Below are 144179 nucleotides of genomic sequence, written 5' to 3'. Positions count from 1 at the left end.
GTCCTGGGATAGAGAGAGGGAACAGATTGAGGCAGAATATTCAGAGGGATTAAGTTGAATTTGTAATATTAAATTTATTAAAATAAATAGGGTAAAATGTTAAGATTTGATAAAGCTCGTTGGTGGGTCAAATTTTTGAGTAAAATATTTCATGATAAATTTTCTCAAGAGAAAAAAAAATGGGATACAATAGGAATGTTAATGCCAGAAGAATGAAAAAACAGGCTCTGGTCCATGTAGATTTTATGTTGCCAAGCTACACAGTGGTAAAGCAGTTATAATCTTGTTCTTCAAAAATTGTGTGTGTGTGAGTGAGTGAGTGTGTGTGTGTGTGTGTGTATGTGTATAAACTGGAAAGTTATTTCTGAGCATTAAAATGAAATACAAATAACTAAGACCTAACCAATCAGTTGCAGATCCGTTAATGTTTACAATATTTTAATTGCATCTTTTCATCAAGATGGTTGTTCACATCATAAAGCTCAATGTTAAATTAAAAGCAAATGTATATGTGCATTTGACCTTTTGGGAAATTGTTCTAAAAGCTAACAAAATGAGTGCAGCTTTTTCTAAAGGGCAACCAAATTAAATGCTGATAAAAGGCAATATATTTGTACTTGCTTCAGAAAAATGTAACAAGGCCAGAAACTTGGTAAAGTTCTCCTATTAAAAATTGCTTTGAAATTCAAGGAAAATTGGAGCATTGAGTCATCTAGGAAAAGTATGTAAAAATTAAGTTGTTAGGCTTTCTCTCAAATCTACTTCATCAGAATATCCTGGGGGTGACATATATATATATATATATATATATATAAAAGAATCTTAGAACCCTCCCAGGTGATTTTGATTAGTGATTTTTAAGGAACTGTATTTGTTCTAAAGGAGGCTGATAACTTCAGTCCCTTAAGGCTTGTTGCTTATGGCTCTCTGGAATGCTTCTGCTGAGAAAATATTCTGAGAAAAATTCAAGGATCAGCTGGAGAGAATTAGGGACTATTTGCCTTGGAAGACATGGAGTGTAGGACAGCTGTTAGGGTGCTGTCTTCCATGATGTGGCTCAGTTACCTAAGTGATAAGGAAACTAGGCCCAGATTGTTGAAATAACTCACTTAGGTCTCTTAGCTAGAACCAGGATAAGAGAGGCAAAGCTCCTAACTGGTTTCTTTCTGTTCCACTAAGTGTTATATAAAGAGATAGAAACCTTTCTCAGATGTTTTCTTAGTTTCTAACCTGAATTGGGTGGCCTTCCTACTTTGTTTTCACAGTAGCTTGTGCATGACTGTCACGGTATATATCTATCATATGTTATGATAAATATTCAAATGCTGGTTTTCTTTTATGTGTCTTTCTGTGTGTCAGTGAGAATGACTAGCACATTGGTTTGGACACAGCAGGAGCTTTCTAAATTAAAGGAAAACCACAGTGTCTCAAAACACTTGGAAAATAAATATAAAATCAGTGAGTAGCAAAGAGTTACCACAGTCAACCCTTTGGGATGTAGGTGGGGGGAGAGGGAGAAGGTTGCTGTGGGTAAGCAAGTATCAATATATTAAGACCGTTTGTTAAGGAAGAAATTGATAGTAGGTGAAGAATACAAAATAACTGTCAGCAGAAAAGAGCACAGCCCTTGTGGGGAATAGAGATAAGAAGGGAGCACAGTAATTGCTCATTATGAATTTAAGTTATCTTTAAAAGGTAGTTTCCATTTACTGAGTTATATTTTCATATGATTTTCTTAAATTTTTCAAAGGCTTTTTCATGAAATGATTCCAAGACTCAAATGCTTTTTTGCTATTTTTTGAAATACATGTTTAACTTTGGAGGGGGAACAAATGATTTCAGTTGTTTTTTTCCTTTTTAATTATAATATTATTGTATTAACTTTTCTAACTACAAGTTAGATGTAAGTTCTCTTTATCCTGCAGTTTTTTCTCTCCCAGCCCAATGTTATTTATCTTTGAAATAAATGATGACAGTTCATCGATGCAAAATTTAAAGGATACAAAAGGATATATGATGAAATCTCTGCTTTCTATCCTCTTCCAATCACTTAGTTTCCTTCCTTATAGGCAACTTGTATTCATTTCTTGACTATACTTCTAGAGACACTTTATACATCTCCAGGCAATGGACATGTATATTCTCACCTCTTCCAAAAATATATTGTAACATACTGTATGCACTGTCCCCTTATTAATCTGTCTTGAAGATTAACCCATACCAATATATAAGCTTCCTTGTACTTATTTTTTTCCAACTTTATTGACATGCTCATGGTAGTAAATACAGCATAATATTCTGTTATATGTGTGAATCTATTTAACTGATGTCTTATTAATGGACATTTGTTTTCAATCTTACTGTTTAAAGTAATACTACAATGGAATAATATCCATTATTTTGCTCATGTGTGAATATAAATGCATTGTAAGTTCCTAAAAGTGGATTTGTTGAGTCAAAGGGTATGTGTGTTTGTAATTTAGATAGACCAAATCTTTCTTACTGCATCTTGTGCCAGTTTATACTGCCGTTACTAATGTCCTTGCACTGTTATGACAGTTTTTTATCTTTGCTAATATAATAGGTTAAAAAGTGGTATCTCAATATGGTTTTGATTTGCATTTCTTTTTTTTTTTAATTAATTAATTTATTTATTTTTGGCTGTGTTGGCTCTTCGTTTCTGTGCGAGGGCTTTCTCTAGTTGCGGCAAGTGGGGGCCACTCCTCATCGCGGTGCGCAGGCCTCTCACTATCGCGGCCTCTCCCCTTGCGGAGCACAGGCTCTAGATGCGCAGGCTCAGTAATTGTGACTCACGGGGCTAGTTGCTCCGCGGCATGTGGGATCTTCCCAGACCAGGGCTCGAACCCATGTCGTCTGCATTGGCAGGCGGATTCTTAACCACTGCGCCACCAGGGAAGCCCTCTTTTTCTTTTTTAATAACTTCATTGAATCATATTTTGCACATCATATAACACACCCTTTTCAGGTGTACAGGTCAATGATGTTTTAGTTAATTTTCCTAGATGGGTTTGCATTTGTTTCATGAGGAGATTGAACTTCATTTTGTATGTTTGAATTATTTCTTAGTTTGAACTGTCTGTTCAAATTCTTTGACTTTTTATATTCGTTGTTGGTCTTTTTTTGGCGATACGCGGGCCTTTCACTGTTGAGGCCTCTCCCGTTGCGGAGCACAGGCTCTGGACGCACAGGCTCAGCAGCCATGGCTCACGGGCCCAGCCGCTCTGCAGCATGTGGGATCTTCCTGGACCGGGGCACGAACCTGTGTCCCCTGCATCGGCAGGCGGACTCTCAATCACTGCGCCACCAGGGAAGCCCCGTTGTTGGTCTTTTTAAAAATAAGTTTGTAGAATCCTGTTGTATAGGATTTCGTGTCTGTGAAATGAGTTGCAAATATTTTTTCCAAGTTTGTCATTTGTCTTTTGCTCAAAGAGTTTGGGGTAAAAGCAAAAGTTTTCTGTTACCTTGGTGGTGGACTGTTTATGGTGGATTTAAAGCCAGGTTTGTGGGTTAGCAGTGTTTCAGGTGACGGTTTCAAGTAGCTTTAAGCGAGGAGCAGTAGTACTAGATGAAAGTTGAGGTTGTTGTCTAAGGGGTAGATACATTTAATTGGTTACTATTTTTTTTCTGTTCTGTAACTCATGTAAGTGTTGAGTTGTGTTTTTAGTGATTGCTGCTCAAAAGTGGATGCCCTCTCCTCACATTTACTGACATCCCATTGTATTCTCCTCCAATCATTTTCTTTTTCAACATTTGAAAACCTTGATAACACTTTTAATGATGACACGTGGTACAGTCTGAGCTCTGTTTGCTGGCCACTGTAAGTGTGAAGTGAGATCAGAGTTAATCCTTCACTGGAGTATGTATTTCAGAGGCCATTTCCAGTATATAATCTTGTATTTTCCCCGCAAATTTGTCACCTTCAAAAAAAAACAGCAGCTCATTCTTAGAGCAAAGTCACTGTACCAACAGGAAATATTAGAAAAGAATTAATTTAGTATTTGTCCCTTTAATTTTAGTTTTTCTTTTGGCTATTTAGTTATTAGGTAAGTTTTAACAGCTGTCACAAAAAGCAACAAATTGTACTCACCAGTCATCAATGACTTTTAGTGTGAATGTCTTAAAACTTGGCCTTTAAAAATATGAAGTAATATTAATGCCTGAGTGTCCTTCTCATTAGTTCACCTTAAGAAAAAAAATTTGGATAGTTTGTGTAATGTTTGCTGTTTGCCTGAAGCATGATTCAGTGAGGATGATAAACATTTCAGTGATACCTGATTCTTAGAACATTTTCTTCTACTGCTAAAATACTTATTTATAGAATGATTAAATGGGAAGATTTAAAAACCTTCAGTTTGAAAAAGAGAAAGATTTTTCTAATAACATTTTAACTTGTGATTTTCTCATTCACCTCAGCAGTAATTTTTCTGCTGACATTGTAAGAATGACTATAAACATCTTCTATTTCAGAAGTTGTTTTTGAAATTTAAGTTGAATGTGTAGACGGAAGGGAAGGGTTGTTAGATAATCTTTGTTGATCTCAGAGGCATTTCAGTTTTCCTTGGGATCCTGGTTATTCTCCCTTTGAGGCTTCTTTGACTTGCTCATGATGGTGTAGTCATCCCACAACCTTTAGGTGTTTTCATTGTAGGTACGTTGAGAGAGCAGTTTTTAGATAGCTCGAAACAGGTTTATTTGTAAACTCTTTTACATTTCTCAGTTTGACTTTCATACTTACAGGCAGATTCGTGTGGGAAGTAGTCTCATGTGATCTTACATTCCTGTCTACACCAGTCTGCATCTGAGCCCCTTTCCTTGGAATACAGTGATTCTAAATGGGAGCATAGTTTGAAAAACCCCTCTTGAAGAGTCTAACTTGTGTATGCCCTTTGTAAACCACTGCCCGAGAGGGAATGTTTGGCCTCTTCCATGTTAGTCAAGATGGAATGATAAAGTATATCAGAGTGACTGTGATGTTCAAGAAAGGCTAAGTAGAGAGACAAACTGTTTAAATACAAGGACTCTTTTTTTTAATTGAAGTATTGTTGATTTACAATATTGTCTCAGGTGTATAGCAAAGTGATTGAGTTTTTTATATATATATATATTTTTTCAGATTATTTTCCATTATAAGTTATTACAAGATATTGAATATAGTTTCCTGTGCTATACAGTAAATCCTTGTTCCTTATCTATTTTATGTGTAGTAGTTTGTATCTGTTAATTACTCCTAATTTATCCCTCTCCCTCTCTCTTTCCCCTTTGGTAACCATAAGTTTTCTATTTCCTGAGTCTGTTTCTGTTTTGTAAGTAGATTAATTTGTATTATTTTTTAGATTCCACATATAAGTGATATCAAATAACGTTCGTCTTTCTCTGACTTACTTCACTTAATATGATAATCTCTAGGTCCATCCATGTTGCTGCAAATGGTACTATTTCATTCTTTTTTATGACTAATATTCCATTATATGTATATATACATATATATTTTTATACACACACACACCACATCTTAAACCAATCATCTGTTGATGGGCACTTGGCTTGTTTCCATGTCTTGGCTATTGTAAATAACTACACGGATTCTTAAGCTCTGAGGATTGTGTAAAGAAGAATTATGTAAAGAAGAAATCATATAAAACATTTTAGGTTAATTCCATTACTGGGTTTTCCTCTGGCTTGTGTGTGTTTACTTCTGTATTTGATTTCTAAAACCTCACCTCTCCATAGTACTTGGTTCGAGCCCTAAGTGTAGCACTTTCCACATTATGTTAAAGTTAGTTATTGTCTATCTCTTCTTCAGTTGTACATTCCTGGTGTTTAGGACACTGTTTGGCACCTTGGTATGTTTCCAATTACTGAGTTTTTGATATTCACAATAGGAACCAGACATTAAATACACACAAGAGCTTGGTGCTCGTTTAATATAACCTGGGAATTAAATTAGGAATTAGGTTTATTAAAACCTTATGACAACACTTTAGTAGTTTGTATGAATATGTAGATCTAAGGTAAACTTCACAGATTATTTGGATGGCAAATACCACCTTGACAAGATGATCTATTCCAGAACTTGATTATTATGATCAAGATATTGAACGGTCTTAAACCTTTGCCTTTTATTTGGTTTTATTTAGGTGGTTTGATGATACAGGTTATAACTATGTACTTTAGTTAACCATTGACTCTGGGTTAAAAACATTGCTTTCCTGATTATGGTAGCAATTTCTTAATTTTTTTCTTTTCCTTTTTTCTTTCTTTCTTTTTAAAAATTATTTATTTATTTTTTATTTGTAGTTGGAGTGCCTCAAGCTTATCGCCTCTCAAAAATTCACAGACAAACGCATTGGCTATTTAGGGGCAATGCTGCTGTTAGATGAAAGACAAGATGTCCATCTTCTCATGACCAACTGTATCAAGAAGTAAGTCTTAATTTCTTTCTTCCAATAACTACTTTGTACTTTTAGGTCTTTTTTATAATAAGACATAAAAAGCTTCTATTTATTGATTTTCTATTTACTGTCTAGAATGTATCTGAGCTGCTTTTGGTTCTATAGCTTATATGTAAAGAGGCTAAGCAAAGGATTAAAACTTCTGTAGGGGATAATTTAACTGAAGGTATTGCTGTACATCTTGAGTCATAGCAACTATTTAGCCATGAATAAGCATTTGGACTTTCATAGAATAGAAAGAGCATTGGTAAATCTGAGCTTTCTTATCATATATTTTTTTGAATACCATGAGTAATGAAACATTGTGTTTATTAAATAATTACCAGTGTATATTCTTAATAAATACCATTTAAAGGTAAAAAGAGAGGTCTTGTTTGTCAGCAGTCTAATCCCAGATTTCAGTTGCTGGGAATTATATTTAGCCCTGTGAATTTTTGTGTATAAGTCCTTTTTTCTCTAATGGGTGCTTTACTGATTTACTAGTCCAGTTATGTGTTTAACTTACAAAGTTAATGCTTGCCATTCTGGAGAAATTAGAGGACCTGTGAGTAGGGAATTAACAGTTCTCAGTATCTCTTTTTTTTTTTAAATTAATTTATTTATTTTTGGCTGCGTTGGGTGTTTGTTGCTGCGTGCGGGCTTGCTCTAGTTGCAGCGAGGGGGGGCTACTCTTCATTGCGGTGGGCGGGCTTCTCATTGCAGTGGCTTCTCTTGTTGTGGAGCATGGGCTCTAGGCACGTGGGCTCAGTAGTTGTGGCTCGCAGGCTCTGTAGTTGTGGCTCACGGGCTCTAGAGCACAGGCTCAGTAGTTGTGGCGCACGGGCTTAGTTGCTCCGTGGCATGTGGGATCTTCCCTGACCAGGGCTCGAACCCGTGTCCCCTGCACTGGCAGGCGGATTCTCAATGACTGTGCCACCAGGGAAGCCCCCTCAGTATCTCTCTTATAATAAATTTCTCTTAGAAAGTTATGGAAGTTTTAGGGTTTCCCTGGTGGTGCAGTGGTTAAGAGTCCGCCTGCCAGTGCAGGGAACATGGGTTCGAGCCCTGGTCCGGGAAGATCCCACATGCCACGGAGCAACTAGGCCCGTGCACCGCAACTACTGAGCTTGCGCTCTAGAGCCCGCGAGCCACAACTGCTGAAGCCCCCGTGACTAGAGCCCATGTTCTGCAACTAGAGAAGCCACCACAATGAGAAGCCCACACACCATAATGAAGAGTAGCCCCTGTTCGCCGCCAACTAGAGAAAAAGCTCGCGCGCAGCAAAAAAGACCCAACGCAGCCAAAAATAAATAAATTAAATAAATAAATTTAAAAAAAAAAAAAGAAAGTTATGGAAGTTCTGATGGCCATATTGATTAAAGGTACTTTTTGGTTTGTTTTGATTTGGTTTTGGTTTGTCTGTTGGTTTAATCTCCTTTTTTAGATTTCTTTTTCATTTATAGTATTTCTGTATTTGACAGAAAGTAGAATCAGGGGGATATAGGTGATCAATTTGAAGACCCTGAACTCATGTATTTTGCTGTGGTAAAAATTATACTTTAAAATTTCCCAATGAATAATGAAAAATTTCAAAATGAGAATTATGATTGCTTGTAAATATAGAGTGTGTCATGTAAATACATTGACTCTGTGACTTAACTTGGGAGAGTCTTCTTCTTTTTGGCCTTGTAATAAATATTAATAATGAAAATACTAAGTTGATTCATTTATTCAACAAATATTTATTGTATACCTGTTGTATGCCAGGAGGTGTTATGAACTTTGGGGATGGAGAATGAAAAAAATGGACATAAATCCTTGGTGTCATGGAGGTTACATTTTAGATGTTTAATGTGACTTTACATATTTATTCTGGACAGGCCTCTGAAAGTTTCTTTAATTTTTGTTCTTACATGCTCTGTGCCCTTATTATTCAAGCCTTCAATCATATGTTGATAATTTGGCAGTTCTGCCTAGCAGCAAGTTCATATTAGAGACTTAATACCAAACTCAAGTATAGGTTTGTAGCTTGATAAAAATTGAAGAATAGGCATACAGGCAAATAAGGAATCTTTGTGTTTAATTTTCATGAGACCTAGCTAAGCCCCAAGTGAATTTAGGAGAGAGCTAATAATAGTTGGGAATTGATCTGGCACTTAAGTTTAAGCTCAGTTAAAGGACTTCGGATAATTCAGTTTTAAAAAAAAATTTATTTTCTTTATTTTTTTGGCTGCGTCGGGTCTTAGTTGCGGCACGTGGGGTCTTCGTTGAGGCATGTGGGATCTTTCATTGTGGTGCGGGATCTTCATTGTGGCGTGTGGTCTTCTCTAGTTGTGGCCTATGGGTTTTCTCTCTCTTTCTCTCTCTAGTTGTGGTGCATGGGCTCCAGGGTGCCTGGGCTGTGTAGTTTGCGGCACGTGGGCTCTCTCATTGAGGCACGCGAGCTCAGTAGTTGTGGTGCATGGGCTTAGTTGCCCTGTGGCATGTGGTATCTTAGTCCCCCAACCAGGGATTGAACCCGCGTCCCCTGCATTGGAAGGCGGATTCTTTGTTTGTTTTTGTTTTTTTTTTGCGGTACGCAGCCCTCTCACTGTTGTCGCCTCTCCCCTTGCGGAGCACAGACTCCGGACGCGCAGGCTCAGCGGCCATGGCTCACGGGCCTAGCCACTCCATGCATGTGGGATCTTCCTGGACCGGGGCATGAACCCATGTCCCCTGCATCGGCAGGCGGACTCTCAACCACTGCGCCACCAAGGAAACCCTGGAAGGCGGATTCTTTACCACTGGACCACGGGGAAGTCCCCTGTGTGTTTTTTTAATCTGTTAATGAGTGAGTTTTTTTATTTGTGAGGTTTTTCGCATTTTGCTTATGCGGCATCATATGTACCAACAGTTTTTCTGTTTAATGATGAATGTTTACCTCATTGTTCATTGGCCTAGAAAAACTCTGACATTAATGATCTTGGAATTAAATCTTTAAAAATTAAATATAATACTTTAAGAGCTTGCATTATGCAAATATTCTTAATCATTGAAAAATGATTGAAGAGTCAACTAAGTACTCTTGGGAACTAGGACACTAAATGGTAAAGCCATAGTTAAGTTAAACTTTATCAGTAATTTTTATCTTAAATATTCAAATTGGTAGACAATAGCAAATCTGACTGATTGACACTTTACCTTCTGTTTCCTTTCCTTTCTTTGTTCTTCAGGGAAGCCTAAAACCATTTATTAGTTCATTTAAAATTAACCCCCCCCAATAAATAAAAAGACCAATAATGAACCCATTACAATGTTAACAGAAATAAATTTTTTTATGAAAAACTATTTTTCAGAACAAGAACAATTTCAGTGAGAAGAATGGCATTATTTTACAATTTTGTAAATCTCTTTAATATCTAACCTAATGGAAGCTAGAAGCTAGATGCTCATATTGGCTTCTGCATTCAGTTTCTTATGTTACGTTTTGATTAAGTATATGAAGAAGATCTAGCCTTTTACAGATAATGTAGTTTAAAAAAGAAAGAGGACTTTAATAACCTTTCAGATTAACTATGGATAATGTTCTATGATGGTATATCACAACTCCATAAGTGGTAGTTTCTTTAGGGTTAATTACAATGTGGAGTCTGAAACCATATCAGTGAAGTTTGGTTCTTTGTTATATTAAAACCCATTGGTCTGTCTTACACTTTGAATGAACCTTTTACTCTTGCATGCTTTTTAAACATCATGCTTAAGGCATTTGGAGAAAATTGGTTCACTGAGTTTTAGAGTATTGATAGACTGTCAGGTTCATGGTGGCAATAAAAATATTCCAAAATTCTAATTTTCACTTCAAAGCTTAGATTTTATCATTGGCAACAAATATTGTCACTTGTTGCTCTTGAAGTTACTTCAAGGTTACTTGGCTCTTCTTCAAGAAAATGTTTGGCAAATAATCACATCTTAATAATTATAGTTGTCAGTTATTTTTCAAATAAGAATGATGTTCATTTTAAAAGTAGCTAGTTTGTAGTTTAGCTTGCAAATGAAAGAAATACACAAGTGCTTTTCTCTGAGATTGCCACTTTACTCCAGTATGCATCAGAAGTACTTTATGCATACTTTCCATTTTGTCACGCAGAATGTAAAAAAATGTGCACTCAAGAGTCAAGGTATATGGGAGTTCGCTGGTGGTCTAGTGGTTAGGATTCTGGGCTTTCACTGCAGTGGCCCGGGTTCAATCCCTGATCAGGGAGCTGAGATCCTGCAAGCCGTGTGGCGTGGCTTTAAAAAAAAAAAAAAAGAGTCAAGGTATAATAAAACTAATCATTTTTACTGCTTTGTCATGGGCAGTATTAAGTGAAACTCCCTCCCTCCCTCCCTTCTTTCACTCTAAGTGTGTGGCAGTGTATTCAGTGACTACTATTATTTGGTGCCTCTGCCCTGATTTGTGCTAACATACCATAGTTTTTCCCACCATTGCCTTTGCACTGTCAGTGCGGGTGTCAGTAAAGCTGACAAATAATGAGTTAGTATTGTGAAAATAGTTTATATTTCGTGGACCCCCTGAAACAGCCTTGGGGACTTCCAGAGATTCTTTAATCACAGTTTGAGAACCACTGAGCTAAATGATTTTTAAAATGCTCTTAAAGCTGGTAGAAGTAGCATAACTCAATAATTCAGCTTCTGAATGGTAAGAGTTGGTTATAATATGTAAATGAGTTTACTGGTTCAAGCTTTTAATATTTCAGCTTTTCTGAAAGTATACTTCAGGCTGGTTTAGAAATAATTTTGTACAGTAATCAATGCCTGTTAGAAATAGAATTTTTTGTATCTGTATCACTAGATACTGAGCCTCACTGTAAACATCTAGCTTAGTTTATGATGGTTTAATTAGCTATCTTTTTAGTTAGTAATTTTTTCTTCTTTTGAGTAAATAAAAGTGTAAAAATTAATGTAACATCAAGGTTAATACTATATCATAAGATCAGAGACCTTATGGTATAGTATTTAGAGTATACAGTGTTTAAGTATAGAGTATATAGTATAGAGTGTTTCTGTTGTGATGTTTAAGTCATCTTAAATGCTCTAGCAGTAGAGATTGTTTTCTGATTTTTTTTTAAGGTTTTGGTTACTGTATTACTTTTTTTTGTAGTTAGTAATAGAGCATATTAAAATCTTTTAAATATACACTTGTGCTTCATATTCTGTCATTGCTAGTTTTTACTTTCAGTGGTTTGCTGAGTTTCCTAAAGAGAGTTGTCTTTTAACATCCAACAGATAGCATGTTGTCCAGTTTATGTTGCTTTGGTATTTGGGAACATTGGGTTGCAAGCATGTAGAACAGAATGTCAGTCAGTTTGCTGTGTTGTAATTTGTAATAAAGTTAGAATAAACACTTTTTGCAAAAATAATCCTAATAAATATTTTCCATATTAGAGAAATCATGAATCGTTCAGAGCTACCTCGTTAGATTGTGAAGCTTCTTCATGGGGAGCACCAGGCAGGGCATGTTCATTTCTGCCACCTTCTTTCTTTTGCAGTGATCTTAATCATAGCACGCAATATGTACAGGGGCTAGCACTTTGTACCCTCGGCTGCATGGGCTCCTCAGAGATGTGCAGAGATCTTGCAGGAGAGGTAGAGAAACTCCTGAAAACCTCCAACTCTTACTTAAGAAAAAAGGTAACTTTCAATGAAACCGAATGTATGCATTTGGATTAGGCAGTATTACGGAGATGAGAAGGCAGATTATTCATATTTGAAAGCTCAAATGATAACATAACTTATCTTTCCCTGTGCAGTAAATGTATTTTAAATGATTATATATGAATCAGTTGTTTATAAATCAAAATCTTTTTTTATACTAATTTTGGAGGTGATTTTTTTTTTTTTTTTTTTTTTTTTGTGGTACGCGGGCCTCTCACTGTTGTGGCCTCTCCCGTTGCGGAGCACAGGCTCCGGACTCACAGGCTCAGTGGCCATGGCTCACAGGCCTAGCCGCTCCGCGGCATGTGGGATCTTCCTGGACCGGGGCACGAACCCGTGTCCCCTGCATCGGCAGGCGGACTCTCAACCACTGCGCCACCAGGGAAGCCCGGAGGTGATTTTTTTTTTTTTTTATTGCTATTTAACTCTCCAATTAATAAGTGATTGTGAACACTTTAATTCTCTTAATTTGTCATTTTTCAAGGAAATGATTTATAAACAAGCAAATGTTATTGGACCCTAGATGGCATACCTAATTACTTCCTAAGTTACCTGATTCTAAACAGTATTAAACAAAGTGATAATGAACAGATCTTTACAAATTTATTTTAGTGCCCATGTCTTTGTATTAGGGCCTTTGAATCTTGGAAGTGCAGTTCCATGGGGACCTAGATAATTATTAGGGAATGATTTAGAACATACTTCCTAAAACTGATATATCTAAATGGAATAGTGATGGAAGACAGTGATCTTATTCACTTATTTGCTTTTATTTGTTGATATAAACATTTTGTTATTATTGTGCTTGAATCCTAAAACCTTCATAAACAAAGGGTAAAATTTAGGACTTTAGAAGTGAGTCACATAATATCGTCTGGTTGGCGTTTATTGTGCCTCTGTATTAATGGTGTGAGACAAAGCTGTTGAAAGGGCCAAGCTGTTTTCCAGGAACATGTACTGTTAATGATGGCTATAGACCAAAGCCAGTCTTTTCTCTTAAAAAATGTGTGGGCTGCTCTTGTTCAGAAAGATTAAATAAATATTAATAAAGATTAATAATTATTAAATAAAATAATTCCTACAGATTAGGAAAAAAAATGTTTCCCCCCACTGTAGCATGAGAAGAATTAGCTGAAATCTTTTCTTTTTTTTTTTTTTTTTTAAACATCTTTATTGGGGTATAATTGAAATCTTTTCTTGTTAATGTATCTAAACTTTTATGTTATTCAATTCCAACAAATAGTAGTTATGGTTCCTTTTGCCAGGGGTGGGGGCGTTTAACCAAAATCAGTCTTTGAATGCCTTTCTTTCCTGTGAACAAGTTTCTTCAGTAGAGGCTAGCTAACTGAGAGGCGTTTAACTAAGATCCTAAGTAACTTTCAAATGATTTTCTTGATTTCAGTAGAGAGTGAATTGGGGAAAGTATAGCTATTATTAAAAGCAGCAGCAGATTTAAAGCATCTGCAGTATATATATCTTTCAATTGCATAATGTTTTTATAAAACCTTTTGGTCTTTTTACTCAGAAGAATGATTATCACAGATGGAAGTCTTTATTTTTTACTTTGCAAAACTCCACATAAATTATGTTTAGCATGTTTGATAAGTTTGTGTTTAACCATGGTCTAGTCGAGAAAGCTTTTGTCCACTTATTTGGTAATATATGACCGAAGAGACAGGTGAGTTAGAAGTTCTCGTTAATGCAGTAAGTATAAGTTGGAAAGCCCTAACCAGTTAATAACTAATAAGTCTGATAATGATAAATAATAAATCTGATACCTAAGTCCTTTCTTTTTTCATGTAGGTGAACTAGTTGATAAGGTTTTATTGTTTATAAGATTGGTTGTCCTGACTTAATTGAAATAAATCTTCTTTTGTCCTTTTTATGTTTTTTATAGGCAGCACTTTGTGCTGTTCATGTCATCAGGAAGGTTCCTGAACTTATGGAGATGTTCTTACCAGCAACAAAAAATTTATTGAATGAAAAGAACCATGGTAATGTGATTTAGATGCACTCATGAAGTACTGAGGGAGAAGGGGAAAGAGAACAGGCTTCAGGCAGTGTTGGCCTTCTGTCTCATGCAGTAGACTCACCTTTCTACTGTGCTTGGACACTTTTCCAGGAAGGGCTAATGGGTTGAATCTCTCTTCTACTCCCATATCCTAGTTTTTGTAATTAGAGATTGATTCCTTTACAGTAAGCTTGTTGTTTTTCATTTCTGGTCCTCTTTTACTATATTAAAAATACTATATTAAGTAATAGTGTAATTACAAATGATCCTAGCCTTGATTTTCATGTGTAAAACCCTTTGATTTCCTGGCTATTTTATAATAGAAGAAAAAGTTATTTTTTTATTGCTTTGCCATAGTAGTGTAAGAGTTGTGAAACTACTTTTAGGTTACTTGTAACAGGAATTTGTAATGGTTACCCAGATATATTTTTATAAAGCTTGAGAGAAATTAAATGAAATGTGGCAGTTCTTTACCGAGCATTTTATTCTTATTTTGAAGTCAGTGAAACAAGTTCTGAGTGAAGAAAATTCTTGTGTCCTAAATGCTAAGAGAAAAAATGTTAACGTGTATTTAATTTGATTAATGCAGTCCTGTGCCTAGAAGACTCAAAATATACTTGTTGAACAAATGAATGTTTAGGGTACTTATTTATTATTTAGTGAAAAGTATGGTGTGATTCTTTTCACTCACTCTTGACAAAGCAAATTTACTTTGTCATTCACAACTACCTTGGGTTTTTCGTATATTTTATCTGGAAATTTAAAATCTTGGTAAGATTTTTCTTCTTGAAATATCTATCAAAACTCAGCTAAGAGCTTATTAAGCTTGGAGCAGGTGATGTCCAGTTTATATTGACTAGGAGCATGTCTTTATGGATATTCTCAAATGTAGAGACGTGTATTGGTTCTCATTTTTAGCAATTATTTTGGTCATATAACTTTAGAATATTCTGTTTTGATTGACATCACCAGTATTAAATCAGCAGGTATCTATTAATACCTTCTTTGTATTCACCTCAATGCTTAGATTCTTTGAGAGATTAAAAAACAAAAATAGCAGCTATCCTTTTGGAATTGACCTTCAAAACTCAGAGCCCTGTACTATGAAGTTGAATAATATAGCCTCATTATTAGTTTTCATTGGTTCTTTTCTTTCAGGTGTCCTTCACACTTCTGTAGTCCTCCTCACAGAAATGTGTGAGCGAAGCCCAGACATGCTTGCACATTTCAGAAAGGTAGGTGCCATTCTGTATATCTAAGCCTTTCTTGATTGAAAATGGCTTTCCTGAAAAGTACATGATTTTCTCACCTATGAATTTTCTTTTGAAAGAAAGCTGTGGAGCTGAATAAAGGACTTAAACAGCCCTGCTGTGTGGTAGGGCTGGAAGCCAGATTTAGGCATATAAGAACTGGCAATAGTGCAGTGTTTTCCCTTTCATAATAGAAGTCTTCTCTCATTGTTGGCAGACACACCAGTCTCTCACGTGCTTTATCTGCTGTTTTCACATTGAAGTTAGGAAATGTAGCCTGAGGTCAAATTACACACAGGAAGAGTGTGTGTGTGTGTGTGTGTGTGTGTGTGTGTGTGTGTGTGTGTGTGTGTGTGTGTGTGTGTGTATGTAGTTTAAGGCAGGTAATTTTTTTTTTTAAAGGTGAAAACTGCAAACTGAAATTTGACATTACTTTTACCTAACATAGGGTCCCGCACTATTCATTTTACGCTGTGGTGACTACAGTGATGGAAGTCTCTAGCTTTCTTAAGTCCCCCTCCCTTTCTTAGAGCATTCTAAAGTGGAAATTTTTTTCTCCACTTATGTTTAGAAGGGACTAGTAAGGAGGACTCAGAGAAAGACTGTTCTTTGGGTAATTACATGCATTTCAGTTCCTTTTATAGGGTGCTGATCACTCCATAAATTGGGCTTACTTTGTACTTTAGATCTAATGAAGCTCTAATAGCAGCTCTTTTTTGGGAGGCTTTTTTGCCCCCTTAGATGTTCATGTATTGATTAAATTATTATAAAATAGTATGAGGCCCGTATCTGTCCCTAATGCTTGCTTTGTATGTTTTGTTCCTGTTGTCTGTTTGGAATCCTGCTGTATGTTAGAATGAAAAGGTAAGAATTAACCCTCTTTTAGATGGTGCATGCTGGCATTAGGTCCTTAGTGGCTTTTGTGTATCCATCCACAAATGTGGCTTTTAAAAATATACTAATGCTGAAGTTGTGCTTAATACTATGTTATTTGTCCTAGCATTTTTGGCTAACTTCCTAGTCCAGGTTTTGTCTTGTCACTTAAACTCCTGACTCCAAAGTCAGCCTTGGATTTCAGTTGCAGCCTTTCCTGATTTGTAAGCCTCCTTCTCTGCCTTTCCTTTGTCTTCACTTGAGAAACTTTGAGCAGTTTCCCATTGGTGATGGCAGTTCCAGATCAGTTTGGATCCTTGACACCAAACACTGCTTCTTCTTGAAGCAGATATTTTAGAGCCGTGTGGGTAACCCCATGCTTTAAAAAGCTCCGTACGTACTTCTGAACTTTCAGTTCAGTCTTAGAGCTTTAATTTCCCCCTTACTTGCCCTCAATCTTGCCTTGAAGTTTTGGAATATTAAAAGTTTTTTGAGGTAGAGTGGGTGGGCATCAACTGATTTTCATGGCTGCAGCCTTTCCCTTTGTCATTTTATTTTGTTTGTCTTGTCATCAGTTTTAGTAACTTGCATTTTTGTCAGAAAAATAAAGCTGGGTTCCAGGAATTTGTATGCAGAACACTTAGACATTTGTGCTTTTTGTCCCGGGGTGCTCTTATGTGGTGTGAGTTTAGTAGCTGAAGGAAAAAGGACTTCTCTGAGACAGAAACCAGATTTTTTAAAAAAAATAATTAATTTTTTTGGGCTGCGTCAGGTCTTAGTTGTGGCACGTGGGATCTTTCTTTGTGGTGCGCTGTCTCTTCATTGTGGTGCATGGGCTTCTCTCTAGTTGTGGTGTGCGGGTTTTTCTCTCTCTAGTTGTGGCACGCGGGCTCCAGGCTGCATGGGCTCTGTAGTTTGTGGCATGCGGGCTCTCTCATTGAGGCACGTGAGCTCAGTAGTTGTGGCACAGGCTTAGGTGCCCTGCGGCATGAAGGATCTTAGTTCCCTGACCAGGGATCGAACCTGTGTTCCCTGCATTGGAAGGCAGGTTCCTTACCACTGGACCACCAGGGAAGTCCCCAGAAACCAGATTTTAAAAAGTAATTGAGGATATGGATAGTACAAAAAAGGAGACCATTGGGAAGTATGCAAGACGAACTACTTTTTGTGCAGAGCTTGGTAATTAGATGATCCCGGTTTTATTACATTTTAAAGCAGTTTATACAGTTATATTATTCTGACCTCTAATATGAATCTGTCCACAGTTGACAGAGTTAATGAGGATTCTGTTTAGAATTTACAGGTCATTATAGCTTAGATTTGTTTTAATCTTGGAATTGTCCAAATTAGATTTTTGTTTAGGTGACTTATGAAGTGCTTAATTGAAGTGTTACGGCCAAACTTATTTAAATTCCCACAGATTATGTTGTCTTGTATTTAGCAACAGACTTAGTGTTGTAAATGTTTTGAGTGTGTACCTTGGGCAGAGCTTGGCTTTTGTTTCAGTCTTGATCCCCTTTTAGAATTGGAGAGTAGGGAGGAATCCAAATACGATGAGAAAAAAATAATTGAGTTGCAGCAAAGTTGGGGCTGTTTTGACTGCCTCCAAAAGAGATAGGATTCAGTTCGCTTTGGACACTTCTTAATGTTAGGTGATTAGAATTGTTTATATAGCTAAATTGAGTTTGTAGTTTGAGACTGGAAATGTTCTTATTGTGGCAAACATTTTGGAATAGGGTTTTAACCTTAAATGATTGATCAACAGAGTTTGAAATGAATGATAATATTTAAAGCATTTTTAAGTTCAGCTTGGGAGTAAAATTGCCTCTACTATGTGCTGTCAGTCAGTCTAATGGACAGAGTAAAAAGAAAAAGGCATTCTGACCATAAGGAATGTATAGTTTCATCAGTGAGATAAGACAGGCAACAAATGAATAATTAGGTGCTGAAATTAAATTTTACCTAAAATTGTGTCATATGAGTTAAGAATAGGAAAAGGACATTATTCATGGCCTTGCTGTCTTCCTAAAGTGAAGGATACAATTTTTCATGTGTCTTTTCCACTTAGTCAGTGTTGGAGGCTTTTGTATTCCCTGTTGTTTGTTGGAAAAGGATATAACTAGAGGGGAGAATTTTTTTCTCTATTTGAGATAGTTTGTTTTAAGACTATAATTTTAATAAAATCACCAGTATTTTGGGTGTGATAACATTTTATATCCACATGTGTTGAATGTATTAAAAACTGAATATATTTGTGCAACCTTGGTGTGTCAAGTCCTATAGAAGTAGAAATGCAATATGCCCCATAGGTACCTGTTTTACTTCGTTCTCAGAGGCTTTCTAACCTACTGTTATTTATAGTACCTTTGCATGTATAACTCTGGAGTAAAAATATCTGGTTTGTTTTTAATTCAGATATTCCTTCTTGAGTTCTTGGCCAGAATACTCCTAAGTTATATTTATCAAACATCAACAGTATACTAGTATATTGTATCAGTAGAATTTGCTTGGACTCAGACCCTTGCATCCTTTTGCTAAGTCAAATTACCTGCCTATTCATGAGAAATTCTTTGATGTTCACTGTTTTTTGATGCATCTCTCTTCCCCCCAGCTTGTGCCCCAGTTAGTTCGTATTCTAAAGAACCTCATCATGTCCGGATATTCACCAGAACATGATGTTTCTGGGATCAGTGACCCCTTTTTGCAGGTGAGGTCGAAAGAAAGTTTTGGATAGATGATATATTTTGGAATAGATTTTTCCTTCCTCTTATGTTTGTGTTGGGTAGAGATTTGGTAGTTAATTGATTAAACTAATTACATTAACAAATGAATAGTGACACAATTCTGTATGAGATTAATAGGATAAAATTATAGTTGTAATAGTCAAATCATATACTACATGGAAACTTGATTTACCAATATAATACAGCTCTGCAGGTGGTGGTAACCTTTGGCTGTGAAGTGTCAAAGTGTGGGTTGTCTAATAACTTCATTAAGACATAGAACCATATATAACTTCTCTAAAGATAATGTTTAAATTTCTTCTGTTTGAATTTTACCATTTCTGTTGGGATCTAAGACTTCATTTAAGTTATTTGAATTTCATATCAAGCAAAGTTCCTTTGTGCCAGGCGGAATTTGTTGACATTTGTCATATTTTGCACATTAGGTACGAATTTTGCGGTTATTAAGAATTTTAGGACGAAATGATGATGACTCAAGTGAAGCTATGAATGATATATTAGCACAGGTGAGTACTTAAACTTGCATTTAAGTAAACACTCATTTTAGTAAAGCAAGGAGTAGAATGATTTTGAGTATATGGAGCAGTTTTTATTTGTGTTTTCTAATTGGTGGCTGTAATCAGTCACAAAATGTCTCCTGTTACCTCTGGATATTTTTTGGAAGCATTGTTTTGTCACTTTTGTAACACCCTCTGTGTCTTTTCAGGTTGCCACTAATACGGAGACTAGTAAAAATGTAGGAAATGCTATTCTTTATGAAACGGTTTTGACTATCATGGATATTAAGTCAGAGAGTGGACTGCGAGTAAGTCTTTTTAATCTTTTCTTCTCTAAACATTTTATTTAAAATAATTGACTTGGATTTTGGAAATGAATTCCGTTTGGAAATTAACTTTAGTAAAGAATGATGCAGAATGTATAGTGCTTTTTTTTGGTATCTGAAGTATCATTTTCTCCACTGAAGGCTTAATATTGATTATAATAGAAATTGGAAGAGCTTAGGTATGGTTAGACACATAGATAATGTTAAGTGAAGGAAAATTTTCTTTCTTTCTCTTTTTTTTTTTCTTTTTTGACCACACCATGTGGCATATGAGATCTTAGTTCCCCGACTAGGGATCGAACCCATGTCCCCTGCATTGGAAGCGGGGAATCTTAACCACTGGACTGCCAGGGAAGTCCCAAGGAAGCATTTCTGAATGAGCTTTTTTTAAAGCCATGATTTGAGTTGGGCTCAATCACTTCAAATAAGATGATATTTGAGTTAATTCATTTCTCTAAATTTTTATTTGAGAAATAAACACAAAGTAAAAGAATTCAAACAGTACAAAAGGTATGCAGGGAGGAAGATGTCTGTCTGTAGCTTTCATGTGTAGACTCTCAATTTTTCTAGTGGGAAATACGGTTACCATTTTCTTTTCTTTTTTTTTTAAACATCTTTATTGGAGTATAATTGCTTTACAATATGGTGTTAGTTTCTGCTGTTTAACAATGTGAATCAGCTATATGTATACATATATACCCTCCCTCTTGTGTCTCCCTCCCACCCTCCCTACTCCACCCCTCTAGCTGGTCACAAAGCACCAAGCTGATGCAGCTGCTTCCCACTAGCTATCTGTTTTACATTTGGTAGTGTAAATGTGTTAATGCTACTCTCACCATTTTCTAATGTACTTTTTTTTGGAGATATTTTATCCATATTTAAATGTGTCTGTACATGTGTATTTCTTGTCTATCCCACTTTTAAAAACTTTTTATTTAAAATAATTTTAGACTTACACAAAAGTTGCAAAAATAGTTCAGAGTCCAATATTACCATTCGCTCAGCTTCCCCTAATGTTAGCATCTTGTATAACTGTAGTATAATTATCAAAACTAAGAAGTTAATATTGGTTCAGTACCATTAACCATATTACAGACTTTATTCAGATTTCACCAGTTTTTCTACTGATGACTAATCCTTGATCCCACATTGAATCTATTGTCATGTCTCCTTAGTCTCCTCTAATCTATGACATTTCCTTCGTCTTTCCTTCATTTTTGTGACTTTGACACTTTTGAAGAGTACTGATCAGTTACTTTGTAGAATGTCCCTCAATTTGGCTCTGTCTGATATATTCTTTTTTTTTTTAATATTTATTTATTTATTTGGTTGTGCCAGGTCTTAGTTGTGGCATGCGGGCTCCTTGGTTGTGGCATGCGAACTCTTAGTTGTGGCATGCGTGTGGGATCCAGTTCTCTGATCAGGGATTGAACCCGGGCCCCCTGCACTGGGAGCATGGAGTCTTAACCACTGCGCCACCAGGGAAGTCCCTGATATATTCTTTTTTTAAAAATTTTTTCTAAATTTATTTTTTGGCTGCTTTGGGTCTTTGTTGCTGTATGCGGGCTTTCTCTAGTTGCGGCGAGCAGGGGCTACTCTTTGTTGCGGTAAGCAGGCTTCTCATTGCAGTGGCTTCTCTTGTTTGGAGCACGATCTCTAGGCACGGGGCTTCAGTAGTTGCGGCACACGGGCTCAGTAGTTGTGGCTTGCGGGCTCTAGAGCGCAGGCTCAGTAGTTGTGGCAAATGGACTTAGTTGCTCTGCAGCATGTGAGATCTTCCTGGACCAAGGCTCGAACCCGTGTCCCCTGTATTGGCAGGCGGATTCCTAACCACTGTGCCACCAGGGAAGTCCCCCCACCCCGATACATTCTTTTTTTTTTTTTGCGGTACGTGGGCCTCTCACTGCTGTGGCCTCTCCCGTTGCGGAGCACAGGCTCCGGACGCGCAGGCTCAGCCGCCATGGCTCATGGGCCCAGCCGTTTCGCGGCATGTGGGATCTTCCCGGACCGGGGCACGAACCCGTGTCCCCTGCATCGGCAGACGGACTCTCAACCACTGCACCACCAGGGGAAGCCCCCGATACATTCTTATAATTAGTTTGAGGTTATGCTTTTTTGGCAAGACTACCACAGAAGTGGTGTGCCCTTCTCAGCTTCATATCAGGAGGTACCTGCTGTTTGTCTCATTACTGGTGATATTAAGCTTGATCTTTTGGTTAAGGTGGTGTCTCTCCACTGTATAATTGTTTTTTTCCCCCTTTGTAATTATAATATTTTGGAGGAAACACTTTGACACTATGCAGATATTCTGTTCTCCTCAGACTTTTACCTACCATTTCAGTACCCATCAGAGGATCTTGTCTGCAACAGTTATTAGGGTGGTGTTCTAATGATACCGTTCTATTTCCCTCATTTTTTCCTCATTAAATAATTGGAATTCTTCTATAAGGAAAAACTCTCCCTCAAGAATTTATTCATTCTTTCAACCATTTATTAGTATAATAATTGCTAACCCATAGCTTTGTAAGAAACAAATTTACTAACTACACTACAGTATTTGTGTATAGTTCTTTTTGTCATCTGGGTTGTTCTGCACCTTACACATTTCATGTTAGGTGAAAACATTATGTTGGAACTAGTTTATATTCATGTATAGAGACCATTTTCATTTTTAAAAAGGTTGTGGTAGAATATTCATAACATAAAATTTATCATTTTAACCATTTCTAATTCTGTAGTTCAGTGGCATTAAGCATATTCACAATGTTTTGCAACCTACACAGCCATTTATCTTCAGAACTGTTTTGCCTTCCGAAACTGAATCTACGTACCTATTAAACAATAACTCTCCCTTATCCCCTGTCCCCAACCCCTGGCAACCACCGTTCTACCTTCTGTCTCTATGGATTTGCCTGTTCAGGACATTTCACATAAATGGAATCATATAATATGGGGTGTTTGTGTCCGGCTTATTTCACTTAGTATAATGTCTTCAAGGTACATCCATTTCGCAGCATGTGTCAGGATTTATTCTTTTTAATGGTCGCATAGTATTCTGTTGTATGGATGTGCCATAGTACATGTAGCAAATTTGCTATTAATGGACTCTCCTATCATTTGTGATTATAGATAGTGTTGCAGTAGATTTTTGTGCATATGTACAAGTACATTTGTCAGCTAAATTCCTAGAAGTGAAATTGTTGAAGCAGAGGATATAGTTTCATTTTGTAGCTTTTATTTATTTATTTGGCCGCACCATGTGGCATGCGGGATCTTAGTTCCTCAACCAGGGATCAAACCCATGCCCCCTGCAGTGGTAGCACAGAGTCCTCATCACTGGACCACCAGGGAATTCCTCATTTTAAATATTTATAGTTACTGCCAGGTTTCCCTCCAGTGAGGCTGTAACAATATTATTTTTCTGCTAACGATATAAAAACTTTACAACAATCTTTCAGCAGAAGTAAAATATGGTTTTAGGAGTTTACCTTCAGAATTTTTTTTTGGCTAGCAATCTATAGAAGTACTAACTAAACTACCACCTTTAAATAGTTTGCACCTATCAGAGGCCAGAAAGTGACCCTTAAACAATATAGATATTTGATTTTCCTAAATTTTTAAGCTATGCTGTTTCTCTGTAGGTCCTAGCCATAAATATCCTGGGTCGTTTCTTATTGAACAACGACAAGAATATTAGGTAAGTCAACTGAAAAATGTCTTGTATCTGGCTATTATAAACTCAGTGTACTCAAGAGTGACTTTGCTCAAGATCACACATGTATTGAGTGACATATCTAGAACTTCAACTCAGGATTTTTATTTTTAGTCTGGTCTTAAAACCGTTTTGATAAGAATTTAAGTATTTGCCTCATGAGTTAATTTTTAGTCCTGTTTATACTTTAGCATTAGGAGTCAGCAAACTTTTTCTGTAAGGGACCAGATGGATGGTCAGTATTTTAGACTCCATGGGCCTTAGGGTCTATTTGGCAACTACTCACCTCTGCCTCTTGGTGTGAAAGCAGCCATAGACTGTGTAAATGATGTGCATGGCTGTATTGCAATAAAAATTGATTTACCAAACCAGACAGCAGAGGGCTGGGTTTTTGCAGATAGGCTGTAGTTTGCTGACCCCTGCTCTAAATTAAGAAGAAAAATATAACATTTCAGTTGCAAACCTGGAACATGTTTGTGAACTCCAGCTACTTTTTTAAAGTAGATGAATTTATCAGTATTACCTTCTATTCTTTCTTGTCATGTTAACGATTGAAAAAATGTGGAAATAATCATTATGGTACCCTGAATTATCTTCTCCTTCCAGAAGAATTTTTAAATACTTGGATCATAAACTCAAATTTTTGCAGGGGCAGTTTTGGTACTGGTATCAAACAAAAGCAGAGGAAATGGTAAAATTGAAATAATTTCCTCTTGTGTTTTGGGGCTCAGACAGCCTGAAAAGGCATACTATATACTTATTTTGTTGTACTATTTGAAAGAGTTTGGAAGAATCAAGTCAGTCACTTTTAGAAGTTTAAATGGAATTGACCATGAATACAAATCTAAATCCAAGGCTTCTGGTTGCCACAGCTTTAGATTATAGTATTTTTTATGGCTTTACTGTGTTTCCATTTTACTCACTAATCTGTCTTGTCTTTTAAATATTTAACAATGTATGCTTTCCCTTAGTCATTGGACATCTTCTTTGTCGTTAAGCAGAGAATTATCCTGAATTTTAATTCTGTTCTTCTGCAACTTTATGTCATCCAGATATGTAGCTTTAACATCTTTGTTGAAGACTGTGCAGACAGATCATAACGCAGTACAGAGGCACAGAAGTACCATTGTGGACTGTCTAAAAGATTTGGATGTCTCAATAAAACGGTAACAGATTATTGAAAATTCTGCTCCCCACCCATCACCTGATAACTTTGTAATAGTTTTGAGAGGGAGAATATAGACATTTATGTATTTAGTCATTATTTTCACAGAGTAAATCCTTTTTTTCGAAAGGATTGGCAGGGAGAAGTTTAGATTAATGAAAGAGGCCAGTACGGAATACTGAAGTGCACACTGAAGTTGTCCTTGGTTCTTTGATGAGTAAAACAGGTACAGATAAGCTGGGCATATGTTTACTCAACAGAGGTACTGTGTTCTGTGTGTTGGAGGATGAAAATATGGAGTGATCCATCGGCTGAGTGTTTTATCACAATGCTGAAACTCAAATTGCTGACAGCACACGTTTTCTCACAGTACTTCAAAATACTAGAGGTGGCCGTGTTTCTTTAGAACAGTGCATCTAGGAATGACTTTTAGGCAGCACATAGGACTTAGAAAAGGCATGTATATTTTTTCCTTGGTGTAGTAATTCTACTGGTTCTCGTCTTAGAATGACTGTAGTTGTTTGTAAAACCTAGTTATAGTTGGCCTCAGTGAACTTTTGGTTTACTGTTCAAACCAGAAAAAATTAGATTTGAAATGATCTCTGAAACTATTCACTTAACAAACATTCATTGATAATTGTGTTCCTTTTATTTGCAGAGAACAGGTGCTAAGTGCTTGGGCAAACTAAAGATAAGACCTAGAGTCAGTAATAACAACTTTTACATAGTGCTTTGCAAAGGATTTATAAGCACTCTCTCAGTTGGTTCTCAGAGCAAGCCAGTAAGAGAGACTAGGCAATTACTTCTATCCCCAGTTAACAGATTAAAATACAGTACCAAAGGAATCAAATGACTTACTCCAAACCTTACCCCTTGGACATGGCAGACGTGGGAATAGAAATCAGACTTTCTGACTTCTATTGTGTTGTTTCTGTATAGCTCATGACTGGGCTTTGCATTTCAAAAGTAAAACCTGGGTCTCTTTGACAGGTTATATAACAGTAGGAGCTTAGACTCTGGAGCCAGAAAGCCTCATTTCAAATCCTAGCTCTGCCCTTAATAAACTTTGTCTAGTTACTTAGCCTTCCTGTGCTTCAGTTGTCCCATATGCAAAATGTGGATACAAGAGCACCCACTTCAAAAGGTTATATGCAGGATTAACTGGATTAACATATGTAAAGTACTTAAGCACTGTGTAAGAATTAGTTATTATTGCATTTCTGTAAGGATTGAGTTTTTGTTGCTTGTAGATTAACTAAGATGAAAGTATTATTAAATTGGGATTTTTGAAAGTTAATTATATGCCATGTTTGACATTATTGACCAAATGTGAAAAGATGCCTGTCGTAACCTTATAACTTTTATATGTAAAACATGTCCATATTTGCCTTCATTGCCAGATTTGATAGGCGGTTTTAGAAACTCCTATTTGCTCTCATAGCACATACCCTTTTTTTCCTTTTCATGGCTCTTATTCTCTTTTTCAGTTTTTTTCCCAGCTTTATTGAGATATAATTGTGTAAGTTAAAGATGTCCATCACATTGACTTGTCACACTTATCTATTGCAAAATGATTATCACCGTAGCATTAGTTAACACCTGCATCCTATCACATACTTACCATTTCTTTTTCATGGTGAGAATATTTAAGATCTATTCTCTTAGCAACTTTCAAGTATATAATACATTGTTATTAACAATAGCCATCATGCTATACATTAAATCTCCAGAACTTATTCATCTTATAGGTGGAAGTTTGTGCTCTTTGACCAACATCTCCCCATTTTTCCCACCCCTCAGACCCTGGTAACCACCATTCTAGTCTCTGTTTCTATGCATTCAGCTTTTTTTAGCTTCCACATATGAGTGATAGTGTACAATATTTGTCTTTCTCTAACTTCACTTAGCTCTCAAGGTTTGTTTTTATTCTACTCTTCTATGTACTTTTGATGTAAACTATGTTACATCATCTTTGGACTAAAGTGGATGTAATAAAAGGAGAGTATGGTGACTATATATCATGTTTTTAATGAATAACGCAGAGGTATTATCATTGGGTAATAATTTTGTTGCCTCTCTTTTTGAGCCTTTTAAGTATTCTAAATTTCAGCTTCATAGAATAGATTGCTGAACTCAAACTGCATTTTTGGTCTTTAGTAGTATATCTCTTGGGGATTTTTGAAGAAAAGTGTTGATGAACGTTCAAAATAAATTTGATAACTTTGGTTATCTCATGTGCAAAGATTGGGATCATAAGATCATGCAAAGACATCAATACATCCACTGGTGCTTGGTGTTCAAAGACAACATACCTGGGTCTTTGTTTCATTCCCACTGTAAATATCATAACTTTTTTTCCCTCCCCCCTGCAAGGCGTGCAATGGAATTGAGTTTTGCCCTGGTAAATGGGAATAATATTCGAGGCATGATGAAGGAATTGCTTTATTTTCTGGATTCATGTGAGCCAGAATTTAAAGCAGACTGTGCATCTGGAATCTTCCTTGCTGCAGAAAAGTAAGATTTAATTTTTATATTCATTGGTAAAAAATGCTTGGAAATTTTTGGAAAGCATCTTTAAAACATGGGGGAAATGTTGTAAACATGTTTAAACATGTAACATTTATTTCAGGCTTCCCATTAGAAATTAGGTTTGAGAAGGCCATTCTAGCCAGTATCTAATGTTAAGCATTATGCTAAGACCAAAATAATCCCACTTTTATAAAATCTCCTCTTTTATCTGTTCTTTAACCTCTCATCTATGATGTCCTTTTGATGAAAAGAATAGAAAAGTTACAGCATCTGGATGGTGGTTCTGTGTAAAACTTTTAGGAAGAAGTACCTCAAGATTTTGGTAGTATGGTTGTTTCCCCTCTTTTCACTGTGAATTTAAGGGAGCAAGTTTCTAGTCCTGGTGTGCCTGGGTCTCGGAAGAGTCCCTTTTCTTCTTTCTTCTCTATCTTCTCCTGTCCTGACTTTATGATTTATTTTCTGAAAAACTGGAGACAGAGTCCCCAGTTCTCAGCTCAGCAACTCCTATTGCATATTACGTGGAACATCTGAATTTGACTATGTACCACTTCATCACCCTTTGAAATGGGAATTGCTGCTAGTTTTGAAGGTAAAATGGATCCAGATATAATCACTTAACCTGTGAACCTAAAAAATGCTGTAGGACAGGATTTTTGAAAGTCACTGAGCAGAGCTTAGTTTATAGGTTCCAGTGTTTTCACCTAGTGCCATTATTTTCTCAGGTATGCACCTTCCAAACGGTGGCATATAGACACAATTATGCGCGTTCTGACAACGGTAAGTAGTGTTCTTAAGTCAACATATACTAAGGGCTGGATGTGTTGATTAACGAGTCAGACAAAGCCCTTGTTCTCATGAAGCTTATATTCTAGTGGGGGAGGTAGGAAATTCATGGGGAAATATGTAACACTCTCTTGTCAGGCAGGGGAAAATGCTATGAAAAATACTAAAGTAGCATATGGGACTATACTGATGGCAGAAGAGGATGGGATATGGGGCAGTGGGCCAGGTGTCTTAGGTAGAATAGGGCAGGTCACTCAGAGGAGGTAACATTGAGTAGAGAACTTGGTTAAATGAGGAGCTGTGCAAAGATTTGGGCGAAGAGTGTACAAATCAGAGGGAACAGTAAGTGTTGCAAAGCCCTAGGGTAGCAAACAAGCTTGACCTGTCTGGAGAGCATCAAGAAGGCCAGTGAAGCCAGTAGAGTGAGAGAGGCAGAGAATGGTAAGCTTGATGCAGGGGCTAGATTCTATAAGGCCTTACAGGAGTTAGGATTTTATTTTGAATATGATAGAAAATCATTGGAAAGTTTTGAATGGCTAAATTCTGGATTTTAAATTATGATTTTATAGAATATCCTTTCTTTGGTAGTCTTCCAGAATTTTGGAGCTTCTCAGTCGATCAATTAATAGACAGGGATTAGAGATTTAAGAGTAAAAATGAAAATGTAGTGGCATAACTATCTATGTCTAATTATGTCACCAGAAGTAAAAAACGTTGACGAAGTTGACCACATTAAAATTTAAAACTTGTATAGCAGAAGGAAAAAAAAGTCTACAAAGTTAAAAGGCAGATGACAATTAGGGGAAAAACCATTGTAACATATGACAGTGTGTTAATATTTTTAATCTATAAATACTTTACAATTAATAGGAAAAAGTGAAACACTAAAGGAAAAACTGGCATTTGAACAGACATTTGACAAAAGAAGAAATGGCTAGTTAACAGTGAAAAATACCCTTACTCTTAAAGAGATAGTAAATAAAATAAAAGTGAGGTATCATTTTTCACTTGTCATACTTTTTAATCTAATTCCTAGTGCTAGTTAGAAAATAGAGAACAGGCAGTACTTTATTAATTATGTTTTTAGGACTTTCTGTTGGAAAAATAAAAGGTCACTGTGCAAAAATGTATATTACAGAAGTGTTCATCCTAATCTTATTTATAATAGGGGAAAGCTGGAAACAACCAGGAGTCTCCAAATGGGCATGGGTTAAGTAAATTATGAAACATCTGTAGGAGGGAATGATACCATTGAAATTTTTAAAATTTCAATTAAATAGTTTACCTACAATGAATTAATTTTGTAAAAGTTTAAAAGTCAGTATACTTAATTGGGAAACTATATTCTAACAAAAGATATGATGGTTTTTATAAGGCTCAAAAGAAGGGAAAAATTAGAGCTCCTGGAGAAAAATGTTTATCGAAATCAAAACCTTTTTTAAAAAATTGCTCCAACTTTTCGGTTTTCCAATCAATTTATGTTCTCTTTTTATATGATCATATGATTTTTCTTCTTCAGCCTATTGATGTGCTAGGTTAAGTTAATTGATTTTTTAAAAAATTATTTATTTAATTGAAGTATAGTTGGCTTACATTAATTGAATTTTGAATGCTGAATCAGCCTTTCATATCAGGAATAAATCCCACATGGTTGTGACATATAGGTTTTTTAATGCATTATTGTTGTATTTGATTTTCTAATTTTTTTAAGGATATTTGCATCTGTGTTCATGAGAGATATTGGTCTATAGTTTTTTGTTTCCAATGTTTTCTTTGATCCATGTGTTATTTAGTAGTGTGTTATTTAATTTCCAAGTATTTGGGGACTTTTCAGCCATCTTTATATTACTTATTTCTAGTTTAATTTTGCATGATTTCTATTCTTTTATTTATTTTAAAATATTTATTTATTTATTTTTATCTTGGTCTGCCTTGGGTCTTCATTGTGGCATGCGGGATCTTTTTGTTGTGGCACAGGGGCTCGTCATTGCAGAGCTTGGGCTTCTCTCTAGTTGTGGCACAGAGGCTTCTCTCTAGTTGTGACATTTGGGTTTTTCTCTCTCTAGTTGTGGCACGTGGGCTCCAGAGCGTGTGGGCTCTGTAGTTTGTGGCACTCAGTCTCTCTAGTTGAGGTGTGCAGGCTCAGTAGTTGTGGTGCGTGGGCTTAGTTACCACGCGGCATGTGGGATCTTAGTTCCCCGACTAGGGATCGAACCCGTGTCCCCTGCATTGGAAGGCGGATTCTTTACCACTGGACCACCAGGGAAGTCCCTCTGTTCTTTTAAATTTATTTTTAATGGCCCAGAATGTGATCTGTCTTAATGAATGTTCTGTGTGAGCTTAAGAATGTGTATTCTGCTGTTGTTGAATGGCGTGGTCTATAAATGTCAATTAGATCATGTTGATGATTTCTCTTATTTAAAACACTCTGCTTGTGCTTCCCTGGTGGAGCAGTGGTTAAGAATCTGCCTGCCAATTCAGGGGGACACTGGTTCGAGCCCTGGTTCAGGAAGATCCCACATGCGGAGCAACTAAGCCTGCGAGCCACAACTACTGAAGCCCACATACCACAACTACTGAAGCCCCCGCGCCTAGAGCCCGTGCTCTACAACAAGAGAACCACCACAATGAGAAGCCCGTGAACCGTGGTGAAGAGTAGCTCCCCACTCACTGCAACTAGAGAGAGCCGGCTTGCAGCAACGAAGACCAAATGCAGCCAAAAATAACAAATAAATACAATAAATAAATTTATTAAAAAAAATAATAAAACACTCTGCTTTTTCCTATTAGGGAAGAATGTAAATATCTAAGTCACACCACTAATTACCTGCTTTTTAGCTTCTCACCTTTCCTTTTTGACTATTTCCCTAAACTTCTCCCTCTGTCTCTGTGTTTCTTTTCTTTTTTTTTTTTTTTTGCGGTACGCGGGCCTCTCACCATTGTGGCCTCTCCCGTTGCGGAGCACAGGCTCTGGACGCGCAGGCTCAGCAGCCATGGCTCATGGGCCCAGCTGCTCCGCGGCACATGGGATCCTCCCAGACGGGGGCACAAAGCCGTGTCCCTCTCATCGGCAGGTGGACTCTCAACCACTGCACCACCAGGGAAGCCCTGTCTTTGTGTTTCTTAACAGGAGTGGGTATCCCAGCCACCTGGGATTTTTTCTTTGTCTTTTTCCTCTCTAAAGTACACATGGGTAGGCCTGGTCTCAGTCTTGTAAATCCGATCAACTCTTCTGTCCAGTAATGGGAGATTGACCAAGGTGGGCTGATACTAGGCACAGCTTCCACTGTTTATATGTCCTGTGCAGCCTGGTTATCATCGTGCTCTGATAAGGCCAAAATTTAGTTTCCTCATAGGTTAAATAGCTGTATTTTGTTTTTGTGGTTGTAAATCTCAAGATTCCACTAGTCAAGAGGACAATAAAGAGATCAAGGTTTTCTTTTTTTTTTTAATGTGGATAATTAAATACAAAATATTTCCTATTCCTGGGACTACTTATTGGTTCTATATTTATAAACTAGTTTTTAAAGGAGTGTGAATAAACTCAGGTTTTTTATTTGTTTGTTTGCTTATTTATGTATTTATTTGGCTGCATCGGGTCTTAGTTGCAGCACACAGGATCTTCTTGAGGCACTCGAGATCTTTCGTTGTGACGTGTGGGCTCTTCATTGTGGTGCAAGGGCTTCTCTCTAGTTGTGGTGTGCGGGTTTTCTCTCTCTAGTTGTGGCACACAGGCTCCAGAGTGCGTGGGCTCTGTAGTTTGCAGCATGTGTGTTGAGGCGCACGGGCTTAGTTCTAAGCCCTGCAGCATGTGAGGTCTTAGTTCCCCGACCAGGGATCGAACCCACGTCCCCTGCATTGGAAGGCAGATTCTTTATCACTGGACCACCAAAGAAGTCCCCTAAACTCAGGTTTTTTAAAAGTTACTATTTATTTCAGTCTCATCTTATTTAACAAGCCTTTTTGAACTGTTCACGTACTCTCCATCCCCCAGAGTAGCGTGACTACTATAGCTAGCTCATGTGATTTTAACACCTGTGTTGGGGAGTTGTGGGAAGGGAGAGGTTGTTGTAATTAAGTTCCCAGTGAATGTATTTCTTAAATTTTTGTAATCGTAGACCTTACCTGTTTTGAGTAGAGAAGGCTTCTTAAATTTTAAACTTTTTTTTTTTTTACTTTGGACGAAGAGAAGTTTTTATTTTTTATAAAATCTTAAAACTTTAGAATATTCATTTAAATAAGACTTTAAGGGGGGAGGGATAAATTGGGAGATGGGGATTGACATATACACACTACTATATATAAAATAGGTAACTAATAAGAACCTACTGTAGAGCATAGGGAACTGTACTCAATACTCTGAAATGGCCTGTATGGGAAAAGAATCTAAAAAAAGAGTGGATATATGTGTATGTATAACTGATTCACTTTGCCGTACACCTGAAAGTAACACAACATTGTAAATCAACTATACTCCAGTAAAAAAAAAAAAGACTTTGAAGTTTGAACTGCTTATAAACATGAGAATTGGAAACAACTTTATCTTTGAGGGTGTTTTGTAGTAGTCTCCTTTGAACAGCAACAATACTAGCTAACATTTCTTATTATTACTGTGTGTTTCTAGGGGTAACTGTCCGCATTTCCTTTTAGGCAGGAAGCTATGTTCGTGATGATGCAGTTCCCAACTTGATCCAGTTAATAACCAATAGTGTGGAGATGCATGCCTATACTGTCCAGCGCTTGTACAAAGCAATTCTTGGTGATTATTCTCAGGTAAGTACTTTCACTTTTGGGGGGAAATTGCCCTTTATTTTCCTGATATGCTCTTACTACTGTCACTCTAGAGGTGCCTCAGTTTTGACCTTTATGATTAGATGACCTGTGATTTGTATTAATCCTTTAAAGGACTGAAATCTTTGACAAATGGTGACTTTCTTTTGACAGCAACCTTTGGTGCAAGTAGCTGCCTGGTGTATAGGTGAATATGGAGATCTTCTTGTGTCTGGCCAATGTGAAGAGGAAGAGCCTATTCAGGTACCCTTTGTCACTCTTGGTTAAGGAGGGGGAAAAACAATTTTTTGGTTTTAAGAGAGTGGTGTTTAATCAGTTGAGATTGATTCCTTGAAAACCTTTTAAAGAAGCAATTCCAGAATTACATTGGAAAACCTGCTGATTTTTGAGTTGGAACTTACTGGGCCATTGTGAGATATTAAAACTGCGTTTAGGACCTACCCCCCATCCCATCAGACTGACTTACATTGTTTCTCTTACCCTCTGGCTGATAAGAAATGAGAGTGTATCCATGTTTCCATTTGCTCATTAAAGGACTGGATTTCAGAGAAGTTGTGGCAACAACACTTTAACTCTATGTATCTTTTTCCTTTCTTCCTCTCCTTCTGCCTTTGAAAGTCATAAAATGCCTCTTAGCCCCCAATGGGTATTTTCCATCCTTTTTACCTCCCTCCTACTTGCTTCTGGTTGGTGGGTTAGGTTGTACAGTTACTCTGGCAAAGCACAGTTTATGTTAGAAGCTTTGGTAATGATGATGGCAGGATTGTCTTTCTGGTGACATCCTGTGACTTAATATCAGATGTAGATATTTACAGTTAAAATTCATCTTATATTGTCTTTTTTTTTTTTCTGCACAGGTAACAGAGGATGAAGTGTTGGATATTTTAGAAAGTGTCCTAATCTCTAATATGTCCACCTCAGTGACACGAGGTTATGCCCTCACTGCCATTATGAAGCTTTCTACTCGATTCACCTGTACTGTAAAGTGAGTATGGAGAAAAAGTAGGGTGAACATGTTGTTTTGTAATTTTTAAAAACTTTATTATGGAAAATTTCAAGCAAAAGCAAAAGTAGAATAGTAAAATCAATTGCATATACCTTTATTCCTCAATAACAATCATCATTTCATGGTTAATCCTTATTTTATCTATACTTTGCTCCCTGTCATCCCCCATGCCTGTTTTCTCTTTCAAAGTAGCGAAGTTATTTTCCCATATAAGGGTTCTGGTTTATTTTTTTCTTTTTACTGTTTTGACGAAAAGTCAATTCTTGGATCAGTCTCCCAGCCAAGCATATTTAAACTTAGTTCTCTTAGACCTTCTGCTTTAATTTTTTTTTTTTTTTTTTTTTTTTTGCGGTACGCGGGCCTCTCACTGTTGTGGCCTCTCCCGTTGCGGAGCACAGGCTCTGGAGGCGCAGGCTCAGCGGCCATGGCTCACGGGCCCAGCTGCTCCACAGCATGTGGGATCTTCCCGGACCAGGGCACGAACCCGTGTCCCCTGCCTCGGCAGGCAGACTCTCAACCACTGCGCCACCAGGGAAGCCGTCTGCTTTAATTTTTAATGTTAAGCCTCGTGAAGAATGGTATTTTTTACTATTTAAATTGTGAAGTAGAAGAATTTGGTGTCAGGTAATGACCTTTTGTTGAAAGAAGTCTGATGCCATGACCCACTTGTTGATAAAAGCTTATTTTAAAGTTATTAAAGAAGAGAGTGAACACTATAAATTTATTCTTTTGTAGCAAATTAATAATCGGTACTTTTGTCTAGCAAATTTTAGGGTATGAGATATTTAACAGACAAAATCTAGTATTACAACTAGAATAAGTATGATGGTAATAAGTATGATGGTCTTGAGCTATATGTCAGATGAATGAACATAAAGGAAAAGTGTTTTGTTTTTGAAAAGTTATGTACATTAAGAAAAGAGCATTTCAAAATTTTAACCAGAACCCTCTGTTTCAAACATTATTCTCTCTGCTTGTTTATGAACTTTCTTTTGGGTATTTGAATTTGTTTGTCATTTTATCCCAAAGCCGAATTAAGAAAGTGGTTTCCATCTATGGAAGCAGCATTGATGTGGAGCTCCAGCAGAGGGCAGTAGAATATAATGCACTTTTTAAGAAATATGACCATATGAGGTAAGTAAAAGAAAGTAAACAATGCATGTGCCTCTTAGCATCTCAAACAAATTGTCACGATAAACCCGTAAAGGAGATTCATCCCTCGTGTTTTATTAGCCGGACTTCACAACTCTGTTTAGTTCTAACTGCTTGGCCCCTTGTGTTTTGTCCATCTTCTATTCTGCCTAGCCTCTAAAGAAATAAGTGAACTATGTTCCTTTAGTCCCCTTCTCACCTTTCTTTTGGTAGAGAAAGTTTGCTTCATTTTCCATTTTATTTGGTGAAGAAGTGGGAGTTGTTTTTTTCTCAAGAGAATCGCATTCAGATATCATTACTATTAACATTTTGGTGTGCAGTGTCTTCTGTTATGCAGTATCTTTTTTCCCTCTTCTGTTATGCAGTATCTTCTTTTTTTTTTTTTGCGGTACGCGGGCCTCTCACTGTTGTGGCCTCTCCCGTTGCGGAGCACAGGCTCCGGACGCGCAGGCTCAGCCGCCATGGCTCACGGGCCCAGCCGTTTCGCGGCATGTGGGATCTTCCCGGACCGGGGCACGAACCTGTGTCCGCTGCATCGGCAGGCGGGCTCTCAACCACTGCGCCACCAGGGAAGCCCCAGTATCTTCTTAATTGGAAACTGCTAATAATGTACTTATTTGCTGTTCTTTCATTCCAATTTCTCTATCACTGAGAATTCCCAGTGTCTCGGGATTTAGAGGGACAGTTTGTCCATTCAGTGTTTCTTGCCTGCCCTTAATCCAGCCAGGAATTTAGGTCATGTATTCTTGTAATCCAGCTTCTATTTTAGTGTCTGTGTTGGGATGTGGGGAGGGGAGATGTCTCTACATGTTTGGCTCCAATATAGTTACAGTGATTGTTTTGGGTAGGGAAGCTAGGTTAACTGCCTAGAATTTAACCACTTCAGATTCTTTCAGGTCTGCTCTGCTTGAGAGAATGCCTGTCATGGAAAAAGTAACCACAAATGGCCCTACTGAGATTGTGCAGACAAATGGAGAGACAGAACCAGCTCCTCTAGAGACCAAGCCACCACCCTCTGGGCCACAGCCCACCAGCCAGGTAGCTTTTCCCTTGCTTATCTGGGATCTTCATGATCTTATAGTTCCTTAGAACCTATCTCTTAGCTGATACCTTTCAGTGTTCCTGGATTGATTGATGGTTCTCTTCCTTATTTTTAAGTGTTGAAAGGGCTTTGCATCAGATACAGATTAGGCAATGACTAATGAATAAGATTTTATTTCCTTGTTTAGGCCAATGATTTATTGGATTTGTTGGGAGGAAATGACATAACACCTGTCATTCCAACTGCACCTACAAGCAAACCAGCTTCTGCTGGTGGAGAACTTCTTGATTTGCTGGGAGACATCAACCTTACAGGTGAGGCCAGACTAGAGTTATTTCATGCTTGGTTAGGGACAAGGGCCTTAGGGGAAAACTGTACTGAACATAGCCTTTCTATCTAGCACATGAAACAGTTGAAGATGGGAGAGGCTAAGTGAAAAGCAAGAGTCTTCACAACATCTGGGATATGTTGCCATACTAATACTCTAGAGATAATTAATAGGGATTCCTTAAAGTCTAATTTTTAATTTTTTGGAGAGTAAATTACTCATAGCATTTTAAGATAGAAAGGACTGTCTCAGGTTAGAAAAGAAATACATCCCAAGAAATACATTACTTTTTCTAGGTTTCTTTCTACTCATGGTTAGTTTCCAAGAACTGTGGCCGTTTGTAGAGAGTGGAGAGGTGTCAACTGTTTTCCTCCTTCCCTCTCTCTCCCTGTCTCTCTCCTTGGTATTAAAGCAATGGAAGGAGAAAGTCATCCATGGTTATAATATTCAAATATAACTTTTCATTTGGGAATATCTTTTCTTTATTTATATGTAGTAGACATTTGTAATTAATGTGTTCAGAGATATTGTGAACACAAGAGTTCAAGAGAGTCCAAGAGGGCTTCCCTGGTGGCACAGTGGTTAAGAATCCGCCTGCCAATGCAGGGGACATGGGTTCAAGCCCTTGTCCGGGAAGATCCCACATGCTGCAGGGCAACTAAGCCCGTGCCACAACTACTGAGCCTGCGCTCTAGAGCCCGTGAGCTACAGCTACTGAACCTGTGTGCCACAACTACAAAAGCTCACATGCCTAGAGACCATGCTCCACAACAAGAGAAGCCACCGCAATGAGAAGCCTGCACACCGCAACAAAGAGTAGCTCCCCCACTCACCGCAACTAGAGAAAGCCCGCGTGCAGCAATGAAGACTCAACACAGACAAAAATAAATAAATTAAAAAAAAAAAAGAGTCCAGGAGTATCACTGTAGCATATAATTTCTATCTTAAGTGACTTCTTTAAAAGTATAATGGAGAGTTACAGCATACATGACCTTACGTAGAAAACAGCCATAGGATAAAGTTGTTGAATGCTCATCTAGACTGGCTATCACAAGCTAAATGATTTTTTTCCTAACGTAGCAGCCTCCCAGAGCTTATGGTTTGTATTTGTCTTAACAGAATTTAAAAATGTTACTTGTCATGTACTTAGAGCCATTTACAAATAGTCATTTTCAAATCTTGAGATGCCAAAGCTATCCTAGATATATGGAAAAACAAAAACAATCCCATGTTTAAAACATAGTGTATGGGGAATTCCCTGGCAGTCCAGTGGTTAGGACTATGTGCTTTCACTGCTTAGGGCCTGGCTTCAGACCCTGGTCAGGGAACTAGGATCCTGCAAGCTGTGCGGCATGTCCAAAACAAACTGTAGTGTATAGATGATATGCTTTATTTATTAACATAATAGCATTTCCATGTTAGTACATAATCTTACCAATTATAATTTTAAATGGTTGTCTAATATTTCATTAAGAAGTTTGAACCGTTATTTATTCAGTTCCTTACTATTGGGCATTTTGTTTGTTTCCAGAGTTTTCTTATCATAACTGATGCCTCAACATATCGTTATTACATAAATTTGTCCAAATTTATTTTGGGTTTACATTCTTAGGCTAAGTTAAGTTAGGCTTAATCTGTCTGAATCTGTTTAAAGTAAGAAGGATAAATACTTAACGTCATAGGGTATTGTGAGGAACAGTGACTTAGTACATGCATGACACATAGTAGGCACTTGGTAAATGTTATTTATCGTTTCCTCAATGTATATGGCCATGAGTTTCACTGTATAGTCATAAATATTATCGTCTTTTTTAAAAAGCCCTAACAGTTGAAAGATTGATGCTATCATTTTGTTAATTTTTATTTTTTCATTCAAGGGAATGTTTTATATTTATCCATATGTGCATTATACATGAATTTCCTTTTCGTACATTCCTTTTGTATCCTTTAACTCATTTATCATGGGGTCTTAATGTTTTGTTTTTGTTCTGACTTTCTTGTTTTTCTAGTCTTAAATGAAAAAGTAAAATGATAAAATGTTAAAAAGTCTAGATTTTCCTTTCCTTATTCATAATGAGTTTAAACACGTTTTCCCTTTTTTTTAATTTTTAAGTAAAAAAATTTTGAGTTCTAGATTCTTTAAGCCATCATTACAGTCATATCGTAATGCACAGTAATTTAAATCAGTAGAAAGTAGGAAATAAATTTAGTATGAGCTTTTAGAGGAACTGGAGCAGTGAGTTTCTGTTGTTTCTCAAAACTACGTATTGTACCATTGCAGGAGGAAAAAAGCTAAAATTTGGGGGACTTAGGGACTCATATGTTGCCTGTGTGTCTTGGGTAGCCCGTGATTTTCCATGGGAACACGTTTCTAAAATTGTTTTGAAAATGGAAATTGTAGGAAAATTACTAGATTAGATTTATAAAAACTAGGATAACTATATGAATATTTGTTTATATTCTTCATTGGTAATCTGCTTGACTGCACATCCTGTGGTGTCCACATTTGTTTTAGCTCCTTGTGCTTTGCTTAGCCATATGTATTTCTACCTTCCTTGCTAATTTTTAGTATGTGATTTTTTTTCTAGTGTACTTGGGCATTATTTTTTTTAAGCTAATTCAGCCTTTATTTCATTTTGTGAATTTTTTAAATGGTGTAATTTCAGTTAATTTTATAAGTAGTTTGAAATCTATTTAAGCATAAAATGCATTCTCTTTCTTTTGCTGAATTTTCTTATGCCTCTTCTTAGAATCTTGATTTCTGTTAGTTCATGATCACGTTCTATCCCTGGCCCTCCTTAACTTGTTCTTATTTGGAAGGATCAAATAAGTATGATAATCTGATGATTTCTTTCCCCCACTCCACACCACCTCTCCCAGGGTGTGTGTGTGTGTTAAAATTAATAAATGCCTTGATCTACTTAGCTTGTAAAATAAAATGTTACTAAGAGAGTTGACATTCCCTGTGTACTGCCCCCTTATCTCCTTCCCTCTTGATCCCAGAGGTAACTATTATCTATTCTAAAATAGTGTTAGCGTTGGTGTTTACCATTCATGTGTATTTCTAGAATGATACAGTGTGTAGTATTGTTTTGCCATTTTTTGCCTTTTTAGAACTGGTATCCAACTGCATGTGTACTTTTATACCTTGCTTTTTTTTGCTAAACATTGTATTTGTGAATAATCCATGTTAAGTGCATTTCTAGTGCATTCACATTTTTACTGCTGTATATGTATAGTATTTTATTTTGTCAGTGTACCACAATTTACTTACCCATTATTTTGATGATGGACATTTTGTTTCCAGAATTTCATTGTTAGAAATTATCTTGCTATGCACACTTTTTGTAACATGTCTCCCTGTGTAAATATGCAAGAATTAATCAAAGCAGTCCTTCTTTTGTGAAATGCTTGTTCACTTCTCTTACCACTTTTAAATTAGGTTAACTTTTTTCCTTATTGATTTGTAAAAGATATTTATAGTTCTGGGTAATCATCCATTTGTTATTTTGTAGCATACATTTTCTTCTGCCTTTGGTCTATTTTTTTATGGTTTTTTTTAATGAACAGAAGTTATTCATTTTAAAGTATTTGAATTTTTAGTTATTTTTGCATCTTGTTTAAGGCATCCTTCCCTTAATTTGAGATCATGATAATTTTCTTCCATATTTTCTTGGTGAGATTTGTCATTCTGGCTAAGATTGACCTAACTTTGGGATGTTTCATTTAGGTGCTCCAGCTGCTGCTCCCGCCCCTGCCTCAGTCCCACAGATATCCCAGCCCCCCTTCTTGTTGGATGGGCTTTCATCACAGCCTCTCTTCAATGACATTGCTACAGGTACGATCACTGGTGTTATCATCATTAGAGCAATGAGAGATAGTTGTTGAAGAAAGGAAGTAATAATTTTGCAAGCATTAGGCTGACTACAATTAGACTGATCTCCCTGTGCTTTCCCAGGCATCCCCTCCATCACAGCATACAGTAAGAATGGCTTGAAGATAGAATTCACCTTTGAACGGTCAAACACCAACCCCAGTGTCACAGTGATAACGATACAGGCCTCCAACAGCACAGAGCTGGACATGACGGACTTTGTTTTCCAGGCTGCAGTACCAAAGGTACTATAATTGTCTTCTTGGCCTTTTTCCTTGAATTAAAAATTGGCTGATTATTTTTTATGTATTTGGTAAGGGATATATTTTAATGTTCAGAGATTAAACTAAATTTGCAGATTTAACTCAAACTAACAGTAATTAACTATTATGGTTCATTAAAGCATGTCATTTTTTTTTTTTAACTAAGCATGTCATTTTTAATGAACACTTTCTGCTTAGTCAAAATATTCTTACAGTTAGTATTGTCTACAATGGATAAAGGAAGGGCAGCCTAATAGCGACAGAGCAGAATTCTACAAGGTGATTCATTAATGCTCAGGGCACTGAGGATAGGTTGGGGTTCAGTAGTACAGTGGTAAAGACCTAAAAAGCACAAATTGTAATGTGGAATTAAAGTTCAATCAAGATGAGAGACTTCATGTATTTGATATTCTCTTCTAGTCACTGGATCAGAATTAAAAGTTTTTGCCTCTTGATAATGTGAGAGAAACATTCCTCCTTCATTAACAGCTAGTTTACTATTGATGCAATGACTGCTTGTTTTTGTAAATTGAAGTTTTGTTTATACCAAATCTTAGTTTAAGGAGTGTTTATGTTCATCATTGAATAATGAAAAGTTTTGAAAAAGGAAAATGTAGAATGAGGAGTGGGCAAAATTTTTCTGTAAAAGACGAGATAGTGAGTATTTTAGGCTATATGCTGTCATAGTGCCAAAACTGTCATGGGCGATATATAAAGGTGGTGGCTCTGTTCCAATAAAACACTTGCAGAAAGAGGTGTCAGTTCATTCTTGGCCCATGGACCATATTTTACCAACCCCTGGGATAGATTAGGCTAATCTGATCTTTTCAGTGACATGTGAAGTATGACATTCAGACAACACAATTTTGGAAATTGAAGACCTTTTACTTGTGGTTACTGCTGACTTTGCAACCTTCTTTACTTGGATTTTTAGGAGTCAGAATAATGTAGCTGTTTTACAAGCAGTAGAGTTAGTGGTTTCAATACTAGTTGTATGACATTAAGCAGGTTACTTAATCTCTATGCCTCAGTTTCTTCATTTGCAAAGGGGGTGTGTCATCGTGATATCTAATTCATAGGGTTCCTTTGAGGAATAAATGAGTTTTATGTGCCAGGTACTGTTTTAAGCACTTTTCGTATGTTCGGTGCTCAGTAAATGTTAGTTGCTACAACTTAGAGTTTTATACTTATTATTTTACGCTGCGGTTCTAGCAACATACTGTCTCTGCTTTAAAGTATGGCCTTCTTCTTGGTGTTGTACTATACAATGCCTATTTGCATATCATGATGTATCTTGAACTTCAAAACGTTGTATTTCGTAGATTCTACTAATACTATTTTTACTTTTTGTTATTTCTGAAATTGAGGTACATTTTAAAATTGATACCCTTGTCATAGTTTCATTGGCAGCCTATTTTCTTTCTCAGTGGTATATAAAATAATGGTGTGAATTACAGTTGATGCCATCTAACATTTAATGAAATAAATGTAAATAAATGAATTTTAGCTTACATAATTTATCTTGACAGTAGACTTATGAATAAGTCCCAAAGTAATAAACCTGTGCATTGAGATTAAATTTCTGCTTTTATAATTTCTGGCCTTAGAGAAGACCTAGACCCACGAACCTCCTTCCCTCCTTTCTTCCTTCCCTCCCTCTCTTTCTCTCCCCTTTGCCCTTCTCTCTTTTCTCTCCCTCCATCCCTTTCTTTCTCTCTCCCCCTCTTCTCTTCTTTCTCTTTCTCTCTCTCTAATTCTCCTCTCTCTCTAATATTTTAGGAGACTAAACTTTCAGGAAAATTTTTGTAACCCTAGTCTGTAAAATAGCTGCATACATACTATATAGTGCCAACTATGACTTACCTGTCTTGCTCACAGCTCTTTTATCTCTCTTCCCTGTAAACAAACAAACAAAATCCACCAGCACTCAATAAATTATGGTGTTTGGCTTTTCCAGGTCTTTTGCTGTATGGGTTAGTTCTGCACATAATTTTTCTGTTAGGGCTTTGTGTCCCCAATGTAGAGATCCTGATGTGTTCCACATACGTATTAACAAACTGGCTTTTTTCAGCTTTTCCTTTACCTCTGTCCTGTAGGAGTAACCCTTGACACATTCCAGATTATATAGGCTTTAGAAAACAAAGGTTCAAGTCTCTGATCACAACCGTCCAAATACACAAAAGTTTGAAGGCGTGTAGTTGGTGACTAGTGTGCTGGTTTACTATTTTTAGAAAGCTTTTCATTTCTTTCTAGTTTTTTTTAACCGCAGGGACCCATTTTTTTTGTTGCTGTTGTTTGTTTTGTTTTGTTTTTTTAGTTACATAGTTGATCAGTTACTATTAACTGAGGTTGCCAGAACGAGAATTGGTTACTTTTTGAAAAGTGGTAGGCTAAAGTTGCTTCTACCAGGAAGGAAAGAGTAGCTCATTGCTAGAAACAATGGCGTTTTATAAATGCCATGAAGTGATAGCCCACATGCTGTGGATTGCTGATATCTGAAAAACAAATAGAATTTAGTAGTAGGTAAATCTGGTAATTGAACCATCATCTGCGTGTCTGACTGTATTTGTTGACATCTCTGACATAGTGTTAAGTGTATTTTTCTGAAGAGTGCCCTTTGTTCCCCCCAGACATTCCAGCTGCAGCTTCTGTCTCCTAGCAGCAGCATCGTCCCAGCATTTAATACGGGGACCATCACACAAGTCATTAAAGTTCTGAACCCACAGAAGGTGAGTAGCACAGTTGAAGACATTATCTGAGCAAGGTGTAAGCATATTCCCTGAAATAAAATTTGCTTTGTTTCTCAAAGGTTTTTCTGACTCACAGCAGAAAAGAAATCTTTTTAAATGTCTGGTCTAACCTCCTTGTTCTTTTGTAGATAATAAGTGAAGCCCAGACACACAAAATGGTTTAGTGGCATCTCATTAAAATGCACACTTAGAGGACTTCCCCACGGTCCAGTGGTTAAGACTTCACCTTCCAATGCAGGGAGTGCGGGTGTGATCCCTGGTCGGGGAGCTAAGATCACACATGCCTCATGGCCAAAAAACCAAAACGTAAAACAGAAGCAATATTATAACAAATTCAATAAAGACTTTAAAAATGGTCCACATCAAAAAAAAAATCTTTAAAATGCACATTTAAAGATTTCTCTATTTAGAGGCTTAAAAGTCTAGGTTTTTGCATGGGGAGGGGGACAAAGCAACCAGTATATCTGAATGTAGAGCATAAGATGAGTACGTTTACCTCATTTTTCTAGAAAATTGGATACAAGGGTTGAATCTTGAGAAAAGCACTTAGCAAATGTTTCTGTGAAAATACTCCTGAGTGGTTCTGTCCTGTTAATGTGGTTCTAGGATTGAAGCCAACAGTGAGTTCTGGAGATGCATTTTCTCTACTTGACTGCATGATGTTGGCTAATAGCTAGAGTATTAGGTGGTTTTTGTTGTTTTTTTTTGCCTGTGTTTCATTTTTAAGAGAGTTCTGCTTTAAAATAATATGTGTTTTCTAAGATTAAAAGTCTATTTGTAGACTGTACAGATTCTAAAGATTTTATTTCAGTGTGTAATTTTTTATTCTCTTTTCTTCTGACAGCAACAGCTGCGAATGCGGATCAAGCTCACATATAATCACAAGGGCTCAGCAATGCAAGATCTAGCAGAGGTGAACAACTTTCCCCCTCAGTCCTGGCAATGAGGGTCCAGCACCATTCTCATTCTTATCCCACTCAATCAAAGGAACTCTGGGAAGGAGATTATGATCGCTGCAAGTCCCCCCCAACTGTACCATGGGCATGAGGAGCTGAAGAGAACTGTTGAGGAGGATTTTCCTAAAGTTATTGCTGACCTTGAAGCATTGTTAAAGACTAATCTCCTCTCCTCCACTGTTGAGGCCGGCTGCTTCTGGAGGCTACTTTGCACTCTTCCTCCTCCTCTCCTTTTTCTGCACTTCTCCACCCCTCCTACATTTACAGCCAGAATCAACATTCCCTGAGCCCCTGAGGAAATAAGCAGCTGGTCTGGAGGAGAGGACTGGAATTCATGGCAAGAAGACACTCACTCTGTCTCTGCAGCAAAGAGTTGCCCCTTCTTTTTACTGTGTTTCTCTGTGGACTGGGCGAGGTGGGGTATTTACTCCTCACTAGCTGGGTTACCATCTTCAGGCGCTTTTTACATCTGGCATTGAGAACGGAAATGTAACGGTGGACATGAGGGAGCCCTGCCTTTTTCTACTGGTTCCCCCAATGTTTGAAAGAGGCATTAGGCTCCTGGTAGCCTTTTCTGTGCATTGCTGTATACACACAGACACACACATGTATGTATGTTTGTTACCAAGAACTGGTCAGACCTTGAAAGGTTATTTGTAAACACTGGACAGATGCAGTTAAAAAGAGCTTTTGTTTAGATTTGGCATGAAGGATATGGTGCTCTATTTGTAATAGAAACTTCAAAGGCTCTTCCAGCCCCCCCTTTCTCTGCATTCTTTAGCTGTAGTCATGAGTACTCTCCATGATTTTCAAAATTGATTCCCCTTAAAGTGCAAAGTGGACGATTTACAAAAGGTATATTAATAGTTATTAATGCCCCTATTCCCACTACAAATTTTAAAGTTTCTCCCAAACCCATGACTTGCCTGAACTATGGTAAATGGGTGGAAAGAGGAGTTTGCCACTTTTAAAGTACAGACTCCTTAACAAAAGCACCTTTGCCCACAGGAAGAGTGAGTATCTGATTCACTCTAGAGCATATTGGAGTCATCTTCTCCATTACTCCAAATCTCCCTTTTTATTTCCTGAGCCTGGCTTGGACCTTGGCATTCCGTTTGAATTCCTTCTTCTAACTGGAACATTTGTGTTGTATCTGTAACACTGGCACTGAAATAAAGACCACGCAGTTAAAGAAATCTTTCCTATATCGTACTTTATGGTGTTGGAATGAAGCCTTGTAGCTTCCTTGCCCCCTATGTCAGAGGAAGTCTTATAGACACCATAGGGTAGGAATATCCTTTCCTGAGTGCGAGAAGTTGGTCTTTCATCTTATGAGTATCTGCATCAAAGACTTGAGATCTGGAGCTTTTTAAACTAGTGAGAGTACCGAGTGCTTTTAGAAAGGACCCTCATGTTATCAAACCTTAACACTGAGTTGCTGGCATGAGGTAAGGTGACTCTCCTGTGGCACGTGTTGAATGTACTGTGTATGTTCAGGTGCACAGGTGCCATGTCTGATGTACTAAAGAAAAGGAAAAGTCAGGCCCACCTTGCTCTTAAAACATTTGCAATCATTACTGTATTGAGTACAGTATAAGGACCACTTTGGCTTTGGTCTTAAAACTGGATACAGATATCCATTTTTCCCCCTCCATTTCACCAAGCCTTTACTTAAAATCTTCAGTGTCTTGTCAAATCTAGCTCTGTATCAGATGCTAGATTATTCCTAACATTTGACAAACTGGAGTTGAACTAAAGGCTCCAAAGGGGGAACTTTCTGGTCTTATTTTAGTATTTAAGAGCAAGATTTGCTAAAACTTATTCTACTGGGTAAATGGTTGACTGAGTCAAGAACAGGATATTACCTTGTGCGTAGTTTTCAGTAAAGTAATTGTGGTCTAGTGTGTGTTTCAAACAACTGCTCTGCCTGTGTGATGAAAAATAGTCTTTAAAGGTTTCTTTGCAGACTGATTTCATTGGATGGATACTTAATGCTGTGAAACGTGATAGGATTAACATAATATTGGTGGATTTCTTGAATAGAATTTGTCTAACATTCCTCTTGTGGTTGAGGCTTTATTTTCTCTCTCACGTTTATAGTTAACCAGCTCAAGTTTCTTTAGTTGAACTGATTTGAATCTCAGAAATTTGCTGAAGATCATGCTATGAGACAGTGCTAGCTAATGGGGCTGGAAAGGGTCTACTCTCAGAACAAAGTGTCTCCTTGCATGAATGTAGTTTTGAGGTAGAGTTATGTGATCATCCATAGCTTTGTCTAGACAGAGTAAAAATCATGGCCTTAACACAAAGGGTGCTGTGTAGAATATGAAATGATTCCAGAGAGTGAACCTGAGCACCGTATTGAAGGACTAGCGGCCAGGTAACTAACTGCCTAGGATACTGATGGTTGTGAAGACTGTTTCAAATGATTGGATCTTTGAAAGCTTCAGTGTGCCTTAGTTTCTAGGATCAGAATTCGTTCTCCTCTCATTTGGCCGTGCTGCTAAAGGAGAAATCTCTTAATTTCTATGAATACTTGCACATTTCAGTTATTTCTTTCCCTAGTATAACCATTCACGGGGGAGCAAAATTGTTTAGATTTACAACTTCAGAGCCATTGTGAGGAAAGGGTGATTTCCATGGCTGTTTTCATAACTCCAGGGTGATAAGCAGTGAGCCTAAACACACTTACTTGGACAATTTCACATGCACTTTTACCTCATTTTTTCCCCTCTTCCAGAGTAGTTTTTATTCTGTACTCCCTCCCCACCCCCACAGTAATCCTAAAGGAGAATTCGTCTAAGTAATCTCAGAAAACTGTAGGAAGGGTGCTCTACCCGAGAAGCTTCTCCCACTATGCTCCGGTGCTGTTACCTCGAGGTAATTTGGACAGCCATGGAATGTTTCATGCTCTGTATAGTGATTATCTGTTCATTTTAAGGTCTTTCTAATTTAAAGAAACATTCCTCACTGTAACATTTGGGAGGGGATTCTTCCCTCTTGTAGATTAAAGATGTGCTTCATACCCCTTGTTTGTCCCATTTATATAAGAAAACTGTCTAGCACTAACGGTTTGAGTATTTCCGTCTACTATATAACATGCTTTCCATTTTTATGTTGTTCTGAGAGGTTGGAAATTAGGGGATACTGTTTTCAAGGTTCAACTTCATTATCTTCTGCATTGGAAAATATTTGGGCTATGAGAACTAGGGGAAGGAAAGTTTGAATGCGTATGTTTTTTTCTAGTGCATGTGTATTACCCACATTGTCCTAAACAGAGAGTGAGCTAGAGAGCAAAAAGTGGATACTCACGAGCTTTGTGGTTGGTGGAGAGGTGGTACACGTCTGTGCACTCAGGAGTTTGGGAATGGGGAGGATCACTGAAAAGAGACGTGCTCAGAAAGTCCTGAAGTTTAAAACGCTTTGACCAGCTCTGGCTCAGGAGGGTGGGCCTGCTTGTAGAACTGGAAGTGAATAACTCTTTTTCAAGCAATAGCGGTGAGTGGGTCCCATCTACAGGGTTCCAGGACCTGGAACATTCAAACAGAAGAAAAGGCTGAAGCAGCATGCACAGTTGCTTCTTGAACTTCCACGAGGCTGATTCTGACTTCAACATGGAACATTGGAGTTTTGTTTTTGTTTTTGTTTTTGGAACCTGCTGTTGCGCTTTGTGTGTTTTGTTTTTGTTTTCTCTTTGGGGGCTTCATGGGAAAGAGCTTCTGAACTCTTTCCTTTGTGAACTCCCACTATGTCCCTGTATAGTCCCTTTTCTTTCATAATGTTGTAAGTTACATTTTCATTAAGCCCCATCACATCTTCTTTACTGTAAAAATATTAAAAGGCTGTTTCCAGGCGGGACGGCTAATGAAGTTCTAATTATTGCAGACATATTTTTGAGATGTAAAAAAAATTTTAAATGATAAGTCTTAGAGGCGAGAGGAATAAAATGGATGTAAACATTTACATGGGATGCATTAGAATTCTGCTGTGTGTATTGTCTTTTGGTTGAAACAAATTATGAACAGTGACTAATAAAAAGTCAATACTCAATGATTTAAATTTTGCTTCCTCACTTCTTACAAGTGGATTAGAGAAGCCTTTGATGAGTTCTTATTCCAGAGCTTTGAGCTAAACTTACTGACCTGTTAATGTTCCTTTTACACAGAAATCTCACCAAAAGAGGAACTTGAACAAATTTTTAAAAACTTGAAGTTACAGACAGTGAAAAGTGCAATTGGAAATTTTAACTAGTGATTGTTTCCATGCTGGTATTCTCCACATGGGTGAATTCTCAAACAAGGCAAATAAATCATGTCAAGATGAATTGTGTGTTAGAGGTGGTCATGAACTTTTAGTTTAAAGCGTCTATTTGTGACTTGTTCAAGTTTATCTGTGTCTAAGAAGAGGAAGGCTTGACCAGCCAAATGAATTCTGTTTCATGATCTATTTTATATGAACTCTTCCATAGAAGTGAGAGTGGTTGAAAGTTGGGAGCTTATGTGTTCTAGTACTCAGATGATCCCTGATAGTCCCTTATTGAAAAGAGGGAGAGTGTGATAGTTAGCCCCCTAACTGAGAAGTAGAAGGAAGTAGGCCTTGGCAATTATCTAATTTATGCAGAAGTGCCCTTTGGTGCTGTTTGATAAGTGACATTTCTATAATCTTATATGTGGCTTAGTTAAAATTCATCTTTGTTTCTAATATTAAATTTACTTGACACCTTCATCTCCATGTAACGAGAGGAAAATATAAAAGCTGCAGTAGAAAACGTTAGCCAGTAACAGACTCTAGACATTTACTTAATACAGTGAATAGTGTTCAGATTTGAACTTCCATCCAGAAGGACCAAATTAATTTTTATCACTTTTTTATTTTGGGGTACGCGGGCCTCTCACTGTTGTGGCCTCTCCCGTTGCGGAGCACAGGCTCCGGACGCGCAGGCTCAGCGGCCATGGCTCATGGGCCCAGCCGCTCCGCGGCATGTGGGATCTTCCCAGACCGGGGCACGAACCCGTGTCCCCTGCATCGGCAGGCAGACTCTCAACCACTGCGCCACCAGGGAAGCCCAATTTTTATCACTTTTTTAAAGTATTTTTCATGCTATTTCCTTCCCTAGTTCAGTTGTCCCCATATTCAACAATACAAAAATGTTCAAGGAAAAAAAATCCTTCAAACCTGGAAGCCAGGTAAATACAGCCTGTTTATTTGAAACTAAAATAAGGACTATCTAAATCTCAATCTGTGGTAGAAATAACAAAGGATTTAGGCCTAAAGATGACTTGTGATCATCAAAGGAGTGGGAACTAGCTGTAAAGAAGCAAATGTAGTAAGCTCTTATGGCTCCTCTACCAAAATCTTACAGACGTGAACTCTCCTTCTCCACACCTTCTTTCCATTTTGTAGTGAAGATTAGGAAGAGCTCCTGGGATAAAGTGTGTGTGTGTGTCCCTCCCCAACCCCTTCTAGGTGGAGAGAGAGGTATGCACTTACAGGAAGGATACAGAAAGGAGGGAGTCTAATGACTTATCTGTCTCTTGGCTTGATTCAAACTGATTTTTGTAATGATGAACCTGCAGTGAGGGCAGATGGATATTTGCACAAAAAATCCCAGAGGAATTTATTTTTAGGGTTAGTCTGAGCTGTTTACCATTTCTAGAAATTGTAGTTACATAACCCTAGGCATACATAATGCACACTGCCTTGAACTGGGGGAGAACATGAATATGTGACCTTTGAAACAGTATAAAATGTTAATGGCAATACATGATCTGAAAAGAAAACTCAGAATCAACTGGTTGTCACCACTTAACTGAATTGGGTCTTAAACCATGGAGACCTTTAAAGAGAGCTGCGTCATAAATTATCCCCTGCAACACCTGGGCTCCTAGCTTTTTTCTCTTTTTGAAAGAGGTAGTACGTTATTGAAGAAGTAGTAAATACACAACTTTTAGCATATGCTTGTATTCTGAATTGATGCTTTAGCCCACTCTCCCATTAATTACAAAAAAAAAAAATCATCTACCACTGCTGTTCCCCAGCATGAACTCAAATGCTGGTCGTGTGACAGGATCCTTCCCCTTCAGATGATAAACTAATAAAGAGCTTCTGCTCATGAGATCTGGAAAATGTAATGTGTAGTACCTCAAGAAACAGGCTTTTAGAAGCACTTAATTCTGAACCACATTTTCATTCTTTTCTCTGCCTGTCTGCCCTTGGTCAACTCCACTTCTGTCTCCATATTGGTGCTTATCCCTTACATACCAGTGCTCTTGCTGGAAGAAGTTACCCAATAAGCACTGAAATGGGAATCCAACTACTTTGAGTAGCTTTCTTGAAAGTAATTTCAGGGTAGAAGGAAAACCCACGAGGTAGACAAAGAGTTTTTTTCACTTTACACCAGACTCACAGAGACATCATTTTAAATTCACTAAAATGAGACAAAGAAATGAAGATGACTGACTGGAGACTGGAATTTTGGTATATACAAAGTAACTCATGAGAGGGGAGAAGGTAGTGACCAAACTTTCACAGAAGAAATAATTTGTACAGAGTCAGAATCTTTGCAAGAGTCAAATTTTGTCTTGGAATTTAAAATATCTATAAACGCATACATAGAAGAGGGGGACAGACTGCACTGACAGATGTCAAACTCTCTTGTTCTAAACCTACAATTAAAATATTCTTAACATATAGTTGGTCTGTACTAGGCAAGCTGAAGCAATGGTTAATAGGTGATACCAATTATTCAAAGCACAAGAAATTGTTTTTTTCTGCTAATTCCTTAGAAGTTGCCTGAAGATTCAACACCTGTGTAGGAGGGGGAGACCTAAAAATCCAGAGGTCTAGAAGGTTTCCTAAGACAATTTAGAGCAGAATTAACAAGAGGACTCTAAGGAATTGAGTGTCTCTTAAATTTGGAAATTCAGAATAATAGTGACACCTATGAATCACTACTATGTGTCAAGCACTTTGTATGCATTTGCAAAATCTTCATAATAACTACTATACAGACTAATTTCTATTTCACAGCTAAGAACCAAAGGCTTAGATAAAATAGCACAAGGGTATAGATCTAATAATAAGAGGTAGAGCTGAAATTTGGAATCTGGCTGTCTGATTTGGCCCACTGACCAGTCACAAAACTATCACTGCAGGAACTAAAAGAAAATAATAAAAATTTTCTGAACTAGAATTGCAAATAATAAAATGGCTTTCAGACCAGACCACATTACTGCTTGAAGCAGAGAACAATATTCTGATAATTTTACTAAATGAGGAGAAATTAAAATGTGGCTGGGAGGTGAGATGACATTTTGTACATGAGGTGGGGTCGAATTTGCTGAAGAAGGCCGTGAGCATCTCTAATAAGGAAGAGAAAGGGCCTTGCTAAGGTGAGTATTCTCAACAATTCGTTCAGTGGCTTTGTACGTGAGGGTGACAGTCCAGTTTTTTTTTTTAATTGAAGCATAGTTGTTTTACAATATTGTGTTAATGTCTGCTGTACAACATAGTGATTCAGCTATAAATATATATACATTATTTTTTCATATTCTTTTCCATTATGTTTTATCATAGGATATTGAATATAGGCATCCGGTTTTGAAGTACAGAGGGAAGGTCTGGGAAAGGTCAGTTACAAGAGGCACCCTTGGCGGAGGGCAGCGTCCTCGCGTCACTATTGACAGGTGCAGCCCTCCACCCCCCTTTCCTTGTCCAGCCCGTACTTCGGAGGCGGGGACAGCAGCAAATAATCCTCCCTGTACCTCAGTCCGCCAAACCGAGGGCGGCCGACAACGGAGGCCCAGCCCTGCGGTGGCGCCGGGCTCCGCCCGCGAGGTCCCCGGCAGCCCGCCCAGCGGCTTGCGGCTCGCAGCGCCCAGGACGCACCGGGCCCGCGGCTACGCAGGGCCGAAACGGCTGCGGGTGGGGCGGGGCCGGCGGGGCCGGCGGGGCGGCGGGTGGCAGGGCCGGCAGGGCGGCAGGGGGCGGGGCCGGCGGACTGCGGGGGGCGGGGCCGCAGGCTGTTCGCGCTCGCCGCCGAGGCTCCGTGCGGCGTAGCGCCGGCCGGGCGTCCCTGTGCAGCCTCCACCAGCCGCAGATGGGGGAGGTGGAGCCGGGCCCCGCGGGCCCGCTCGAACCGCCGGAGCCGCCCGAAGCGCCCGCGAGCCGCCGGCCGGGCGGGATCCGGGTCCTGAAGGTGAGGTGGGCGGGCGGGTTGGGGAGGGAGCGAAAGCGGGCAGAGGCCGCCCCTACCCCGCGCGGTGGCCGAGGCAGCCGGCGACCCCCACCTCGCGTCGGTCAGTCAGCCTTGCGGCTCAGTCGCTCCCAGAACCCGGCTGGAGGGGCCGCGGCACCCGCGGAGGCCTCTGCAGCTGGCCCCCGCCGAGGCCGCGGCCGCCTCCGTCCCCACTGCTGCCCATCCCTGGCCGCGTGCCACCCGCCTCGCAGGCCCACGCCTTGGGGCCGGCGTCCACCCGGTCGCCGCCGCCACTCGGCTCCTTTGGGACCCCGGGGCCCGCCTCTGCCTCCCCCGGTTGCGCACGGGGCCCCAAGGCCGGCGGCTCCTGGCCCGACAGCGGAGCTGATAGTACGCAGGGCTTTCTCCCCGGACACCTGAAGACATCACCCCAGCGGGAGGATGGCGGCGGTGATTGGCCGGGCGCTGCGGTGTGCTGGGGCTGCGCCGGCTGGAGTGGGCCGCCTCTGCCCTCGGAGCTTACCGCCGAAGTTAAGACCCGCTTCTCGCTCCGGAGCGCGGGCCTGGAGGGAGAATCCCCGGAGGAGCTTAATCTCGGGGAATCGCTGGGCGTGTTGCAGAAGGGAGGAGGGGTTGGACAAAAAGGGGCATTCCTGCTGGCGGGAGTGGGGCTGACAATCCAGAGAGACGGTGACGGGGGAGCAGTTATGCAACAGGCAGCTAACGGGGCTTTTGGCAGGAATTGGGGGGGAGTAGGAGGAGTGAAGGCAGATGCAGGCAAGGGGGGGAGTGGAGTCTTGAAGGTGATGACAAGAAGTTAAAATGCACAGGAATTGTAGGGTGGGAAGGGGACAGTGAAGGTGGTTAAAAGGAGGGGTTGTGGGAGACACACTGGATGGAGTTTTCTACTAGCCTTCGAAATAGTTGGAGAGAAATTTTTCTGTAGGTCAGATATGTAAACTAGGTGTCCTGGAGATGGAGTGGAATTCCTTCTAAAGTTCTAGAAGAGATATCAGCAGGCTTTAAAACTTGCCAGAGAAAAGGAAGAGAGAAAAGAAAATTTAGATTTGACGTGTTTCAAAACTACTTTGCAAAACAATGAAAATACATAATGTTTAAAAATTCATTAAGTAATAGTTGTTCTTTGGGATTGAGGGTGCGACTGTATACTCGCTACTAAGATTATACGTAGGGCATCACAAAGAAACAACATTGGAAAAAAATAATAGATTTGAAGCATCTGGTGAATCCATGAAACAACATAAATTAGAACTCTAAAATATAAAACTTTTTTTCTGCTGCTACCTCCCAGTCTTAATGCAGCAACTTAAAGAAATAACTTTTCATAGTTTATCTCCACTTCTGCATAGACCTTATACATATTTACTTTAATCATGTTTTATATTAAATATAATTTATATCAAAATTATATTTTAATTAAATATAATTACTCAGAGGCTTTTGGATATTTACTTAAAACTGTAAGGTCACAAAAATGTAAATTGTGAATGAACTTAAAAAAGTTCTGCTGGCCTGGCTTATCAGGAAAGGGCAGGTCTGAGAGATAGGTAATGCCCTCTGGCCTAGAAGGTAAACAGCCTTGGCTATTTTTACAACTATTTTTTGGTGGAGAGAGAGTGAGTTGTGGGAGGGAAGGAATTGAGAAATGAGGATCTTTTTTGAAGGGTTCGACCTTCCTGCACTTCCAGGACGTGGTCCAACCTACCACTGGTTCCGTGGGGTTCCAATCTGGGGACCATTAGAAAGAGTCCAGAAATTAATCTTGATTATAGTGCTGAGCTGGTGATGTGGGAGGCTCACAGTGTCTTAGACCTTTGCATCCTTGCAAATAAATGGGATCGGCTGTGAAGAATAGATGCGGTGTGTTCTACAGACAGAAGTTCCCTTCAGTAGCTGAGTGGTTGAATTTTGTGTCAGGTGAAACTGGAAAGGAATATGTAAGTAGAAGACTTTCAGAATCGGGAAGAAAGCCATAGTTTCCTATATGTTCTTTTCTGAAAACCCTTTTAAAAAGGCTTACCATTCTTTTTTGTAACTCTTCTATACTTAATACCAGATCATGAACATCATTATTGTCAAAGAGTATAGATCATCATAAAAAGGCTAATATAGCTAAACTGGTGTAACTTTAGCCAGATTAGATCTAGGTCCACCGTATGGCCTACTGGAAAATTTGATTCAAAATCTGCCCCCAGATTTATTTAGCAAATTGCTATTTATTTATTTATTTAAACATCTTTATTAGAGTATAATTGCTTTACAATGGTGTGTCAGTTTCTGCTTTATAACAAAGTGAATCAGTTATACATATGTCCCCATATCTCTTCCCTCTTGCATCTCCCTCCCTCCCACCCTCCCTATCCCACCCCTCTAGGTGGTCACAAAGCCCCGAGCTGATCTCCCTGTGCTATGCGGTTACTCCCCACTAGCTAGCTATTTTACGTTTGGTAGTGTATATATGTCCATGCCACTCTCTCACTTTGTCCCAGCTTACCCTTTCCCCTCCCCGTATCCTCAAGTCCATTCTCTAGTAGGTCTGCATCTTTATTCCCGTCTTGCCCCTAGGTTCTTCTGACCATTTTCTTTTTTTTTTTTTTAAGATTCCATATATATGTGTTAGCATATGGTATTTGTTTTTCTCTTTCTGACTTACTTCACTCTGTATGACAGTCTCTAGGTCCATCCACCTCACTACAAATAACTCAGTTTTGTTCCTTTTTATGGCTGAGTAATATTCCATTGTATATATATGTGCCACATCTTCTTTATCCACTCATCTGTTGATGGACACTTAGGTTGCTTCCATGTCCTGGCTATTGTAAGTAGAGCTGCAATGAACATTTTGGTACATGACTCTTTTCGAATTATGGTTTTCTCAGGGTATATGCCCAGTAATGGGATTGCTGGGTCGTATGGTAGTTCTATTTTTAGTTTTTTAAGGAACCTCCATACTGGCTGTATCAATTTACATTCTCACCAACAGTGCAAGAGGGTTCCCTATTCTCCACAGCAAATTGCTATTTAGAATATAGTCCTTTATAACTGTAGTTGGAATATAAGTATGAGATTTTTAATACTCTTTAAGATTATTAGGAGTATCCTTGAAGCAGAAATTTCCAGATGTTTGGAAATTTGGAGAGGTTTTTTTTTCTTTTTTTTTTTTACTCTGTAGAAGAAATGAAGTTATAATTAATCTAGTCAGTGGATTCTGTGAGATGCGTTTTTTCAATAATAGTTTCAGGTTTGTATCAAAATAATGTGTTTGTATGGCTTTTAAAATCAATTACTACCAAAAAGATTTTAATGAACTGAAATATTCTTCCCCTCTTTATCTCATCCACCCCTTCCAAAATATTCCTTAGCATGTATATTCCTAGAGATGAGCCCATATTATAAAGTTTTGAATGCAGACTTTGAATGCTCCTACTTCAGGATATTTCACAGTCTAGTAGAACTCACTGAGTATGAAGAGTTACTTCAGTAGATCCTGTTCTACCATGCATACCTTAGAGTTAGTTCATTGGGCGTTTAATAGTTTATCACCTTTGAACTGATCAGAGCCCTCATTTTTAGAGGGTTTAAAGTGTAAAACTGAAGTGGGTACTTAAATCATGGCTTACTCTGAAGATTTCGGCTTTCTAGAAATATCTTTAAGTCTTAAATGTGCTCTTTATACACTTGTTTGATGTGAGGGTGATTATAGTTATGTTCCCTTTTAGAGAAACTTGTCAATAGTTCTCATATAAGAGTAAAGGGAGGAAATAAAGTGTTCTCCATCTAGCATTTCCAGTGGAATAGTGATTCTAAAAGCTGCAAGCATCTCAGAGGACAGAAGTGACCTTTCCAACATTTACCTGATGGTTTAGGCAGTGGAGAAGGAAGCACTAGGTAATTCAGCAGTAACTAATGATAGCTAAACAGTCCATCTAGATTGTTACCAGAAGGCTATGCTTGTTTGGTATCTAGGCCGTTAAATGCCCATTGAACAGGTTTAAGAGAATGATATCTACCAAAGTTCTAACTCAGCAGCTTATTTTCATGGGATGGAATATATCATATAAACAGGAGATACATTCTTTGACCAACAACACATGGGTTTCAACAATGTAAAAGTTCTTAAAACTTTATGTATAGTCTTTTTTTTTTTTTTTTTTTTTGCGGTACGTGGGCCTCTCACTGCTGTGGCCTCTCCCGTTTCGGAGCACAGGCTCCGGACGCGCAGGCTCAGCGGCCATGGCTCACGGGCCCAGCCGCTCCACGACATGTGGGATCTTCCCGGACCGGGGCACGAACCCGTGTCCCCTGCATCGGCAGACGGACTCTCAACCACTGCGCCACCTGGGAAGCCCTATGTATAGTCTTAAGGGAAATAGATATACACATTAAAAAATGACTGTTAAAAATCCTCACAGAAGAAGAATCATGGATGAACTAATGTAATACTTCCTGGGGTCTGCCTTGACTTTTCTAAGATTGATAAGGTTAGTGGGATATTATTTGACCTTAAAAAGTTTTTTTAAAGAAGCTTTTCGGTGGATGTGTGGAGTGGTGTCCACTGGCCCTCTCTTAATAGCAGTGAGCAAAATTTCTCTCCACTGAGTGCAGAATGCAGAGCTTCCTTGTATAAATGTTACTGCACTGTATAGAATACTGTTTTCAGATGGTTCAGTTGACCTTTACCAAAGATTAAAAAATAAGGAATATTTAAAATCACTGTCTAATTATGCAGTGGTTAAGATTATTTAGTGGTGCAAATATGATGGTCCCTGTGTTTATAAAATATGTGCTCAAAAGCCCTTTGTTAATTCTGAGATGTTCAGCTTTGAGAAAATGCACTTTATGAGAAGAAAGACGCCTAGTTCCCACTTGTAGCAGGGGTTTATCCTATTTATCTAAAGTTAGAATCAGTAATAATCCTCATGGTTTTGATTAGCTGTACTTAAATCCCTAAGATCTGTAAAATGATCGATTCACCTATTATCATAAATTTAAACAATGAAGCCATTCTTGATTTCTTGTTTTTCTTTTTCTCCATGTGGGGAATACCTTCTAACTTTTCCTTCCCCTTTCTTTATCATCTTCAGAGATTTAATTTTAGGCGCTACAGTTATCCTCAAATATTTAATCTCAGTAATTACAAAAATAATATTTGCTTTATTTATAGATATTTCTGTTTTCCAATGAGGAATAGTAGCAAAAGTATTTTATTTACTTTGTGGCTGATACAGAGGAAAGGTGATAGGGTTTCCTATAAAAATGGAGATTTTTTTCCCCAAGTTTGTTCAACTTCTTGCTAAAGCTAATTAGGCTAAAGTACAGACTGGGAATAAATGTCTGTGACATCACTGAGTTCTGCATGCATCTCTGGGCCACCCAGGTGCTAAGGTACTGTAATAGGTTCTCAGTGTATAAGAGAAGAAGAAATACCAAATAAATAATTAAAAACTCATTGTGATTTACATGGGAATGGAAGTATGTTTAAGGTGAAGAAGTTCTGTGGAGGAGAGTGTAGAGTTATTAATTCTTTTTAATTAGTAGGAGAAAGCAGGGATGGGAGACGTGGAAAGCTCCACAGAGAGGGTGACGTTTGAGTAATTTTGAAGAATAACTACTCAGATGGACAAGATGGAGAAGGACATTTCAGGCAAGTCACAGAATTGTGGAATAGTTGGTGTGTTCGGGGAGTTGGATATGACAAACAGAGTGACATACAGTGGGGAGTGGCCCTAGAAAGGTGGGTCAGTGTAATTGTTTGTGGAAATTAGTTTTTTATTAATGGGAATAGAAATGGCCCATTTAAAAAAAATAGAGCAGGTAAATATTGATCTTTAGAAACTTGTTATATTGCTGTAGCAGTTGTTTTTGCTCTGAGATAATGTGACTTCACAATGTATATGCATACCTAAGTTATCAAATGCAACAGTAATTTTTCTTTTGAAACATGAGGATAATGGAAAGAATATTTGTGCAGTATTGTGTTGATTCTGTAGTTCCTTATTTGGGATATGAGGCAGAGGACTAGGACCCTAGAGGAACTTTCAGTTTGCATATGGAGACATACAGAAATGTTTATTGCAGCATTGTTTCCGACACTGAAAAATTAGAAACAAACTAAATGCCCTCAGCAGGAGAATGGATAAATTTCAGTGTATTTGTATAATAGAATGTTATTCAAGAGAATGAGCAGGGTGTATTAATCATAGATACATCTCTAAACCAATGTTGAATCAAACAAAAAAAATTGCAGGGTGAAACATAAGTAAGTTAGGTTTTAGATAAAGTTTTAAATCATGTAAAACAATACTATATAGAGTTTATAGATATATACTTATATGGCAAACATAAAAAATGCATGGGAGGACTTCCCTGGTGGCACAGTGGTTAAGAATCCGCCTGCCAATGCAGGGGACACGGGTTTGAGCCCTGGTCTGGGACGATCCCACATGCCATGGAGCATCTAAGCCCGTGAGCCACAACTACTGAGCCCACATGCCACAACTACTGAAGCCCACGCACCTAGAGCCCGTGCTCTGCAACAAGAGAAGCCACCACAATGAGAAGCCCGTGTACCACAACGAAGAGTGGCCCCTGCTCGCCACAACTAGAGAAGGCCCATGCGCAGCAACACAGACCCAACGCAGCCAAAAATCAATCAACCAATCAATCAATCAATAAAAATCAGAAATTAAAAAAAAATGCATGGGATGATAAACACTATAGTAGAGTGTTTATTTCTGGGGAGAGAGAGAGGTGAATGGGATTTTTTTAGGTAGTAGGTGGCTTTAGCTATATATGTAAGGATATATCATATATATGTTCTTTAGAATAATGATCTGAACTAAATATGGCAAAATATTAAAGCTTGTGAAAATTAGATAGTAGGTACACTACTGTTCTTGACATTTTTATGAAAACATAAAGAAAAAAAAAAGATCAGAAGATGACTGACAGGGACTTTCCTGGTGGTCCAGTGGTAAAGAATCGGCCTTCCAATGCAGGGGACATGGGTTTCGATCCCTGGTTGGGGAATTAAGATCCCACATGCCACGAGGCAACTAAGCCCATACGCCTCAAACTACAGAACCCACATGCCCTGGAGCCTGTGCGCCACAATTAGAGAAAGAAAACCCGCACACCACAGTGAAGTTCCCGTGTGCCGCCACTAAGACCTGACGTGGCCAAAAATAAAAAAGTAAAAAAAAAGTAAAAGTAGAAAAAAAAAAAGATGATGGACAGAGACATGAACAGCTAGCAGTAAAGAGAATGAAAATTTTCAGTTTAGGGCTGGGCATGGCAGGTGCAGAAGGCTCTGTGAGAGGAGGCGGTACTGAGTCAAGTATTGGTGACTACGGAGTGTAAAGGTGGGCTGAGGACTGAATGTGTCTAATTCAGTCAGACATTTGAGCTAATGATTTCTTTTTCCTGACGTTTTTAGAGAACTATGAAACGCAATGGGAGCAGACATTGTCTGAATAGGAGAAGTAGGTTTGGTTCTCGAGAGAGAGACTGGCTGCGAGAAGATGTGAAGAGAGGCTGTGTTTACCTGTACGGAGCAGACACCGCCACGGCCGCTGCAGCCAGCGCCTCTGCCACTGCCTCCTCCTCCGACTTACATCTTGTCCTTTGCACAGTAGACACGCCAGCGTCAGAAATTTGTGCTGGAGAGGGAAGGGAACGTCTTTATTTGCAGCTTCATGGAGACCTGGTCAGGTGAGGTCAGAGTTTTACCACTAATTCTCCTGCAGTATAAGTCACATGTGTTTCTGCTTGGAAGTGGGCTTTAGGACCTCATTCGTGCTGGAGCTGATGATGGTTATGGGGTCACTAGGCTTGAAAAAAGATTTCTCCCTGGAATGCTGACATTAGGATTCTTGAATTTAAAAACTGTCAGTTTTTAAAGGAAAAGGAAGGAAAAATTGATAATTACTTCATTTGGATTATATCATAGGTTGGATATCTAAATTTAAAATAATTTTTTTTAAGATTTTTTAAAAATTAAATTTATTTATTTTTGGCTGCATTGGGGTCTTCGTTGCTGTGCGCGGGCTTTTCTCTAGTTGCGGTGAGTGGGGGCTACTCTTCGTTGCGGTACCCAGGCTTCTCATTGTGGTGGCTTCTCTTGTTGTGGAGCACGGGCTGTAGGCGCATGGGCTTCAGTAGTTGTGGCTCACAGGCTCTAGAGCACAGGCTCAGTAGCTGTGGCTTGCGGGCTTAGTTGCTCTGTGGCATGTGGGATCCTCCCGGACCAGGGCACGAACCTGTGTCCCCTGCATTGGCAGGCAGATTCTTAACCACTGTGCAGCCAGGGAAGCCCAAAATAAATATTTTTAAAGTTTTTAAGCAATACATATAAACAGAATAAAATAGAAATGTATAAAAGGAAATAGAATGAGAAGTACCTATGGTCATGCATGAGTATGTGTCATTATTTGTATATAAATTTTAAAACTAATGGTGCTACATGTCAACTTAATATCTCTTAGAAATCTTTCCATATTAATGTTTATATAATTTTCATTTATTTAATGGCTAAATAGTATTTCATTTTGTGAATCTACCACAATTTTAGCTAGTCTCCTATTAATGGACATGTAAGTTGCTACCAGTTTTTTTACTACAAGGACTGTTGCAGTGAATATCCTTGTACCTGTGATATTTCTCCCATGTGGAAGTCATCTGTAGAGTAAAGTCCTAGAAATGGAATTGCTGGCTCAAAGGGTATGTGCATGTTTAATTTTGAGAGATTTTGTCAAATTCCTCTTCATAGAACTTATACTTCGATGAATAATATAAAAGTATACCTATTTCCCCCTTACTTTCTCCAGAATATGTTAAATTTTACATATACAGACACATCCTCATGCACGAGCACATACTTGATTGTGAATAGAAATGATTGTCAACAGTTTTTAGAGAATCATAAATTCAGCTTTCCAAGGACAACTCTTTTTTCAAGGTTGATGACTTAGATTTTTGCAAATCTGATAGGAATTTTGTTATTTTGTTTTAATTTTCATTTATATTTATGAGTTAGGTTGAGCATATTTTCATAGGTTTAATTTCTTTGAAATCTTTTTTTTAATTTTTTTTTTGCTGTACGCGGGTCTCTCACTATTGTGGCCTCTCCCGTCGCGGAGCACAGGCTCCGGACGCACAGGCTCAGCGGCCATGGCTCACCGGCCTAGCCGTTCTGCGGCATGTGGGATCTTCCCGGACCGGGGCACGAACCCGTGTCCCCTGCATCGGCAGGCGGACTCTCAACCACTGCGCCACCAGGGAAGCCCTGATTCAGCTTTTTTAAAAAAACTATTAGTTCTTTGAGTTAGACCTCAAATAAGAGCTCCTTAAGTGCCTGACCATTGACTTTCTCTCCTTTCCTTTCCCTGTAATAAATAAATGTCTCAAAACAGAATTCAAAACTGTGGATTCAGTACTGTTGAAAGTGAGAAAGGAGGCACCCACTTACACCTAAAAATGTGGCAATGATAGTAACACCTTTAGCTGAGCTAAACATTGATATCATTTTAAAGTCTAAACTGGGGTTTATTATTATTTTCCTTTAGGATTTGGACTAATTCCTGAAAAAGTAGACTAGCACTTGAATGTTTTCCTTGTTCACCAGTTAACTACATTTCCTAAATCCATTTGTAAAACGAAAGGATCAGACTGGGTGACCCTTAGGCTTTTCTAAATCTTAACACTGATTCCGATCTAATTTTATCAGGTGGAAAGCCTTGACCTACATTATAGCTGGTAGTGATTGGCGGAGTTCAAGTATTTAAACCTAAGACTTATTACTCATCTGAATACTAATGTGTGTATACACAAAAATACTAGAAAAGTGGAGAAAACCCCACTTGAATTGGCTTGCTACTACTAGTTGTGTAGCTAAGAATCCAAATGTGATACAATTTACTTTAGTGAATCTAAACTGTACTTAAAATGGAGAGTTTGTCTCTTTTTAGTCCTGTAGCCTTGATAATTTCTAATGAAATAGCTCTTTGAAAACATAATTGATTATAAAATAATGAAAACACTGTTGAACTGTGGTTTGAAGATATGAATATATTTTCTTTTTTTAAAAATTTAAAAAAATTTGTACAATTTTTAAAGGTTACACTCCATTTGCAGTTATTATAAAATATTGGCTGTATCCCCTGTGCTGTACACTACATCCTTGTAGCCTGTCTGACATCCAGTAGTTTGTGCCTCCCACTACCGCCTCCACCCCCCCCCCCCCCGCCCGCCGCCCCGGCTGTGTTGCTCCTCCACCCCCCACTGGTAGCCCCTAGTTTGTTCTCTATATTTGCAAGGCTGCTTCTTTTTTGCTACATTCACTAGTTTGTTGTGTTTTTAGATTCCACATAGAAGTGCGATCATACATTATTTGAGATCCGAATATATTCTCATCGCTGGAATAGGAGCTCAAGAAGCCTCAGCCAGCCAAAGAAATGATGATGATATATTTTAGCTTAGCTAACATTAAGTGCTTTCTTTTGCTAGTTAACGCGCTTACTGCTTTATGCACATTTTCTCATTAAATCCTCACAGTAACTCTAAGAGAGGTAGGGTTATTCCTTTCCAATGAGGAAAATTGAGGCTCTTCGAGAGGTCCAGTAACTTGTTCAAGGCCAGGCAGGTACTGCCAAGCAGTTGGAATGTTGACATCATTCATGATAGATGGTGGACTTCCTTCCGAGTAAAGGCCCTCCCGGAGGGGAACTGGCACAGTGTGCCTTGCTCAGTTTCACTATTTAATCATAATTGTTTAAAGATCTTTTTTAGACCTCTTACTCAACGGTTAATTGCTTGAGTTCAGTCTTATGTTTATCGCATCAGAAGAATAGGTACTTTCTTTGTAATAGCTCTTCAAAAGATAGTTGACAGTCTAACACAATATCTTTTTTTAATAACATTTTTTGCTGCTTAATGAAGTGTGATTTATATTCATTGTAGAAATTTTGGAAAAATGAAAAAGTATAAAGAGAAATAATTTTCATTGCTTATGCTTTTTGTAGATTATCTCACTTAATCCTCATAACAATCTTGTGAGGTAAATACTTTCCCTATTTTATAGATGAGGAAAATGAGTCTTAAAAGAGTTAATCATCTCACCTAGAATCACTTGGCTGGTAAGTGTAGAGCTGGAATTTGAACTCTGGCATTCTGACACCAGATTCCATATATTACCTCCCCCTTCCCCCGCCATGCTGACATTTTTTTTTCCAGATCTTTTTCAAAATGAGTGTGTGTGTGTGTAATTTTTTTAAATTACGTATTTGGACCCACACCATATATTCAATTTTATTTACTGCTTACTTCAATTAATTTCCTTGTGTCATTAAAAATTCCTTAGATACCAGTTTTAATAACTACAGAATATTCTATTTTATGCATATACTATAACTTGTTTAAAATTTGAGAAATTATGTGCAGTAATGGTGTAGAGCTTGGATTCTGGATTGAGAGTGTGTGTGTTCAAATTGGCTGTGTTACTATGCAAGTTGCCTAAAGCTTTGTCCTCAGTTTACTAATCTGTACAATGGAGGATGATGATATCTACATTATAGAGTTATCACGAGGATTAAATAGATTATACATGTTATGAAGATTAAGTGAATTAATACTTGTAACGCTTCTTAAACTCGAATGTCCAGCTGGGGAGCTTGTTAAAATGCAGATTCTGATTCAGTGGCTCTGGGGTGGGGCCTATGGGTCTATATTTCTATTAAGCTCCTAAGTGATGTGCTACACTTTGAGGAGCAAGGAAGTAAACTTCTTAAAATGATGCCTGGACCTAGTAAGTGCTCAATAAGTGTTACCTGTTTGGGTTGTTTCAAGTCACTCAACCCTTAGAAGTAGTGTGATGACTAAACCTTTGCCCATGACTCTTGACATTGTTGATCTCCGTGAACTAGGTCCTAGAAATGGGATTACTGGCACTAAAATTACCCCATGTTTTTCCTAAATCATCCATGATTTCCTTCTTTCCTTACTCTTTTTTAATCATGGACTTGTCACTTGAATTTAACAGAGGGATTACTAGTTTATAGAATTTTAGCACTTGAAGGAACCTAAGAGAGATGCCTACTAGCAGGGGTCTCCAACCCCTGGCACTGGGCCACACAGCAGGAGGTAAGCAGTGAGTGAGTGAAGCTTCATCTGCTGCTCCCCATTGCTCACATTACCGCCTGAACCCCCTCCCGCTGCCCCCCACCAGCCTCCCTGCCACCGGTCCGTAGAAAAATTGTCTTTCACGAAACCGGCCCCTGGTGCCAAAAAGGCTGGAGACTGCTGCCTACTAGTAAAATGAACCCAACCTACCAGCCTCACCATCCACTGCCCTTTCCATCCGGAAATACGTGTGGGGGCAGGGCTTTTGGTTATCACAGCTACAGGGGAGGGTTACCAGCATCTAGGGTCAGCATTCGGGACAGGGAGCCTTAATCTCCTCAATGTGTGGGACCATCTTGTACAGCAAAGAATTGTCCTACCTAAAAGGCCAGTAACTTCCCCATGGGAATCACTGAAACCATTTTCTTTCGTTTTATGGATGTGAAACAGAGGCCTGGAGAGGTCAGGTCCAAAGCACATTCCTGCAGCTGCCTGGTGCTAGTGCTCTAGTTGGAACACAAGTATCCTGTCTCCCAGTCCAGTGCCCTTTACATGATACTATTTGGTCTCTCTGTTTTATTGGACTGTTAAAGTGACAGATGACTCAGTAGTGAAGCTTAGTGTAGTCATTGCCTTCTCTTTGAAAAGTTGTAAAATTATCACATGTAACAAAATGAAGTGCCCTTTGGCTCATGGTCATATCTTTACTTTTATTTTCAGTCATCAAAATGACTAAGATTTCTGTGGTTGATACACTATCTTTTAAGATAAGCTAAGAACAGATAAAATATATCTAACAGAAAATTATGCCCTCAGGATTTGGGATCCTGAGTTCTAATTCCTTTACTATCACTGACTTGCTGGGTGACCTCTTAACAAGTCACTATAGTTTTGTTTTACCATATTTTGATATTGTAAAAGTGGAATGAAAAGTCCTGTTTCAGGATACGTACTGAGCTGATTAACCCTGAGGAAGGAAAAGGATTATTTTTGTTTTGTGTTTCATATTTCTGTAGTATTTTAAAGCTTTAAAAGAATGTGTTACACATTAAGTAATTTGTTTTTATTAAAACTTTGTTTTGTTTTTACATTTTAATACTTCTAAAATCAGTGTGTATCTTACAGTTGTTGGTAGGTCATAGTCTAACTGGCAGTGTTTTTTCTTTCTTAATGGTTGTTACAATGCCATCTGGTTTACTGCAGTACAGTTCTGACACTAACCACGCAGAGTCTGCACAAACTTCCTTCACAAGTTAAAGGACATTACACCTGAGACTAACACAACGTTGTTAATCAGCTATACTCCAATATAAAATAAAAATTAAACAAACAAACAAACAATTTAAAGGGCCTGGTCTCCAACAAGACCACCCTGACTTTACACTCTGGTTGCACTTCAGGCCAACTGGATAAAAATTTAGGGGGCTCCCATGACCCCTTCAGGTTCAATAATTCACTAGAATATCTCACAGAACACAAGAAAGCAGTATTTAAGATTACAATTTTCGTATAAAGGATACAAATCAGGACCAGCAAAATGAAGACACACATAGGGCGAGGTCTGGGAGCATCCTTGTTACCCTCCCAGCACATTAGTGTGTTCATCCATCGGGAAGCTTCAGTACAGAGTTTTTATTGAGGTATTATAGTGTAGGCTTGACTGATTTAATCATTGATCAGGTAGGTGCTTGAACTCAAATCTCCAGCCCTCCCCTCTCCCAAGGTCAGGCTCACTCCAAGCCCCAGCCCTGTCTTCACGTGGTTGGTCTTTCTGGTGACCAGCCCCCATCCTGAGTCAGCTCATTTCTTAGCATAAACCTAGGGGTTATCCAAGGGGCTCATGAATAACTAAGACACTCCCATTACTCAGGAAACTCTGAGGATTTAGAATCTACCCCACAGGAACCAGGGACCACGAAGGCTAGAAAGACTCTCATACAACAATGATGCATAAAAATAGTCTATCTTTCAAGTGATGATGTATTAGACTAATGACGTACAGTAATTTTAAAACATAACTTTTTATGTTTCTTGATGTAAGTTAACATATGAAGTGCTTTTAGCTCTCTTCTGCATACATTTTTAATCTACATTTAGAAAATAATATTGTTTCCCTAAAGGAGGCTAGGCTTTGTAAGGAAACCGACACAGGTTCAAACCCTGATGCCATATGTACTAATTGTGTGACTCTCTGAACCTCATTTTTCTTATTTCCTAGTTTTGTAAAATGTGAGATACTTCCCAGCATAGTGTCAGGTATGGGGTAAACATTCATCGAAGTATCCTTGTTGTCTGTATCATGATCTGTGTTGTCGGTCTTCAAATTTTGCAGATTTTACCTTTATAGATGGCCAGAGATTGAGTTTTAACCTGACTTTGATGTAGAGAATGCTGCTCTGCTTTGTTAGGGTCTTGGATACAATATGTTGGGTTTTAATAATGTATACTTTTGGGCTTCCCTGGTGGTGCAGTGGTTGAGAGTCCGCCTGCCGATGCAGGGGACATGGGTTCGTGCCCTGGTCCAGGAAGATCCCACATGCCGCGGAGCGGCTGGGCCCGTGAGTCATGGCCGCTGAGCCTGCGCATCCGGAGCCTGTGCTCCGCAAAGGGAGAGGCCACAACAGTGAGAGGCCCGCGTACCAAAAAAAAAAGAAAAAGAATGTATACTTTTGCCTCCCACTATTAACTAGAATTCTTGTGAAATGATACCTGGAATGAAATGTACTCTTCTCTTACCTCTAACTTAACTGTGGGCGCTGTTCAGATTGGCTAAGAGCTGCAAACACTGTTGATAGCATTACTGTATTGGTTGGCTGGTTTGGAGAAAAATAGCCATATCCACATATATTCAGATTTACAAGGACTATTGTAGCTCCTTGAAGCATTAGAAGCAAACTAAAACTGTTAACAATAGTCATATTGTCTCTTCTTAAAGCCGCAGTGGAAGTATTTCAAATGCTGAATGGAACCTTTCTTTGCTAGCATACTCTCTCCTACACCTGTTTTGCAGTATATATATTTCCTTTGATTTGTGAGAGATTTAACACACAGCTAATTAGCAGCCTGTTAAACTTTTGGAACTTTGAAACACAAAATTGATCCGTAAGCATATTACAGCATTTCCCTCCCCCATACTCTACTCTCTTAAGCAGATGAGTTTAATGAGTAAATGGAATTAGTCCCTCGTTTTACTTGTTTTTGCAGTTCTTGAACTATTTCTTGTTTGCTCATTTATGCTAAATTAATAAGAGCAGATGTTGAGATTCTGTTGATTTTTTTTTCCCCATCCCACCAGGGAGAATACTTTCTTTAGGTGGAAATATATAAAGAGGTTTTCCAAAATCTACAGAGCCTTTTTAGACCAGGACATTTGATCAGGTAAAATATGTCAGAATTAGGATATTTCCATTTCTCCTGGTTTTCCAGAGAGAAATAGGAAAATTGAGTTAGTGAGCTTTAGCCTGAAAGTATTAATAATGTTTCTTGGTCTTGAATATGTGATCATTATATGGAATTATATTTAAATACATTGATCTCTGTATCCAAAAATAATAGCAGTGTTCACGTAGAATTTGTATTATATTAGCAAGGTGTCTTAAATACCTGAAAGAGCCCTGAGTTTTAAAAGACGCTGAAGATCATCTGGCCCAACTTGGTTCTTAGAGGAGACTCGTCTAAAGTGTCCGTGACAGAGGGCTCTCTAGCTCTCTGTGAACTATTTTGAGAGGTAGTGTGTTTCATTATTGGGCTTCTCTAATCATTAAGGTTTTTCCTCATTTTTTAATCAAGTCTACCTGTGCAACTTCTCCTTGGTCCTAGTCCTATTCTTTGGAGCAATCTAGATAGAGTAAGTCTAATCCTTCTTGACATTGGAAGGTAGAGAGGGCTCTTTATGCCCTTGGTCACCTTGTCTTCAAGTTAATCCTTCAGTTAGTCTTCCTATTACATGGCTAATTGACCCGTCCAGGATATAGTTTATTAGAAGTCTCTCTTAAAATGCATCCTTCTTAGAAGAATTCTACCATTGTACTGGGAAGGTGCCTAATTGTCACAGCCCTTTGTGGATTTTTATTTTATTTGGCTAGAGATTAATTGTAACTGATATTTTTATTCTGAAAAGTTTATTTTTCATTTCTATTAAATTCAATATTTATTGGTCTTTGTAGGCTTTTAGTTCTTTGGTCATTCCCCGTGTAGTAGTTCTGAGCTGATGGAAGCTGAAAGTCAGAACTGAACAGTCAGGAGGGGCCAGGAGGTGGTTTTACTTTATTTTTATTTATTTATTTTAGATTTTTAAAAAAATGTTTATTTATTTGGCTGTGTTGGGTCTTAGTTGCGGCATGAGGGATCTAGTTCCCTGACCAGGGATCGAACCCTGGCCCCCTGCATTGGGAGCGTGGAGTCTTAGCCACTGGACCACCAGGGAAGTCCCTATTTTTACTTTTTACTTTCTGTACTCATCAATATGATTTCCATTCCTAAATTACCATATTTTTACAGTTGTTTATATTCCACTTTGTAGTATTCCCATTTCATGTTTTTTTAAATTAAAGCATATTGTCAACCAGTATTTTCTAGTTCTTTAACCACAAAACACAGAGTTCTTTCATATATTTTTGCCATGATGGAAGGTTTATCATGTTTCTTCTGATTAATACAAGACTTAAGTTTTCTAAACAGAATCCTTTTAGGATATGAATAATGTTCTTCAAGATCTTTTAAACATACAGGCTTTCCTATACTTGTTTTTTGGTTGTTGTTTCAGATAGGGGAGACATTTTATTTTTATTCTAATTAAAATTTTATTCCATTCCTAAGAATTTTTTTGAATAATGTCAGTACATTATTGAACACTACTACATGCCAAATAATTTGCTAAGCACTTTATATGCTATGTGATATCTTCTTGTAAGCAAATAAATAAATACTTCTAATAACAACTCTGTGAGTTAGGCACTACCCATTATACTGATGAGGAATTTAAGACAATGAGGTTAAATAACTTGTCTAGGGGCATACATGCAGTTGATAAGTGGCAGAAGTGAGACTCAAACCCAGGCAGTCTGACTTTTGGAGCTCATGCTCTTAGCTGGTGTATTTATGACTCTTTGCTTTCTGATAAAAGAATTGTAAATGAGCTGCCTTAAGTCTGTGTGATTTTAAAATATGCAGTGTCACCAGAAGCCACAAGTGATTACTAACATTCTGGTTTTACCTAGCTTTCAGTCAGAACCATGTAATCTAATGATTTCTGGGGAATTACTGGGCAGTTCATTCCTAGTTTTTATGGAAAAATCATCTGTGAAGCCAGAGGAAATATATAGGATATAGTCAGCAACCCAAAGTCTCCATTTATAATTGTGTTGCAGCTTATGTGAAATCAGTTATGGCCAGGTACAATCTTTTATATCTCATAATTTCAATTCGATGCCTTTAAGTTTGAAGCGGAGGTTCTCAAAGGGCCCTCTGGGGGTCTCTGAGACTTTTTGAAGAGGTGCGTGAGGCCAAAACTCTTTCATAATAATGAGGTATTAATTTCTTTTTCACTTTCAGTCTTGTAAGTATACAGTGGAGTTTTCTAGAGGCTACATATCTGAGAATCTAGCTGTCTTCTATTAAACCAGCTGTTAAAGAGATTTATAAAATATAAAATAATGCAAGTCTTCTCACTAAATTTATTTTATTCTGAAAATATAGTTTTCAAAAAATATTTGTTAACATGTAATGTGTTTATTGTTGTTATTTTAAAATGAATAACTAAATATTTAGAAATTCTTAAGTTTAGTTTCTCATTCAGTAAATGTCAATAGATATACCCCGTGTAAACAAAAGCTCTTTGGGGGCCTCAAAAACTATAGAGGGATCCCAAGACCAAAAACTTTGAGCACCACTTGTTTAGATTAGTTGTATCATGTGATATTAGAGAAAATCTTGATATAGAAGTAAAAATCTAGAGCATATTAAAAGATTTTAAAAATCAAATGAAGTGTGTTTATTACTTAACAAATATTTTTCTTTTGAATTGTATAAGCAGGAGACTGGAACCTACTGAACGACCTCTTCAGATTGTTTATGATTACTTGTCCAGGCTGGGGTTTGATGACCCTGTGCGCATACAGGAGGAGGCGGCAAATCCTGACCTTGGCTGTATGCTTCGATTTTATGGTGGTAAGGATTTATCATGGCTGTGTGTATACATTAATGACTTTTAATTGATTATTTGTACCTCTGTCTGTCTTCAGCCTTTTAAAAAGATTTTATCCAAAGCCATTTTTAAGCCAATTTACTAATGTAGTTAGAAAACAACAGCAAAAACAGCCTTCCCTTTTTATTTTTGCTCTTTTTGTTCTGGTGTTTTGCTGACTTACAGAATTGTTACGTACTTTTGCCAGCATCTTGATCAAATCATAGCTTTAGTATCAGTTATATTTTCAAGTTCTTTATAAAGTCCATGAACTTCTGGATAGTTCGAGAATGTTGCAAAGTAGGTGGTTATTATCATATATGACTTAACATTTGATGAACACATCAGACGTGTATATTGTTGAATTTCGTAAGCTTTAAATCTTGGGTATTTTACATGCTCTTCTCTTTTGGTGCATTTTTTCCCTATTGACTATTTTTCATCTGATCACTTTAGTCATAAAGTTAGCCTTAAGGAAGTCAGAATATTTCTGAATATTACTCTCCAAATACACATCAATAACTAATAATACTACTGAGTACCATTTTTTGAGTGCTTACTGTGTGCTTTTATGCTTGTGAATTACCCAGTTTACTCAGTATAGCCACCTTATGCTCTAGGAACTGTTGTCTCATTTTACAGAGACAGAGAAGTTAACTTATTCAAGGTCATACAGCTAGTAAATAACAGAGCTATTTAACACCTAACAGTTTTGAGTTAATATGACCCATTTTTCAAACAGTTGAACTAGTAACTAAGTTATTAGTGTATGTAGGCATAACCATTTACTAAGATTTCCTGCTCTCATTCCTCAAATTATTGATTTAATCTGAACTCTTGTGACACATGTCACAAGCCAGTTTTATTAAATGCACTTCACAAAAGATTTTATTTATAATTTTTCACCACAACAATATTTTCTGACATGTTCCTTAAAAGTTGGTTTCATTTTATTTTATTTCCATTCATTTCTCTCCTTTGTTAGTTCATGGAGGGAGAATAGTTGCTAGGTTGATGTTAAATCTGAGGAAAATCTTTTAAGACTAATTTGAGGAACACAACCGATCTATTACTGTAAAGCTTGGTTAAAAAATAATAATAAATCTTGGATAGTAACATACTCTTTATATGTGGTTGCACATAAGTTCTTCACTCCATGTTTTCATTCTGGGATGAAAGTTGAGCCTTGAGATGCTGGCGAGCTCCTTTATAACCAGTGAGATTGCATTTGAAGTCAGTTATAACACAACAGTTGGCATGATTGCATTAATTTATTAATAACACCTGATAAATTGTAGCATGCCTAGGATCTTAATATTCCCTTAAGAGGATATTTCCAGTAAAGTCAAAAAGAGTACCAGTTTGGGGGGCTTCCCTGGTGGCACAGTGGTTAAGAATCCACCTGCCAGTGCAGGGGACACGGTCCGGGAAGATCCCACATGCCGCGGAGCAGCTAAGTCCGTGCGCTGCAACTACTGAGGCTGCGCTCTAGAGCCCGTGAGCCACAACTGCTGCAGCCCACATGCCTAGAGCCTGTGCTCCGCAACAAGAGAAGCCACCGCAAGGAGAAGCCTGCACACCGCAAGGAAGAGTAGCCCCCGCTCGCGCAACTAGAGAAAGCCCATGTGCAGCAGCAAAGCCCAACATAGCCAAAAATAAATAAATTAAAAAAAAAAAAAAGAGTACCAGTTCCTAGTACTTACTATATTTGCGGGGGTGGGGGGGAGTCATTAACAGAGAACATTTCCAAAAGTGAGCTCTTTTAATTCAGAGAAGCTAGTATAATTTGAGTGAGAAAATTACATTTGAGAAAGAGGTTTTTAAAGCTAGTTACTTTTGAAAATGGGCAATATATGTATATGGCACCAGAAATAAAAGGTTAAAAAAAGTATGTATGTGGTGTAGGTAGATAGATAGATAAGGGTATTTTCTGTTGGCTGTGTAACAAATTGCCTCAAAATTCAGTGACTTAGGACTTCCCTGGTGGCGCAGTGGTTAAGAATCCACCTGCCAATGCAGGGGATGCGGGTTTGATCCCTGGTCTGGGAAGATCCCACATGTTGCGGAGCGGCTAAGCCCATGCACCACAACTACTGAGACTGTGCTCTAGAGTCCGTGAGCCACGACTACTGAGCCCACATGCTGCAGCTACTGAAGCCCATGCACCTAGAGCCCATGCTTCGCAACAAGAGAAGCCACCTCAGTGAGAAGCCCATGCACCACAACGAAGAGTAGGCCCTGCTTGCTGCAACTAGAGAAAGCCCACGCACAGCAGTGGAGACCCAATTCAGCCAAAAAATAAATAAAAAAAAAATTTAGTGACTTAAAATGATATTAAATATTTATTTTTTAATTTATTTTTATTTTTTGGCCGCACCATGCGCAGCGTGTGGGCTCTTAGTTCTCTGACCAGGGATCAAACCCACACCCCCTCCAGTGGTAGCACAGAGTCTTAACCTCTGGACTGCCAAGGAAGTCCCGATATTATATCATACAGTTTCTATGGGTCAGAAATCTAGGAGGAATTAGCTGGATGGTTTTGGGTTGAGTCTCAGTGAGATAGTACTCATTATATTGGCTGAAGCTGCAGTCATCTGAAGGCTTGAGTGGGGCTGGAAGATTCACTTCTAACATGGCTCACTCATGTGGCTGTTGGTAGAAGGCCCCAGTTTCTCACCAGTCTTTGGCAGGAGATCTCAGTTGCTCGCTATGTGAACCCTTCTCTAGGGCTGCTTAAGCGTCTTCACGATGTAGCAGCTAGCTGCCCCCAGTGATGAGAAACACACACATGCACATGAGTGCATGCATGCATGTGCACACAAACACATAACACACACACACATACATACACACAACACACAGGCTTCAGCGTTTTTTATGACCTAGCCTCATAAGTCACCATTGTTTTCACCACTTTCTATTAGAATTGAGTCACCAAATACAGCCAACACTATATAGAGAAGGGAAATAGCCCTCACCTTTTTTTTTTTAGGCCTCTCCTTTTGAAGAGAGGAGTTGTAAAGAATTTGAAGTATTCTTTTTGAAGCAAATAGCTTAGCAATCAGCTTTCAATATTTCTTGCATAGAGTCTTTGGTGCGTTAGCTTAGCATATACTGTTAATGAGGCCAGGGTCAGAGGGCCTAAGTTCAAACCAGTGTTTTGCTTTGTTTGCTGGATATGAAACGTCTCTGGTACTCCAGGGGCCATTGTGCAAATGCTAGTTATCAGTCTTGCTGGGGGCGGTGCTGGGGGAAACTGAGTGGAGTGACTCAGTACAGATTCATGATATAAAAGCCTTGAAATAACATGTAACTAAAGATGAGTGGGTAGCATGATCAGTCACAGAGATTAAGAGAGCCCATTAATCAACTCCTTATTATGTAAGAGCAAGTGGCATCTAGAAGGTGTGATTTGCTAGTGATGTTGTAGTTCTGGGGTTGAATAGCTCAGGTAGCATAGCACCCAGCCTGAGCATTTCTTTCTGTTTGGTATTCTCTGTACACGTTGTTTGAGACAGTTTCATCCAAGGAGCATAAACACAAACAAAAGAAACCAGATACAAAAGAATTGCATATATATTATGTTTCCATTCATTTAAAGTTCGAAAACAGGCAAAACTCAGCCGTATTGTTTAGAGATGTGTGACAGTACCACTCTGTCCATCCAAAGCTGCTCTTTCCTTCCTCCGTAATAAGACTTAGAGGTGGGCACATGACTGCCCAGCTACATCTCATTTCTCAGTCTTTTGTGCAGTTTGGTGTGCACCTGTGACAAAACTTTCTAAAGTGGTATGGAGTGGAATTGTGTGCCGCTTTTATACCTGGTTCCTAAAGCCTCCCGTGCATACTTCTTGCTCTTTTCCTCTTCTGTAGGGTAGGAAGGCAGTCATCAAGAGCAATATTGAAGTCATGTGTTGAAAATGGCAGAGCCACCATCAACTGGAGTTTCTCGACAGAGTTGACCCCTGGGAACCCAGACTGCCCACCCTAGCAGAGAATTACATTTATCTTGTGTTTGGGCCAGTATATTCTTTTTGTTACAGTAGTTAAAAATTGCTGTAACTAATACATGAGTAGCAAAAACATAAAGAAAACAAGGAAATTATTATTATAAAAGTGAAGAGAATGGCTGATCTCTGGGGTAGAGGGAGGAAGTGATTCCTACAAGTAGAATTTTTGAGTTAATACAAGTATATACCGATAGTGGTTATCTATTAAGCAGTGACATATAATGTGATAATTATGATGTAATAATCAACTTGGTATATAGCCGTTGAGAATTTTCTAACTTTTATTCCTATCTAATGTGTATTTGCAGAAATATATTTTGTTTACATAAATGCTGTCATTTGGTGTTAGTCTTCATGCTTTTTTTCTCCCAACAGTGTTTTGAAGGTCTTTTCTTAACTATCTTCTATATGCATTTCTATATGTTGCATACTATTGGATGTCATGTATGTATTGTAGTTTATATTACAATTTCCCTAGTGATGGACTATTACAAATAGCACTGTAGTAAAATTGCATCTTTGTGCACCTGTGTTTCTTTTTTTTTAATGATGTAATTGGAATTTTTATTTTATTTATTTTTAAAAATTTATTTATTTTTGACTGCATAGGGTCTTCGTTGCTGTGCACGGGCTTTCTCTAGTTGCGGTGAGCAGGGGCTACTCTTTGTTGCAGGGTGCAGGCTTCTCATTGCAGTGCCTTCTCTTGTTGTGGAGCACGGGCTCTAGGCGCACGGGCTCCAGTAGTTGTGGCTCACGGGCTCAGTCATTGTGGCTTGCAGGCTCTAGAGCACAGCCTCAGTAGTTGTGGCGCACGGGCTTTGTTGCTCCACGGCATGTGGGATCTTCCCAGACCAGGGCTCGAACCCATGTCCCCTGCATTGGCAGGCGGATTCTTAACTACTGCACCACCAGGGAAGTCCCTGCACCTATGTTTCTTCAGAGTAAATCTCTAAACATGAAGTTATTGGGTCATAGGATATTTATTCACATTTAAAATACTAATAGTTACTACTGCAAAACGAATGTATATCCCATCAGTATATCAGAGTACCCCTTTGCTCACAATATCACCTTTTAATATTATTAGCATTTAAAACTTTTACTAATCTAATGGACTAAATGTTGGTCTCGTTGTTTTGATTTTGTTTTCCTGATTACTAGTATGGTTGAATATTGTGTCATATTTACATTGATCTTTAAGTTTTCTTCTCCTTTGAATTAACCCTTGATATTTCTGTTGTTTATCCTTTTTCATATTGATCAGAAGGACATTTTTTTTTTTTTTTTTTTTGCGGTACGCGGGCCTCTCACTGTTGTGTCCTCTCCCATTGCGGAGCACAGGCTCCAGGCGCACAGGCTCAGCGGCCATGGCTCACGGGCCTAGCCGCTCTGCGGCATGTGGGATCTTCCCGGACCAGGGCACGAACCCGTGTCCCCTGCATCGGCAGGTGGACTCTCAACCACTGCGCTACCAGGGAAGCCCCAGAAGGACTTTTGTATATATTCTGAATATACATCCTCTGTATACTGTATTTGTGACACATTTTTTTTCCAACCTGTAACTTGTTTTGTAGTTTTGCGTATTGTTTTTTATTGTGCAGAAGTTTTATTTAGTCAGATTTAGTCAGTCTTTTCCTTTAATACCTTTACGTTCCTTTCCTATCCTAGGAAATAAACATACTCTATATTTTCTTCTAGTACTTTTATATTTTTAGAATGTGATATGAGGTAGGGATCTAACTTTACTTTTTTCTCTGTTGATAGCCAGTTGTCCCAACAATACTTATGAAATAGCTCATCCTTTTCCTGCTGATTTGAAGCATCACCTTTATTATTATTAAGTTCCTATACAGGCGGGGGTCTGTTTTTGGATACTGTCCTATTACATTGATGTCTTTGTCTTATGCTAATACCAATGCTATTTTTAATATACCTATATGATAGATTCTGATAGTCGATAAGGAAGTTCCCATTCACTTTTCTTCTCTGAAAAATCAGGGATATCTCTAGAATCAAAGAAATCTTTCTGAAGGTGTAGTATTTGGGTTGGTTCTTTAAAAATCGACAGAATTTCAGTAATCAGAAAGGAAAAGGAGGACAGAGGTGGGGTATTAGGAATTTCAGTGCATGTTCTGTGAATCACACACACAGATAATTTGAGTCCAGATTGTTTTGGGCCTTGAGTGCAATATCAGGAGTTTAGCCTTCATTTGGCAGATGGTAGCAGAAGTGATGGGATCCAAGTGAGTCTGAGAAAGATGAATCTGGCACCAGAGTGAATAATAATTCAGGCATGAATTAGTAGGGATCTGAACTAGGGAATGGGAAGGAATCATTCGTATAGAGACTTTTTGAAGGAATAGTCAGTAAGTGTTGATGGTTGATTGAAAAAAGGAGTTGAGGAAGAGAACCTAAGAGGCAAAGCTGGCTCTGAGGTTTTGAGGCTGGGTGGCTTCGGGAGACTGACAGGACTTGAGCTGTGAGAAGGATCTGGTTTGCAGGGATGGTGATGAATTGGTTTCAGGCATGTTTAATTGTAAGTGGTGGTAGACATCCAGTTGGAGATGTCTGGCAGTAGTTGGAAGTGTGAAACTAGGAGCTTTGGAAATACAAATCTGGGAGTCAGGTACATGGGAGTGTTAAATCCGTGGAAGTTGTTAAGATTATCTTGAAAATAATAAATATAGGAAAAGAAGGAGGCTTAAGGCAGAACTTTCATTATAACAGCTAGCATTTGTTTTATACCCTTACTATGTGCTGAGCATGTACTGAGGTGCTGAGCACTCTATGTACCTTTTCTCATTTAATCCTTACAACCGTGTAGGTAGATGTTATTACTCTGGAGAGGTCTTAACGGGTTCTAAATCTCTTCTTTTTTTTTTTTTAATTAATTAATTTATTTATTTTTGGCTGAGTTGGGTCTTTGTTGCTGCCTGCAGGCTTTCTCTAGTTGTGGCAAGCCGGGGCCACTCTTTGTTGCAGTGCACGGGCTTCTCACTGCGGTGGCTTCTCTTGTTGCGGAGCACGGGCTCTAGGTGCGCGGGCTTCTTTAGTTGTGGCTCGCGGGCTCTGGAGTGCAGGCTCGGTAGTTGTGCCGCACGGGCTTAGTTGCTCCGCGGCATGTGGGATCTTCCCGGACCAGGGCTCGAACCCGTGTCCCCTGCATTGGCAGGCGGATTCTTAACCTCTGTGCCACCAGGGAAACCCTAAATCTCATCTTCTTAACCTCTAAGGTACTCTACCATATAGTTGATGGAGAAACAGTTTAGAAGAATAAGAGGGATCCATAAAATGTGAGAACTGGGAAAGACTAGGGATCATCTAATCCAACTCCTTGGTCTTACACTTGGGAAACTAAGGCCTAAAAATATAGAACTTGTTCAGGGTCACAAAACCAGATTGTGGGATTGCTTAGCCACCACTGCTTCACAAGATTTTCTACTGAAATACTTCAAATCAGAGTGTGTTCTTGTGTTGGGTGGGGGGGGGGTGGCTATTGCGAGTTTGAAATTTGTTTTGAGGTTTCCTGTTTTACTCTTTAAATGTAAGTAAATGTTTCATTTTTACCCCAAAATATATCAGCCAGTATTTATTTATTTGTCTGTTTAACTTTTTATTTTGAACTAGCTTTAGATTTTCAGAGCAGTTGGAATGATAGAGCTCCTGCACACACAGTGCACGCACAGTCATTTGAGCCGTTGTTCCCGTATAAATAGTGCTTCATCTTTCTCTGGCTTCTTTAAAAATTTTTCCTTTGTCTTTAATTTTCAGCAGTTTGATTATGAAGTGTCTGGGCTTGAATTTCATTGAGTTTAGCCTGCTTGGGGTTCACCAATGCTCCAGGTATTCTGTTCAGGTTTTATAGGTGAATTCAGTGGGAGAGACAGGGTAGAGTGGGCTTTCTCTGTCTAACTCAGAACCAGAACCTTAATGGCATCTTTTGATTAAAAGAATTATTTCATTTTGATATAGTCCAATTTAACAGTCTTTCCCTTTATTCTTTTCTAGAAGCTATATTGCTTTGCCTTTCAGATTATATTCACAATCTGTCTGTGTGACTTCATTTTTTATTGTCTGTTTTGAGTTATCATCATGAGCTCATGGGCTTATTTATATTTGTTTCAACTCATTTGCAGCCATTTTTCTTTCTGATGCTCAATTTGTCCCATCTCAGCTAGGGGGAGCTCTTTCAGGTTGCTTTCTATGTCCTTCCAACATGACCCAACTACTGTCTTTGATAGCATTCTAGATTTTCCATTAAGTTCTTGATCTTTTCATCATCTGACTCACACCAGGAATAGATTATTTTTCTAAGGACTGGTTCATTTTAATGAAAAATGGTATTTAGAGACTATCCTATGGGCAATAGACGTATTCATTGCTACAGGGTTGTCCTTGATGCTTTGTTTTCGAAGCTCTTTTTTTTAATTATAAAAGCAATCCATTTTCTTTATAGAACATTTCAAAGTATAAATGTATAGGGAAATTAAAATTATCCCTGATTTTCCACTTAGAACCTTGGCTTTCGAGATTATAAGTCTGTTTTTTAATTAGAACTCTTAGACATTCCAAACGTTTATTAGAACTTCCTCATTCTGTTTTTTACCACTTTCAGAAGATCAGAGACTTGAGGCACTCTGAATATCTAGCAAACCCTCCATAAATAATAATAAACAGCATGTTATTTCATGTATAAATAACTTATCCTCCCCAAATTGAATGTTCCTTTCTGAGAGTGGTGATGGATAGATTTAGATGGATAGATTAAATATAAAGAAATAAGGCCAAGGAAAGAGAGACTGAAAGAATTGTACATCCATTGATTTAACATCTGTTTCATGTAAACTTCAAAAGAGACTATTAGACAATTTGGAAGCATGAGAAGCTATAATGAAGTCCCATTTTTATTTGATGTAGCTAACTTTGTAATATATCATGCTGTTAACCAGGATGGGGAATATAAATGCAATAGCAAGTTTGGGAAAAATGATGAGATTAAAAAAAACCCAGCTTCACTGAGATATAATTCACATACCATAAAATTCACTCTTTAAAAGTGTACAATTCAGTGCTTTTTAGTATATTCAGAGAGTTGTGCAACCATCACCACTATCCAATTTTAGAACATGTTTATCACTGTAAAATGAGACCCCCATATCTGTTAGCAGCCATTCCTTATTTCCCACTCCCACAACACCTGGCAACCATGAATCCACTTTCTGTCTATATAGATTTGCCTATTCTGAACAATTGATACAAATGGAATCATACATACTTGGCTTTCTGTGGCTGGCTTCTTGTACTCAGCATAGTGTTTTAAGGTTCATCCATTTTGTAGCATGTATCAGTACTTAATTTCTTTTCATGGCTGAATAATATTCCATTGTATGCATATACCACATTCTGTTTATCCACTCATCAGTTGATGGACATTTGTGTTGTTTCCTCTTTTTGGCTATTATGAATAATGCTACTGTGAACATTCATGTACAAGTTTTTGTGTGGACATATGTTTTTAGTTCCCTTGGATGTAGATGTAGGAGTAGAATTGCTGGATTATATGGTGACACTATGTGTAAGCTTTAAGGAACTGTCAGACTGATTTCCAAAGTGATCGCACCATTTCATAATCCCCCCAACCATGAAGGGTTCTAATTTCTTTACATTGCTGCCAACACTTGTTATTGTTTGTCTTTTTTGATTATAGTCATACTAGTGGGTGTGAACTGGTATCTCGTAGTTTTCATTTACATTTATCTAATAACTAATGAGGTTGAGCATCTTTTCATGTGCTTGTTGGTCTTTTGTATATCTTCTTTGGGGAAATACCTGTTCAATTCCTTTGCCCAATTTTTAATGGGATTATTTGTCTTTTTATTGCTGAATTGTAATAGTTCTTTATTTTGGATACAAATCTCTTATTAGGTATATGATTTGCAAATATTCTCTCCTGAGTCTTCTTTTCACTTTCTTGATGGTGTCTGTTGAAGCACACAGCCTTTTATTTTCAAAGTCCAGTTTATCTGTATTTTCTTTTTCGTCACTTGTGCTTCTTATGTCAATATCTAAGAAACCATTGCCTATTCTAAATTTACAAGATTTATTCCTATCTTTTCTTTTAAAGTTTTATAGTTTTATTTCTTACATTTAGGTCTATAATCCATTTTGAATTAATTTTTGTATATGGTGTGAGGTTAGGGATTCAACTTCTTTCTTTAGCATGTGGATATCCAGAATTCCCAGCACCATTTGTTGACAAGACAATTCCTTCCCCATTGAATTATCTTGGCACCCTTGTCAAAAATGAGTTGTCCATAAAGTAGGGTTTTTTTGGTGAACTCTCTATTCTGTTGCTTTATGTCTATCCTTATATCAGAACTGCACTTTATATGCCAGCTCCTTACTTTGTAGTACGTCTTGAAATTGGGAAATATGAGTCCTCCAATTTTGTTTTTCTTTTTCAAGATTGTTTTGAGTTGAAAAGCCTGTTTTCAACTGTTCAAGCTGTTCTGAGTCCATTGCATTCTATGGGAATTTTTGGATCAGTTTGTCAGTTTCTGTCATGAAGTTATCTAGAATTTTGGTAGGGATTGCGTTAAATCTGTAAATCAATTTGGGGGGTTTTGCCATCTTAACAATATTAAGTCTTTCAACCCAGGGACACTGGCTGTCTTTCCATTCATTTATGTCTTTTATAATTTCTTACAACTATGTTTTATAGTTTCAGTATACAAGTTTTATAGTATTTTCATTTTATTCTTTTTGATGCTATTATAAATGCAATTGATTTCTTAATTTCACTTTTGAATTGTTTATTTCTAGTGCGTAGAAATACAGCTGATGTTTTAAAAACCTTGTATCCTGCAACCTGTCTGAACTCATTTGTTAGTTATAATAGTGTTTTTTTGGTGTGGCTTACCTAGGAAGGTAATTTTCTATATACAAAATCATATTATTTTCAAATAGAGATAGTTTTACTTTCTTTTCATTCTGATACTGGTTTTGTATCTGTAAAATTTTATTTTATTTTTTTGTTGAAGTATAGTTGATTTACAATGTTTCAGGTTTACAGCAAAGTGATTCAGTTTTATGTGTGTGTGTATGTGTGCGTGTGTATTCTTTTTGAGATACTTATTTTGGTGGTGGGGGGGTGCCGTGCCGCGTGGCTTGTGGGATCTCAGCCCCCTGACCAGGGAGTGAACCCTGTGGCCATGGCAGTGAAAGAGCCAAACCCTAACCGCTAGACCACCCGGGAACTCCCCTCCGATACTTTTCCACTGCAGATTCTTATAAGATATCGAATATAGTTCCCTTTTCCATACAGTAGGTCCTTGTTGTTTATGTATTTTATATACAGTGGTCTGTCTCTGTTAACCCCAAATTCCAAATTTATCCCCCCCTGCCCTTTTCCCCTTTGGCAACCGTAAGTTTGTCTTCTATGTCTATGAGTCTATGAATCTGTAAATTTGAGGTGAATGGGGACATCTGTTGGACATGTCTAGCAGGCAGTTGGATATATGAGATCAGAACTAAGGGAAGATTGGGGCAGGAGATAGAAATTTGAAAGCCCTTATCAACATATGAATAGTGTAGTTTTTGGGAAGTGGAAGCCAGATTGAAGTAAATTGAGTAAATAAAAGGTGAGGCAACAGAGATAGCTAATATAGAAGCACAAATGAGAAGAGCCTCAAAAGGTTAAACTTACAGTTTCTTAAAATATGGTTTGTGGGCCATCTGCATTTAAATTACTTGGGATACTTGTTAAAAATACATTTTCCTATGTTCCATCCCAGACCCTCTGAATTAGACTCTCTGTGGATAGGTCTTGGTGTTCTGCATTTTAAACTAATTCTTAGATAATTCTTGGGCACATAGGAATTAGAGAATCCCTCAACTAAAGGAATTCTGTTGAGAATGAAGGAATGGGAGAAAACTTGAGTGCTTTTGTAGCTTTGATAGAAACAATAGGGAGGGTGGAGTTGAAGAGTGAGAAGAATGAAGACCCAAACTCCCCAAGGAAGGTGGAATTTAGAAAAGAGATGAAAGGATTGGCCTAGAATAGAAGGAGAAATGACTCTTCCGTACATCTGGTGTTAACATACAGAGTTTTTAAAGCTTTGAAGTAAGCTAGCCCATTTCTTCGTTTTTTTATATGGGAAAAACATAGTTAATAGGGCAAAGCAATGCTCAGGGTTCCATAATCAATTATGTAATAATACTGAGTACAACCCAGTTTTCTCAGTTCCCCGTTTATTGGTGTTTGCAAAGCCTCGTACTGTTGCTGATCCTGTTCATTTCTGTGTAGAGTTACTGTCTGTTTCTAGTAGTGCTTTAACCAAGAACATCTCTTCTGTCATAATGCTCTGTTTTGTTCACTATACCTCAGTCATATAAAGATTTCTAAAGGGTGGCAAAAAATAGAGAAGCTCTTGCATGCATGTATTGCTTCTGCCACCAGGATTGGGATAGTTGACTGAAATATCAGCCGAAAGCTTTTCTTCACAAAGAGCAGCAGTACCCTAAACCGTCCCCGTTCCCTAACCCTAAACCTAACCCCAACCCTAACCCTAACCCTTAGGGGGTTCTGTGTACAGAACTAATTGTGTACAGAACTAGTTGTTCATTTCTTCATTCTAGAATAGACTAAACACAACAGTGGCTGTCACTTATTCCATACTTGTTTTGTATCTAAAACTATGCTTAGTATTTTACATTCATTATCTTAGTTTTTTACAAGAACCATCTGAAGGTAGATAGTATTAAGATCCAAACTCTATAAATGAGGAAAGTCAAGGTCAGTGAGATTATCTAGTTCAATGAAACAAAGTGAGTGGCAGAACCAAGATTCAAACTCAGGTTTGAGTGTCTGACTCCCAAGTCCATGATCTTAACCACTCTGTCATTCTGTCTTTCTTTGTGTACATGGGAGATATGACTGTTGGAAGAAGGATTAACAATGGCATCCAAAATAACATGTTGTTCTCTAGACCACAATTTGTAGTGCTCCCATTATGTAACTTAGGGATGGACAACATTTTAAGACTGAGAGCTTATTTTGTAATACTTATATTGCTTGGTTACTTAAATCTATATTAGGGTTGCTGAATGTTAACGTGTAATACTTTCTTTTTCCCTTTCATTATTTTTATGCTACTTTAATGGTGGCTTTTGAAGTACTCTTTTCTTTTCAGAAAAACCATGCCAGATGGATCATCTGGATCGAATCCTTCTGTCTGGCATCTATAATGTACGAAAGGGAAAGACCCAGCTGCATAAGTGGGCTGAACGCCTGGTTGTTCTCTGTGGCACCTGCCTCATCGTTTCCTCAGTGAAGGATTGTCAGACTGGAAAGATGCACATTTTGCCTCTGGTTGGGGGAAAGGTAAGACTCACAAAGATGAATTATTCTTCCTCTAATCATCTTAATTAAAAAAATATCACATATGCTTTTCAGAGCTTTTTCCACATCTTTTCAAATAAACCAATATGAGCATCATTAAAGATTACGTCACAAAGTTTTTGTGTTCTTAGTTTTAAACAAAACTACTCAGGCTAATTTAAGCATAAAACAAGTTCATGTACATCACGGACTCCCTGGGAGGTCCAAAGACTATCCATGCCCCAAATTCTGCTGCAGGACCCGTCTGTTGGAGAAACCCCTGCGTCCACTGCTAGGCACTAAATGCTCTCTCATTGGTACCACCAAGAGTAGACAGAGGATGCTACCACTAGAAGCTGCCTTTGTAAACTAGAAGTAGCTGTTAGCATCCCCTCCAAAATAGATTCTTTCCTGTTTCTCTTTTTCCCCTGTTAGACTGAAATTCAGAGTCTGGAGTGGTCATAAGCTCCTACCCAGCAGCCAGAGAAACCTGCCATTTCTTGCATCTGTACTAGAGAATTCCCCATCATAGGAAAGGCAGTTCCAAGTCTGGAAAACAGATAATGTTTATAGGAAGTTATACATAATTTTATTTCCTTTATGTTGAATCTTGAAGATCATAAAACAATCTGAATTGAAGAGAACTTCCAGACAAAATGACTTTGTGAATCATGCTTTGAGATAGCCAGTTTGATCCAGATACACAGCAATATAGATACAATACATATATTTAAAAAATAAACATATGAAAGGACATAGCTGGACTTAGGAATGTGGAATAGAAATGTAAGTGGTGAGGGCCTACTGGGCTCTGGGTCTGAAAGGTGGCAGCCTAGGGGTTTAGCTCCTATAAGTATCTGGGTCTAAAAGTACTCTGGTTATGATGGGGGACCTGGCCCAAGCTTATTGCTGGAAGCTAGGAAATGAGTGGTATTCTTTGTTCCTGATAAAAAGCTGGAAAAAAACAAAAACCCAAACAAAAAACTTCTGTAAACCACTGACTGGAACCAAGGCTTGTTCCTGGCTGTGGTTCTAAACAAATGCGTGGACCCAGTTGTATGCCCTGTGACTAGGAAATGAACAAGCCCCACCTGGCCTAATAAATGAATGTGTGTCACTCCAGTATCATCCATGGAACAGGAACCCACTACTACCAGTATGAGACCTGGTTCTATTTTTGGGGGCTGAAGGATAGTGAAGAAAGTAAGTGAAATTTCTCCAAAGGGAGAAGGTGAGTGAGGACAAAGTTGGAGGATTGGCGGAGAGGAAGTGGGAAACAGAGCAAGAAAGAAAGAAAAACAAACCTCCCATTTACGTAATTCTTGTCCGTTCTCTCTCTTCCCTCACTAATAGAATAGAATTGTGTTCAGGGTGGTGATGTGACCAAGATCAAAAACTCCTCAGCCTCCCTTGTAGTTAGTGGTGGCTAATAAATATAAACAGAAGTTTGCAGGTGGGACTTTTGGGAAAGGCCTTTAAAGTGGGAGAGACGTGGATGGCTTGACCCTTTGCCCTGCGTTTCCTTCCTTTATGGAACATAGTCTCTTGGTATTGGAGATGGAGCAGTCATATGGTGGCTGGAAACTGCAGGCATTTGCTGAGTGTGGCCTTCTGGAAAGCAGGAGGCGCCTGGGCCCCTGGTGGCAGGGCAGAGCTGCTGTAGCACTCCTGGACTGATGCTGTGTTTTTAAGCCACTACTTCACAGCTGAATGTAAAGAACCAACGAACGTACTGAAGAATTTCACAGATAAAACGTATAAGAGAGCCCATAAGGGAGGGTCCAGTATACATCTAATAGCAGTTCCAGAGAGGAGAGTAAAGGAGAATGGATAAGCAATATCTGAAGAAATAACAGTTGAGATTTTTCTAGAAATAAAGACAGACATGAGTGTTCAGATTGAAAAGACACTGGGTACTGAACAGGATAAATAAAAATAAGTTGACACGTAGACACATTGCAGAACATGAAGGAGCAAATCACAGAAGCTTCCAGAAAGAAAAGATTACCTGCAAAGAATTGACAGGCTGACAACAGCTTTCTTTTCATCAACAATATGTGTAGAAGACTATTTGCAAAATTGCTGAGAGAAAATAAATGTCAACCTGTAGTCTATATCCAGCTGAATTACTTTACAAAAGTCAAGGCAAAATAGAACATTTTCAGACATATAAAGACTAATGAGGGAGTTCCCTGGCGGTCCAGTGGTTAGGACTGGGTGCTTTCACTGCCGCGGTGCAGCCAAAAAAAGAAAAAAAGACTGGTACTTCCCTGGTGGCGCAGTAGTTAAGAATCCGCCTGCCAATGCAGAGGACACAGGTTCAAACCCTGGTCTGGGAAGATCCCACATGCCGTAGAGCAACTAAGCCCGTGCGCCACAACTGCTGAAGCCCGCGCACCTAGAGCCCGTGCTCCGCAACAAGAGAAGCCACTGCAGTGAGAAGCCTGCGCACCAGAATGAAGAGTAGCCCCCGCTCACTGCAACTAAGGAAAGCCCGCGTGCAGCAACGAAGGCCCAATGCAGCCAAAAATAAATAAAAGAGTGGACATGGATTTCATTTAAAAAAATTAAAAAACAACACCCCTCCAAAAAACAAAAAAAAAAGAAGAAATAAAACAACAAAGGAAAGTAAATTCAAAGGGAAGGCATGAGATAAATAGATGATGAGCACAGACACTGACAAAATATGGTAGTAAATTTAATATTGATTGTAAAAACGTTTAAAAATTTTAATATTTTAAATATAAATTTAAACAACTAAAGCTCAAACTATCCTGAACAGTATTCAAGGTATGGTGGTGTGTTCAGTAAGGAAAGTGTGATGCAGTTTTGGGATAAGTGATTTATGAGTATAACTTGGAAGTTTCCAGCTGACTCACCAAGATTCAGTAGCTATGACATACTAAAGTGAAATGTCAGACAAAGATGTAAGTGGTTCCATAACTATAAAAAGACTTCATCCTCATCAAAGCGAGGGTTGTTGAAAAGAGCTGTTGTGCAGTGAATCCCTGCCACCACCCCAAATGGTACTGAGGGAGGTTTCTGCCTCTTTCCTCAAGCCTAGTGAAAGAGGTTTCAAAAGGACCCAAGAGAGCCTGATATGGGTCCCCTGCAGTAAGGGGGACATAGTGCGCTGGTGTCCTGCCTTCTAACCAGGAAGTCTTGAGGATGAAAGATAAGCTGCCAGCTGCTTTGGTGATAGAGCAAAGCGCCTAACTCATGTGTTGGGATCACTGTGTACTCTGGGTTTGTCAGTATGTGACCCAGATGGGTTGAGAGAGAGCAGGAGCCATTGGGTAGGTGGGTGGATTCTCTTAGAATATGTCCAGTGGGGCCACCTGGAGGGGCAAACAGACTTCACTGGAGGCTGGGCTGTCAGTGGACCACCAGATTCCTTCAGGTCTGAGGAGGGAGTGGTCACCTGCTAGAATAGCATGCATTAGCCTGGTCAAGGGATCTGTACGTGAGAAGCCATCATTGGTTGGATTGGGGGGGCCGGGTATCCAAAGAACCCTCAAAAGGACCCTACTGAGGAAGATCATCCCCTTTAAAATCTGGTAGGCCCAGAGCGTGTGAAGTCAGGTTATGACTCTACTAGTCTAGTAAGCACCTTTGGGCTTGCGTCTTCCCTGTCCTTCCTCCTGCCCCACTTCAATGATGGAGGGAGTCAGAAATGGCTTCTATCCCAGCACCTAGTAACTAAGGGGGGAGGTGAGTCCAAAAAGTAGGCCAAGGTACCCCTTGCAGGCAGGCAGCTACCTCCAGTGTGCCGCAGTGGTGGGGAAAGGGTTGGAGCAATCTTACCCTTGAAGTGGAAACTTTGGCTTTTATCATGTGGGCCTGCAGACTCTCCTGTTCTGAAACAGGCATGCATTCTTGCATTACCGGGACTCGTACTGACTGTTGCTAAGCTGGGAATGCTCCTTCCCCAGGAGGTTTCCACACCTTGCTCCTGAATAAAATAAAAGACTTGTGGGGTCTTTGCTCACATGTTCCCTCCTCAGTGAGTCCTTCCTTGACTGTCCTATTCATAACTCAGATCACCTACCCTGTTCCCCTCCAAGCCTGTACCCTGCTTTATTTTTCTTCATGTTATTCATTCTGTATTTTAGCATATTATGCTGTATCATGTCACCATTTTTTATTTATTTGTGGCTGCATTGGGTCTTCGTTGCTGCGCGCAGGCTTTCTCTAGTTGTGGTGGCTTCTCTTGTTGTGCAGCACAGGCTCTAGGTGCATGGCACACGGGCTCAGCCGTTGTGGCTTGCGGGCTCTAGAGCTCAGGCTCAGTAGTTGTGGTGCATGGGCTTAGTTGCTCCACAACATGTGGGATCTTCCCGGACCAGGGCTCGAACCTGTGTCCCTTGCACTGGTAGGCGGATTCTTAACCACTGTGCCACCAGGGAAGCTCTCATGTCACCATTTTGATATATAAACTCCATTGAGGGCAGAGAGTTTGTTAATTTTTTCCCCTGTTATGTCCCCAGCACCCACAATAGTAAAAAGTATTCATTCAGCAGATAATTATCAAACTGAGATTGTTTTGTGATTTAAAGAGTAATAAATAAATTTACTTATGGCTATGCCCTATGAATCCTACTCCTTCAACATATCTGTTAAATAAGTATTCCTTTGTTTTTTTCTCTTTTTTTTTGGCCATACTGTGCGGCATGCGGGATCTTAGTTCCCTGACCAGGGATCGAACCCATGCCCCCCTGCAGTGGAAGAAGCATGGAGTCTTAACCACTGGACCACTAGGGAATTCCCCCTTTGGTTTTTTTTTTTAAACAGCTTTATGAGACAGAATTCATATAGTGTACAATTAATCCATTTAAAGTGTACAATTCAGTGACTTTTAGTATATTCACAGAGTTGTACAAGTGTCACCATAATCGATTTTAGAATACTTTCATGACCCTTTGAAAAGAAACCCTGCACTACTTAGCCGTCATCTCCCCATTCCTTCTCCAGCCCCAGGCACCCATTAATCTACTTTCCGTCTCTATAGATTTACTGATTCTGGACATTTCATATAAATGGAATCATATAATATATGGTTCTTTGTGACTGACTTCTTTCTCTTAATATAACGTTTTCAAGGTTCATGCATGTTTTAGTGTGTATCAATATTTTATTCCCATTTACGGCTGAGTAGTATTCCATTGTATGGATGTACTACATTTTGTTTATACATTTACCTGTTGATGAGCATTGAGGGTATTTCCACTTTTTTTTTTTTTTTTTTTTTTTTTTTTGCGGTACGCGGGCCTCTCACTGTTGTGGCCTCTCCCGTTGTGGAGCACAGGCTCCGGACGCGCAGGCTCAGCGGCCATGGCTCACGGGCCCAGCCGCTCCGCGGCACGCGGGACCCTCCCGGATCGGGGCACGAACCCGTGACCCCTGCATCGGCAGGCGGACCCGCAACCACTGCGCCACCAGGGAAGCCCATCCACTTTTTGACTATTATGAATAATGCTGCTAATAATTCACATACAAATTTTTGTGTGGATGCGTCTTTTCTTGGGTATATACCAGGAACGGAATTGCTGCGTCGCATGGTTGCTTTTGAGGAACTGCCAGGCTGTTTTCCAAAGTGGCTGCACCATTTTACATTCCCACAGCAGTGTATGAGGGTTCCAGTTTCTCTGTATGCTTGCTAATGCTTGTTACCTAACACTTGTTATTATCTGTGTTTTTGATTTTAGCCATCCTAGTGAATGTGACATGGTACTTTGTGGGTATGACTTGCATTTGTCTAATAACTAATGATGTAGAACATCATATCGTGTGCTTATCGGCCATTCCTCTGTCTTCTTTGGAGAAATATCTGTTCAGATCTTTTGCCTATTTTAAAAAAATTGAGTTGTTTGTCTTGTTATTGTCCTTTGATTTTTGATTGGGATTGTTTACTTTAATTGGTTCTGGTTTTCTCCCCTTCTCTTCTTCAGGTAGAAGAAGTGAAGCGACGTCAGTACTGCCTTGCATTCAGCTCAGCTGGAGCCCAAGCTCAGACCTATCACGTCAGCTTTGAGACTTTGGCTGAGTACCAGAGATGGCAGCGGCAATCATCCAAGGTGATAAGCTGTCAGACCTCCTGATGTGGAGATAAGAGCAGAGAAACCCAACAGAAGTATATTTTGAAACTGAACTTACTCCCAAGAGATCAAATTATAATTCTTACGCACATCACTCTAGGCCTTTCTGAGTACATAGTGAATGAAATGGAATTCTCCCAGATCCTTAACTTATTATTTATATTTGCGTAGTACAGAATACTTACAAAAGTGTTTTCAGGTGCATTTACCTTTATACCATCTCTGTGAAAAAGGTGGGGCCTTGAAGGATTTGAGACACAATGAAATTCAAATGACTCTCCCTCGACCATAGTGGTCAATGATAGATGGAGCTGTTCCCTAACTCATAGCCTAGTGTATCTGTATGTGTTTAGCACAGCTTTGATGAACCACTTTAAATTTGAACTTATTGATGGGACATGGCCTGTGATCCTGTCACAAACCATTATTCCTGTATGCTGAGGATAATTGGCTTTTTAGCATAATTTCTGCTTTCCTAGCCTTTAAAGATGAAGTGCTCTAAAATTGTATTTCATTTTCCAAATTCTCTTGTTCTCCTAGCCATCTTTTCAGAATTTAAACACATTTTTCTTTATGGAGCTAAATAGCTTCATGAAGGATTGTTTCAGTATAATGACATGCCATCAAAACATGAATGACTTTTGCAGTGATATTTTGTTTGTTTTAGACCCATTTTCACAGTCCATGTTGTATTAGCCTACTATTATAGTAATATAAATCTTGTTTTGGCTTTATTGGATTTTCTGTACTTGTGGTGGTATAAAATCTCTGAATAAAACTAGTTTCAATTTTAAATAGCTATTTCATTCTTCTGCCCTTGTAAAGAGAAATTAATATTTTTTGAGCACCTTTTGCATGCTAAGCAGTGGTGCTGTGTGCTTGGTTATTTAATTTTCCTCGTGACAGATGAAGAAATTGCACAAGTAAGGAACAGGGCTTGTGTGGCTGCAAAAGGCTGTGTCTTTCAGTATCACACTCCCTCCTAAAGTTTTGTACAGTTACTTTGAATCATCTTAACTTCCTGCATGAACTGTTAACTTTCCATCTTTATGATTTGTATTTTTTTTTTTACCTTTTACTTGTAGACACTTTACAGCTTATACCTGTTTTTCAAGCATCTCACGGTTTTAGGAAAAAGTAAAAATTAACTGGTTCTTATAAATGAATAATCGGATCTCATGACCTTTCTTTTCTTTCCCATCTTACTTTTTTTAATAAATAAATACATTTATTTATTTATTTATTTTTGGCTGCGATGGGTCTTCGTTGCTGTGTGTGGGCGACTGAGGGCTACTCTTTATTGCAGTGTGCAGGCTTCTCGTTGCAGTGGCTTCTCTTGTTGTGGAGCACGGGCTCTAGGCACGCGGGCTTTAGTAATTGTGGCACACAGACTCGGTAGTTATGGCTCGCTGGCTCTAGAGTGCAGGCTCAGTAGTTGTGGTGCACAGGGCTTAGTTGTTATGTGGTCTAAGGGCTTCTTCCCGGACCAGGGCTTGAACCCGTATCCCCTGCATTGGCAGGCGGATTCTTAACCACTGCGCCACCAGGGAAGTCCCTCCCATCTTTTTAATCGGTGCCTTTTTGTGTCAATGCCGTCCCGTCCTCTGCTGGGTAGGAAACATTTGGGGCTGGCTCAGATGGCTCTTCTCTTTCACCTTGTCCAGGTGGTGTCCCAGCGTATCAGTACCGTGGACCTCTCGTGTCACAGCCTTGAGGAGGTTCCTGAGCATCTCTTCTACAGTCAAGATATCACCTACCTCAACTTGCGACACAACTTCATGCAATTAGAAAGACCAGGGGGCCTTGACACTTTCTACAAGTATGTGGGGCATAGGTTTCCAGACTAGCTTACTAAAACTGAATCGTAATCAGTACCTATAAGCAAGCATGTTTACCATCATAATATATTTGAAAACTTCCCCTCCATTTTGAAGAGGAAGTAAGAACTGTTATTCACAGTTTTCCCACTCCCCTTTTCCCCTCTGTACAAGAGAAGGTAGATGCACAGTTTCTGTTACGGAGGCAACATTGAGCTGCCCTTGGTTTGGATAATCCTTTTCTATATGTCATTGACAGCAATGCGTGATCTGCCTCCAGGGTAAATCGAGAGATTCTGTATATGGGAAGTTTTTGAATCAGAAGTTTCAAACTTAACTAACTTAAAGGAAACAGGCCAGATTTCAGGAATTCCACTCCAAGGTTAGGGCTTTTATCTTTCCTTTGCACCTGCTACTGCCAACTCTGAAGTCTTTTGTCAGCTATGAAACCTCTCTCTTCTAATAAAGGAACCATTTCAGTCCTAAGGGGCAATGACCCATATATTTTCCCATCTCCTTTGTTAGAATATATTCCCCATTTCCACCCTCCACCCATTTCATCTCCTTCCTCCCTTTAAAAAAGGACGGAAGTGAATAAATATATGGTGTAAGTAATTGTCTGGGCTTCTTGTGGGGAGGAGAGAAATTGGAAATTAAAGCATTCAAATTATATGGTGATTAAAAAGATAAATGCACATTGAAATGACATATTTTATATACTTAGTAACTAATATTTCTAGAATAATTTTCAGAAAGCATGATTTTTACCTCGTCTGAAATGTTTTGCAAAGGTTTTCAAATATAAGCCTATATTTAGTAATGAAATAATTATTTTAATAATATTGATATTTAAAAATAAAAACAAGCTGTAATTTTAAGGAAGTGGGTTTCTAGTATTTCCTTCTGTTTCTATGAAAAGAGAGTTAATCTAGTTTGAGGGCTGGATTAGCAATTTGGAAGTCAAGGTGCCAAGCCGAAGGAACAATCAGTACTCAAGCTGAAATTTTGGAAGAGGAACATTAGAGAGAGGTACCAAGGATTCAAATCTAGAAGCAGATGATACAGTTCATCATCGTGGAGGACACTACCTCAGCCTTACCGTCTTGTAATAGTATAGTAATGAAGTATAATACTTCTAAGTAGAATTACAGGAGTGACTCCTGTGGGTCCAATTTATGATGATACTATCTCTCAGTGAGACATTACATAGATACTTCTACAAAAAAAAATTGAAGCATTAAAAATTAGTTCATGTTGTATATCATCACGTTACAGTAAAATTCAGCATCACCAACATATTTTTAAGCTCTAACTGGCCCATTCATTTCAAGTGACTTTTGAGCCAGCAGAGTTTCAGTACAAAAAAAGAAATTGCTTATAATGGGATTTGATCTGAAGGTTTGTTAGCTATTCCTGTGTCCATGGGTTGATTAATTATTGTTAAGGCTTTCATATATCGCACGTAGAAATTTAATAAAGGAAAAGATTTGAAGCATATCAATAATGATTGATTCATTTTGATAGAAGATAATTGTACCAATGTGAGCTTTTCAAGATTTTCTGCATTTTTAAGGAGAAGAGAGAACAACTCCTGTCGCACCAGACCTGGTTTTCTCAACAGCTTGCACTGGGTATTAGTTATCTTAGTGTCTATGCCACACATAATGTTCGGCACATACTGAGTGCTCAGTAAATATTTGCAGAACAAATTCTTTGATGGACATTTAAAATAGATCACTTTTTCATTCAGTAGTATAATATGCCTTTGCTTTTTAGATTTTCTCAGCTTAAGGGCCTGAACTTGTCCCATAATAAGCTTGGGTCATTTCCTGTATTGTTATGTGAAATTTCTACCCTGACCGAGCTCAACCTTTCCTGTAATGGATTCCACGACCTGCCGAGTCAGATTGGCAATCTGCTGAAGTAAGTATCTGACTTTTACTAGGTTTGTCTTTTCCTGTGTTTGCAGCGTAAGGAACTTGTCTGGCATTTGGAATGAAGGTAGTTCCATGAGCTCTTGCAGTGAAATAAATCATGTAATTATGAAGATTCTGGTCAGCAGCAGCTCCTTGCCTGCAGAAGTAACTAGTCCCTCAGTTTTAACAGCAGAGGCCCTGATTACCCTTGATGTTAGAGGGACCATCTGTATTTCAGTTATCTTAGTAAGACTCTATTTAGATAGACCTAGGGCAGTTTATCATTATTGGATTCATAATAAGTTAATGACAAGTCAAAATCCATAATTCTAGTTCTATCCATTCCAGTTAAAACTTTTCATCAAGTTTGTTTTCTTCCTGCAGTCTTCAAACCCTCTGTCTTGATGGCAACTTTCTGACTACTTTACCTGAAGAATTGGGAAATCTGCAACAGCTTTCCTCCCTGGGTATTTCCTTCAACAACTTTAGTCAAATTCCCAAGGTTTATGAGAAACTCACTATGTTAGATAAAGTGGTTATGGCAGGAAACCAACTGGAAGTGCTGAACCTGGAGGTGCTGAACTGTATGAGCCACGTCAAACATGTGGATTTGAGGTGAGGTCATTCTTCACCATGCCTTCCTTTCGCCTGACCTGTAATGGACCTTTATGTTTTCTTTTAATGAAGACTTTTTAAAACATTAGGATTTTAGAACACTGTATGTTTTCAAAGCTGTAGTTAAGCTTCATTTTTCACTCAATGGCAGAGAGATTATGAATGAGGTAGGTGTACCATGTGGTAGAGACAAAGGTTGTTCTGACTTACCCTCCCAGCAATGTTTTATGAGAACTCCAATTTCATCAAATTCTTATCACGTTGGATTTTAGCAGTCTTTGTTGGATTTTAGCAGTCTTTTTCCTTGTTGTCAATGTAGTAGGTGGAAAATAGTATTTCATTGTTTAAATCAGCATTTATGGTGAGTGAGTTGTCTTTTTGTATACTTATTGGTAGTTTGTATTTTTCCATAAACTTGACCATTTTTCTATTGAATCATTGGGTTGCTTCTTGATATCTATTGTATTATAATTAAAATGTTAACAGTTTTACTACTAACATTTTTAATAAGAGTTTTATTCCCTTTTTAAATATATTATTTATTATTTATTTATAATCTTTTCCTAAAGGAAGCTAGTAAAACATACATACTGGATGTTCTGTCATTTACACTAAGTCATCGATGTCCCTTATAAAGACATAATAACAGAAAAATTTATTGAAATGCAGGAAAATGAACAGGCCTGCATGCATTAAATCAGATACTTATACAGAAGAGAACAAAGAAGTCATTTTCTGTAATTTGCCCTTGAACTATTCCATATTGATATAGAGTATTTTCCTCTTCATTAATTGAGGTAATGGGAATCTTAGCACTAGAGAGAGTAGGCAGAGCAGTGAGAGGAAGTATGACTGCTTCCTCTTGCTCTTACCCAGTACTTACTCCGTGAATGCCTTGCTACTCCTAACCCGACAAGTTATGTTCATCTTCTTGTTCCTTTGTCCTATTCCTTCATCCCTACCTAATGTACTTGGTATTTGGGTGCAAGTTTTAAACTGTTTGTGGGCATGGTCCCCTTTCCTTTCTCTTTATTTAATTTGTACATGTATTTGCCAATCTGGATCTTCTCTAACTTAGTTTATAAACAAAGAACTCGAGGTACAGCTATCTGTGGTTATTTACTTAGTACCTTGCAAAATGAGGCAAGTAGTGAAATTCTTATGCTGTTTAGGAAAGAGAAAAAAGGATCATACTTCTATTTTTCTTTTGGTCAGCACATTTAGTAAAATTTATTTCTAATGATTTTCTTATTTCTGAATATTAAGGATGAACCATTTGAAAACCATGGTTATTGAGAATCTGGAGGGAAATAAGTACATCACCCACGTGGATCTGCGGGACAATCAGCTGACTGACTTAGATCTTAGCTCCTTGTGCAACTTGGAGCAGCTGCATTGTGAGCGGAACCAGCTGAGGGAGCTGACGCTCAGTGGCTTCTCCCTTCGAACTCTCTACGCCAATTCGAACAGTGAGTTCTCTACCCAGTCTCCTGTATTTCCTCTTGTAGCTCTTGTCCAAGCTTTCCAAGAACGATGGCATCTGGGGTGTTCCTCAGATACTCTGCGAAGCGGAGTTTGAGGTTCACTGAGACCTAGCTTTAAGTTTGCCGTCAACACTTCAGTGGTTGAGATATGCATAAAAAGACATTGCAGGACAATTTGAGATTCACTAAGTGAACATAATAATAAGAGGCATTCTGCAAAATGACAGGAAGTCAGGAGGGTGGGCAAGCATGTTCAAAAGAGAATATCAGTGATGGTCTAAAACAAGGGTTGTCCAGCTACAGCCCAGGGGCTAAATCTGGCCTACCATCTGTTTTTGTATGGCTCACGTGGAATGGGTTTTTACATTTTTTAATGGTTGGATTTTAAAAAAATCAAAGGAAGAATAATTTTGACATGGGAAAGTTATATGAAATTCAAATTTAAGTGAATAAAGTTTGATGGGCACACACCCACATTCATTTGTCTACATATTAACCACTCTCATGCTACAGTGGCAAAATTGAGTAGTTTTAAGAGAGACCACGTGGCCCACAAAGGCCAAAATATTACTAAATGTTTAGCCCTTTACAGAAAAAGTTTGCCAATCTCTAGTCTAAAACCTTGTGCTGCCTCAGTTCCAGAGTGAGAAGCCCTTCATTTCAATAGTGATTTGTTTGCCCCAGGAATATTTTTCAATGTAAAAGGCCACATATTTGTTGAGGCCATTCTGTTTATAGAGAGTTCTTCTTTACCACAGAAATTATACAGTTGACCCTTGAACAACATGGGTTTGAGCTGCACAGTTTTTTTTGCTTTGTTTGTTTTGTTTTGTTTTGGCCACACTGTGCGGCTTGCAAGGTCTTCGTTCCCCAACCACGGATTGAACCCGGGCCACAGCAGTGAAAGCACTAAGTCCTAACCACTGGACAGCCAGGGGATTCCCTGCACAGGTCCACTTAAACATGGATTTTTTTCAATAGTAAATACATTTGACCCTTGAATAATGCAGGGTTTAGAGGCACCAATCCTCTAAACAGTCAAAAGTGGGAGTATAACTTTACAGTTAGCCCTCTGTATCCGTGATTCCGTATCTGTAGATTCAACCAACCACGGATTGTATAGTGTTGTAGTATTTACATATATATATATAAAGTTATATGCGGATTTTCAACTGCACAGAGGGTCAGTGCCCATAACCCCCATATTGTTCAAGGGTCAACTGTAACTACTTTTTCTGTGTTTAAAGAAGTAAAGGAAAAGATGTTTAATTTCACTAAGTATCAGTCAAAGAAATGCAAATTTAGATAATACCATTTTATACTCATCAAATAAAAATAATAACACTAAGTGCTTACTGAAGATGTGGAGAAGCAGTACCTCTCAAACGCTCCCAGGGGGAGTTGGTAAAGCCAACATGGAGAGCAGCATGATGGTGTCAGAGAAGTAAGATACACAGAGCCTGTGTTCTAGCAGCTTCCGTGCTTGGAATATCTCCCAGACACTCACATAGGAGATGTGTCCTAGAATGTTTATCACAGCATTGTATGTTATAGTGAAAAAAACTAAAAATATGACTATAAATAGGAAAATGGGTAAACAAAGCAATGATAAATTTATATAATAGAATATTGCACAGCAATGGAAATGAATGCACTAGAGCTTTGTGTATTAGTATGGATAAATCTCAGAAATCTTTTGAGCAAAACAAAGAAAGTGCATATTTTGATATCCAGCAGTGAAAAGAATGGTCCTCTTGAAACAGAAAGGTACCTATGAATTACTCATTCTAAAAGCCTGTGGATTGGACTTCCCTGGTGGTGCAGTGGTTAAGAATCCACATGCCATGGAGCAACTAAGCCTGTGTGCCACAACTACTGAGCCTGAGCTCTAGAGCCCACGAGCCACAACTGCTGAGCCCACGTGCCACAACTACTGAAGCACCTAGAGCCCGAACTCCACAACAAAGAGAAGCCACCGCAGTGAGAAGCTCGCACACCACAGCGAAGAATAGCCCCCCACTCGCCGCAACTAGAGAAAGCCCGCATACAGCAATGAAGACCCAGTGCAGCCAAAAATAAATAAATAAATACATTTATTAAAAAAACAAAAACAAAAAAATAAAAGCCTATGGATTTAGAATGAGATACCAAGATCTGTTACCCCTCCATGGCGTTATTTCCTTTTGGCCAATTGTAATCAGATAATTCTTGGTTTTTCTGACTTTTTAAAATTTTGTTCCCCTTTTTGATACTCTTGTGACCCATATTGGTCTGATTTTTGGAGAGATTAATTATATTCAGGATTTTATTACTTCGACTGGTGGTCAAGAATAAACATAAATGAGGTTTGCTTTCTTATTTTTAACACTATGTTAGGTATTCAGGAGTCAGTGGTTGAGTACACTATGATAGTTATATAAAATTTTAAAACACATAAAAATGTTGTCTGCTTAGCTGTAAGTATGCCATGACAGTATGAAAGAATCCATGGGAATAATAAAAATCATATTCCGGATGGTGTTTGCCTCTTGGTATGTGCAGCGTTTTAATTCTTAAAAAGGCTGAAGCATATAAGGCAGAATCTCACGATTTGTTAAAAGCTAGGTGATGGGTGAAAGAATATTCATTACTTTATTCCCTTTTCTGTATGGCTAAAATATATTATTAGGATAAAGGAGAGTTAAGACTTCTCTTTTCATTGCCTTTTATCATGTTATAGAAGCTTCAAATTGTAGCTTAGATTAATTGTTAGGGCTGTTTGTTGAGTCGTGCTGTTTATACATGTTGTGAGATGGTAGTAGTTCTTTTGTCCTGGAAATACTTATTATCAGGCCTAATGTGTATTCTTAAAGTATCTAGAGACTCTGAATGACTGGCCCTCTGGGAGAAGACCCACTGACATACATGTAGGCCTTCTTAGTAGATTCTGTCACAGTACTGTTAATGGGGCTTGTTCTGTTCACAGAATCCTTAAATTGTACAACCTGGAAGAATTCACATCAACACTTGAAGTTTTGACACCTCAAAAGTAAAGAACTCAGCTTTCAGCTTCACAAAAGCGTTTTTCCAAATGGCCAGCTAGCATAGGAAGTGCCATCACAACAGGGTCATCAGGGATATGCAAATTGGAACCTCAGTGTGACACCACTGCACACCTCCCAGAATGACGAGAATAAAAAAGGCTGAAAATACCAGTGCCAGTTGTTGGGCATGTAAATTGTTGCAGCCACTTTGGAAAACTGCATGGTAGTATCTCCTGAAGTCACACATATGCACCCACCTCACTCAGCAGTTCCTCTCCTAAGCTTGTATTCAACAGAAATGCTTATGTTAGTCCACAAAAGACGTGGACAAAATGTTCACAGAGGCACTATTCATAGTAACCCCCAGCTAGACAAGACTTAAAATGCCCATCAACTCTACAATGGGTAAATAAATAGTGGTATATTCCCAGGAAAAATTTTATACAGCCATGAGAATGGATGAACTACAACCATATTCACTAATATGAACAAATATCTCACAAGCACAATGTTCAGTGATGAAGCCAAGCAAAAAAATTATATATAATGATGTGTATATTTATATAAATAGGTAAAAGTAATCTGTATGTGGGGTAGTGACTAGAGGGAGGGGGGATGAGGGGAAGTTTCCGGGCAGCTGGTACTGCTCTGTTTCTTGATCTGCCTACTGGTTATACCAGTGTGTTCTTTTGTAAAAATTCACTGATCTATACATTTAAGTTTACTGTACTTTTCTTTATTTGTTTTGCTTTAATTAAAAATTAAGATGTTGGGCTTCCCTGGTGGCGCAGTGCTTGAGAGTCCGCCTGCCAATGCAGGGGACATGGGTTCGTGCCCCGGTCCGGGAAGATCCCAAATGCCGCGGAACGGCTGGGCCCGTGAGCCATGGCCGCTGAGCCTGCGCGTCTGGAGCCTGTGCTGCGCAACGGGAGAGGCCACAACAGTGAGAGGCCCGTGTACCGCAAAAAAAAAAAAAATTAAAATGTTGCCAGGGAAAATTCAGTTATTCATTTTTAAGGTTAATAAGCTAAGCAATTATTATTAACATTTAACAGCTGCCTGATCCAGTGTGACTCCGTTGCAGTACCCAAAATCCTCCAATTAGTTGTTGTATTTGGTTTTCAAATGGGGATCAAGCAGTTAAATAAAGTTAGTCAATGTGAGTTACCCACTGTTTTTTTTTAATTTTTAATTTTAATAGATCTTTATTGGAGTATAATTGCTTCACAATACTGTGTTAGTTTCTGTTGTACACCAAAGTGAATCAGCCACATGCATACACACGTCCCCGGATCCCCTCCCTCTTGAGCTGGGACGAAGTGAGAGTAGCATCAACATATATACACTACCGAATGTAAAGTAGCTAGTGGAATGGGCTTCCCTGGTGGCCCAGTGGTTAAGAATCCACCTGCCAATGTAGGGGACATGGGTTCGAGCCCTGGTCCGGGAAGATCCCACATGCTGCGGAGCAACTAAGCCCGTGTGCCACAACTACTGAGCCTGCACTCTACAGCCCACGAGCCACAACTACTGAGCCCACGTGCCACAACTACTGAAGCCCGTGCACCTAGAGCCCGTGCTCTGCAACAAGAGAAGCCACCTCAATAAGAAGCCCACACACCACAATGAAGAGTAGCCCCCGCTCACCACAACCAGAGAAAGCCTGAGTGCAGCAACGAAGAACCAACACAGCCAAAAATAAACAAATTAATTAATTAAAAGTAGCTAGTGGGAAGCAGCAGTGTAGCACAGGGAGATCAGCTCGGTGCTTTGCGATACCCACTGGTTTTCACCTTTAGTTCATGTCAGTAGGTGACATCAGTTTTCATTAGCTTTCCCCCTTGTTTACTCTCAGTTACATTCTTCTTTGGAGAACGTCACTAACACAATCTGTTTTCTGATTAGGGCTGACAGCAGTGAATGTCTATCCAGTACCCAGTCTGCTCACTTCTCTAGAACTCTCCCGGTGAGTGTGTCTCATGAGGGTGGTACTTGCTTGATTCCTGTATTTAAGAGATGTCTGTGGGCACTTGCACAGTTTTGAGGTACAAGGAATGCTAATACATTGAAATATTTGGAGAACCAGGAGAAGAGCAAAGGTTGAGTGAAGGAATAAGTTTAATGGCCATGCTATTTAGATAAAGGAAGGTCCTCTTGAAACAGGAAGGTGCCTCTGAATTACTCGTTTTTAAAGTTTGTGGATTTAGCATGAGTTGTAAACAAAGATCTCTTTCCCCTCCATGGCAGTGATTTTCCTTTTCCAATTGGAATCAGATACTTCTTGGTTTTTAGTGACTTAAAATGTTGTTCTCTTATTTATTTGATACTCTTGTGACCCATGTTAATCTGATTTTCAGAGAGATATTAATTATATTCAGGATTTTATTTCTTCTGTTTGTGGTCAAGAACAAATGTAAATGAAGTTTGCTTTCTTTCCTTCATTCATTTTTAATACTGTGTTAGGCATTTAGGAGTCACTGGCTGAGTTTTACAGTCTAGTGGAGAGTTTGACCATCACATAAGCAGTAAGAGGGCAGCATCATAAGTGCTGTGAGTATAGAGTGCTAGAAGCAGGTACAAGGGGCAGTGGATAGAGTCCTATATGCTCAGGGTTTTCATAAAGATTAAAGGAGGGCTTCCCTGGTGGCGCAGTGGTTGAGAGTCCGCCTGCCGATGCAGGGGACAGGGGTTCGTGCCCTGGTCCGGGAAGATCCCACATGCCGCGGAGCGGCTGGGCCCGTGAGCCATGGCCGCTGAGTCTGTGTGTCCGGAGCCTGTGCTCTGCAACAGGAGAGGCCACAACAGTGAGAGGCCCGTGTACCGCAAAAAAAAAAAAAAAAAAAAAAGATTAAAGGAGACAGTAAACGCAAAATATGTAGCATAGCGCCTGGCATAAAATGAGTCTCTCAAGAAATATTAGCTGTGATAGCCAGGTTTCTTTTTGTTGTTGTTACTTTATCATCATTATTATTAAGCTGTTGTTCTAGATTTCCTTCCATCCATTTCTTTCTGTCATATCTTCCCATCAAAACCCCAACATGGATCAAGACTAAGATTGACCTTCCCCACTGAGCTTGATCATTACTGAAGAAGATCATGTATTTAGTTTCCAGCCTCATCTGGAGTCTCTTCTGCCGTCAGCTCCTTCGAGTGTCCTGACATCTGTTCCAAATTGCTTGGCTTCTCTCAGCCCCACTGCCCCTCATCTCCTTGGCTCCAGGGCTCAGTTTCCCACTTGACTGGGAAAATAGAGGTCATCATGGGTGATCTCTCTCAGCTTCCTACCCCCTTGCGTAAATTCATGTAGATTCATATCCGTTCTCTGCTTCTTTCCTCTGTTCAAGGCCAGTCCAGCCATCTGTGCCTTTGATCCCGTGCACTCCCACTGCTCTGGACCTTGCTCTGTTAGTCATCCTCCTCCTCCTCCTCCTCTCACGCGTGTTCGGTGTTTTTCTTTTTTCTTTTTTTTTTTTTTGCAGTACGTGGGCCTCTCACTGCTGTGGCCTCTCCCGTTGCGGAGCACAGGCTCTGGACGCGCAGACTCAGCGGCCATGGCTTATGGGCCCAGCCGCTCCACGGCATTTGGGATCTTCCCGGACCGGGGCACGAACTCGTGTCCCCTGCATCGGCAGGCGGACTCTCAACCACTGAGCCACCAGGGAAGCCCTGGTGTTTTTCTTTTCCTTGGTCTCTATGCACACTCATAGCTCCTGTCTTAACAAACAAAAAATGTTCCCTTTATCTTGCAACCCCTCTAGTTACTGTCTGTTCCCTTATCCCTCTCATCCCTTTTCGTCCAAATTTCTCAAGAATTATCTGCATTTCTTGGCTCAATTTCCTGTTCCCCTTTGTTCACCCCACCACAGCTGGCTTTAGATCTCCTCTTGTGGAACTTTTCTGTATTGACACTGTTCATCTTGTTTTCTTTTCTTCAAATGTGCTGTTTCCTTGGCTGGTTGAGACAGTGTGATTTTTTTTCATGCTGCTCTAACGATTTCTTCTGTCTCTTCCTTAACTCCTCTTTCTTAGCTAGCCCTTTAAAGGTCAGTTATCCCAGGGTCTCTCTTTGGCCCACTGCACTTCTCATTTGACATGATCTCATTTACTCCCAGGATTTCACTACACTTCAGTGTCAGCATCACCCAGATCACCAGTCCAGATCTCCTTCCTTCAGCCTCAGACCTGTATGTCCAATTTCATAACAGATGTTTCAACCTGTACTTCTCCAAGTACCTCAAATATGTGCAAAATTAAATTTATTATCCACCCCTCCACCCGCACTTTAACTTGTCTTGTTTTCTGTTTTGGCTTTTGGCATTATCATAAGACAATCAGATCCAGATGGACACCACTGAAATTCATGATTCCCAACCTCATTTGGAGCTTATCAGTCCTTTCTCTGGATAGGATTTCCTCTCTGGTCATCTAGGCTAAAGCCTAAATATCACTTTTGATTCTTCCCTCTGTTCCACTCACATGTCTAATCCATCTCCAAGTCATTTTGATTTTTGTCTCCTACATGTTTCTGCCGCCCCTCCCCTCCCTTCCAGGTGTGTTACTACTCATTGAGGCCCTCATCATTCCCTGTCTGGAATTCTCGTTATAACAGCTTCCTGATTACGCTTCCTTTTACTAATATCACCACCTCAACCAGACCTCCGTGTATGCACAGAGTGAGCTCTTAAAAGTGCAAAACTGTTCACCAACCCTTCAGCGATCCCCCTACATCTGCAGGATAAAGTCACAACCTCCTAGACATGATCAGATATTTCTAGCCTTGTTTCTTCCCACTCTGTGCTCTGTATTGGCTGTTCCAGCAGCACCAAACTGCTTATTATTCTTTTCTTGCCTCTGTGCTCTAGCTCATGTTGTCACCTCTTGCTTGGAATGTCCACCACACCTCCGGTGTGTACAGCATTCTTCAAATTCTACCCCGGATGTCATATTTCTTAGGGAGCTTGCCTTGAAGTTCTTCCTTCACTAAGCAGTCAGAGCAGCATCTGCGTTTCTCTTACAGCACTTATTTCATTCTGCCTCATCGTATTGATCCATCGATCAGTAGGTACTTTGAGGCTTGGGGAAGCTAAGTAACATCTGAAAATAAATTCCTGTGACTGAATATCTGCCCAGTGCGCTAGTAAATATTTGAATTCACATTCTAAATGATCCAGAACTTTTCCCCCACTAGTTATCTTTTGTCCTTACTTCCTCACTTTTATTCATTTCATTCATTTTTTCCCAGGATTTGCTTCTCTTCTCCCCGCATCATTACTTGAGGAAATCCTACTCATCTTTGAAGATTTGTTTAAAATGCCTCTTCTTCCTTTAAGGCTTTCCTCCCCATCCCATCCCACCCCACCACCTATGTGCTTTTCTATACCGAAGGCTTTTGTATCTTCATTGAGCCCGCAGCACACTTGATCCAGTGTCAGGTATGTATGTGTGCTTGTCTCTCTCCACGTTTCTATCAGCGACATTCATTGAGCACCTACTGTATTCCAGGCAGTGCATCAGGGATGCCTTAGGGATAGTGCTTCTGCCCTCAGGGAGCTCAGGGGACCATTAACGGTACATTACAGACTAGTGAAATGGAATGAGTTCCACTCATCATCTTAAATGATGCCTTTTAATTATTTATTTTCTGCAGAAACCTGCTTGAGTGTGTCCCTGACTGGGCCTGTGAAGCAAAGAAGATAGAAATATTAGATGTGAGCTATAATCTCCTGACAGAGATTCCTGTGAGGTATGCATGTGTTAACGTATATATTATGTGTGTATTTAATTAATTTTCCTATATTTGGGTTGCCTTTCAAGGGTACTTAAGATTCATTTGTTCAGTAAATATTGAGTATCTGCTAAGTGCAGGGCAGCGTGAGTGCCGTAAGGAATACAGTAACGCCTAAGGCATAGTCTTGGCCTGCAAGGAACTTAGTAAACAGATAGTTGGGGTGACTTGTGCAGAGATAACTGATAAAATGTAACAAGAGTTGCTGGCATAGGTCGGTGACATGATAGTGATAATAGAACATTTGTATTGGATGATTTATTATGAACTGGGCAATGTTCTAAGACCTTCACTTTCATTATCTTATTTAATCCTGTATCAACCTTATTTTATAAGTGCTGTTATCCTCCTCTTACAAATAACGAAACTAAGGCTTAGAGTGGGTAGGTAATTTGTCCAACATTGCACTTAACTAGGAAGTGATAGGAGCTGGCATTTGAATGGAGTAGTCATTCTTACTCCAAAGCCTCACCCTTGGTCACTACACTATATAAATAAAATGTTTTAGAAATTCAGAACTTTGGATAATTAGAGAATGCTTCATGGAGAATGCCTGTTTGAATTGACCTTTATAAGATGGTAGGATTTCTGTATGTGGAGGGGAAAGATAAAGGTGTTGGGAGGTGTGGGGGGGTATATTAAAAAGTACCAAGATGTGAAATGTGAGGTTATTACTTAGTGGAGTCTTTAAAAGTAAATTAGAGGGTTTGTAGCATGGTAGGTATGAACACAGCTTTGGAGTCAGACTTTAATCCAAATCCTGACTATACCATTTACTACATTTGATGTGAGATCTTTGGCAAATCAAAGTCACTTAACCCTTCTGGACCTAATAGTTAAATGTCCTGGCACATTTTAAGAATTGAATAAGGAGTAGTGTTTGTTATAATAAATTTTGTTATTAGCTTATTATAATTATATTAATAATAATAAATTCACTGAATTTTTGGTGCTATCTGTCTAGACCTAAAATCTAAATTGATTTATTACACAAATTGCTTTTTTTGTTTAGATGTGTTCTGGGCTGTGTGCTTCCATTAATTCACCTTTTCCCAGAATGACCTGAATGACTTCCTGGTGGGTGGTGGGTAAACATATGGTTGTGGCTGCTTTCTTGGCTCAGGCACCTGTCAGTGATTATATTGTCTAGAAGAACACAATTCTATTAGTTTACTGATTTTAGTTAAATAGCCAAGGGAAGACTCAGGAAGAGAGATTTAAGTCCGTTTTTTGTTGTTGTTTCTTTGTGCTCTATCCCCCTAGAATCCTTAGTAGCTTGAGTCTTAGAAAACTAATGGTGGGACACAATCACGTGCAGAACCTTCCAGCACTGGTGGAGCACATCCCTCTCGAGGTGTTGGATATTCAGCATAACTTGCTCACCAGGCTGCCAGATACCCTCTTCTCTAAGGCCTTAAAGTAAGTACTGTAGATTTTATTTGGAAGAGCAGAACCATTGGCTAAGCAAATTGCCTGGACTTGTCATTGGAGTAACATTTGGAACCATCTTTACAGAGTGTTTATCTCATAATCCAGCTATGGGTGAAGACTTACTTGCAATTTGTATGGAATAAAATATGACACTGTCTTTTTTTTATATAAATTTATTTATTTAGTTGTGGCTGTGTTGGGTCTTCATTGCTACATGCAGTCTTTCTCTAGTTGTGGCGAGCGGGGGCTACTCTTCGTTGCAGTGCACGGGCTTCTCACTGCAGTGGCTTCTCTTGTTGTGGAGCACAGTAGTTATGGCACACGGGTTTAGTTGCTCCATGGCATGTGGGATCTTCCCAGACCAGGGCTCGAACCCGTGTCCCCTGCATTGGCAGGGGGATTCTCAACCACTGCGCCACCAGGGAAGCCCCATGACACTGCCTTATGAGGCAGGAATCTTCAACTCAAAAGGTGAAATAACCATCAAGTACTTAGGAAGTTACAGTGTTGTAAACAGATTTAAAGAGCTTAGGAAGGTTCAGGCTTTCATCTCAGAAAGCCTCTTTGATCTTCAAATAGAGGTTTCAGCATTCTGTTACAGCTTCTTTGGGTACTTTTCAGCTTTTGTATTAGGAGAAACGGGCATACCACTGAAGTTAATTTAGTTTTTGCTTCTAGCTTTGCTAAGCTATCACTAAGTTATATTCTTTATTTGCAGGGCTTTTTTACTCCCTACTTTGAAAACTGTGCATTTAAAGTTATGTTGTTCCAAAAGTATTATTTATTTTCTCATTGTAAATTAACAAATAGTATGTCTTCCTATTTTAATACCTGTAATCAGGTTTATTTAACATGTATGTCACCACTAAATGAAAATTGGTTTTTAATTATAGTTTTCTGTAATATGGAGAAGGCAGTATTTTTCTTCAATTCTGACGTGGAGAAAGCAGAGAGAAACAGTGGTAATTTAACTAGGCGGCAGGAGGCACACAAAAAGCATTTAGCCCTCAAGTGTCTGGCTTGTTCTCTGTCAGTTAATACATCTCTTAATGTGTAATATGCTTGGTTGGAGTTTCCTAAAAATAAAATCTTTGGAAATTCTAAAAAAACATTTGAGGGAAATTTTCTTTTTGGAAAGTTTTAGTGCAGTAACATTTGTTAATTAATAAGTATTTGTTAGTAATGCATTACAGTGCATTTCATTCTGATGACAGTCTGAATAAAATTAGTTTCAGCTCTAGAATCTTTAGTAAGGAAGTTACCTAGCAGTTGTAGCAAATTGTCAATAATATTTAATACTAACTCTGCACGGAGCACTTTTGGGATATAGGAAGACACAAACAGACACACAGTTCCCTCAACAACTTAAAAGCTAATTCGCAATGTCGATCATACAGTTTGAAGAAGACTTAAGAACACAGAAGTTTAATAATATTAGCTGCCTTTTGCTGAGCATGTTCTGTATGTACCAAACACCATGCTAGGCAGATTTTTAAAATCATACCATGTTTTACTTCTTAGATTGGTGAAGATTAAAATGAATTATGATACTCAGTGTTGACAAAGGTGCGAGCAAATTGCAATCGTATATCCTTCTAGTGGCATAGCCTTTCTGAAGTATACTTTGATATAGCCTTTCTGGGGCTCATTTTGGCAGTATATGTATAAAAATCTTAAAGATATATGTAGCCTTTGACCCCACATATTCTGCTTCTGGGAATATAGCCTAAAGAAATAATGGGGTGAGGACTCGAAGGTGCTCATTATAATGTCTATGATGGCAAACAATTGGAAACAGCCGATATGCCCATTATTAGGGGATTATAGGGGGATTGGCTAAATAAATATGATCCTATTAAAATCAGACAAACATTTTTCTAAAGGGTATCCTCACAGTTCATATATTTGTGCACATGATACTCAACAACATCGTTTCGGTGGTCATGCAGACAGTAAAACATGAAGCTGTGTTAGAATTAGACCACCACAGAATCCCGGGAACACAACTAAGCCTGCATTCTTCCCTCTCTGCTTGGCTTACATGAGTTGAGTAGAAGGAATTTTGTTTGGGTAGGATCAATCAGAGAAAACTACCTGGAGGAAATTACTTTTGTCATGAGTTTGGGAGCACGGAAAGGCAGTGTTACATACTGAGATGGCATGATGGTTTCCACACAAGAAGGCAACCAGTAGCCATAAAGGAAATGATTTGCATGTGTTCTGTCAGTCTCAGATACTTGAATGCATCTGCAAATAGTCTGGAGTCTCTGCCCTCTGCTTGCACTGGGGAGGAGAGTCTGAGTGCACTGCAGCTGCTCTACCTGACCAACAACCTCCTGACAGATCAGTGTGTGCCCGTCCTGGTAGGGCACCCGCACCTGCGAATCTTGCATCTTGCAAACAACCAGCTACAGACTTTTCCCGCAAGGTAAGCAAACGCGAACTTTGATCGTATCAGATACATAACATGATTCTGCATTTGTCAGACTACATCACAGCTATTTTACTGGGTACTCTTGCTTTACGTTGACCGACTTACTGGTGCTGTGATTCTACTACTTGAATGGGAAGATCTGTACCCTGTTGTTAAGTATCAGTAACCACAGACATGGTGGTTAAAATGTGTTTAATTCTTAGTTCTATTTACTTAATAGTGGACTAAGAATTTTCAACCTAGAAAGTACAGGCTTATGAAATAAATTAAATTCTGAAGATAATTCTTTCTTTTCTCCTTTCAGCACTGATATATAAAATACTGTTGAGTCCATTAATTTGTTCATTTTTATATATGTTGAATGCCTACTGTATGTCAAGTACTATGTAAGTACTAGGGAAACAGTGGTGATTAAGTTACAGTCTCTGTCCTCAAGGAACTTGCAGTCAAATTAGGGAAATAGACAAGTATATAGGCGGTTGCAGTGCAATGTAATAAATGCAGGATGTTAAAGATATGCACGGGTAGCTGCACTGAAGAGATGAATAGTATTTAGCCAGGCTACATTTATAAGACAGAAGAGGGATATTTAGTGTTGTCAAAGTTTTTTTTTTTTACATCTTTATTGGAGTATAATTGCTTTACAATGGTGTGTTAGTTTCTGCTTTATAACAAAGTGAATTAGCTATACATATACATATATCCCTTGTCAAAGTTTTAAACAGTGTCAGTGGAGAAATAAGTATCTTCCAAAATACATTTGATTAAAAAAATTTTTTTTAGAAAATTTGACACCAGAGGCACTTCCCTGGTGGTCCAGTGGCCAAGACTCCATGCTCCCAATGCAGGACGCCTGGGTTCGATCCCTGGTCAGGGAACTAGATCCCACATGGCACAATTAAGAGTTCGCATGCCACAACTAAAAGATCCCACATGCCACAACTGCAGATCCCACTCGTGGCAACGAAGATTTTGCATGCCGCAACTAAGACCCAGCACAGCCAAATAAATAAATATTTAAAAAAAAAAATATTAGGGGTTTCCCTGGTGGCGCAGTGGTTGAGAGTCCACCTGCCGATGCAGGGGATGCGGGTTCGTGCCCTGGTCTGGGAGGATCCCATGTGCTGCGGAGCAGCTGGGCCCGTGAGCCATGGCCGCTGAGCCTGCGCATCAGGAGGCTGTGCTCCGCAACGGGAGAGGCCACAGCAGTGAGAGGCCCGCGTACCGCAAAATAACAAACAAACAAATTATTAAAAAAAAGAAAATTTGACACCAGAAAAATCCATTTATACCATAAAGGTAGTCATTAAAAATCATGTTTTCAAAAACTAAGAACATAGGGAAATGACATTTGATATAATTTGAATGAAATTTTATATATATATTTCATATAAAATTATATCATGTTTGATACAATTTGAATGAAAAGAAAACTGTATTTTCATTCTAATTTTGTTTCACAAATTTTCTTAGAAATGTGTTAAAGTTGAAAAACGTAGAAATTGTAATTTTTGTGATTATAAAATGAGATATTTGGAGATATTGATTGCTTCCTTGAAAGAATTTGAAGAATGGCTTTTATTAATTAATTTTTTTTCTTTTTTTTCCGGCTGCATTGGGTCTTCATTGCTGCGTGGGGGCTTTCTCTAGTTGTGGTGAGCGGGGGCTACTCTTTGTTGCAGTGTATGGGCTTCTCATTGTGGTGGCTTCTCTCTCTTTTTTTTTTTTTTTTTCAGTACGCGGGCCTCTCACTGTTGTGGCCTCTCCCGTTGTGGAGCAGAGGCTCCGGACGCGCAGGCTCAGTGGCCATGGCTCACGCACCTAGCCGCTCCGCGGCATGTGGGATCTTCCTGGACCGGGGCACGAACCCATGTCCCCTGCATCGGCAGGTGGACTCTCAACCACTGCGCCACCAGGGAAGCCCTGTGGTGGCTTCTCTTTGTTGTGGAGCATGGGCTCTAGGCGTGCGGGCTTCAGTAGTTGTTTCTCGCGGGCTCTAGAGCACAGGCTCTGTAGTTGTGGCACATGAGCTTAGTTGCTCCGGGGCATGTGGGATCTTCTTGGACGAGGGCTTGAACCTGTGTCCCCTGCATTGGCAGGCGGATTCTTAACCATTGGGCCACCAGGGAAGTCCCTGAACAATGGCTTTTAAAGTGAATACAGAATCTTAATTTCAGGATGTGATAGATCTCTTGAAATCCTATCAGATTCATTCAGTTGGCCTCAAATATGTTCCTATAAAGTGCAAATGACGCACCACTGACAAGTTACATTAGTTTATGAAGCTGTTGGGAGATACCAGATGTAATACTCTGAAACTAATGAATTCCACCTAATTTGACGACACTCTTACTGTTGGAGTGGTCAAAAGCAGGCTGATAGAAAACTTAAAACACACCTAAGAATATGAAACTAAGAAGTTAGAAGTAAGGACAAGGATCAACAGGAGATTACACAAAGTTAGAATAATCTGAATACAGATGATAAAACTAAATGGGTGACTTCCCTGGTGGCGCAGTGGTTAAGAATCCGCCTGCCAGTGCAGGTGACACTGGTTCGAGCCCTGGTCCAGGAAGATCCCACATGCCGCAGAGCAACTGAGCCCATGCACCACAACTACTGAGCCCATGAGCCACAACTACTGAAGTCTGCGCACCTAGAGCCCATGCTCCGCAGCAAGAGAAGCCACCACAATGAGAAGCCTGCGCACCACAACGAAGAGTAGCCCCCACTCGCCACGACTAGAGGAGGCCCGTGCGCAGCAACGAAAGACCCAACAGAGCCTAAATGAATGAATAAATGAATGAATGAATGAATGGAATTTAGAGCATTATTTTAAAGAAAATGTATGTTCCGTACTGAATAATAAATCTCCTGTCAAGTTATCTCCTGAACAGTGTTATAATTGCACAGGCACAATCCCAAGTCTTTTGTTTCCTTTGGACTATTTTCAGAATCTAGCACAGTTCTGGGTGCTTAGTAAGACACTGAATGAGATACAGATGCTGCGTTTCTATCTATAAGTCAGAAGGATCCAAGTACGGAATTGTGTAAGAGAAAAGCGTGAAATTTGGACGTGGGAATATTTTAAAAATATATTATTAAGTAAAAAAAAAAAGCAAGTTATTAAACAATACATATGATAAGCATCATGTTTTAATTCGAAACATAGAGTTTCATGCATTAAAAAGGCCAAGACTACTCTCCACCAAATTGTCGTCGGAGATTAAATCTGGTTGTGGGATTAAAAGGTTTTTTTTTTATGTTCATCTTTATTTTTCAGTTTTTTTCAGTGAGTATTACTATTGTAATAAGAAAGAAAACAATTTTACTGAGCTTAACTATTACAAAGTATTTATCAATTTTCTAGCAATGAAAATTATCAATATTTATGATATGTGAAAAGGGCAGGATATAAATTTCATGTAAAATCTACATATGAAAAATTTAGCAGGAAATTCAGCAAAATGAAAATAGTAATTTTTTCAAATTGGTATTATCATTGATTTATTTTCTTTATTTGCTAAACTTTCTATGTTACAACAGTTTATTATTTTTACAGTGTTTAAAATTGGTAGATAAAGAGAAATCAGAGCAATTTGTAATAATCTGATAAAGGTGTTAGGCCATCTTAAGATGTTTTGCTTACTGTGTGGAAAACTTTGCTTACTGGAGGGACAGTGTGAATCGCCTGCATCACAGTCCCTAGCACAGCGCTGTGTGCATTCTAGGCACTTGATAAATGTTTACTGAAGGTGGATTATGTTATGAATAACTGTAGAAATTTATTATTTCTTTTAAATTTATTTTATTTATTTAGTTTTGGCCGTGTTGGGTCTTTGTTGCTGCACAAGGGTTTTCCCTAGCTGCGGCGAGCGGGTGGCTACTCTTCGTTTCGCTGTGCATGCTTCTCATTGCGGTGGCTTCTCTTGTTGCGGAGCACGGGTTCTAGGCATGTGGGCTTCAGTGGTTGTGGTACGCAGGCTCAGTAGTTGTGGTGCACAGGCTTAGTTGCTCTGCGGCATGTGGGATCTTCCCGGATGCGGGCTTGAACCCGTGTCCCCTACACTAGCAGGAGGACTCTGTACCACTGTGCCACCAGGGAAGTCCCTAGAAATTTAAAACTAAAAGGAGGGAATTCTCTGGTGGTCCAGTGCTAAAGCATCCGCCTTCCAATGCAGGGGACGCGGGTTCAATCCCTGGTCGGGGAACTAGGATCCCACATGCCTCGGGGCAACTAAGCCCTCGCACTTCAGTTAGAGAGCCCGCGTGCCACAAACTACAGAGCCCACGCTCTCTGGAGCCTGCGCAGCACAACTAGAGAGACGCCCACGCGCCACAACAAAGAGCCTGTGCATGACATCAAAGAGCCTGCGCAACACAACAAAGATCCCACGTGCCGCAACTAAGACCCAAAGCAGCCAAGAATTAAATAAATTAATTAAATTTAAAAAATAAATTAAAAATAAATAAAACTCAAAACAATCTTAGTGATGATTTAGTACAACTTCTTTACGTTATAGCCAAGGCTGTTGATGTCCGCTGACACTAATCTACCCAGTATTTTGGAACTAGTTAGTGGCAAAGCAAGTACTGTAACTGGTCGACCAACCCTAGGCTGATGCCAATTCAGCCGCTTCCTAGAAGTCAGATAATAGGAGGATGTTCATGCCCTAAAGATCCAGCAGCTGCAGTAGAAGCGCAAGGAGGATTCAGCCCTTGAAATGCACTGAGAGGGAGGGAGATGCGCCTGAGGCTCGGCGAGAGTGTTTGTCCGCCCTCGTGGCTGTTTCATTCTGGCTGGTCATTGGGCAGCAGGTCGGTCACCTCTGTACTCTGGCAGCTGTGGAACTTGTTTGGCAGCTGCTCATTTGGGTGCAGTATGGTATTTTGGTGTTTCCTTTACAGCAAACTAAATAAATTGGAGCAATTGGAGGAACTGAACCTCAGTGGCAACAAGCTTAAAACCATCCCCACGACCATCGCAAACTGCAAAAGGCTGCACACTCTGGTGGCGCACTCCAACCACATTAGCATTTTCCCAGAAATACTGCAGTTGCCTCAGATACAGGTACTTCTGTGTGCTGGAATGGTGTCTGGGGGTGATGGGAGGCGTGTGACTGAGACAGTTCTCTTCTAAGGAAGAGGAAAGTGGCGGTTTGGGATCACAGTATATTTAATTGACTTCTGGGAAGAAATTAAATTCCCTTTGAGGATATAGTAGGACATTGACCCTTAGGGAGTTAAGAATTAACTTAATCTCTGTGTTTTCCTCTCAGTTTGTAGACCTAAGTTGCAACGACTTGACCGAAATCCTGATTCCAGAGTCTCTGCCTGCTACTTTACAAGACCTGGACCTAACTGGAAATACAAATCTGGTTCTGGAACACAAGACGCTAGACACATTTAGGTAGGAAGACTTATGAAGTTGAATCCACATGTGCTGTAACTCCCACCAGGCTTGTGTGGTTCTTCTTAAGGACTGTGGAGACCTCAGTTCATTAAAGGAGTAGAATGAATTAGATCATAAAGCCCCTCAGTTCTCTTCTTTGAGTCAGTTTTCGATGGGTGTTCTGTCCAGCAGTCAGCCCATAGATATTCGAACTCAACATCGTGGGTACTGCTCAGCCGTACCCCAGTATCTTTACAGGGCAGGTGTGGGGCTGCACCCCACAGGCCTGCAAGCCCTGTACTTGCCCAACCTCGAGACCAAAGAAAGAGCCCAGAGTCAGCAACAGAGACATCATGTTTTAACGGGTAGGAGGATCTTACATGTCTGAAGCAAGGTCCCGGAGCAACACCCCACCGTGTGCAGCATCTGGTGGGCAGGACATGGTAGTGTCTTTACTACTGGGGGAGAGGGAGGTTACCAGTTATAGAGGGAGGTTGGCTCATCAGTTACCTGGGAAAGGAGCAGAGGCACACCCCCTTGCCAGCCCTTTGATAAACTCTCATAGTAGAGAGAGTTCTGCTCTAAAGATGAGAACAGTCACTAGCTGGGGCCGAGTGACGTGGGGGTGGGGAGGTAGGTATGCAGGCATTTACCGATCAGGCTCTGTGATTCGGAGGGAAGGTCAGTCAGGCGAGTAGGGTGTGGGTGAGGCAGGCACTGGTTGGGCAGGGTCATACAGAGAGCAAGAGAACAGCCATCCTGAGTGGGTGTGATTATACAGCAGGCATAGGTAATTTAGGTGGCACAGATCGCATTACATTACATCTAAGACAATGCAAGCTTATTCATTGTACCAAGACTTCACTGTATCAAAATACTTAAAATAAGTAGACAGTTGAAACTTAGAAATCTTTGTTGTGCTTAGTTTTTCATTGAAATGAATGGCATCGATTATAACAAAATTGGCCCCTATTTCTTCCTCCTACCCCTTTCCTTTCTCTCTCTTCTTCTTTTTTTTTTTTTTTGCGATACACGGGCCTCTCACTGCTGTGGCCTCTCCCGTTGCGGAGCACAGGCTCCAGACACGCAGGCTCAGGGGCCATGGCTCACGGGCCCAGCCGCTCCGCGGCACGTGGGATCTTCCCAGACCGGGGCACGAACCCGTGTCCCCTGTATCGGCAGGCGGACTCTCAACCACTGCGCCACCAGGGAAGCCCTCTCTCTCTTCTTGGCTAGTGGGTCAGCATACTACTTTCTTTGGTCTCTCTGGAAATTAGTCTTGGTCTGTCAACAGATTATTTTATAAAAACGTAAATTATTGTTGGGATAGCTTCTGTAAAGTACAGAAGCATATACGGTTTAAACTTCCCTTCCTCCACTTCCCACAGCCATATCACCACCCTGAAAATTGATCAGAAACCTTTGCCAACCACTGATTCTACAGTTACATCAACCTTCTGGAGCCATGGACTGGCTGAGATGGCAGGGCAGAGAAACAAGTGAGTATCATGGCCATGGAGACTGAGAAAGTTCCCCTGACATCTGGGAAAGGATCTGGTGCTGAAAGCTAGGCCATGTTGTTCTCCTGTTGGACATAAACAAATCACAGAATGCCAACATCAGATAAGATTCCTCTGAGACCATGATCCAGTAAGACAAAACAAAATGAATGTGCAGTCCACAAAACACCCACACCCCATCTCATGACTAAGATGGGTGACTGCTACTTTCTTTATCAATCACAGCTTTGTCCCCATGCTAATCTTCTTTCCCTGTAGATAAGATTTATTGAGGTACGCAACCATAGAATAGCCCTGCTTTCTGACAGCACCCAATCTAGTATGATCCCCCACTTTGTTAGATCTTCCCCAAAATGACCCAGGCAGACACAAATCCTGTACTAGAGTTTTTCCAATACCCTCTTATATACCCCAGAGTCCCATGGTGTGCTTTCTCTTGTTGCAAGGCATAATAAACTCAACTTCTGCAACCACAGGTATGTTGTGCACCCGGGGGAGTGTTTGGCTGAAGGGTGTTGATACTAGTCCTTAATCACTACGAAGAGAAAACATCTAATTTTCCCAGCCTTCCACAGCATTGCAGAGCTAATATGTACTGCTCCTGAATGTGGCTGAATTCCCCCTTTTCTTATGGCATCAACTCTTTAAGATGCTGCTTACTTATCTTCTGTAACACTTTTTTTCATGTGTAGATTAGGATTTACTACTATTCTTCTCCACCCTCAATCAATACTTACTTTTTTAAAGAAGTCTCCCTGGAGAAGAATGCTTTACCACTAACTTTCTTCGTTGTTTGTCTTTCTCCTGTTTCTGTGATAGGCTATGTATATCTGCTGTAGCTGTGGATAACTTTGCAGAGGGCGTGGGAGCTGTGTATGGCATGTTTGATGGGGACCGAAATGAGGAGCTCCCTCGCCTACTCCAGTGTACCATGGCAGATGTGCTTTTGGAAGAGGTACAGCAGTCAACAAATGACACAGTTTTCATGGCTCACACCTTCTTGGTATCTCACAGGTAAGCAGGTGGGTTGAATAATTCCTAACTCGGCCCTGCTTTTGGAAAATAAATCTCACTAAGCCAGAAGGTCAGGGTCTCAGTTATAAGTACAGGGGCAAGGTGAGATCTTGCTCTTTGTTCTGTGACCATTCTCTCCATCAGCATGGAATGTGGGGACTTGGGCTCTTTGAAGAGCCTGTGGAGGCATCTGTTTTCTCTGTTGAAACCGAAGGCTGCTGAGAAGCTGGAAAGCCCAGAAATCATGCGCAAAAGGTTGTGTGTGTGTATGCGCATTTCGGGGAAGGAAGGTGGTAATCCTTTATAAGAGACCTACAAAAGGTTAAGCACTCATCAGATTCTTGTGTTTAAAATACTTATTATTGGGGATTTACCAAGTAATCTCCTCACTGAAATCTAAGCCACTTAAGGGCAAAAACCCTATAAACCAAACTGTTGAAAATCTTAGTGGCTAATAGAGCATCTTGCACATCAGGTGGGCTGCATAAAGGGTACATACAACTGAGAGGGTGTACCTTCGTATAATCAAGGTTGAAACGGAACAACCTGGAGCCCGAGGTGGTTTTATCTGTCATTATAACACAAAGATGTTGGGAAAGGATTCTGTTTTTCAGTAATAGAATTGAGCCTAGGGACTTGGCAAAATAAAGGGTGTGGGAAAGGAAACTCAGTTTATGAAGCACTTCCCAAGAGCTGGGCACTGTACCAAGCATTTTTCATACTGTATCTTTAATTTTCAAAACAAGCCGTGGAGGTGCGTATTTTAATCAGAAAAATTTCTCGGAGCATCAACTTGCTGAGGATCTATAGCCCGTAAATGGCAGAGCTGGAATTTGAAACCAGATCTTTCTGATAGCATCTGCTCTGTACTTAGCATTGTGTACCAAGCGCTGAGGGGGATGGATGCCATGTGTATGGGAGAAATACAAGGAAAATTATGGGCCTCCCTTCAGGGAACTTACAGCCTAAGTAAGTGGTTCACAAAGTGTTGTTCTAGGACGAGCAGCCTCAGCATCACCAGAAACTTATTGGAATGTAGATTATTGGGCCAGCCCCTTACCCACTGAATCAGAAACTCTGGGAGTGGACCCAGTGTTGTCTTTAACAAGCCCTTCAGGTGTTTCTGATTTGCTACCGTTGGAAGCCACCGAATTAGGTCATTGTAGTCTATGATCAGACAAGCAGAAGCAACAGAGAAAGCCACACCTTGTCTCCTCTACCCGGACCCTTTTGGTAAAATTTCTCAGCTAAGAGTAGAAGGCAAGGCTGTCTTCACCATCATCACCCACATCAAGAGGCTGCCCTCCGACGGAGGAGGGTGAAGAGGCTTCAGTCACACGGCAAAAAACAAGGGAGTCATGGACAGGAAGGACTGCTGCTTTCTTCTAAAACTAGCTGCCATGTTTTCATTTTCTTTTCTTTCTCAACAGGAAATTAGGAATGGCTGGCCAGAAGCTGGGCTCTTCTGCTCTCCTTTGTTATATCCGCCCTGACACTGCCGATCCAACAAGTAGCTTTAGCTTGACCGTGGCCAACGTTGGCACGTGCCAAGCAGTCCTGTGCCGAAGTGGGAAGCCACTGCCCCTGTCTAAAGTCTTCAGCCTGGAACAGGACCCAGAGGAGGCTCAGAGGGTGAAGGACCAAAAAGCCATCATAACAGAGGTGAATCTTGCTCTCCACCGGTCACCTCCGCTCCCCAAATCTAATGAATGCTGTTCTGCATAGAACAGTGAATGTCCATTTTCTTCCTATCAAGCCCTGTAAATTGTATCCAATCCTGAAAATAGTAATAAAAGAAAATCTAAGGAGCAGCTAATGACTAGCAGAAAGAAAAAGCAAATTAATTAGAAATGAAAAATCCTAATTTGTGGTCCTTGAGACATATGTAGCATGTAAAATAAATGTAAATGTCCTCCTTGGTTAATTTTCATCTGGTTTGTTATTCCAAACAGAAGAAAAAAAGTTTTATAGTTTGACATCCCTGTTCTGAAATGAAAAGTTTCACAGTATTTTTCCTTTTTATATTGTATATGGCTTAGTATACTCTGGTATTGTTTTTTTTAATAAAGAAGCATCAGTATCTCTATAACTTTTCTCCCTTTTCAGAAGTTAGCATAACGTTTTTTGCTTTCAAAAAGACTTTAGCAATTACATGTGGACATTGTTTACTGCAAAGCAGAATTTTGTTCAGATCTTTTGCCCATTTTTAATTGGATTGTTTGTTTCTTTATTGTTGAGTTCTTTGTGTATTTTGGATACAAGTCCTTATCCGAAATGTTTTGCAAATATTTTCTCCCGGTCTGTGGCTTGTCTTTCATTCTTTTAACTGTCTTTTGCAGAGCAGAAGTTTCTAGTTTAATGAAGTCCCGCTTACCAATTTTCTTCTTTCATGGGTCATGCTTTTGGTGTTGTATCTAAAAACTCATTGCCAAACCCAAAGTCACTTAGATTTTCTTCTGTGTTATCTTCTAGAAGTTTACATTTAGGTCTGTGTTTTATTTTGGATTAATTTTTGTGAAAGGTGTAAGCTGCTCCATGTCTAGGTATTTTTCTTTTTTGGCATGTGAATGTCCAGTTGACCCAGCACCATGTTTGGCATGTGAATGTCCAGTTGACCCAGCACCGTGTTTTGAAATAGACTGTCCTTTCTTCACTGAGTTCCCTTGGCTCCTTTGTCAAAGATCAGTCGACTATATGTGTGGGTCCACTTCTAGGCTGTCTGTTCTGTCAGAATTCTGTAATAAGGACTATAAAAGATTCCATCCAAGGAAGCACAAAACCAAAAAAAGTATCATTATTATGTGGTTGATGCTGTGGAGATTCTGGAAATTTGGTCTTAGGAGAGTCTTTCAGTCAAAACAAATGAAAGATAAAAGATAACTTTTTGCTTGATTACAAAATTTAGATAATGTTCAGATTTTTCTTAGGGAGTCCTGGACAAGTAGGAAACATTTTTATAACTACAGACATTTATTGTTTTCTTGTTATTTGCTAAGCATTGTACTTTCACTGTTTTGTTTAAGCTTCACAATAACCCCCATGAAAGAAGTGCTTTTATTTTCATTGTACAGGTAAGGAAAATAAGATTATAAATTTCGAGAGTTTGTGACAAATTTTGATAAATGAGGCAGGATTTTCACCCAAAGAATGACTGCAACTATGAAATTAGTATATTGAGGGCTTTAGCAGTTTTGTTTGGTTTTATCTTGAGAAGAAATCAATATGAAGCATCTGGCAGATAAACATTCCCAGCCTGCAACCAGGGTTATTCCTTTTCCTCTGAGTTTAGAATTACATCGTTCTTGGTACAACCATTACAGAGTAGGTAAATCATGCCACAGATTTCAGACTTTAGGCATTATTCGGTGCTTTAGCTATAAAAATTCTCTTAGCCATTCAGTATCTTCAGTCCCAACTCTGCCTTTAAATGAGAAGTCATATTTAGTGACCCATCTGAGTTTTGGCCCCTCCAAGAATACTAGTGATGAGGAATTGATAGTTTTGCTTATTGTTTTTCTAACAGATGTTTCTCTATTTAAGAACATGCTGAGGCCTATACTTCATGTTAGAGCAAATATCTTTTGAGACGGAGGTGCCTTTTAGCCACTTAATTTTAATTGGTTTTAACTCAGTCCTCTGAACTATTTGCAGAATAATACCCATTTGATATTTTGTCCTTTTAGAATTCTATACATTTATTTTTCGTAAGTCCACTTAAAATTACACAGATCCTAGGAAAAACCACATAACATGTCAATTCTGTTTTATTGTAGAGCCCTAAGCATTGTGATCTAGAGAGATATAAAATTCGGTGTCATTGTTGCTTGTTTCTCAGAGTTTGCATTCTGCTTGTCTCTAGGACAACAAAGTGAATGGGGTAACCTGCTGTACCCGGCTGCTGGGCTGTACATACCTCTACCCTTGGATCCTCCCCAAGCCCCACATATCTTCCACTCCACTTACCATTCAGGATGAGTTGCTGATTCTGGGAAACAAAGCATTGTGGGAACACTTGTCATACACAGAAGCAGTCAACGCAGTATGCCATGTACAAGACCCATTAGCGGCTGCCAAGAAGCTGTGCACATTAGCGCAGAGCTATGGTTGTCAGGACAATGTGGGTGCGATGGTGGTTTATTTGAACGTTGGCGAGGAAGGCTGCACTTGTGAAATGAATGGGCTCACCCTCCCAGGTCCTGTGGGATTTGCTTCAACCGCCGCCATCAAGGACCCGCCCAAGCCAACCACTCCTTCCTCCAGTAGTGGTATTGCCTCTGAGTTCAGCAGCGAGATGTCCACTTCAGAGGTGAGCAGTGAGGTGGGATCCACTGCCTCTGACGAGCATAACACTGTTGGCCTGGATGCTGCCTTGCTTTCAAGGCCAGAGAGGCGCTGCAGCCTCCACCCAACACCCACATCAGGGGTGTTTCAGCGCCAGCCATCCTGTGCGACTTTCTCCAGTAACCAGTCCGACAACGGCCTGGACAGTGATGACGACCAGCCCGTTGAAGGGGTCATGACAAATGGCAGCAAGGTGGAAGTAGAAGTAGATATCCACTGCTGTAGGGGCAGGCAGCTTGAGAACTCTCCCACTCTTAGAGAGAATTTTCCTATCCCGTGCCTCGAGGAACGTGCTAGAGGGTTAGTTTTTGGGATCCGAAGACAGAACAGTGTGAATAGTGGCATCCTTCTGCCAGTGAGCAAAGACAAGACGGAGTTACAGAAGTCTCCCTCCACTTCCTGTCTCTACGGAAAGAAGCTCTCCAATGGCTCGATTGTGCCCCTGGAAGATAGTCTGAACCTCATCGAAGTGGCCACAGAAGCACCCAGGAAGAAAACTGGCTATTTTGCTGCCCCCGCTCAGCTGGAGCCGGAGGACCAGTTCGTTGTACCTCGTGACCTCGAAGAAGAAGTGAAGGAACAAATGAAACACCACCAGGAAAGCAGGCCTGAGCCTGATTCCAGCGAAGAGGGTCGGACCGAGCTCGCAGAGGAGTTTGACACGGCGCTGTAGTACTCCCCTGGGGGCCATGGCGCTGGGAAGGCTGTGAGGTGTGGGGTAGGGCACCCTACCAGGGGCACTCTGCCTCTGCATTTCTAAACCACAGATGAGAGGGGGGTAGAACTCGGAGCCAGACATGGTGAGAGCTGTCAGGGTCTTGCTCTGGATAAGCTAGTAAACACCATCAGTGTTCAGTTTCACATTTAACCTGCATTGGGATCCCCAGGGCTACTGGGGAGCAGGCAGGCATTGCCCTGTACCAGTCCTACCACCTGCCATTAACCCTTTCTCTCCTAGGATGATTTTGAGAATTTGCCTGCCTGGGCAGGAAAGGGACTATTTCTGTGGAGGAAATAACGGAAGATTGATTCCCTTTACTGATTGCTGCTGTTGGATCTCTGTGACAGAGAAATCACCTTATATCTCAACCTGACGGGATGCAACGTGACTAGTCACATGGCTTTTCCTTCTTCTCTACGAGAATACAGCCTATCAAAATGATGTTTAGTGGAAATGTAGAACCAATCAAACAGATCATTTATGTATGTGATGTAGTGAGAGCACTTTTCATTGACTGTGAACTTTTTATTTTTGAATCTGCACTCGAGCCAGTCTTCTTAGAGGCAGCCCAGCGCCTTTGTCCACAGGCAGGATGATCGTCGGGTGTTGGCGCCGGCTGTGAGGGTTCTAGGAGGTTCTAGGAGGGGCCCTGGGAAATTGATTTAACTGTTGGATGTCAGGCTGTGAATATTCCTGAGACACAGGGGAGTAGGACCTTCTTTTGGGGATGAAGATAGGGAAGGAGTGAGGACTAAGACTACTTCCCCCCAAATCACAAAAAGAATAACTCCTTGACAAATGTGACACCTGCTAGGAACCTCCCAGCAGGTCACAAGAGAGGCATTTGGGGATTGGCCTCTTTCCATAACGTGATGGAGGTGGCAGTCAGCCTCCTAGCACGTAGGGCCAAGGCTGCTGCTGCTTACATGCAAGTAACCTTGAGTTATAGATGACTCTGAACAGACTGAGGCCGAACGAGCACAGGTGGATGGATGGAGCTTCCGGGTTAGGCAGGTTCCTTCTCTTACTCTAGAGCAGAGAGATGGTTTTCTAAAACATCAGGAGTGAGTTGAGGGTTCACCTCTTAATGTTTAACAGAGTCTTCTTCTGAAAATGCTTATCCATCTCACATGGTTTCACAGTATTGGGCTCAATTTCTGAAAGACTTAATTGAGAAAATCCCAAGCTTACAGAAAACCTGGTTTACTGATTTTTTTTGCACATTCCATGTAACCCTTGCAAAATGCAGTTCCATAATTCTGTTCTGTTGCCTTTTCTTTTAGAAGATTTACTTAGGAAAATTAATTCCTCTTTATTCCTGCGAAGTTTTGACATTGCTTAATGTTACCCAGTGGGGAATGTGCTTTGAATTTTTAAATACTTTCACAATTAAAAAGAAAATAGAGTGGAACCATTTTTAATTTGTTTCATGAGAAACAAAATGTTAAAGATAAGGTTAATCTATACATATATTTGTCTTTTTTTTTTTTTTTTTTTGGGCGGAGGGAAGTTTTGTTAAAGCAGTGGTAGAAAACCAGATGACCACTCCACAAATGGTTATGTATCCTCATCTTAGAGGCCCCATACCCATGTGCGTGTGTCAGTGGGGTACACTCTTGGGGGGGTTCCATACCAATGGCTGTCTAGTGTTCAACCCATCAAGGATCTGAATTTGAGTCCCCAAATTACCAGGAACACAGCTTTTCTGTGTCAAACTACTGGTTAGCTACTGCAAAATTTTAGAACTCAGGTCTTGATTTGAAGTGGGGAACATAGTGGTTCATGCAAAGTTCAGGTGCTGTAAGAAAGATGGGAACAGTAGTATGTTGCCGCCTTATTTTTTAATAGAAAAATTAGGGGGGGAATGAAAATGACGGAAAAAACCCAAGATGACAGTGTTGGAAATTATTTTGGGAATATACCACTTCAATAGTATAGTCTTTTAAAAATTATCCTTTATCTGTGAACCTTTTCTTGTCTTAGCTTCCCACCCTACTAACTGGAACCACCACAAAACCCAGTTATGAAATGACTTTACTAAAAGTAAATGTATTTACTTTTTAGTCAGAAGGACCCTAAAGTTCCAGATGTTCTTTTATGTGGTAGATTTATGTTCAGGAAATGTTAGGTTGTATGAAAACCTTTAATATAGGCTACACCAAAACTGACTACTCTTTTTTGTAACTTCCTTTGATTCATTTCCCTCTATAATTGCTCTTTGTTAAAACGGGATGAAAAGGCCATAGCCCATCACCAAAAATACACAGAACTCTTTTGACCTATGAAGTCATTTACAGTTATTGTGTGATCTGATTAGGTTGTCAGGTGGTGAAAGCCAGTAATCTGTCTCCAGGTGAATGTAATCTACTTCCCAGGACTTCACCCAGAGATGTGTTCCCCAGGTGGGCAGAGGCCCGTTGATCTCTAGCCCAGAGATCCCAGCCTCTGCATGATTCTCAGGTCCTTGTGAGTACCTCCCATTTAATAGAGACGTTTAAGAGAATTTCTGAAAGAACATCACTCCTGCTTAATGGAAGCAGTCCAGGAGTCCCATGGAAGAAAGAAAAATACACAAGTCTTGGCAGCCATGGTATTTTCATTTTTATCCAAGTGGATTGAAAATACATTTGAAAATTTGAATGCTAGTATGTCATACATCTACCGTGCTGCCATAGAGTCACTGAATTACCACTCCTCATTACAAGAGAGGGCTTTATTATACTACTGTAGAGTGTATGTGTGCAATAAGTTGATGAATTCATTTTCCTGGTGTATAGAAGAGCCAACACAAGCAGCTTGGTGATCATTGGGTGCTATTTTCTAGGAGATGGAGCCAGTGAGGTTTGACTGATCTACCGAATATCAAATGATGCCCTTCTTTCCATGTAGGCTTTCAGCAAAAGCAGGTACTTGGAAGCCACAGGCTCACCTTCTCTATCTACTCAATAATTACTAATGAAGAGACCTCCATAAGGGAGCACTTGGCTGTTATTGATAAATGTACCAACTATTAAATAGTCTCCAAGCCATTCAGTGATGTCCTCAGCATCACTATAGAACTGTCTTGTGTCACTTTTTACTTCCCCCTGGGTGAGGACTTTCAGACTCCCCCAATGGCAAGTTAATCTTTCTCTCCAGTTAGTGACTTTTGCCCCATAGTTGGGTAAGCACTTCCTGGGTTGAGAAAAGCAGCTACAGTAAATCCTGCTCTGTTTCCCTCATTTGATGATCATTCAATCACACATAAGCTCCTTCGAAATTTCACGCACATCTCTCAGAAGCTGTAGGGTTTTCTCTCACTGTCGCCAGTGGATGTCATCCAGACAGTGAGTTCATATCTTATGGTTTTGTGCAATCATTGTCATATTGTAGTCCTAAGACTCATTATAGTGTATTTTTGATATTTTTGAAATGTGTTAAATTTTTTAATTCAATAATATGAGCCAGAGCATGTTGCAGCAAATCTATTGTTTGTAAAAAAAATAATAATAAATAACAATAACAATAATAATAAATAAAATAAAATGGAATCTTTTTCATGGCTTTGTTTTAAAATGGAGTACCTGTTATTTTATAAGTACTTTTTAGCATGAAACTGTAATTTTCTCTAACTTGTATGTGAAATTAGTTTCTTAACCAAAAGCACCTTTAGGATTTTTCTGCTTTTTCTTGTTGTAGGGGAAGATAACAAATGAAACCACATTCCATAACACTCTATGAAGCTATGAGTTAAGGCAAGAATAAATATTTTTGATCACCATTTAAGCTGAAATAGCAATAAAGATTTTTTACATTAAGAAATATTATATTCTAACTTGGTTTATATGTTTAAAGAAATCCCAAAGACAGGAAGCATGGTCCTTATTTCCATGCAGGTTATTAGCTGACTAGAGGGAACTTAATTTGTAAATAACCTACAGCTCTTAAACAAACCACAGAACTACCAGTGATACAGAGGAACTAAGTGGGTAATCTGGCCATCGTGTCTGTCCTAATGGCTTTGGTGTTAGAGTTGAAGACAGTGGTGAGTTTTGGCTCACACGGTACGTCTAATCTAGCTAAGCCTCTAAATTGTTCCCCTCCCCTCTCCCCATTGGTTGTCTCCCATAATCTCTGGACTTCCAAGCAAGATTAGCTACCTCTCACTCCAAATAAAGGCCCAGTTGAAATCATTTTGCAGGTGTCCTCCTCGTTTAGCAGAATGAAATTTTGAAAACTTCATTCACCAACTGTTCCTTGAGCACCTCCAATGTGCTGGGCTCAATGCCACCATCTACTTTCATACCTCGGTTCCATGACACGCACACCTGCCTACAGGGTGGCAGAAGTGAACTTCTCTGAGTGTGTTCTCTCCTTCGTGTGATATTGTCTCCCTGGTACATCACGCACCACAAGAGCACGTTAGTCACTCAGAACACTTTCCCGTGTGTGATTCACTGGGTCTGAGTTTTTCCTCTGCTACTTAAAAAGATTTGACTTTAGTTAAGGTCACCTCTCCAAGGCAGGTGTTTTTTTCTCGATTGTTAAATGGAGATAATAGTCTCTCTCTCAACAGCTGTGAGCTAAAATGAGATGATGTCAACAAATGCTTCCTTAGCTCAGTACTGGACCCGGCACAGTGAGCACTCAATGAAATGTCAACCATTGGGTGAGCCACTTAGCCTTCTTGAACCTTCATTTCATCTGTAAAATGTGAGTAAGAAATCTTGACCTGCCAACCTGCCAAGTGGTAGTAACTAAGGCAAGTTTTGCTAAGGCATTTTGAATGTCGCTACAGTGATTTGAGAGGAGCTGAGCTGGACCAGTGCACCACACAGGGGTCGCAGTGGCCAAAGTCCTCATTTTTCCAAGCCCCGGACCCAGACACGGGCAAAGCTCTACTCAGGGTATGTTTCAGGGAACAAATCCTAGGTGAGAATAGTGTGTGTTGGGAAGTTTTTTGGGGGGGTTCAGGTGGGAAATGGGTTGTTTGATTTTTGCTGCTGTTAGACTTGTCTTACCACTCAGTGAAAACTCTGCGGGACTCCAGCCACTGCCTCGGGCTAAGGTGGTGGAGCAGAAGCGGCTTTCTGTGGCACTGGTGTTTGTATTTTAAGCGAGCAGTGTAGACTTCTAGTTGTTGTTTTCCTCCAAGCTTTACTTTTTGTAAAAGTAGAATCTAGATATTTTCTCATTTCTATTTGAGGTTTAGTTTTGATCCTTCACCTTGGATAGGTTCTATAAGAACTAGCAATAGGAAGGATTTAAGAGGAGAGAGGAAAGGTAATATATTCCAGAGAAAAGAGTCAGCAAACATGCAGGGGTAAAAATGGCCAACACACATCAGAGGAAAATGACATTGACTGAATTTTTTTAATAGCCACTTTGGCATACATTGAAACGGGCTTATGTTTGCTGATTTCTTACTAACTGTATAGACAGTCTGAGATTTCTGTCAAAATTGCTGTTTTTAGAAGTGTACTAAAAATTTGGTTTGAACTTATTAGTAGTTTAATCTCATTTATAATATGAAAATAAAACAATGTTATAAAAAAAGATGGCAACTAGAAAAACTACCCTTTATAATAAGAACATGTATATTTCTAGTTGCATCTTACATGAACGGAATATCTGAGACTAGTTGTAAAGTATAAGCACAGCTATAAAACTTTAGGTTAAAATTACTGAAAGAACTTTATTTTTGAGATTCAGTGTTAATGATCTGTTACATTATGGAAACAATTCAGAATTGTGAGAGATTACAATCGACCTTTGAAGGCCTACTCTGTAGGGCGCTGGAAGGGATGCAGAAATAAAGAAGGCTCCAAAATGCCTGTATAGTCTAGTAAAATCAACTGCTTTATCTTTGTACTCAGCTGAATAACACGTTTAAGAAGTTTATGAATTTTATTTCTCACTATTTGGAGGCGTCATATTTCAGGAAATTATAAAATATTTCAGGAAAGTGAATTCCAATCAAATGACTTGAAACAAGAAAGCAACTAGCTTGGAAAGGTGGCAAAAACCATTTTATCTGAGCCCTACCCCAGGAATCCCGAGGAGGAACATGCATGCTAAAAGCACCTACCTGTCTTCAGGTTTCAGGGATCCAACCTCTGGGACCCATGCAGTCATGGTATACTGTCGAATGGGCAGGAGAGTTTTCTTCCAGGAGAGAGCCAGAATGTAATTACTCATTTGGAATCTAATCACACAAATGCTTTATAATCATTCCCCTGGGATCAAATACAGGGGGAAACGGCATGTTTTTCTTAGTGACTTTAGTTTGGTCAGGCAAGCTATTTCCACTGTAACACTGGGCCTGCTACCCCTGATGTGTTGTTCTCATCGTTCAGAATTTCTCTGGCTACTTAGTATTATTACCTTACCATTTGGTAAGAGAGTCAAACCATAAGCGTGTATGCAAACTTCCAATGTTGATCTTTGTAGCGAAGGTGGAGGTATTTTTTTCTAGCTCTCAGCCAACAAAGACATTGATAGAAAAATGGGATGATCATCTAGCTTTGCACTGGTGCCAAAGGGAACATTTATAAAATCAAGTACATGAAAACCACAATTATGTAATGTGGTTTTTGAGAGAAATAAGGAAGCTGGGTTGACTTTTAGGTTCCAGTAGTAGATCTCAGAGTATCCCAGACCACAGGTATTCTGGTGCATCATTATAATTGCTGTGCTGTTCTTGGCTGTCCTTGTAGTGCTTCTGTTCTTGGTAGCTCCGCAGGGCCAGCACCACGCTGGCGCCATACATCACCACCAGAAGACAAGCAAAGGTGGCTGCTGCTCCATCAGTGCCTGCCAGCTGGCAGTTCATCCAGGTGAGACCCCTGCGGGCATAGACCCTCTCTCTTGTCCTGCAGGTGTCTGTGGCATTGATCCGCAAGGCCGCATGGAGGTAAAGGCCGATGCCTACGCAGTAGCCCAATGCCGCGAGGAGGCTGAAGGCGGCCTCAAAGAGGAGCCACTTCCCCGGCAGTTTGTTTAGACTCTTGGCTCCTTGGAGTAAAACACCCAAGGTGAGGACACCCAGCCCCAGAGAAACAGCCACGCCGCTGTATATCAGGGGCGCCCGGAGGATCGTGTACTGCTGGTCCAGCTGCCGAACCTGCTCCAGCTCAGTGCCCTCAAACGGTGAGTAATAGCCGTTCCCAAAGCCACCGCCGCTGGCAAAGCTGGCACTGAATCCAGCAAGGACAAAGTAGGAGGCCACGATACACATGAGAACCATCCCATTCAATATCACCTCCACTATCTGTATCACACCTAGGAGGAGAGAGATCGGGAATTTAACACTGACGTCACTTACCCAGGAAAGCTCTCTAGGTCAGGCAAGAGAAATACCACCTGATTGTGAGGACATGGTCAGACTCAACAGTAACATCCTTGGTTTTTGTTTTTTAATACTCATGTTTGAAAATCAAAATGCCACTGTGGAAAAACTTTTGGCCGTTACTTTAAAAACTATACATACATTTACCATGTGACCTTGCAACTGTACCCCTGAGCATTCATCCTAAAGAAATGAAAACTTCGGTCTGCACAAAAACATGTACACAGATGTCACAGTAAACCCTAATGCCCTCCAATGGGCGAATGGTTCAACAATCTGGTACAGCCATCCCCAGGGGAAACTCTACTCAGCAATGGAAAGGTATGAGCAGCTGATACTCGGAACAGCTCGGATGGATCTCAAGGGATTCATGATGAGTGAAAAAAGCCAGTCTCAAAAGGTTACATACTGTATGATTCCATTTACATAACAGTCTCAAAATGAGAACAGATTAGTGGTTGTCAGGGAGGAGTGGGATTGGGGGAGCGGGAGGGGGATGGGTGTGACTATAAGTGGGGAGCGTAGGGAAGTTCCAGTGATGGAACAGTTCTGTAGCTGATTGTGGCAGTGGTCACACGAATCTACACAGGTGATAAAACCGCACAGACCTACACTCACACAGACATGAGTGCGTGTAATACTGGTCAAATCTAACTAAGCTCTGGAGAGTGTCAATTTCCCGGTTGTGATTTTGTACTATAGTCACCACTGGGGAAAACCAGGTTAAGGATACACAGGATCTCTGTTCTATATTAGCAACGTTTTGTGAATCTATAATTATTTCAAATTTTAAAGTTTAAAAAAATCAAAATGACATAAAAGGGCATAAACTGAGAAAAATCACCCATGTCCCTGTCCACCCTGTTCTCTACCCCCAACCACTTTCATTATTTTCTGATATAACTTTCCAGCGTTCGTTTATGCAAGTAAAAGCACTCAAATCTGAATTTCATCCCCCCTTTCCCTGCTTGTGTCACAGGGAGGACACCACCCACACTGCTCTGCATCGTGCTTTACTCTTCCTGGAGATGTTTTCAGATCAGCTCCTACAGTGTCCACATGCTCTGTTACGTGGCCTCCAAGCCCGCTGGGTGGGTGCACCAGTCTATTCAGCCAGGATCCTACTGCTGGATACTTGGCCTGTTCACTTGGGGGGGTTCTTACAAGTTTAAGGAACCCGCAAATGCCATGAGGCAGTGGAAGCCAAGAGGTGAATGGAGATGAATGTCGACTTGTCCAAAGTCACCTTTCATTTGTCACTGACAGGGGCCCCAGCCTCTCGTTAGGCGTCTTCCTGGGAGAAGGTCTCCTGTTGTTCTCTCAGGGGTCAGAGATGAGAATGAAGAGAAAAGCATATGAACCTAGAGTGGGAATGCCAGGCTCACATCCCCGCTCTTTACTGCCTTGTGACCGTGCCCAAGTCACTGACTCTAAGCCTCAGACACTTCACCGGACAAATGAAGGTAATGCCTCCCTGTCTTATCCCACAGGGCTGGGATGAGGCCCAAATGAAAGCAAGTATGTGAAAATACCTGGAAAATTATAAAATGTTATGCAAGTGGACGGTGATGCTACCCAGTAACATATATAAAATGGAAGGAGAGGGGACTTCCCTGGTGGCGCAGTGGTCAAGAATCCACGTGCCAATGCAGGGGACATGGGTTTGATCCCTGGTCCAGGAAGATCCCACATGCCGCAGAGCAACTAAGCCCGTGAGCCACAACTACTGAGCCTGTGCTCTGGAGCCTGCATGCCACAACTACTGAGCCCGCATGCCACAACTACTAAGCCCACGTGCTGCAACTAATGAAGCCCGGGCACCTAGAGCTTGTGCTCCGCAACAAAAGTAGCCATCACAATGAGAAGCCTGGGCACTGAAATGAAGAGTAGCCCCTGCTCGCCGCAACTAGAGAAAGCCCGTGCGCAGCAATGAAGACCCAATGCAGCCAAAAAAAATAAAATAAAGGGGATTAATAAGAGATTTAAGAACAAAAGGGACAGGGAGTTCCTTGGTGTCCAGTGGGGAAAACTCCACGCTCCCAATGCAGGGGGCCTGGCGTTCAATCCCTGGTTGGGGAACTAGATCCCGCGTGCCGCAATTAAGACCCGGTGCAGCCAAAATAAATAAATAAATATTAAAAAAAAAAAAAAGAAAAGGGACAAATTTATGAAAAGCATGGTTTCCCAGAAGTCAGGAAAACCCTCTGATACACAAGGGGGTACCACAACGTTTATAAACTGGGCAGCTAAAGACCAGTATGTCTGATGTACTTGGGCAACAGCTACTGAGCTTGCTGATTCCATCTCCTGCTGGGCCCACACAAATTCCTAGGAGGTCCACGGAATGCAGCAGTTACGGGCTCTGACAGTTGAGAAGCTACATTCCTCTAATTTAAATCTGAAAATAACATCAGACCAGAACTGCCCACTCTCCTCCCAGGCACCATAAGCTACTGGCTACTCTATCCCTACAAGCAGCGCAAATTAATTGACCCAGACATCATTCTAATTCACGGGGAGTAGCTATCTCCCCCACCCAACACCTTTCTCTGCCTTGGTTTTCCTTCTGCATGCAGTTAATCTCTCACCCCCTGAAGGGAAGCAGGGATACTGTGCTACTACAAGATGTGGGCAACCTGAATGTTTCCTTCTGGGACAAGATTCTGCCAAAACAGCAGCAGCATAATCCACGCAGCCCATATCTGCCAGGCTGAAATGTAATATATCTATTGATCTTGTCAACCACTCCACTGACTGCAACAATCAAGAGGAATAATGGTCTGTTGCTGGGGCCAATGATGAAGAAATATGGCCACTGGATATTATCAGAGCACCAGCCAGGCCTGACCTGGCTTTGCTGAAAACATCGAGCAGGTTCAAGTATTTCCAAGCATGTTGTTAGTGCAGAAAGATTCACAGACATCAGGAGAAAAGAAAAGAGTGGCCTACTAGAGCTAGCGGTTTATCCCTATGGAGGGATAAACTGTAGAGGGAAGTGGAAACCGAAACAGACAGGAGATTTTTATTGTAAAATAGCATCTTTTTGGGTGAGGCTGCTTTTGTGGCTGATCATTTAATACTCTGCTTAACTAAACATCTACTATCTGCCTTTTCACTGTAAATGTGAAAAAACTGAGGAAAGCAAATCAAATGAAAACATGTTTTTCTAAAATAAGGCTAAGACATGTGCAGTCAAGTCTTACATAAAATGAAAAAAAATTTTTAATTTCCTCTCCAGAAGCAAATACTGTTAATACATTCTTATATATTCTTCAAGAAGTTTTCTAATCATATACAAGCAACTATATGTATTTCCTTTTGTAAACCCAAATGGAACTCATCTTTTAAATGTGAAAAGAAAATCATATTATAAACATATTGTAAAGAGAACCATCACCTCCAAATTAAAATTTTTCTTTGGATTTTTATTGGAGTCACGTAAAGCAAAGAACATATTCACTTGTACCAAGAATATATTATAATGGGCCATAAGTCCTAATTTAACATGCAGTAAGAACCCATGAAGTTGTCTGGCCAAAAGTAGCATACTTATCCTGGGAAAGATTTTACTTTCTTTAATTTTGGATGGATCCTGAATTCCAGATGTCGGGTTGAATTCGTCGTACAATGGTACATTTACAAGAGGTACAAAACACTTATTGAGCTTTCAAGCCCATTGTAAGGGGCTTGTTAGAATACCTCCTTTGCAACCCAGTGAATTAATCTGATTGCTCTTTCCTCAGCCCACGTCTCCCTCCAGCTTCCATCTTACAGCAGCAGTTTCCCAGGCATCCCCATCCCCTGCCATCCAGAGCATTAAGGAAGTGAAGGGCCTAGAGTTCAGTGAGGAAAATATTCGAGGCTAATCTGCTTAAGACCGCTGTGTTTAGAGAACTTCAGGCCGAAATGTTTTTTCATGTCTGTGTGGCTTTTTGTGAACTTTGAGGATAAGGTTCTTCAAATTCACTTGGTTATCTCCCTTTATTCACTCAAGAAGTGCATTTTGCTGCAGCATATGCCTTTTCCTTGTGGGTCTTGGGCTCTAGTTTTGGTTGTTTTTTGTTGTTGTTTTGTTTTTGTTTTTTAAAGTAATTTTGGTTGGTCCCTTGCCAACAGAGGGCTCCAGGACCAGGGTTTATTACATCAGGCAGTGCTGCTCTATGTACCCTGGAGCTAGGCCCAGCAAACTAAAATTGGTCTGTTACTTTCCAAGGGTTGGCAAGTTCTGCAACAAAATATTCCACGAAAGACAGTGGTTCAGAGTAACTTCCATCACTTGAGTTTTTCGGAACTTTTTAATTTTTTTTTGCAGTACATGGGCCTCTCACTGTTGTGGCCTCTCTCGTTGCGGAGCACAGGCTCCGGACGCGCAGGCTCAGCGGCCATGGCTCTGCGGCATGTAGGATCTTCCCGGACACAGGGCACGAACCCGCGTCCCCTGCATCGGCAGGCAGACTCTCAACCACTGCGCCACCAGGGAAGCCCCGGAACGTTTTAAAAAGCCTGAAACTCCAGCATTTCCGCAGGCTTCTCTTTCAGCTTCCTAATCTTTCGGTAACCCCTTATGGCCAGCACGGCCCCCAGGGCAAAGACCCCGATGCCCAGGGCAGCAAAGATTCCAGCACCTATGTCTCCCCCATGGAAACTGCAGCTGAAGCCACTGTATCCTTTCCTCTGGTACAGCGCCTCCCTCTCCTTACACACGGGAGAGGCGTAGGCAGCCGAGAGGTAGTGGAAGTAGAAGTACAAGGCTGGGATGTATGCCCCAGCAATGAGCACGTCCAACAAGGCTTCAATCACCAGCCATAGGGGGCAATGCCACGGGACCCGCAGGACGCCCATGGCGATGAGGAGGCAGCAGAAGGCCATGAGGGCTCCGCTGCAGGCCATTGCCACGGTGACCATGGGCAGCTTTAGCTGGTAGAACTGGACGTCCAGCTGCTGCGCTTTCTCCCCGTCAGCACCATCGAAACCACTGTAAGCCCCTCCGTACTGGTAGTAGTAAATGCCCCCCAGGCTGGTGATGCCCGTGTAGCCCCCTGTGGAACTGTAAGACACAGAGCTGCAGGCCAGGATCAGCAAGTTCAGGAGAACCTCCAGCATTTGGCAGCAGGCTGCAAAAGAAGGGCGTGTTACCATTTTGAGAGATGCTACTTTGCACTTGGAGACTTCCACCTTGAGGCTTATCTTCCCCGTGGCAGCTCACACCACAGCCAGCTCTTTATTCTGCCCCCTGCAAGGCCTGAGCAGCCAAAGCTACATGATTAGCATTAGATGGTAGCAGGGAACTGTGGTCTCCAGAAATGATGTCAGAGGTACTTTGGACTGAAAAGGGTAACTCTCAAAAGAGCAAAGCAGCCTGCTCCAGGTGGGCTGCAGGATGATGGGGGCAGAAATCAGGCCAGTGAGCAGAAAGAAAGGTGTCCTTTATGGAAGGCAAGAACATTCTCTGCCCTAGCCCTTCCCTGCCAAGAAGACTGAAAAATAGTTATATCCTCTTTAGACATGTTTTGTGGCCATCTTCAGTTTGAAAGAGGAAATTTCTCCAAATTTGAAGGAACTTATAGTGCTTAAAAAATATAATGACGTTAGAAAAAAAGCATGGAAGTTATCCATCACAATGTTAACCGTGGTTCACATATATTAGGGATAGGAAAGGTTAAGTTAATTAAACCTATAAGGCTTACTGAATTAGAGAAACATAATTGGTTTTACTGTTCTTAGACTTTAATTCAATAAGTATGTTTTAAAGTTTAATTTTGTTTTCTTTTCATTTCCCTAAAGAGCAAATCTGGGCTGTGATATTTTCCCAGGGCTGGATTTTTTCAGGATCCTTGGCTGCTTTATCTTGGACGATGAAAGAGTCCCAGATCTTCCACCAAAGCTGGCTACTTTCCTTAAAGTCAGCTTTACTGTTATATAACTTATACACAACAAAATGACCTGCGTTAAGCAAACAGCTTAGTGAGTTTTGACAACTGTGTATGCCATGTAATCATAATCAAGATATAGACTGTTTTCATCCCCCCAGAAAGTTCCCTAGTCACCCCTTGTGGTCAACCCCTCACCTTCCTCCTCAGGCCACCACTGATCTGCTCTCTGTCATTAGGAACTAGGTTTGTCTTTCTCGAATTTCATGCAAATGGAATCATACAGTTAATGTACTCTTCTGTGTGTTACTTCTTTCTCTCAACATAATATAAAGCTGGGTGCTTCTGAGCTGGGAGTTGTACGTGCTGACATAGGCTCAGTCCCATAAGCACTGAGTTAGGGTTTTAAATAAGCATATAAAAGGGGGAGGGAGAATGCAAGTTGGGGGGCAAAACCCCCACCACTGTCCCTCTGAACCTTTTCAGTGTGGTCACAAGTCAATGCCACTGGCAGTGAGAAGCCATCTCAAAACCTAAACCTCCAGGCTCTGAGTGAGAGACAGCACCACTGACTATAGAGATTACAACGTTTGGAGAGAGAATGAAATTAAATTTTTAAGGATGGTTTGCAAGTAAGGGAAACATCAAGCACTTGCATGAAGCTGAATGCAAACATCACCCTTTTTTTTTTTTTTCCACAATTTCCTTGTTACACTGGCCTAGCTCTCCTTTTACAATCTTCTCCATCATGATTTGAGCACCAAAGGTCTAAAGAAAGAGGAAAAGGACAAAAGGGAAAGGGGAAGCTGCTCCAAATGCAAATCATCGGAGGGAGCCAGGAGGGGAGCAGGCCATGTACCTTCTCCCCAGGGAACTTGTAATTCCTCACCAGTCTCTCCAAATAATAAACCTATAACACAACCTATATATGACAGGATTCCTAGTGATCTGATATGCACACGTGACGTCTGTACTTGCTGTTTATCTGATCTTTATCCTCAGCCTTTAAAGATTTTAGTACCTGAGGAGTCTTGCCCGTAACCGTGAATTCGGGGCTTATCTATTTTTGTCAGTGTTCCACTGAACTTCCTAAGGGTGACTCAGCCCAAACTGCAGGGTCTCCCTAGGAAGTTAGAGAGAGCCACAGCTGCCTCCCATTTTTGCCAGTTTGCTGGAGGAGGACATGATTTCACTGATGAGGAAAAGAAATCACAAAAGATCTACTCTAAGACGAGCCTGAAAATCTTCAGGTGACCTTTACCCAGGTGTGAATTTCCTGTTTGAGACAAGTTCCCAGTGTTTAATGGCTGTTGCTCTCAACACAACACAGCATTGTGTATTTATATGGGTCCCTGCGTGTCCAGAGATCTTTATAAGCCCTCATTTGTTAGCTTCTGACTGCTGAACTATCCTTTCACTATCTTGACTCAGAAACCCAACATCTAGGCCCAACCAAACAGCCAGAAGCAATCAAAGCTAAATCAGGGGCCTCAAGCTCTGCCCTCTCCTCTTGGTAAATCAATCGCTGAAGAAGAATACCTCTAGAGAGAAACCTGTGAAAGAGCGTCTGGCTTGTTCCTATTCTTTATATCATCGAGAAAAGAAGGTCAAGCACGTAAACCACTTCAGGCCTTAGAGTCAGGTTCTAACTTTCAATTCCAGCTCTTCCACTTAACTGCTGTGTGAATTTGTATAACTTACTGTACCTCTCTGAGCCTCAGGAGTTGTTGAGAGAATTAAAAGCAACGGGGTGTGCCAACATACGTAAACTAGAGTGAGGATTCTTGTACCTGGATTGCCTAGAGCTCTTCCATGAAAGTTCTACATAATCCCATAATAATTTATCTCATTGTAATCACTCTAAGAGACATCTTCAGGGGCTTCCCTGGTGGCACAGTGGTTAAGAATCCCCCTGCCAATGCAGGGGACACGGGTTCGAGCTCTGGTCCGGGAAGATCCCACATGCCACGGAGCAACTAAGCCCGTGTGCCACAACTACTGAGCCTATGCCCTAGAGCCCGCAAGCCACAACTACTGAGCCCATGTGCCACTACTGAAGCCTGCACACCTAAAGCCTGTGCTCCATAACAAGAGAAGCTACCGCAATGAGAAGCCCGCACACCACAGTGAAGAGTAGCCCCCGCTCGCCGCAACTAGAGAAAGCCCGCACGCAGCAATGAAGACCCAATGCAGCCAAAAATAAATAAATAAATAAAAAAGAGACATCTTCAGGTATAAGTTCCATGATTTCTCCCCCTTAGGCCAAGAAGTTTTCCCCTCTTAGTCATAGGTAGCCGAGGAAAATTTCTTACCCAATCATGTGAGCCACAAGGGTAAGATTTTCTTCACCCTGACAAACCAGATTTTCTTCATTGTTGGCAAGGCCAGGCCTGGTGCTAGGATGGGAACTCTGGGAAACCACATTTGGAGCTGACACATGATATTATTTAAGTGTTCTTCATACTGTGGATTCTAATAAGTGTGGTTTTTTGTTTTTGTTTGTTTTCAATGAAATAGAAGTTACTGCCCTTCGTAGGTGATGGCGTGTTGTTTCATGACGTGTGTGTGCACATGCGCGCACATGTGAACTTGTTCTTAATGTGAAACCTATTTCTTACTGTGGGTCTCAGTCAACAACATTTAAAAGCCATGATGGCAGGTTTAGGCATCAGATCTCCTGTCCTGTGGCATGAGCTCAACCCGGCTGCCATCTCCGGTGATCTCTCTTTAACTCGGCCTGCCTTGCCAGAGGGGTCCCCCTCTGACAGCCGGCAACTCAGAGCTGGCTCTGAAAACTGCAGGCACGACTGCCTCACCACATCCGGGCCCGTCCGAGGAGAAACATGGGAAACCTAGCCGCCCCTTTCAGATGTTCCTACCCTTCTTTAGAAAGTGTGAACTTCACGCAGGTATGAAAACGAAAATACGAGGAAACCAAAAGGGAAGTCGGCTTGGATTTTTGCTCCATCATCTCGGACCCCGTCCAGAACCACCAGCAACGGTAAGTAATTGGTCAAACTGCCTTCAAAATGGCTCACCTCTCGCGGTGCACAGGTATCTGCACTTGTGGCATTCCAGGAGCCCTTCAGCCTCTGACTGGTAATATTCCACTTCCTGTACTCCAGGCCTGGGGGTCGAAAGCGGATATCTCCCTGAAGTGGGCTCACTATAATCAAACACATGTGTGGCCATTAGCGGGCTTCAAATTCAATAGCTTGTTCAGCATTAGAATTCTGGACACCTCACGCTGGGCTCAGACATTAAAGAATGCACAGAACAGAAAATCTGCCACAGATTTCATATTCCAGAGGATTTTCTGGTTTATTGGCTATACAAGGCCTGCAAACACTTGGCCCAGTTCTGCTAATTAAGCACGTCACTTATCTCAGTAATTCTGAGCCCCGCCTCCCATGCTGGCTTGGCCTGCGGGGGAGGGTGTGTGTGTGTTGCGGGGGATATCTAACAGGTAGCTGGGAGCCACCTGGGGGAGCTTTTCAGTTCAGTGAGGACTAGGCCCTCTTCAAAACTAGTTTGCATTCACAAGACTGATGCCCAGGCTGGCATTCTCTTCCTTCCCTTGTTACTTTGGAAAGAGTTGAATCCACAATCATTCTCTAGGCTATGGGTGGTACAGACAACTTTGGACATCTTCACATCTCTCCCTCTTCCTCTGCCAGCCCTGGAATATTCTGTTCCTTCTCCTCAACACCCGCCCCCCCCTTCCCTATCACTTTATCCAGCACATCCTGGGCTTTGTCCAAGATTCAGTGGTGAACGGTGGGGGCTGCATTCTACTAGCTGGGCTCCAGGGATCCTTCTAGAACATAGATCTCACCATGTATTTTTTGCATTTGAAATCCATAAAGTCCAAACTTTAAGCACAGCAAGGGAGGGCCCGTGCTCATCTCTCTCCACTCACAACCTCATGTTCACAGACCCAGCCATAGTGAAAGGCTCCTCTCCCTGCCCCAAAAGATGACCTGCATTCCCATGCCTCCAGGTCACCGTGGAAACTACTTCTCTGCTTGAGACAGCCTCTTGCTCCTTCTCCAGAACGCAGCTTTGAGACTATCTCCTCCAGAAAACATTCCAGAGCCCAGTCAGGGCCCCAGTTCTGTTCTCTTTGTGTCTGTCCCCCCGCTGGAGTGGCACGTTTCACAGGTGCTGCAAATTGGTCTGTTTACTTGTCAGTGTCCTGTGGACACCGTGAGTAGATCTCTGTAGTTCCTGGCCCTACCTCCCATCCATTAAATACATGCTTATTATGTGGAGGAGAGACAGAAATAAATTGCTCTTGGTTTTAAACCACCAACTGTGAGCAAAAGAAGCAAAAGTATTCCCTTCACTAGCTTTGGGGCTTGGCGGGGGTGGGGACAGGGGGGCCAGGACACCAGTTTAGAAGGAAACCCAAACATGAAGCTCTGGATTCTCCCAGGCCTGGCAGTTGCAATGCAGTGTGGCTTTAGGCAGGGAGACAGTAGCCAGTGCCTGTGACTGTAACTGGGCACACCCTTCGTCACAGTTTGGCTAGTTAGTTCTAGATAATGTAACATAAACTCAGGATAATAGCTTTCCCGCTGTGTGGACACAACCAGAAGAGAGACTGGGCTTAAGCCTCCAAGTTCCATAGCAGAGAGGAGCCTGGACTCCTAGGGATGAGGGCAAAAACCGGAAGGCAGTCATCACTCCAGTACTTGCCTGTCTCCTTCTTGGCCTGGCATCTAATCTGGGCATTCAGTAATATTTGTGGAGTTGGATGGAATGTGCAATGGAAAAAAGACCACTTCCCTAGAAGGGGAGTGGGGTCTAGGACCACCACCTCTCTTTCCTTCCATCCTTACCCTCTCCCAGCTCACACTCTTCCAGAACGTCATGAAGCTTTCACCCCACAGGCCTTATGGGAACTCTGTTCTACAAGGTAGTGATGGCAAAGTTTGTTCATTCAGGAGGGTGGGGTCTGAAACAATCATGGGATTTGAATGAGGCTGCCCAGAAAGACCTCACTGACAAAGGGGGAAAAAAAATCTCTGCCCTTTTGTGCAGAGTTTTAGGTACATTCAGTTCTTTGGCTAAAAGTGTATCTTCTCCCAGCTGTCTGGTTTTGAAATGCATATACCCCTGGAAGGGATTACACATTAAACTATTAGCTTTTCATTGGTCTTTTATTAGGCCCGGGCCTCCAGGGAACGGGACTTTGGGGAGGGCTGGTTGTGGAGCACAGGACAAGGGTCTGAAGCCCCAAGGGGCAGTCCTGTGACCACATGGGTGGGGGTCAGAGAGGGGCCTCAGATTAACCCAACCCACCCAATCTCCTTCCCACCCCTTCCCTTTCTAGTCCTGAAGTCCTCTCTTCCTCTTTACCTGGTCCCCGGTCCTTCCACTGCTAAAGGGGGGGTGGGGGGCACGGGGGGGTGGAGGGTGGAGGGAGGTGGGGGGTAGGTCTCTGCGTTGTTCATCAGGTTCAGGTCAAGGAGTGTGTGTGTGGGGGGGGGCACTGTAAGGTCTTCCTTCCCTCCCAGGTCACCTCTAAGAGCTCAAAAGGGAAGAATGACACTTCCTTTAAACCAGCTTCCCAGGACAAGTAGCCGGGACAGCAGAACCGCGCAGAATGGCCTCAGACCCAGGCTTCCTCCGGGGCGAGGTAGAGGGCCCTCGCTTCCCCACCTCACCTTTCTGGTCCTCGGCGTCCGAGGCCCTCCTTCCGCAGGGGCGGTGGCTCCGCGGTTTCCCAAGGCGCGGGCCAGAGGGGCGGGGCCGCGTCCCAGGTCGGCCGCCGGGGTCCGTCCCGCGTCCGACTCTGGCGGGATTGTTCCCCAACTCTTTGTTCACCGCCACGATGGTCCCCGGCCCTGTGTCTGTCCTGGCGGGGTTCCCGGTCCCTCCCCCTATCCCGGTCCTCGTCCTTCCGCCCGCCACCGTTTCTCTCCCTGCGCCGGTCCCCGGCTCTGTCCCGCTGTCTCTCGGGGTGGCGTTCTCGGTCCGGGCGGGGGTGCCGGTCTGGGTCCCGCTCTCTCGGCCGGGCCCGGGACTCGCGATTCCCCGACGTATGTTGTTCCATGGCTCTGTTCCGCGTCCCGCCCCTGAGCGACCCGAGGGCAACAATCCACAAGTTTCCCCGGCAGGTGGCCAAGCCCGGGGGCGGGGCAGGGCGGGGCGGGACGGGACGCTCACCTGCGCGCACGCGCACTAACCCTGCTGCGGGCCAGGAGAGCGTTCACTTGAGCGCGCGCGCCGGCAGGAGGCGCTGCTGAGCGCGGCCCGGGGTCTGGGCGCGCGTGCGCCTGGATGCGGTGCGAGCCTGGAAGGCCTTGCTGCTTTACACACAGAGGAGGGCACTCCCGCCCTCCCGCCGTGCCCCGTCGGCCCTGAAGTATCCGCTTCTCGACCCCTCAAGATGGGCTGCCTAGGGAACTGTGCTCTCAACTTAGCACCTTGGGTATGCTTCCCCAGAGTGTTCACCCATCCGCTCTGTCACCCATCCGTCCGCTCAGCCACCCAGCCGGCCCCCCAGCCACTGTCCGTCTCTTCCTCCCTCTCCTGCTATCTTTACAACAACTATGTTGTGGGGGACTTAAGGCCAGTTCATCCAAGAGTCCTGGACTCATAAATGTTTTTTTAAAAAATGATGAACCACACAGAATTGGCAGCCTTTTCTTTTGCCAAGGAAGGATATTTAAAAACATACAAAATTGACGTCTATTAATGAATTCTTTCAACGAATATGTGTGAGCCCCTAGCCTAGCAGGCGCGGGAGATCCAGCAATGAACTCTCCTTGTACCGTGCGTCCATTCTACTGTGTGTGGAAAAGGAGAACTGGCAAGAAACAGAGAAGACAATTTGACGTCTAAATTTTAATGAAGCAGGTTTCTTTATATAGATCTGGGAAGGGGACATTTGAGTTGAGTCCTAGAAGAGAAGGAGGCAGCCTTGAGGAGAGCTGAGAGAATGTTCCAGAAAGAGAGAAACCCTGACTTACGCAGAGAGCTGTACAAGAAGGTCACTGCAATCAACTATACTCCAAAAGTTTTTAAATGAAAAAAAAAAGAGAATGTCACTGCGAGCAGAGTGAGGGGGCATGAGATGAGGCTGAGAAGTGGAGCAGGAGATGGTGTAGGGGCTTCATGGTGAAGAATCTTCATTTTCAAAGAGCAACAGGGAAATATTGAAGTGTTTTGAAACACTGAGTGGCTTGATCTGATTTACGTTTTTAAAAAATAAAGATTACTCTGGCTTCTGTGAGGAAGATGGACTGCTTGGGCCTGAGAGTACAGTCAAGAGATGAGTTAGGAAGCTACTGAAGAAATCCACGTGAGGGGTGATGGTGGCTGAGTTGATGGTGAGAAGTGGACAGATCTGGGTTGAAGTTTGGAGGAATAACTTAAAGGATGGGTGGATGGAGGTACCCTTTACTGAGATGGGAAGACTGGAGAGAACCAGGTTTGGGGAAACTTGGAGAGTTCCGTTTTGGATGTGTTGAAACCACACGACTCATCCCACGACTTAATGGAGCTCAGGTTCTTTATGTCTCGGCACAGGAGGAATTCAGCGAGAGGCAAAGCGGTAGGTAAGATGTAGATTTGTTAATATAGGATGCTTGTGAAGGATACAGGCGAGCAGGCAAGAGGGCTCTGCCTCGAGAACTAAGTGGGCTACATATTTATAATCAAAGCAAAAGTAGGGAGGGAGAGAAGACTACCTTCTTCCTCATCCTTTGTATAAAGATGTTGCAGGAAAATGGGAGAGGATGGTCATGTCCCAGGTCTCAGGCGAGTTCCTGGGACAGGCCACCAAGTAAGGATCCTTGGCTTCGTGCAGGAAAGAATTCAAGAGCAAGCCATGGTAAAGTGAAAGCAGGTTTATTCCATAGGCAGAATGTAGTCCATCTCAGAAGGAGAGAGCAGCCCCGAAATACGGGCGGTTCGTTTTTATGGGCTGGGTAATTTCATAGGCTAACGAGTGGGAGGATTATTTGAACTATTTGGGGGGAAGAGGTGGGGATTTCCAGGAATTGGGCCGCTGCCCACTTTTTGGCCTTTTATGGTTGGTCTCAGGACTGTCATGGTGCCTGTGGGTGTGTCATTTAGCATATGCTAACATATTACAGTAAGCATATAATGAGGCTCCAGGTCTACTGGAAGTTGAATCTTCTGCCATCTTGGGCCTAGAAGGGTCTAACTAGTTTTTGTCATATCCTCAACAGCTATGTTATTCTTTTAAGGAGAGACAGAGTTAGAATAGAGGTCCAGGGAAAACTAACATTTAGAGCCAAAAAGCAAGAGGACTAAGAAGTGAGGGGTGAGATAGGAGGAAACCGAGGTGGGTGGGGTCACCAGGCCTATCTGCTCAGACACCAACCCCCATCCCACAGAAGCACTCCTGTGAACTCCAACAGCTTTCTTCCCAGAGTGGAGAAGGTGGGGCCAAATCCTGGGGCCTTCTACAAATATTTATTTGCACAAAACCCTGTTCTGAACCCGGAACAACTATGGCTAGAGAAGAGTTCTGTGAACAAGCAGACACAGGATGGTCCTTTCTCTCTCAGACCTTCCCTCTGGGCCTCTGGAACCTTCTTTTTGAGTAAACAAACCCTCATAGCAGCTTACCTTTTTGTTTCATTTGCTTTATTTTGTATCTTTACCTTGATAAACATTGTATTTTGCCACATTTGTTCTATCTTTCTCTATATAGCTATAAACTTTTTTTGATGAAACATTGGAGTGTAAGTTCCAGACACATGACTCTCCCCACTGAATACTTACTCAATTTGAATTTGTCTGATCATTTCCTTATGATTAAATTCTAGTTTAATACTTTTGGCAGGAATATTAAAATAGGTGATGTTATATCCTTCTTTGTATGTTCTATCAGGAGGCACAGATGTCAGTTTGTCCCATTATTGGTGATGTTACATTTGATCACTTGGATAAGGTGGTGTCCATCATCTTCTCCATTTTAAAGGAAACCCCTCCCATTTGTATTTAATAACTTTGAGACTGTATGTTCCTTCTTAACCTTTCTTGCCTGAATGAATTATTACAACGGTGGTTGCAGAGGTGTAGTTTCTAACTCTATCAATCTTTCTATATTTATTGATTTATTGGCATTCTTCTATAATGAAGAACTTTCCCTTCCATCTTTTGTGATCATCCTGCAGAAGCAGTTTGTACACCCGACCCCCAATTTGGTTCCAATGTCAAGACTGACGATGTCAAAAATGCACCAATGGGGTATGTTTGTTGCTCACATAATGAGGATTTCTGGTGAGGGCAGAACAGTTTCCCAGGTTGGTT

The 144179-nt window shown here is 40.2% G+C and overlaps 3 protein-coding genes and 1 non-coding gene across 10 annotated transcripts in view; 3 read left to right on the top strand and 1 right to left on the bottom strand.

Moving 5' to 3' along the window:
- AP1G1 (adaptor related protein complex 1 subunit gamma 1) overlaps nucleotides 1-48522 on the top strand; it is an 81015-nt gene extending 32493 nt beyond the window's left edge. Inside the window, exons 3-23 of the mRNA XM_004273232.3 lie at nucleotides 6319-6443; nucleotides 11981-12122; nucleotides 14044-14140; nucleotides 15316-15392; nucleotides 18892-18987; nucleotides 19450-19530; nucleotides 19731-19829; nucleotides 23489-23544; nucleotides 24612-24725; nucleotides 27098-27238; nucleotides 27976-28030; nucleotides 32687-32809; nucleotides 32981-33070; nucleotides 33685-33812; nucleotides 34863-34967; nucleotides 35882-36023; nucleotides 36215-36341; nucleotides 40086-40193; nucleotides 40314-40474; nucleotides 43123-43221; nucleotides 44087-48522. Coding sequence (XP_004273280.1) covers nucleotides 6319-6443; nucleotides 11981-12122; nucleotides 14044-14140; nucleotides 15316-15392; nucleotides 18892-18987; nucleotides 19450-19530; nucleotides 19731-19829; nucleotides 23489-23544; nucleotides 24612-24725; nucleotides 27098-27238; nucleotides 27976-28030; nucleotides 32687-32809; nucleotides 32981-33070; nucleotides 33685-33812; nucleotides 34863-34967; nucleotides 35882-36023; nucleotides 36215-36341; nucleotides 40086-40193; nucleotides 40314-40474; nucleotides 43123-43221; nucleotides 44087-44188 — 2268 coding nt within the window. The 3' untranslated portion in view covers nucleotides 44189-48522. The remainder of the gene's footprint in view (nucleotides 1-6318; nucleotides 6444-11980; nucleotides 12123-14043; nucleotides 14141-15315; nucleotides 15393-18891; nucleotides 18988-19449; nucleotides 19531-19730; nucleotides 19830-23488; nucleotides 23545-24611; nucleotides 24726-27097; nucleotides 27239-27975; nucleotides 28031-32686; nucleotides 32810-32980; nucleotides 33071-33684; nucleotides 33813-34862; nucleotides 34968-35881; nucleotides 36024-36214; nucleotides 36342-40085; nucleotides 40194-40313; nucleotides 40475-43122; nucleotides 43222-44086) is intronic.
- LOC117202650 (small nucleolar RNA SNORD71) lies at nucleotides 24998-25083 on the top strand. Its single transcript, XR_004485128.1, has one exon. It is a non-coding gene; the product is annotated as a small nucleolar RNA SNORD71 (small nucleolar RNA).
- A 3714-nt stretch (nucleotides 48523-52236) lies between the features above and the next one.
- On the top strand, nucleotides 52237-125225 carry PHLPP2 (PH domain and leucine rich repeat protein phosphatase 2). Of its 6 annotated transcripts, none has more exons than XM_049703892.1 (20): nucleotides 52264-52395; nucleotides 57955-58060; nucleotides 59852-60126; nucleotides 70565-70698; nucleotides 83916-84106; nucleotides 90052-90177; nucleotides 91863-92017; nucleotides 93792-93938; nucleotides 94316-94546; nucleotides 95813-96015; nucleotides 100959-101019; nucleotides 104701-104796; nucleotides 106102-106257; nucleotides 108497-108697; nucleotides 113612-113774; nucleotides 113983-114113; nucleotides 115484-115594; nucleotides 116435-116629; nucleotides 118060-118291; nucleotides 120489-125225. In XM_049703892.1, the coding sequence occupies exons 3-20, from the start codon at nucleotides 59858-59860 to the stop codon at nucleotides 121641-121643; spliced, it is 3957 nt and encodes a 1318-aa protein (XP_049559849.1). In that variant the 5' UTR covers nucleotides 52264-52395; nucleotides 57955-58060; nucleotides 59852-59857; the 3' UTR covers nucleotides 121644-125225. The 6 variants fall into 6 exon arrangements, with proteins under 6 accessions (XP_012389745.2, XP_012389746.2, XP_049559849.1 ...); XM_049703891.1 differs by having other exon boundaries at nucleotides 52284-52395; nucleotides 57952-58060; XM_012534291.3 differs by lacking the exon at nucleotides 57955-58060 and having other exon boundaries at nucleotides 52237-52395.
- A 2120-nt stretch (nucleotides 125226-127345) lies between these two features.
- Nucleotides 127346-140999, bottom strand: MARVELD3 (MARVEL domain containing 3). 2 transcript variants are annotated; one of them, XM_004273235.3, is made up of 3 exons: nucleotides 140558-140999; nucleotides 137927-138054; nucleotides 127346-128951 (listed from the first exon to the last, which is right to left on the bottom strand). In XM_004273235.3, exons 1-3 carry the CDS (start codon nucleotides 140944-140946, stop codon nucleotides 128314-128316), a joined length of 1155 nt encoding a protein of 384 aa, XP_004273283.1. In that variant the 5' UTR covers nucleotides 140947-140999; the 3' UTR covers nucleotides 127346-128313. The 2 variants fall into 2 exon arrangements, with proteins under 2 accessions (XP_004273283.1, XP_033290215.1); XM_033434324.2 differs by lacking the exon at nucleotides 127346-128951 and adding an exon at nucleotides 130789-134132.
- Nucleotides 141000-144179: the final 3180 nt, after the last annotated feature.

The sequence above is a fragment of the Orcinus orca genome, chromosome 20 (genome assembly GCF_937001465.1).
Source record: "Orcinus orca chromosome 20, mOrcOrc1.1, whole genome shotgun sequence".
NCBI classification, from domain to species: Eukaryota; Metazoa; Chordata; class Mammalia; order Artiodactyla; family Delphinidae; genus Orcinus; species Orcinus orca.
This window is presented reverse-complemented; position numbering and strand designations above follow the sequence as displayed.

Excerpts from the sequence above, each read along its gene's own strand:
- PHLPP2 (XM_012534291.3), top strand. The coding sequence starts at position 52,297 with ATGGGGGAGGTGGAGCCGGGCCCCGCGGGCCCGCTCGAACCGCCGGAG. Across the intron at positions 52,396-59,851 it reads GCGGGATCCGGGTCCTGAAG|AGAACTATGAAACGCAATGG; the intron begins GTGAGGTGGGCG and ends TGACGTTTTTAG. Across the intron at positions 116,630-118,059 it reads ACCTTCTTGGTATCTCACAG|GAAATTAGGAATGGCTGGCC; the intron begins GTAAGCAGGTGG and ends CTTTCTCAACAG.
- MARVELD3 (XM_004273235.3), bottom strand. The coding sequence starts at position 140,946 with ATGGAACAACATACGTCGGGGAATCGCGAGTCCCGGGCCCGGCCGAGA. Across the intron at positions 138,055-140,557 it reads GGACGCCGAGGACCAGAAAG|TGAGCCCACTTCAGGGAGAT; the intron begins GTGAGGTGGGGA and ends GTTTGATTATAG. Across the intron at positions 128,952-137,926 it reads ATACCTGTGCACCGCGAGAG|GTGTGATACAGATAGTGGAG; the intron begins GTGAGCCATTTT and ends CTCTCCTCCTAG.